The following is a 144,179-nucleotide window of genomic DNA, read 5'->3' on the forward strand; positions in this document are numbered from 1 at the left end:
TGAAAGAAATTAATAATCTATTTCCAAAACATTATAGCAGGCGATTTAAAAAGAAAATAAGAAATATGTGACTTTAAAACTGTATTAGAAGCAACCATTTAAATTAAAGTTTTTTTATAAATAGTTTAAAAGATTTTATCTGGATAGAAATTTTGTTGTTAACAAATACCGATTTTTATCCAAAACTCTGGTGATGGAAATATGAATATCAGAATTGGCAAATAGATATAGAGATATTTATTTCGAAACTTAAACTTAAAAAGAAACTTAATAACACGGACATTTCAAACTGTAAATTAACGAATAATACTTGATATTCACTCTTGTTTTGCAGAAAAGATCAATTATAACTCTGAAGATTCATTAACCAAAGTTGATTGTGAACAATAATTAAATTTGGAAAAACTTTAAATTTTGTATCCAAATGAATTCGATCTAAATTCAGGTACATATATGAAGCAAAAAAAAAAAAAAAAAAAAGATTAAAAATTATTTTGAAAGAATTTAATAATCTCTTTGCAACAAAAAGCTTTTAAACTGTATTAGGAGAAACAACTTTTCATATGCACTTTTTATGTAATTTGCTATTTAATCAAAGAGAATTTTTTGCTATAAATAAATCTATATATACAAAGTGTAACCAAAGCGTTTGACAAAACCTCTGTTTAATTGGTTCAAAGAATGATATATTTTCTAAAAAGTCTGACCACTAGATTTTACAAGATTATATATATCGTTGTAGGTAAAATTAAGAAGTTTCCGTTTTTTTTAAATCCTTCTACATATGAAGCTTTTAGTTCGCATTTTTTCAAAGCACGATCGAAAATATAATTCAAGGTTTTGTATAAATATCTCCATATAAAATGTCTATCTAAAGAGTTCGACCAAAACTATAAAGATAGATCTAGTAAGATTGAATATTGTCTGAAATAAAGTTTAGAATTATTTTCTCTATTCTACCAAACAGAGTTCGACCAAAACTCTCAAGATAGTTATAGAAATTTCAGAAGCTAAAAACAGATGCAAAATTAATCACAATTTTTATGAGGGATTAGGATTAGTCTAAGAAAATTATGTCAAAATTTTATTTCTATAGAAAATGTTGTCCGAATTTTATTTCTATAGAACATTTTTTTTTTTTAAATTTTATTTCTATAGAAAAATTTCTCAAATTTTATTTCTATAGAAAATTTCCCAAAATTTTATTTCTATAGAATTTTTTCCAAAATTTTATATCTGTAGAAAATTTTATTTCTATATTTGTTGTAAAAAATTGTATTGCTATAGAAAATGATGTCAAAATTTTTATTGCTATAGAAAATTTTGTCAGAATTTTATTTCAATAGAATTTTTTTTTTAAATTTTATTTCTGTGGAAAATTTTTTCAAAATGTTATTTCTATTGAAAATTTTTTCAAAATTTTATTTCCATAGAAAGTTTTGTAAAAATTTTATTTCTATAGAAAATTTTGTTAAAATTTTATTTCTATAGAAAATTTTGTCAACATTGTATTTCTATAAAAATTTTCTTAATATTTTATTTCTTAGAAAATTTTGTCAAAATTTTTATTGCTATAGAAAATTTTGTCAAAATTATATTTCTATGGAAAATTTTGTCCAAATTTTATTTCAATAGATTTTTTTTTTTTAATTTTATTTCTATGGAAAATTTTGTCAAAATTTTATTTCTATAGAAAATTTTTTCAAAATTTTATTTTTATAGAAAGTTTTGTCAAAATTTTATTTCTATAGAAAATTTTGGTAAAATTTTATTTCTATAGAAATTTTTGTCAACATTTTATTTCTATAAAAATTTTCTCAAGATTTTATTTCTATAGAAAACTTTTTCAAAATTTTATTTTTATAGAAAATTTTGTCAACATTTTATTTCTATAGAAAATTTTGTCCGAATTTTATTTCAATACAATTTTTTTTAAATTTTATTTCTGTGGAAAATTTTGTCAGAATTTTATTTCTATAGAAATTTTTTTCAAAATATTATTTTCATAGAAATTTTTGACAACATTTTATTTTTATAGAAAATTTTGTCAAAATTTTATTTTTATAGAAAATTTTGTCAAAATTTTTTTCTGTAGAAAATTTTTTCAAAATTTTATTGCCATAGAAAGTTTTGTCAAAATTTTATTCCTATAGAAAATTTTGTTAAAATTTTATTTCTATAGAAAATTTTGTTAAAATTTTATTTCTATAGAAAATTTGTCAACATTTTATTTCTATAAAAATTTTCTTAATATTTTATTTTTTAGAAAATTTTGTCAAATTTTTTATTGCTATAGAAAATTTTGTCAAATTTTTTATTGAAAAAATAGAAAATTTTGTCAAAATTAGATTTCTATAGAAAATTTTGTCCGAATTTTATTTCAATAGATTTTTTTTAATTTTATTTCTGTGGAAAATTTTTTCAAAATTTTATTTCTATAGAAAATTTTTTCAAAATTTTATTTCCATAGAAAGTTTTGTCAAAATTTTATGTCTATAGAAAATTTTGTTAAAATTTTATTTCTATACAAAATTTGTCAACATTTTATTTCTATAAAAATTTTCTCAAGATTTTATTTTTATAGAAAACTTTGTCAAAATTTTATTTTTATAGAAAATTTTGTCAACATTTTATTTCTATAGAAAATTTTGTCCGAATTTTATTTCAATAGAATTTTTGTTTTTAAATTTAATTTCTGTGGAAAACTTTGTCAAAATTTTATGTCTATAGAAAATGTTGTCAAAATTTTATTTCCATAGAAAGTTTTGTCAAAAATTTATTTCTATAGAAAATTTTGTTAAAATTTTATTTCAACAGAAAGTTTTCTCAAAATTTTATTTCTATAGAAAATTTTGTCAAAATGTTTATGGCTATAGAAAATGTTGTCAAAATTCTTATTGCTTGTTATAGCAATATATTTATTTCTATAGAAAAATTTGTCAAAATTTTTTTTCTATAGAAAATGTTCTTAAAATTTTATTTCTATAGAAAATTTTCTTAATATTTTATTTCTATTGAAAATTTTCTTAATATTTTGTTTCTAAACAAAATTTTTTTTTAACATTTTTACTGCTATAAAAAAATTTCTTAATATTTTGTTTCTATAGAAAAATTTGTCAAAATTTTATTTCTATAGAAATTTATTTCAAAATTTTATTTCTGTAGAAAATTTTGTCAACACTTTATTTCTATAAAAATTTTCTCAAGATGTTATTTCTATAGAAAACTTTGTCAAAATTTTAGTTTTATAGAAAATTTTGTCAAAATTTTATTTCTATAGAAAATTTTGTCAAAATTTTATTTCTATAGAAAATTTTCTTAATATTTTTTTTTAGAAAATTTTGTCAAAATTTTTATTGCTATAGAAAATGTTGTCAATATTGTATTTCTATAGAAAACTTTGTTAAAATTGTTAGTGCTATAGAAAACTTTGTCAATGTTTTATTTTTAAAGGTAATTTTGTCAAAATTTTATTTCTATAGAAAATTTTCTTAAAATGTTATTTCGTTAGGAAATTTTGTCAAAATTTTATTTCTATTGAAAATTTTGTCAAAATTTTTATTGCTATATAAAATTTTGTTAAAATTTTATTTTTATAGACAATTTTCTTAAAATTTGATTTCTATAGAAAATGTTTTTGAAATTTTATTTCAAAAGAAAGTTTTCTCAAAATTTTATTTCTATAGAAAATTTTGTCAAAATGTTTGTGGTTATAGAAATTTTTGTCAAAATTCTTATTGCTTGCTATAGAAATATATTTATTTCTATAGAAAAAATTGTCAAAATTTTTATTGCTATAGAAAATTTTGTCTATATTTTATTTCTATAGGAAATTTTGACAATATTTTATTTCTATAGAAAATGTTCTTAAAATTGTATTTCTATAGAAAATTTTCTTACTATTTTATTTCTATAGAAAATTTTCTTAATATTTTGTTTCTATAGAAAATCATGTCAAAATATTTATTGCTATAGAAAATTTTCTTTAAATTTTGTTTATGTAGAAAATTTTGTCAATATTTTGTTTCTATAGGAAATTTTGTCAAAATTTAATTTCTATAGAAAATTTTCTCAAAATGTTATTTTTATAGAAAATTTTGTCAAAATTTTTATTGCTTTAGAAAATTGTGTGGAAATGTTTATTGCTGTAGAAAATTTTGTGAATATTTTATTTCTCTTTGGGGATTCTTCTTAAAAAACATGGCAATTCTGAATTGAATCAATAGAAAACATTAGGAATTAAGTCATATAATTTAACTGATTTTTCTATCACAAAGAGTTTGACCAAAAGTCTAAAGATAGAAATAAAAATTTCAAAAAAAAAAAAAACAAGAAAATCAAGATTATTTAGAGGAATAGTTGAATTATCTTCTAGACATAAATTGTGCTCCACACCGATATTGTAAGATTGTACAGTGCTTTTTTTTGATTAATTAAGTTTAAAATATCTTGGTATTACTCCTATCACTCCTTGTTTTTCTCTATCTCTTTTGTTTTAAAGATCTATAATAGATTTTCTAAAAAAATCCCCTCAACATTATTAATTTTCATTTTGGTTTTCATCTTTTTTTTCACAAACATTTGAACATGTTTGTACATAAGCATTTTGTCTAATCTCATTAAAAATAATTGTATGTTTGTTTGTTTTTTTTTTTTAACTTAATTACTTAAAATTAACAAACAAATAATAATAATAATTTATAATAAATATTCTAATTGCATTTATAGTATATAATATATGTAGTATTATTATTATTAGTTTTTTTTTACAGTTGTTTTATTTTTGTTATTATTGTTAATGTCTGGTTGTGATGATTGCAGTTCTAGTAGGGCATATAAAATTTTTGATGAATTTATAATCATGTAACATAATCACGACTCGTTACATATTCATCACTGTAACGGCCAGCTGATGAGAGGGATAGATAAATAAATAGAGAAAGAGAAGAGAGAAAGAGAGTGAGAGAGAAATTAAATTTATAAGCACGAATTTGAATTTACTTACAATCTTCCATTAGAATAACCGGTGTCGATTCCGGATTTGTGCTTGTCAATGTGTGCGACATCATATTGAAATCATCTTCCATGGAAAGAAATGAAGAATTCCAACGTGATCTCGGTGTGGTGCGATGCGATGTAACGCCCGTTGTTGATGAATATAAACTGAGGTTAGTTGGACTTATAACACCGGACATGGTTGTATAACCCAATAGCTGAAAATTATGCCATAGAAAAATTCAGTTTTCCCTTGGTAAAGACGGGGGTGGGGTTGTGACTTACCGGTGTGGTTTGTGTATGGAAATGATTAAAGTATTCACGACCATTCGTATTGGGATACGGTTGGGCCGATATACGTGTCAAGGCAGATGTGGGTGTGGACACGGCCACAGCTGCTGCTGCTGACGATGATGTGGGCGATGTTTTACATCGCGCCACATCAATGATGTGAGAGTGCGGTGATTGTGTGGGTGCTGGAGGCGGTGAGGCCGATGCTGTTGAAGCCACCACCAAATCTGAGCTATTATTATTGCTGCCCACTGTTATGGTACTCGTCGAAGACTCTTGGGCGGAACTGATGGAGGCTGTTGTATTGGTTAATTTCGAAGTCATCGAACTTAGGCCACTGCTGGAATTCGAGGTGTGATCAATGGTGGTGTGCTGCTGTTGAGCCTGATGATGTTGCTGTTGGCCATGCTGGTGTTGACCATGGTGATGGTGGTGTGGATGATGATGATGATGCGAGGATGGATGGTGATGTTGCAAACTCTGATGATGATGATGTCTGGGCGAGGGCGATTCACCAGCCGAGGATACACTCGTCAGTGGGGGTGGCGATATGGCGGCAGATGAGGGTGGTGACCCCACCATTGTAAGGTCCCCCGTTGAACGTATTATAGCCACTGGCCTGGCCATGGGCGGTAGTGGTGGTGGCGGCAACATGGTGCTGTATTGTTGGTAATGTGCCGCAGCAGCGGCAGCCGAAACTGCTGAAATCTTGGGACCCCGGTTATGATGATGCGACCAATCTATACATATCATAATTGCTAATTTAATGATTCTATTTGATTACATAAAGCTAATACTATTAAGACCACTTTTGTACAAAGAAGTATTTAAATTTTTAAATGATTATAACACCTTTCAAAGGCTTTTTCAGTTCAAATCAACCGGACAGAAGATATAAAAAATTTAATTTCCCTTAACTGACACTTAAGTTCTAACGGAGCTACATGAAAATAACCATATAGAATATAGAAATATTTTTTTTAATATGATTTAGTACCATTTTAACAACTCCATTTATCATATCTGCTGCTCAACCACTGGGGCTTCGGTGTGCACCTCAGTCTCGGAGGCTTTGGTTTGTAATTTATGGTAATCTCTAAGTCTCAGCTCTGCTAATACCTTAGATTAGATTGAGAGGATTCAGTTTGCCCTGTCTCATGTCGGATGACATACGCCTAAGCTAGTGATGGGATTTTTGTGTGCTCTTTCGATCGTACCCTTTTATTCCAAGTACTCTGGGTATCTTCACCAATATGGTAAACAGAGGAAAGGCAGGGCAGTGACAAAAGTAAAATTTCAAGGTCTCACCATCTTTAAAACACGCCCTCCATGGACCATGATCTGCGCTCCTATTCGGTGCTCTCAATTCTAGGTGGCCTGCCAGTATTCACACGGGCCTCCTGACTGTCGTCCTACTCACCTTGAGTAGCTCCCCAGTACTTTTTTTCTGGGTCACCCCATAGAAATTTCGTCCTTCTTCCGACCGTTCCATACGTCCACATAGCTTTATGTGTGTCCCGTGCTCATTCATCGCTCTCTGCCCGCATTGCCTCTATTGGTTAAGCGTTCTCTATGTTCACTTCGCTACATGCCCTAGCCCTTATCACCAGTTCATTTGCCCTTATGTTTCCTCTTAGGTTAGGTTAGGTATAGTGGCAGGCCGACTCACTTAAAATATTCAGTCCATTGTGATATCAAAGTGGTGAAGTTCTCTCTTATCACTGAGTGCTGCCCGATTCCATGTTAAGCTCAATGACAAGAGACCTCCTTTTTATAGCCGAGTCCGAACGGCGTTACACATTGCAGTGAAACCACTTAGAGAAGTTTTGAAACACCAGCATTAATCCACCGCTGAACAACTTTTTGGTGTTTGGTCGAAAATGGGTTTGAACCCACGACCCTGTATATGCAAGGCGGGCATTCGAACTATTGCACCACGGTGGCTCCCTGCCAACCAACGGATGGGCGACTGAATGAGACATTGGACAACACCAGCACTTTACTGTATAGAGAGTGGTGCGTATCGTATGCTACGAATGGTTCATTGCACATGGTTCCGCTCGAAGAGCGGTGGCAGTTTTTGCGTCATCTGAGGAATTAATTCCCAGACGCGATATAAAAAGGAACACACAGACCTTCGGACCTACTGTTTCACCACAAAGACCTTCAGGCCTACTGTTCCACCATACAGACCTTCGGGCCTACTGTTCCACCAAAGAGACTTTCGGGCCTACCACTGAGACCTTCGGGTCTATGTTACTGCTGCCCACAGATACCTTTTGGGCCTACTATTCGCTCATAGAGTAGTTAGTAGTTTGCATGATAGTCGTCAGTAATTCTAAACACCGACCATTATTATAGTTCCTTTAAGTAATCAATCTTTTTAGTTCCCTTCCGCAATATGAACTAGTTCCCTTTCCTAGTTCCTTAGTTCCTTCTTCAATTTTGTTCCTCATATCTGTGCCTCTCATTTTCTTCTCATAGGGAGCCACCGTGGTGCAATGGTAAGCATGCCCGCCTTGCATACACAAGGTCGTGGGTTCGATTCCTGCTACGACCGAACACCAACAAGTTTTTCAACGGTGGATTATCCCACCTCAGTATTGCTGGTGACAATTCTGAGGGTTTCAAAGCTTCTCTAAGTGGTTTCACTGGAATGTGGAACGCCGTTCGGACTCGGCTATAAAAAGGATGTCCCTTGTCATTGAGCTTAACATGGAATCGGGCAGCACTCAGTGATAAGAGAGAAGTTCACCACTGTGGTATCACAATGGACTGAATAGTCTAAATGAGCCTCGGGCTGCCACCTAACCTAACCTAACCGCCTTGCATACACAAAATTCCTGCTTCGACCGAACACCAAAAAGTTTTTCAGCGGTGGATTATCCCACCTCAGTAATGCTGGTGACATTTCTGAGGGTTTCAAAACTTCTCTAAGTGGTTTCACTGCAAGGTGGAACGCCGTCCGGACTCGGCTATAAAATTCCTGGTCGTGGTGAAATTCTGAGTCGATCTAAGCATGTCCGTCCGTCCGTCTCTTGAAATCACGCTAACTTCAGAACGAAACAAGCTATCGACTTGAAACTAGGCGCAAGTAGTTGTTATTGATGTAGGTCGGATGGTATTGCAAATGGGCCATATCGGACGACTTTTGCGTATAGCCCCCATATAAACCGACGCTCAGATGTGGCTTGCGGAGCCTCTTGGAGGAGCAAAATTCATCCGATCCCGTTGAAATTTGCTACATGGTGTTAGTATATGGTCTCTCACAACCATGCAAAAATTGGTTCAAATCGGTCCATAATTATATATAGCCCCCATATAAACCGATCCCCCGATTTGCCTTGCGGAGCCTCTAAGAGAAATTTCAGCCGGATCGGATGAAATGGTACATGGTGTTAATATATGGTCTCTAACAACCATGCAAACTTTGGTTCACATCGGTCCATAATTATATGTAGCCCCCATATAAACCCATCGTCAGATTTGACCTCCGGCAGTGTTGCCAGTATTGGGGATTTTTCCGCAAATTGGGGATATTTTTTCGTGAATGGGGACGAAATTTCTGTGTTGGGGACTTAGGGATTTGGTGGGGAATTTCCATAAATATGGGGATTTTTGTGGGGATTTTTTATTTCTATAGAAAATTTTGCCAGAATTTTATGTCTATAGAAATTTTTGTCAAAAATTTTATTTCTATAGAAAATTTTGCCAGAATTTTATGTCTTTAGAAAATTTTGTCAAAATCTTATTTCTATAGAAAATTTTGTCAAAATTTTATTTCTATAGAAAATTTTGTCAAAATTTTATCTCTATAAAAAAATTTTCTCAAAATCATTAACAATTTTACAAAAAAAAAATCTAAAATTTTTTTGAAATTCTAACAATTTTGGCAACGTGTCTACCACCTAATTTTACTACCCAGCAAAAAAGCGTCGCCAAAAAAGTAATGAAAATGTTCTTTTTGGATCCGAAAGTGGTGCAAAATTGACGCAGAAGCGATGAATTTAACATGGGCTTGTCATAGGATGGAAGTCCTCCATTTCAACAGCCGTTGCACTGAATTTGCATCACTTCTTTAGGTGTGATCCGAATTCAATGTTTTGGATGTAAATTAGAAAATTCTGTGATATTTTGTCAAATAAATAATTTTTATAATTTTTTATAATTTTTAATGGATTCTAACGCTTGTCGGAAACGTTTGAACTCAAATATTTTCAAAAAATCACAATTTTTTCAGATAGGATTTAGCCATTTTTTCGACAAAATTTAAATGATTTGTACCATTTTATGAATTCTTACTTTGTTTTTAACCTATTTGAAACAAAATAGTTAAAATTACCCATTAAAAGTATGAAAAAACCAAGTTATAAAAATTGAATTAAAAGAACTTCCTGGGGAGTTAAAATAAAGAACATCATTGGGATTGCATCTTTCCGAAGTGCTTTTAAAGTTGTGCCTTGGGAAGAACTTCCAAATTTTTTTGCTGGGTACTTGAAGATTTAGAAGTAAATTTTGGTTCATAAATGTAAGTTCACCATTTGGGAGCCACCGTGGTGCAACATAACCACTCTCTTGGTGTTGTGGTTCGAAATCTTGATTTTATTGCATTTGCTGAATTTGACAAAATGTTAATTTTTAAATTATTATTGATTTTCTACAGCAGAGCCTTTTGCTTTATTAAAAAAAAACTGGCCAAAAATGTATTGGGGATTTTTGTGAGGAAGTTAAGTTTAAATTGGGGATTTTTGGGGACGAAAACATTATAATTTGGGGACAAGAGTCAGAAAAATACTGGCAACACTGACCTCCGGAGCCCTTTGGAAGAGCAAAATTCACCCGATCCGGTTGAAATTTGGTACGTGGTGTTAGTATATGGTCTCTAACAACCCTGCAAAAATTTGTCCATACCGGTCTTAATTATATATAACCCCCATTTAAACCGATCCCCAGATTTGACCTCTGGAGCTATTGGAGGAGCATTCATTCGACCCGGTTGAAATTTGGTACGTGGTGAAATTTGGTACATTGCGCTAGTATATGGCCGCTAACAACGATGCCAAAATTGGTCCATATCGGTCTATAGTTATATATAGCCGATCCCCAAAAATAATCTACCAAAATTTTATTTCTATACAAAATTTTGTCAAGATTTTATTTCTATAGAAAATTTTGTCAAGATTTTATTTCTATAGAAAATTTTGTCAAAATTTTATTACTATACAAAATTTTGTCAAAATTTTATTACTATACAAAATTTTGTCAAAATTTTATTACTATACAAAATTTTGTCAAGATTTCATTTTTATACAAAATTTTGTCAAAATTTTATTTCTATACAAAATTTTGTCAAAATTTTATTACTATACAAACTTTTGTCAAGATTTTATTTCTATACCAAAATTTTGTCAAAATTTTATTATTATAGAAAATTTTGTCAAAATTTTATTACTATACAAAATTTTGTCAAGATTTTATTTCTATAGAAAATTTTGTCAAAATTTTATTTCTATACAAAATTTTGTCAAAATTTTATTTCCATACAAAATTTTGTCAAAATTTTATAACTATACAAACTTTTGTCAAGATTTTATTTCTATAGAAAATTTTGTCAAAATTTTATTTCTATACAAAATTTTGTCAAAATTTTATTACTATACAAAATTTTGTCAAAATTTTATTACTATACAAAATTTTATTACTATACAAAATTTTGTCAAGATTTCATTTGTATACAAAATGTTGTCAAAATTTTATTTATATAGAAAATTTTGTCAAACTGAATTATATATGTATTTAATCAGCCTTTTTTATATATATACCCCGTATGGACTAACTTACAATTGAGAACACGGTGTTAAGAAGTTGTAAGATACCATCGGCAAGTTTTACCGCAACCCAAGTAATTCGATTGTGGATGACAGTCTTTAGTACAAGTTTCTTTGCATGGTGGAGGGTACATAAGATTCGGCCTGGCCGAACTTACGGCCGTATATACTTGTTTAATATTGACGTTTCGCCGTGCTTCTGATTTAATAATGTGGATAATAAAAAGAATTTCATGTAACAGGTTGGCCGATAAGTCCCCGGTCTGACACATAGATGGCGTCGCTAGTATTAAATGCATATTATTTTTATATAGTACCAACCTTCAAATGATTCGTGTCTGTAAGTCAATTAGTGTGTGAGATAGAGCGTCTTTTGTGAAGCAACTTTTGTTATTGTGAAAAAAAGGGAATTTCGTGTTTTGATAAAATACTTTTTTTTGAAGGGGAAAAAAAACGGTGGAAGCAAAAACTTGGCTTGAAAATGAGTTTCCGGACTCTGCCCAAGGAAATCAACAATAATTGATTGATTGGTATGCAAAATTCAAGCATGGTGAAATGAGCACGGAGGACGGTGAACGCAGTGGACGCCCGAAAGAGGTGGTTACCGACGAAAACATCAAAAAAAATCCATAAAATGATTTTGAATGACCGTAAAATGAAGTTGATCGACATAACAGAGGCCTTAAAGATATCAAAGGGACGTGTTGGTCATATCATTCATCAATATTTGGATATGCGGCAGCTCTGTGCAAAATGGGTGCCGCGCGAGCTCACATTTGACCAAAAACACCAACGTGTTGATGATTCTGAGCGGTGTTTGCAGCTGTTAATTCGTAATACACCCGAGTTTTTCCGTCGATATGTGACAATGGATGAAACATGGCTCCATCACTACACTCCTGAGTCCCATCGACAGTCGGCTGAGTGGACAGCGACCGGTGAACCGTCTCCGAAGCGTGGAAAGACTTAAAAGTGCGCTGGCAAAGTAATGGCCTCTGTTTTTGGGATGCGCATCGAATAATTTTTATCGATTATCTTGAGAAGGGAAAAACCATCAACAGTGACTATTATATGGCGTTATTGGAGCGTTTGAAGGTCGAAATCGCGGCAAAACGGCCCCATATGAAAAAGAAAAAAGTGTTGTTCCACCAAGACAACGCACCGTGCCACAAGTCATTGAGAACGATGGCAAAAATTCATGAATTGGGCTTCGAATTGCTTCCCCACCCACCGTATTCTATAGATCTGGCCCCCAGCGACTTTTTCTTGTTCTCAGACCTCAAAAGGATGCTTGCAGGGAAAAAATTTGGCTGCAATGAAGAGGTGACCGACGAAACTGAGGCCTATTTTGAGGCAAAACCGAAGAAGTACTACCAAAATGGTATCAAAAAATTGGAAGGTCGTTATAATCGTTGTATCGCTCTTGAAGGGAACTATGTTGAATAATAAAAACGAAGTTTGACAAAAAAATGTGTTTTTCTTTGTTAGACCGGGGACTTATTAGCCAACCTGTTATATTGGAAAAATTTCCAGTAAATTGGAAAAGTTTAATTGTTTCGCGGTATGTACTTGAGGAGAAATGTGGTCTCCCTGTGCCTTTTTATGTTTCCACGACCAAATATTTCAGTAAGTCGACAAATTTTAGTTTTTTCACTGTACTTTAAAAAAAGTCGGACTGTACTTTAAACATAAATCATAAATATTGAAAAACAAGTATATACAGCAGTAAGTTCGGCCGGGCCGAATCTTAAATACCCACCACCATGAACCAAATATTAGGGTTTCCTTTGAAATTTCAGAAGGGATTGAGGACTTGAGTACACTTCCCGAAGATAAATTTAAAGATTTCACCTATGAGGACTATATCAGATTCTGGATTTATAAGAACCATTTTTGTTTGGGTTTTAGAGGAATTATTAACATCTCTTGTATGTGTGCAAGAAAATTATAAAATAACGTCTTGATTTGAAATCTTAAATCAGTAGATTTTCACCCGAGAAGTAAAATCTGGAAATTTTACATTGAGTTTCAAGCAATTTTCATGATCAGTGCTCCTTCCATACCCTCACGAAGTGATGTCGGTCTATATGGAGGCATTACCAAATGGACCGATATAAACTTAATTCGATAAACGTTTTTGTGAGCCTAAAATACCAGAATATTTACAGGCAAATCGAATAAAAATTACGGTTTCTAGAAACCCAAGGAGTTAAATCGGGAGATCGTTCTTATGGGGGCTATAAATATGGACCGATACTCACCGTTTTCGGCAAAGCTCTTTATGGCCCGAAAATAACTCTGGATTTCCAATTTCAGGCAAATTGGATAAAAACTTCGGATTCTAGAAGCCCAAGAAGTAAAATCGGGATAGCGGTCTATATGAGGGCTACACCAAAACATGGACCGATATTCACCACTTGTGGCACACCCCTTTATGGTCCCAAAATACCTATAAATTTCCAATTTCAGGCAAATTGTATATAAACTACGGATTCTATAAACCCAAGATGTAAAATCGGGAGATCGGTCTATATGGGGGCTATACCAAAACATGGAACGATACGGACCATTTTCGGCACACCTTTTGATGGTCCTCAAGTACCTCCAGATTTTCAATTTCAGGCAAATTGGATAAAAACTACGGTTTCTATAAGCCCAAGACCCCAAATCGGGAGGTCGGTTTATATGGGGACCATACCAAAACATGGACCGATGCTCACCATTTTTTGCACACCTCTTTACGGTTCTAAAGTACCTTTCGATTTCCAATTTCAGGTAAATTGGATAAAAACTGCGGTTTCTATAAGCCCAAGAAGTAAAATCGGGAGATCGGTCTTTATGGGGGCTATACCAAAATATGGACCGATGCTCACCATTTTTTGCACACCTCTTTACGGTTCTAAAGTACCTCTCGATTTCCAATTTCAGGTAAATTGGATAAAAACTGCGGTTTCTATAAGCCCAAGAAGTAAAATCGGGAGATCGGTCTATATGGGGGCTATACCAAAACATGGACCGATACTCACCATTTTTGGCACACCTTTTTATGGTCATAAAATACCTCTAGATTTCAAACTTCAGGCAAATTGGATAAAAACTACGATTTCTATAAGCCCAAGACCCCAAATCGGGAGGTCGGTTTATATGGGGACTATATCAAAACCTGGACCGATATAGCCCATCTTCGAACTTGACCTGCCTGCAGACAAAAGACGAGTTTGTGCAAATTTTCAGCACGATTGCTTCATTATTGAAGACTGTAGCGTGATTACAACAGACAGACAGACAGACGGACAGACGGACATCGTTATATCGTCTTAGAATTTCTCCCTGATCAAGAATATATATACTTTATATAGTCGGAAATCGATATTTCGATGTGTTACAAACGGAATGACAAACTTATTATACCCCCGTCACCATTCTATGGTGGTGGGTATAATAAAGTAGCGGGTCTTTGTCTAGACATCATCCCTAATCTTCCTTGGAAATTTCATCCAAATCGGAGAACTTTGACCCAACTTTGAAAAAGTAGGGCAAGGGGGTTGTCCCCCTCCCCCACCAGATATTAAAAAATGAGGAACCCTATTTTTACCACAAGATTACCCTCTACGTTCTCCGAACATTTTTCATGTGAAAAAAATAAAATTATTTAATAACAAAAGCCACTGCGATGAACTCAAATTATATATATTTGTAATGTGCGCTGTATGTAAAATATGTTTTCAAATTCATACTGAACAGATTTTGAAAGAAAAAATCCCAAATTCCCATTCAAAAATAACATTTTGTTGTTGAAACCTGGTTATATCCCGCCTCTAATTTCGTCTTTAAGTTAGTTTATTTTATGGAACAAAACTCTTACAGGACAAATTGGAATCTGATGCCGTCAATGATGATGTGAACTTCTCAGCTTCTAATTTCCCATCTTCCCACCTCTATTATCTTTGATTTAATTCTAATGCAATTTCATAGAAACTACTACCTAAGCCTAACACTTAAGCGAAAGAATATATGTACCTGTTACACCAGCATTGGCGGCATGTATTCCTCCGGTATCTTGGCAGACATAGGCCACAAATTCCGACATATCCTGACCATGGTTTACCAATTCGGAAGCATATTTGGGCGTTGCTGATGCCTGATGCAACTGATGTTGATGATGGTGCTGGTGATGCTGTTGTTGCTGATGATGCTGCAGCTGTTGTTCTTCGGTCGCTTCATTGGCATTCGAGTTGGGACTATTCTGTTGGGGATAGTATAAAGCTGGACTAACCGAATTTGGGACCAAGGAAGAGCTAACATTATGCTGCATTAGAACTATAAAAGAGCGAAACAAAATACACATTAAGGAACCTCAAAAAGTGTATATCAACCTACCTTCTCCTGGTCTCATCTGACTCATGCTCAGCAATACCCTATTGCTTGTAGGTGTATATCTCTGTAAAGCAGGATCATCGGGATTATTGGCAGCTCCATTACTGCCATTGTCTTCATTTTGCCTTAATATCACAGAGAAACTGCTACCATCTTGGGGCGAGCCATTGGGATCACTTTTACATGTGGCAGCCGAGGATGCTCGCAGAAGGGAAGAATTCGACAGATGCATGCTACTACGGGGATCCACAAAGTCAACTAAACCAAAAAAAAAAAAAGAAAAAAATGGGTATTTATATTCGCTACCCACACAATCCAAATCGCAATCTCTCTCTACTTACTACTGTAGCCCGAGGGCAATACCATGGAAGCACTAACCGAGGCTCGACCATCACTCGTTGTTACCATACCAGCATTGTTAACCCCACCCACTACCGATCCCAGTGAAGCTGCAGAGGCTGACATTTGATATGTATTGCATTCGTAGGCAGCCGCAGGATGCTCCAATTTGATCGAACTAGCCTGGATGAGATCATTGGCAGTTTCTTCCAAAATGGAAGCTAAAATGAAAGAATTGTTCCTCTCTTAATTTCAACCATACAAATACACTTCACATCTGGGACCAAGTGAGTAGAGATTTGCTCTGTGATGCATTTGCAAAAATTACCTTTTGATAACTTCCAAAGTTCCTTGGAAGAGAATACACCAGTGGCCAAAATTATATCATTACACACAACACCATTGTACGGATTGTGACTGTAGCCTGCAAATGGTGTGTTGTCTACGTCTGAATTGTTATTGTCCTTGATACAAGAAAACTTCAAATGAGCCACCTCTTCCTGCCGATACATACCTTTGTTCTTGCGCTCTTCATCAATGTGTTTCTTATTGTCTGTACTATTGTTGTTGTTGTTATTGGTGCTGGCATTGTGCTCATTACTGTAGAGCATGAGCGATGGCGTTGAGGGTGTACCCGGTGGCGGTGTTGTGGGTGTGGGACTACTGAGCGGGTCATGGGTATTGATGAAATTGGCCAAATACAAGTCTAGCTCACGCACGGACACATTAATGTGATAGGGATTGACACAGAGGGCTGGGTGTATGCATTCGGGACTCTTTTCCAATCTTTCACCATCTGTGCTCTCCAGGGGAATGGCCTTGAAAAGTATGACCATTACGAGATCCAAACGCCATACCTTGTCCGCTTGTCTGAGACAATCGATGCGGCGCATTTTTCCTTTCTGATCGGGATTGGAGAGAACACATATCGATTTACGTTTGCCCGTTATCGATTGGACGAAATCTTCACGGCATTCTTGGGTTATGTCTTTGCGTAATTTTCCCAATAGGCGGGAAGCCCATTTTTGTTTGACTTCAGCCTTTTCGTTCTGCAAAAGAAAATTGAGAAATAAAATAAAATACAAGAAAGTTTAAAATAAAATGTTGTTATTAAATTCATTTGAGGAAAATGAAATAGCTGATACGTAGAAGGGTTATACAGTCGTCGCTGAACGTTAATCATTTTTTAGTTGGAAATACGAATGCATTGGAAACCCCAAAAAGCTTCCGATTGAATAAAATTCAGAATAATCATTAGGTCCGAATTGAAGAGGATTAATAAAAAGGTTCAAAGGCTCATAGTTGGTCACTACGAAGGCAAAATCTTCAAAAAAAAAAACCTCTAAAACCCCAAGATCATTAGGGAATATTTCTGACGATCGTATATAAAGGGTGATACGGTCAAAATTTGGTCAATATAAACATGACGTATTTCTTTCAATTATGCATTTAAAAAACCTGAACACCCCTCATTTTGAAGGTGTGTGTGTGTAGAATGTTGCTCTTATTTTGATTTTGGAATTCACTCTTCAGTTGTCAAAATGTCGTCCAAGCAAGAAGAGCAGCGTATCAAAATTTTGCTCGCGCATCGCGAAAATCCGAGCTACTCGCACGCAAAGCTGGCAAAATCTCTAAAAGTTGCCAAATCAGCCGTTACAAATGTTTTGGGGAACGTTTGTCGACAGCCAGGAAGTCTGGATCGGGGGAAATCGAAAACCGGAAGCCGCTGAGACGACAAAGAGAGTTGCCGGTAGTTTCAAGCGAAACCCTAACCTCTCTCTCCGAGATGTCGCAAATAAGCTGGGTGTATCGTCTACAACCGTGCATCGAGCCAAAAAACGAGCCGGACTATCGACTTACAAGAAGGTAGTGACTCAAAATCGCGATGATAAACAAAATACGACGGCCAAAGCGCGATCCCGGGGGCTGTACATGACGATGCTGACGAAGTTTGACTGCGTGGTAATGGACGACGAAACCTACGTCAAAGCCGACTACAAGCAGCTTCCGGGACAGGAGTTTTATACGGCAAAAGGAAGGTGAAAGGTAGCAGATATTTTCAAGCACATAAAACTGTCAAAGTTCGCAAAGAAATATCTGGTTTGGCAAGCCATCTGTACCTGTGGCTTGAAAAGCAGCATTTTCATAGCTTTCGGGACTGTCAACCAAGAAATTTACGTAAAAGAGTGTTTGAATAAACGTTTGTTGCCTTTCCTGAAGAAACACGGTTGTTCCGTACTGTTTTGGCCGGATTTGGCATCTTGCCATTACGGTAAAAAGGCCATGGAGTGATACGCCGCCAACAACGTGCAGGTGGTTCCCAAGGACAAGAACCCTCCCAACACGCCAGAGCTCCGCCCAATTGAGAAATACTGGGCTATTGTCAAGCGGAACCTAAAGAAGACCAAAAAAACTGCTAAGGACGAGCAGCTGTTCAAGGCAAACTGGCTTTCTGCGGCGAAGAAGGTGGACAAGGTGGCTGTACAAAATCTGATGGCAGGTGTCAAGCGTGAGGCCCGGCAATTCGGATTTGGATAAGCGAAAGCCTAACTGAATATTTTTCCTGAATTTTGTACTAATTGAACTTGAAAAAGAAATTTAATTTGATTTTTTAAATAAACGATTTCACCGATTTACACGCGTTTTCCCTTGACCAAATTTTGACCGTATCACCCTTTAATCCTTGTCGTACTAGGACGCATAGTTTAGAAGACATGAGCAAAAGAAATTTTTCATATAAAAATTTAGAATTTTCGGGGACTCGGATGGAATTTTGGATTTTCTATGGGTGCGCACGCATTAAGGTCCATTTTGCTCCACGACTCATAGTTTAGGAGATATGAGCAAAAGAAGTGTTTCTTATAAAAATTTTGAATTTTGGTAATTTGGATGGAATTTTGGAGTTTCTATGGGTGCTCACGAATTAAGGTCCATTTTGCTCTACGATTCATAGTTTAGGAGATATGAGCAAAAGAAGTTTTTCATATAAAAAATTCGATTTTTTTTTGGGATTTGGATGGAATTTTGGATGTTCTATGGGTGATCACGACTTAAAGTCCTTTTCGCTCTAGGACACATAGTTTAGGAGATATGAGCAAAAGAAGTTTTTCTTATAAACATTTCGATTTTTTTTTGGGATTTGGATGGAATTTTGGATTTTCTATGACTGATCAACAGTTAAGCTCTTTTTTGCTCTACGACTCATAGTTTAGGAGATATGAGTAAAAGACGTTTTTCTTATAAAACTTTTGAATTTTTGGGCATTTTGATGATTTTGGGCAATTTAATTAAATGATATCAAATTAAATTGAAATTTATTAAACAATTATTAAAGATAATTATGCAAAATTCTAATAAAATAAAATAAATAAATAAATGAGTAAAATTAAGTGTGATTGCACTCAACAACAACAACTACCAGCAGTTGGCATTAGCTTAAGAGACTTGAGAGAGTATCAAAGAAGAGAATACCATAGACTTTATAATACATAGATGATCCACTATTCTCTTAAAAAAAATGTGTCAGTTCCAAAAATTAATTTTCTGACATTTCGTTTTGATTTTTTCGTAAAGAGTCAGTCCCAAACATTAATTTTCGTGCATTTGCTTTTGTGTTGTTCGTAAAGAGCAATGCTGCTCAAAATTAAAATTCGTATTTTCGCGGTTTTGGTCACAATTTTTTGTTCAAATATGAACTTTTAATATACTAATTTATTTATAAATCATCTGGTGCATCATAAACGGTCTAATTTTGTGTAAAATTGGCAAACTACAAAAAGGAAAACGAAAGAGATTGTAAGCGTGCTCTTATTTTTCTCGTTTATTCTTAATCTTCGGAACTGTCAAACATAGTTTGACACCCATGGCTCATCTATGTATTATAAGGTCTATGGAGAATACAAACTGCTGAGCAGGGTTGCCAAACGGACCAAAATTGGTCCAAAATATTATTAAACCTTATATTATGGTGGGTCATCTGATGACCCATATGGTATTTTTCATCAGCGCATTTCTTACTGTTGGAATATAATTAAAAGTTCTTACTACTCAGCAAGAATTCAGTACATGTCAACAAATTATGCACTGAGTAGTAAGAACTTTTATTTATATTCCAACAGTAAGAAATGCGCTGATGAAAAATACCATATGGGTCATCAGATGACCCCCAACATAATATAAGGGTTAATTTTTAAATTTGGTCCGATGGTAGAACCAAATGGAATTTGGTTGATTTTGGTCCATTTTCGTCAAATCGGTATTTTTTATATTTCTATAGAAATAAAATTTTTCCAAAATGTTGTGCAGAAATAAACTTTAAGAAGTATATACGGCCGTAAGTTCGGCCAGGCCGAAGCTTATGTACCCTCCACCATGGATTGCGTAGAAACTTCTAGTGAAGACTGTCATCCACAATCGAATTACTTAGGTTGCGGTAACACTTGCCGATGGCAAGGTATCTTAAAACTTCCAAACACCGTAATATATACCACATAGTCCATACGTGGTATATATTAAACTAAAAAAGGCCGATTAAATACGTATATAATTAAGTTTAAAGTTTCTATAGTAATAAAATTTGGAGAAAATAAAATTTTGACAACATTTTCTATAGAAGTAAAATTTGGAAAAAAAATTTCTATAGAAATAAAATTTTGACAAAAGTTTCTATAGAAATAAAATTTTGTCAAAATTTTATTTTGACAAAATAAATGTTTTCTATAAAAATAAAATGTTGGTAGATTATTTTTGGCTCGAGTGGCAACCATGATTATAAACCGATATGGACCAATTTTTGTGTGATTGGGGATCGACCATATACCGATATGGACCAATTTTGGCATGGTTATTAGCGGCCTTATACTAACACCACGTTGCAAATTTCAACCGGATCGGATGAATTTTGCTCCTCCAAGAGGCTCCGGAGATCAAATCTGGAGAACGGTTTATATGGGGGCTATATATAATTATGGACCGATAAGGACCAATTCTTGCGTGTTTGTTAGAGATCACATTTTAACACCACGTTGCAAATTTCAACCGGATCGGATGAATTTTGCTCCTCCAAGAGTCTCCGGAGGACAAATCTGGGGATCGGTTTATATGGGGGCTATATATAATTATGGGCCGTTGTGGACCAATATTTGCCTGGTTGTAAGAGGTCATATACTAACACCATGTACCAAATTTTTACTCCTCAAAGGGGCTCCGGAGGTTAAATCTGTGGATCGGTTTATATGGGGGCTATATATAATTATGGACCGATATGGACCAATTCTTGCATGGTTGTTAGAGACCATATACTAACACCACGTACCAAATTTCAACCCGTGCAAATGAATTTTGCTCCTCTAAAAGGCTCCGGAGGTCAAATCTGGGGATCGGTTTATATGGGGGCTATATATAATTATGGACCGATATGGACCAATTTTTGCATGGGCATTTGAGGCCATATATTAGCACCACGTATCAAATTTCAACTGAATTAGATAAATTTTGGTCTTCCAAGAGGCTCCGGAGGTCAAATCTGGTGATCGGTTTATATGGGGGCTATATATAACTATGGACCGATGTGGACCAATTTTTGCATGGTCATTAGAGACCATACACTAGAACCATGTACCAAATTTCTGCCAGATCGGATGAAATTTGCTTCCAAATCGGGGGATCGATTTATATGGGGGCTATATATAATTATGGACCGATGTGGACCAGTTTTTGCATGGTTGTTAGAGATCACATGCCGACACCATGTTCAGCCGGATCGGATAAAATTTGCTTCTCTTAGAGGCTCCGCAAGCCAAATTTGGGGTTCGGTTTATATGGGGGCTATATATAATTATGGACCGATATGGTCCATTATTATTAGCGTCCATATACTACAACATACAACATTTCAATCGGATCGGATGAAATTTGCTTCTCCAATAGGCTCCGCAAGCCAAATCTAGGGACCGTTTTATATGGGAGCTATACGTGAAAGTGGTCCGATATGGCCCATTTGCAATACCATCCGACCTACATCAATAACAACTACATGTGCCAAGTTTCAAGTCGATAGCTTGTTTCGTTCAGAAGTTAGCTTTAGAGGTGTGCGCGTGAGTGAAATTTCACTCACACTCACGCACATTCACGAAGTCAAATATTTATTCACGCACGCTCACGCACGCTCACGCACATTCACGAAATGAAAAACAGTAATCACGCACGCTCACGCACGAACTACTTTTACAGACTCACGCACGATTCACGACAATTCACGTGACCTACGACAAATTCACGAGACTCACGACATTTTCAAATCGGGAATGACTAGGGTAACAAAATCCATAAATAAAATATAGTTCGACAGCTAAATCAATTTCAGTTAACATACGAGTAAGAATTAAATCTTGATTTTTTTCGTGAGCGTGATTTTGCAGAAATCTTATTCACGCACATTCACGAACCGATTTTATTACTCACGCACGATATATTTGGTTTAGTCCCATTCACGCACATTCACGAGAGTTACTTCAGATTTTATTCACGACTCACGTGATTCACGCGTGAATTTCGTGTCACGCACACACCTCTAGTTAGCGTGATTTCAACAGACGGACGGACATGCTTAAATCGACTCAGAATTTCACCACGACCCAGAATATATATTCGATGTGTTACAAACGGAATGACAATGTTAATATATGACAATGTTAGTATAATAAGTTAAATAGAACGTAGTTACTCCACTAACGCCCATTTTCATGAAGCTCCGTTAGTGCTCCGTTAACTAACGAACTTTTAAACCGTATTATGGGCATAGCTGACATCTTGCGTATACATTCCATATGCCAGTTAGGAACTTAACTGCCGAAAATTTTTCAGTTAAAGTTAACCGGAGAGAAGATATTTGGAATTTGCTTTCTGTTAACTGGCAGTTAAAGCCTAACGGAGCTACATGAAAATGGCCGTAAGGGTATAATTGAGTCTGTCTCCCCAACTAATGGATATATGCTTACACAGCAAAAAGTAAACTATGTTATGGGAAAAATGAACTATGTTATCTCGTGCGAAAATTATTGTAACTAAATTGTGTTCCAAATTTTGAGAATAATTAAATTAACGAAAATTTTCTGACATTTTTGGACTTGTAACTACACCCAGAAAAGGAATATGATCACCTCAAACATGTTACTTTTTCACAGCGACTGTGTAGCAGTTTTGTCGCAAAAATATTCTTTTCTCGTCAAACATAACATGCTTTCCAAAATCAGATACATAATTTCCGAGAAAAGAACATGGTTTCGACGAACATGCTACATGTTTTCCGTGAAAAAGTAACATTTTGATCTGGAGATCGGAACATGGTTGGGGTGATCATATTCCTTCTCTGCGTGTACTAAACACATCGTTCTCGAAAGCCAAACCTGAACTAAAAATAAAGCAAATATCTTAAGCGTCAGATCATTACCATATTAACCACGCTGTAGTTAATTTTAAGAAGTGTACGAAACACTTCTTCTGCTGTGCATTGAACTTATTTGTATGACATTGAAATTTTACCGATATTTAATTCATAAAATTTTTGAGAAAAAAGAAAAATTCGTTGGGCTGGACGAACATTTCTTATAAAATTTTAAAACTAAAACAAATTAAACTTTTGCAATAAAAATAAGTTAATTTTAGCATCAGTTTAACAACTGCCTTTTTTTCTGTGTAAGGTGCGGTTGCACTAGGAAACATTTCCAGGACCATTTTCAAATTATGTGGATACTGTTTTTGGAAAACACTCCGATCTTAATGCTATACGTAATGTGAGCTAAAAATGTTGGCTGGTTTGGTTGGGGTACATTTTCTGTCATTTGCCCAGTGTTACCTTACCTGCAGTTCATCCTTGCAATGCCGCTCCTCTTCCAATGACATTCGTTTCTCATGTTTCTTGTAGTATTTGCGTTTAGCAGCTTGTAGATTGAACCACGAGTACGAGAATGATTTGACATATGGCAATAGGGCTTCAATGAACGGATGAAACTCATCCTAAATGTTAAGGGGGAAAAAGAGATTGCAAAAGAAATTTTATATCAATTATGATTCTAAATCGTAGTAACAAACATCGATATAATAAGGAAAATCGCTAAATACAATATGACAGAATATACATACATTAAAAAAAAAGACATTATATAGTTAAATAGTAGGATATGTATATAGACACTCATACACATAGATACAACGAATAAACGAATTAAAGTTCAAAGTAATCAAATGCATTTAATATATTTTGTTTTTTTTTTTTTTTTTTTTTTTTTTTGGTTTTATTATAGTTGCTTTTATTAATTTTTTTTTTTATTTTTTATTTTTATTTTTTTTTTATTTTATTATTTTTTTTTGTTTTGTTTAGAATGAAGAATAACTACGGAGAGAGATATATGGAGGATAACAATTAGAGAAAAACACACACACATATATATAAATATTGGCATTGGAAGTTGCAGATCACAAATTGGTAAGATTACAACAGTAAATGTAATAAAGTTTTTTTTTAGTGAAATAGACATCAAATACACCAATCAAGACAAAAAAAAAAACAAACATTTACAAAACAAAAAAAAAAAAATATATATAAATTCCCTGACAGATAGCTCGGTTAAAAAAATCTTGTAAAATATCTCTCGGACAAAATGTATTACTATTATTAGCATCGTTTGGTACTGTTCCCTTGGAATATATAAGGTAGTTCTCAGCCTAGCTATTTCAATCGTTTTGCAGTTCCTTGATATGTTCCACCCATATTAGGTGAGCATTGTACTAATCAGTCATCTCGTCGAGAGATATCCGGCAGTCTATGGCTGTTTTTGTTTTTTTTTGGAGCCACCGTGGTGCAATGGTTAGCATGCCCGCCTTGCATACACAAGGTCGTGGGTTCGATTCCTGCTACGACCGAACACCAAAAAGTTTTTCAGCGGTGGACTATCCCACCTCAGTAATGCTGGTGACATTTCTGAGGGTTTCAAAGCTTCTCTAAGTGGTTTCACTGGAATGTGGAACGCCGTTCGGACTCGGCTATAAAAAGGAGGTCCCTTGTCATTGAGCTTAACATGGAATCGGGCAGCACTCAGTGATAAGAGAGAAGTTCACCACTGTGGTATCACAATGGACTGAATAGTCTAAGTGAGCTTGATACATCGGGCTGCCACATAACCTAACCTAACCTAACCTATGGCTGTTTTCGAGTTAAGGAGCACATAGTCCACTTATTTGCCAACATTTGTTGGAATATTACTCTTCAACGAGTTTGCCACCTTCTTTTGTGCTGTAGCATGCACCATACAAGTTGTGTGAAACTTTAATTTAATTTACTTGCTTCTATGTAATCAAAATTTAAATTTACTTACTGTAAGCCTTGAATTTACAATATTTGTATTGTCAAAAGAAATGAAAAAAAAACATAAAATATGATTTTAGAGAATTTTTGTATAAAACAGACGTATTATAAGTTAGTGCATATGTTTGCAACACCCAGAAGGAGACGAGATAGACACATGGTGTCTTTGGCAAAAATGCTCAGGGTGGGCTCCTGAGTCTATATAGCCATGTCCGTCTGTCCGTGAACATATTTTTGTAATCAAAGTCAAGGTCGCAGTTTTAGTCCAATCGACTCCAAATTTGGCACAAGTAACTCATATGACAACAGTGGCCAATCTGTAACTCCGATTTAATTGACATTTTGCACAGGGAGTAGAATTAGCATTGTAGCTATGTGTGCCAAATTTGGTTGAAATCGGTTCAGATTTAGATAAAGCTCCCATATATAGCTTTCGCCAGATTTTCACTCATATGACCACAGAGGCCAATTTTTTCTCCGATTTAGTTGAAATTTTGCACAGGGAGTAGATTTAGCAGTGTAGCTATGCGTGCCAAATTTGGTTGAAATCGGTTCAGATTTAGATATAGCTCCCATATATATGTTTTTCTGATTTCGACAAAAATGGTCAAAATACCAACATTTTCCTTGTAAAATCGCCACTGCTTAGTCGAAAAGTTGTAAAAATGACTCTAATTTTCCTAAACTTCTAATAAATGTATATCGAGCGATAAATCATAAATAAACTTTTGCGAAGTTTCCTTAAAATTGCTTCAGATTTAAATGTTTGCCATATTTGTACCCTGCGCCACACTGTGGAACAGGGTTGTCTTTGGCAATAATGCTCAGGGTGGTTCCCTGAGTCGATATAACCATGTCCGTCCGTCTGTCTGTGAACACATTTTTGTGATCAAAGTCTATGTCGCAATTTAAGTCCAATCGCCTTCAAATTTGGCACATGTTCCTAATTTGGGTCAAAACAGAACCTTATTGATTTTGGAAGAAATCGGTTCAGATTTAGATATAGCTTCCATATATATATTTCGCCCGATATGCACTAATATGTACCCAGCAGCCAGAGTTTTATACCGATTTGCTTGAAATTTTGTACAAACATAACACTTAGTCGTATAGTCAAGAGCGCAAAATTTGAGTGAAATCGTTTCAGATTTAGATATAGCTTCCATATATATCTTTCGCCCGATATGGACTTATATGGCCCCAGAAGCCAGATTTTTTGCCCAATTTGGTTGAAATTTTGCAGTAGGACTACAATTAGTAGTATAGTCATGTGTGCAAAATTTGATTGAAATCGGTTCAAATTTACATATAGCTCCCATATATATCTTTCGCCCGATATGCACTTATATGGACCCAGAAGCCAGAGTTTTATCCCGATTAGCTTGAAATTTTGCACAAGGAGTACAATTAGTATTATAGTCATGTGTGCAAAATTTGATTGAAATCGGTTCAGATTTAGATATAGCTTCCATATATATTTTTCGCCCGATATGGACTTATATGGCCCCAGAAGCCAGAGTTTTGGCCCAATTTGGTTGAAATTTTGCACTAGGAGTACAATTAGTAGTATAGTCAAGTGTGCACAATTTGATTGAAATCGGTTCAGATTTAGATATATCTCCCATATATAGCTTTCGCCCGATTTACACTCATATGACCACAGAGGCCAATTTTTAACTCCGATTTAGTTGAAATTTTGCACAGGGAGTAGAATTAGCTAGTAGCTATGCGTGCCAAATTTGGTTGAAATCGGTTCAGATTTAGATAAAGCTCCCATATATAGCTTTCGCCTGATTTTCACTTATATGACCACAGAGGCCAATTTTGTGCTCCGATGTTGTTAAAATTTTGCACAGGGAGTAGAATTAGCATTGTAGCTATGCGTACCAAATTTGGTTGAAATCGGTTCAGATTTAGATATAGCTCCCATATATATATTTTTCTGATTTCGACAAAAATGGTCAAAATATCAACACTTTCCTTGTAAAATCGCCACTGCTTAGTCGAAAAGTTGTAAAAACTACTCTAATTTTCCTAAACTTCTAATACATATATATCGAGCGATAAATCATAAATAAACTTTTGTTTCCTTAAAATTGCTTAAGATTTAAATGTTTCCCATATTTTTTACAAACATTGTGTTCAACCCTAGTGCATTAGCCGACTTAAATTTTGAGTCTATAGATTTTGTAGAAGTTTATCAAATTCTGTCCAGACCGAGTGATATTTAAATGTATGTATTTGGGACAAACCTTTATATATAGCTCCCAAAACATTTGACGGATGTGATATGGTATCGAAAATTTAGATCTACAAAGTGGTGCAGGGTAAAATATATTCGGCCCGCTCGACTTTAGACTTTCCTTACTTGTTTTTTTTTTATCAAATTATGGATTTTTTATCGTTCTCTGTGTGTTATGATTATAGGATTATGGATATGTAGAATTTCCAAGTTTGCAATTTTTTAACCAAGCCACCTATTAATGGGAATTACGCTTTACAAAAATTTGGCTTATAGTACGTCAGGTATCAGGATAAACAGGTCAAGTCCATTTCATTATAATTCCGCAACGATTAAGTTTTCATTTTTAAATATCATAGTATACAGTGTACATATTCCAAATATTAAATATAATAAATAAATTTTTAATATTTGTATAATTGAGACGTGTTCTTTTTTGAAAACACAAAACAAAGGACTTGGCCTATTTATACTGTACACCAAATTAAATTATTTTAGCTATTTATTTATCCCGTTAATAATAATACTCTCCATTAAATCATATTCTGATACAATTGGCGTTACTGTATCACAATTAACTCGACCCGTTTATCAGATATAACGACGTATTTAAATATGTTTTTTTTTTTGGGTTCTGTATTTAGTTTTTCTGATTAAATTGTGTTAATATTTATAAAGAGAAGAGAAACACTGATTTACATGACGCGTACAACATTCACAACACATACGAGTATTAAGAAGAATAATTTTCTAAAATAAAAGTTTTTATTGAAATGTACAAAAAAATGTGTTTAATTCGGGAAAATAATTGAAGTTAGAATTACTGGGAGAAAAAACGTGTGTGTAAGAAATTCATAATGTGCATATCGGGATGCAAAACTAATAATGAATAGTAAAGGGAATAATGTCTGTCATTGGATATATGTATATGTATGTGAATCTCAATAAATTAAAATTTTGGAATGATAGAAAATGTATAACAAATGATTTTTTTGTGAATGACAATTCCCATCAAACAAAAAATAGAAGTTAATCCATAAACATTTCTTTTTTAACACATCATGGCATCCTCCATCAATGTTTTCCCACTTCCGATGATCACTATCTGAGGACACGGTTTCAACAGTTGGTAGAATTCTACCAAAAATTGTAGATTTTTTACTGTTTCGTTTTGTGGCCTCATGTTATTTCCGAGCCATTTAAAACATTCCATTATGGCACGCACTTCTGCCTGAAGGACCTTGTTGTGGTCCCGTAATCTACATAGTTTCGAGGGTTTCTTCCACCCAGCATCTGGAACGACGAAATTATTTTGGGTGACCCAAACAAGAAATGATGGATAAACAGGCACATAGAATTGAGAGCACATCTATGCCGAATTGGAACAGAAGAGGATGGTGCATGTAGGTCATGTTGGGATGATGAGAGCTTGGAACACTACCTTTCTCACTGCCCTGCTTTTACTAGGAGAATGGACAGAAACACGACAAAGGATAAATAGGGAAGAGAGTGGGTGCAATGGCGGATGACGCGACAATCCATTATCATATTCCTGAGATGATCATAGCTCTCGGGTGTGACATTCTGATGCCAATAAGAAGGGAGAATGGGACCTCAGAACAGATACCAGGGGTAGGACCCAGACATCGAGATTCTATTCCGATTACCGGACCACAGCACAATTCTGCAGAATGAAGTGCGTACCATAACGGAATGTGTTGATTGGTTCGGAAATGACACGAGGTGAACATTTAACAGGTTGGCTGATAAGTCCCCAGTCTGACACATAGATGGCGTCGCTAGTATTAAACGCATATTATTTTTGTATAGTACCAACCTTCAAATGATTCGTGTCAAAATTTGACGTCTGTAGAAAATGTATAACGAATGATTTTTTGTGAATGACAATTCCCATCAAACAAAAAATAGAAGTTAATCCATAAACATTTCTTTTTTAATACATCATGGGATCCTCCAACAATGTCTTCCCACTTCCGATGATCACTATCTGTGGACACGGTTTCAACAGTTGGTAGAATTCTACTAAAAATTGTAGATTTTCGTAGATTGGTAGAGTTCTTGATGTAGGAACTACGAAATTTAGATGTCGATGAACAGAGAAGAATTGCGACCATTGATTTGTATCATAACAGGATATAACACACTTGGGAAACACATGGTAAGAATAGGACTTAAGACGATGATATCTGTGGAGGTGCCTGGACGCGGAAGTTACGGAGGACTCGCCAGTGTCCAGCTTTATCCTTTAGAAGAAACAAGATACTGGGATCCTTTTTCTTTCAGGCTCTCACTGATCTGCGGGAGTGCAGCTTAAGGAACATACTTGCATTCATCAGGGCCTCTGATTGGTTGCTCTGAAATTTCTTTTAAAGAAAACGAGAAGTTCTGGGACAAGGCGGACCGCATCGGAAGGAAGAAGATGGAAAGATCACATCGAGGAATCACAATGGACCTACAGGAGGTCAGAAAGGGTCCCAAGGAATGCATTGGACTGGGCAAGACCCAGGGACCTGAATGTTAACCCTAAGAAGACAGAATTATGCCTATTCAGATAAGAAACTGAATTGGAAGAGCCCCATCAAAGAGAGGTCTGAGAAAGTCTACAGATGTTGGGCATTATGCGGGAGAGCGGTAGGCTTTAAATGGCAACTGAATTCAAAAGTGGTGCACTGGATATATGAGAGCGTAAAAAGGCAAATTCTGACATACGCGTCAATAGTTTGGTGGACATCAGTGACGAGGAAGTGCAACATAGGAATTTTATAACAGATCCAACGGACATATTGTCATAACAGTCATAACAGAGGCATTGAAGACCACGTTAACCAGAGGCTTGGAGACCATGGTTAGGTTAGGTTAAAGTGGCAGCCCGATTTACTATTAGACTCACTTAGACTTAGAGTAGCTGCCGAGTGTGATATTCTGACGCCAGAAAGATGATGCTGGGAGAATCAAAGCCCATAACAGATATTAAGGGGAAATAACAGTTATACCGATGGATTGAAGATGGATGAGAGGACGAAACTGGACGTATATGTGGAGGACCCTGACACCGTGATCCTATGTAGATTACGGGATCATAGCACAATCTTGTAGACCACGAGGCCACAAAATGTGATCATTCACAGATTGCCTGGAGGGCAATGCAGACAATAGCAGACATTATGGTTCTATCGCCAATCGTATTAAGATGTAAAGGAATGATCAACTAATTCTCGGAATGCAACAGGATCCGCATCATATGGATGCAGGGACACGCCGGAATAAGAGGAAATGTAAAGGCAAGTGAACTGGCGATAGGGAAGTAAACTTAGAGAACGCAAAACTCATAGAAGCGTCGCGAGCCGAGTTGGACGAATGGACACGGGAGACATATAAAGCGATGTGGACCAACGCAACGGTCGGAAGAATGACGAAAATACATTGGGGTGACCTAAATAAGAAAAAGTCTGGGAAACTACTCACGGAAAGTAGGACGACAGTCAGTAGGGCCGTGGGAAGAATCACGGGGCACCTAGAATTGAGAGCACATTTGTGGCGAATAGGAGCTGCAGATGGTGGTGCATGTAGGGTATGATCGTATATCTGAGGTGACCATAGCTGTCGAATGTGATATTCTGACGCCAGAAAGATGATGTTGGGAGAATCAAACCCCCAGAACAGATATTAGAGGGAAATAACTGCTATACCGATGGATCGAACAGCGATGAGCGGACGAGACAGGGCGTATTTGTGGAGGACCCAGACACCGTGGTCCTATGCAGTTTACGGGACCATATCACAATTCTATAGGCAGAAGTGCTTGCCATAACGGAATGTATTAGATGGCTCGGCCACACACCGTGAACATTTTCACGAATTGCCGGAGGACAATGAAGGCAATAGCAGACATTACGGTTCAATGGCGAATCGTATTAGGATCGTATACTAGAAAAAAGCAGGATTCTCATCATATGATTGCCAGGATATGCCGCCACATAGGAAAGTGAATTTGGAGAACGCAAAGCCCATAGAGGCAACGGGAGCCGAGTTGGATGAATGGACACAGGAGACACGAAAAGCGATGTAGAGCAATGTAACGGTCGTTAGAACGACGAACGTGGTGCAATGGTTAGCATGCCCGCCTTACATACACAAGGTCGTGGGTTCGATTCCTGCTTCGACCGAACGCCAAAACGTTTTTCAGCGGTGGATTATCCCACCTCAGCAATGCTGGTGACATTTCTGAGGATTTCAAAGCTTCTTTAAGTGGATTCACTGCAATGTGGTCCCTTGTCATTGAGCTTAATATGGAATCGGGCAGAACTCAGTGATAAGAGAGAAGTTCACCAATGTGGTATTACAATGGACTGAATAGTCTAAGTGAGCCTGATACATTGAGCTGCCACCTAGCCTAACCTAACCTAGGACGACGAAAGTACTATGGGGTGACGCAAACAAGAAAAAGTCTGGGAAACTACTCAATGAGAGTAGGACGATAGTCACGAGAGCCGTGTTATTAATAACCAGGCACCTAGAATTGAGAGCACATCTGTGCCGAATAGGAGCTGCAGAGGATTGTGCATGTAGGGTATGTTTTGAGAATAATGAGACCTAGGAGCACTACCTTTGTCACTGACCTGTTTTTACTAGGAAAATGGGAAGAAACACGAAACATGACAAACCATTAAATAATAATAGGGGAGACGGCGGGTGTAATTGCGCATGCCGCATCAATCCATGATCGTATTCCTGAGATGAACATAGATCTCGGCTGTGATATTCTGACTCCAATAAGATAGTTCTGGGAGAATGGGACCCTTGAACAGATACCAGAGGGATGACCCAGACATCGAGATTCTATTCCGATTACCGGACCACAGCACAATCCTGCAGGAAGAAGTGTGTGCCATAACGGAATGTGTTGATTGGTTCGGAAATGACACGAGGTGAACATTTACAGAGACTTACTACTTTGGTCACTACCCTGCCTATAGCAGGCAGTTAAACATATCTGCGAAGAGCTGATTGGGGACTTGGACCAACATGTTAACAGAGACTGAAAGCAAATTAGGGAATCCATTAAGAACACAGAGTTTCTGGAATAAAAGAAGGATACGATAGAATACTGGCTTAAGTGTTTGTCAGCCGCCATGAGACAGAGAAATCTGGAATCCGTTTTCAACCTAACCAACCTAACCTAACCTAGGCTATTCAGTCGATTATGATGCTTCTCTCTATCAGTGATTTTCTCTATTATGAATGGGTGCTGCCCGATTCCATGTTTAGCTCAATGACAGGGGACCTCCGTTTTCTAGCCAAATCTGAACGGCGTTTCACATTGCGCTGAAACCACTTATCGAACCTTTGAAACACGCAAAGATGTCGCCAGCATTACTGAGAGGAGAGAATCCACCGCTGGAAAACTTTTTATGTGGCATGTCCGCCTTGCATGCAAGGCGTGCATGCTAACTACTGCACGATGGTGACTCCCAAACACGAATAAAACAAGCACCTCCTATTTAATTACCCTGAGTTTTTTGTATTTGTACGAGAGTGGTAAAAAAAACCGGATTGATTTTTCTCGGATTTAAAAAAACGGACTTTTTTCCAAAACCGGTGGATGGTGTTTTTTGAAATAAATATCCGACATAACCGGTTCAACCGGTTTTCATAAAAATACGTAATTTCGAAAGGAAAATCATTTTTTTTTGTCAAAAAAGATCAACGAAATACTAAGTCAAAAATTTATTAAAAGTTGGACACAATTTTTATACCCTCCACCATAGGATGCGGGGTATATTAACTTTGTCATTCCGTTTGTAACACATCGAAATATTGACCCCATAAAGTATATATATTCTGGGTCGTGGTGAAATTCTGAGTCGATCTAACCATGTCCGTCCGTCTGTTGAAATAACGCCAACTTCCGAACGAAACAACCTATCGACTTGAAACTTGGCACAAGTAGTTGTTATTGATGTAGGTCGAATGGTATTGCAAATGGGTCATATCGGACCACTTTTACGTATAGCCCCCATATAAACCGACGCTCAGATTTGGCTTGCGGAGCCCCTTGGACGAGCAAAATTCATCCGATCCGGTTGAAATTTGGAACATGATGTTAGTATGTGGTCTCTAACAACCATGCAAAAATTGGTCCACATTGGTCCATAATTATATATAGCCCCCATATAAACCGATCCCCAGATTTGGCTTGCGGAGCCTCTAAGAGAAGCAAATTTCATCCGATCCGGCTGAAAATTGGTACATGGTGTATGTATATGGTTTCTAAAAACTACGCAAAAAAATGGTCCACATCGGTCCATAATTATATATAGCCCCCACATAAACCGATCCTCCGATTTAGCTTGAGGAGCCTCTAAGAGAAGCAAATTTCATCCGAACCTGCTGAAATTTTGTACATGGTGCTAGTATATGGTCTCTAACAACCGTGAAAAAATTGGTCCACATCGGTCCATAATTATATATAGCCCCCATATAAACCGATCCCCAGATTTGACCTTCGAAGCCTCATGGATGAGCAAAATTCATTCGATTCGGTTGACATTTAGTACGTGGTGTTAGTATATGTTCTCCAACAACGATGCAGGAATTGGTCCATATCGGTGCATAATTAACATATATGTAGCCCCCATATAAACCGATCCTCAGATTTGACTTCCGGAGCCCCTTGGAAGAGCAAAATTCACCCGATCCGGTTGGTGTTAGTATATGTCTCTAACAACCATTCAAAAATTGGTCCATACTGGTCTTAATTATATATAACCACCATTTAAACCTATCCCCAGATTTGATATCCGGAGCTCTTGGGGAGCAAAATTAATCCGATCCGGTTGAAATTTTGTACGTGGTGAAATTTGGTACATTGCGCTAGTATATGGCCGCTAACAACCATGCCAAAAATGGTCCATATCGGTCTATTTTACTACTATACAAAATTTTGTCAAAATTTTATTATTATAGAAAATTTTATCAAAATTTTATTACTATGGAAAATTTTGTCAAAATGTTATTACTATAGAAAATTTTATCAAAATTTTATTGCTATAGAAAATTTTGTCAAGATGTTATTTCTATAGAAAATTTTGTCAAAATTTTATTTCTATAGAAAATTTTGTCAAAATTTTATTTCTATAGAAAATTTTGTCAAAATTTTATTTCTATAGACAATTTTGTCAAAATTTTATATATATATATATATATATATATATATATATATATATATATATATATATATATATATATATATATATATATATATATATATATATATATATATATATATATATATATATATATATATATATATATATATATATATATATATATATATATATATATATATATATATATATATATATATATATATATATAGAAAATGTTGTCAAAATTTTATATATATAGAAAATTTTGTCAAAATTTTATTTTTATAGAAAATTTTGTCAAAATTTTATATCTATAGAAAAATTTGTCAACATTTTATTTCTATAGAAAAATTTGTCAACATTTTATTTCTATAGAAAATTTTGTCAAAATTTTATTTCTATAGAAAAATTTGTCAAAATTTTATTTCTATAGAAAATTTTGTCAAAATTTTATATATATAGAAAATTTTGTCAAAATTTTATATATATATATAGAAAATTTTGTCAAAATTTTATATATATAGAAAATTTTGTCAAAATTTTATTTCTATAGAAAATTTTGTCAAAATTTTATTTTTATAGAAAATTTTGTCAAAATTTTATTTCTATAGAAAATTTTGTCAAAATTATATTTCTATAGAAAAATTTGTCAAAATTAGAAGTCTGCATCGAATAACTTTTCACTACATGTATGCAATTCGCTGTCGAATATAGTACATACACTGTCTTTCTCTCAGAGCGTAAGTAGTGAAGTGAAGAGAACACTTCTTGTCAAATACCACCAAGTATTTATCCGAAACAATATGTGTTCCGAGAAAAAAGGAACAATAAAAATGTAAGTACTTGAGAAAAAGTACAACATGGATTATCTTCACTTCATGTGGTACCACAAGTATTGCTTAGCTATGTGAGAAGCAAATCTTTCCATTATTATTAATCATAGATATGTATGCATGTCACATATTTCATATATTTATGTATGTCACACACTTACCTTAACGTTTGCCGTTCTTTATATCAATCCGAAAACATATATTATGGAGAGTAACTGTTTTCTTGTATTTCTGAAACTGCACGTGGTACATGGAGTACTCTATGAAGTTTTGTTCTCGCAACATACTCGACGTGATCACTCTGAGTACACTTCAATAAGAGAGAAAGAGGAATATGTGTTTGTTGGTAGTGAAGACATCAGAGTAGCAACAATAAGTTACTCGTGGCTTTTGGTGTTCATTAAAATGTGTACCAATTGTTTTGCGGCTCTCTCAAATAGATGTACTCATTTAGCAAGTACACGTGTACTCTGCAATTACAAATGGAATTGTGCAGACCTCTAGTCAAAATGTTATTTCTATAGAAAATTTTGTCAAAATTTTATTTCTATAGAAAATTTTGTCAAAATTTTATATATATAGAAAATTTTGTCAAAATTTTATTACTATAGAAAATTTTGTCAAATTGAATTTATGTACGTATTTAATCGGCGTTTTGTTTTTGTTTAATATATACCCCGTATGGACTAACTTACAATTGAGAAGACGGTGTTAAGAAGTTTTAAGATACGTTGCCATCGGCAAGTGTTACCGCAACCCAAGTAATTCGATTGTGGATGACAGTCTTTACTACAAGTTTCTATGCAATTCATGATGGAGGGTACATAAGATTCGTCTTGGCCGAACTTACGGGCGTATATACTTGTTTCAACTCAAATGTACGTTGCGTCTTTTTGGAAGTGATTTCATTGCAGTTTATTTAAATACCCAGATATATCAGTCTAATTTTGGCAATAAATTCACAACTTTATAATGAAAATATAATGAAACCGAACGCCAATTTTCGAGGCCTAGAAAACACCGGTTCTACCGGTCCCCCGAAATTGAGATTTTAGCGAAAACCGAAATCGGTGTAAGAGGACAAACCGGTTTACCGGTTTTGATCACTGTAATAAGTACATTTAGCTAATGTGGAATCCCAATGGAGTTAAATGAGCCCGAAATAAAATGTCAGCCACTATAGCCTAACCTAACACAAATTTTTGCTATGAGAATGTGACCTTATTCGATGCTAGATAAACTCTATCAATCACTTCTTGACTTGTGATCCATTAACTGGTGTACTGGATTTTTCTCTATCGATTGGTCATCGATCAACCAATGACAGCTAGAAGTCAATCCTAGTGAAACTTTCCAAATGCAAACTTTGCCCACTGGTAATACCAATGTGAAATGTAATCTATGAAATTTAGCTTTTTGTGCATTTTGGGTCTATGGTTTTTGTGCAATTTCAATTACTTAGTATGCATTGTTTCACCTACTTTGGTGAAATCATGTGGCTGGAAAATACCAAACCATAACTAAAATAAAATAGAAAAAAAAAACAACAAAATAAATGGCAAAGGTACTTGTAAACCTGCTAGCTACCCTCATAGATTTTCTGCACTACAACTCTTGTGTCAGTGTGAATGTGAAACTGACCTACCAAAATATTGCGAATGAACATTTGTTAGTCTACCCAGTGCAACATGGTCGCTGGAACGCATCCTAATTGGTATGCAAAACATATCGAAATGATGACGACGCATCAAGAATGAAAATCGCCTGCATTAGAAGCGCACATTGACGGCAAAGAAGCACACAAATAGGCTATTAAATTAAATGCCCCTACAAAAGGCAAGGCTTTGAGAGACTTTAGGCATTAGGTCAATGTACGAGCATTTGTCGTAAATGTGTTAGAAGTTAAGTGAAATTATTCTTTTTTTTTTTTTTTGCAACGGCAAAACCTAATTATGTATCTAACAATGTTGGAAAATCTTCCATTGGAAAGTTGAACTTCCATTGGAAAGTTGAATAGATCTCAGAGTAGCTGCACACAAAAAAATAATTCTTTCCTCCCAAACGAAATTTTAGACAAACAAAGTTCGTTTCTCATTTGTTTTTCGTTGAAAGGAAGTGTATTTGGAAGAAAAGTATATACTTTTTGTGATAAACGTTTATTCTTTTCCAAACGTTTATTCTTTCTTTCAGTTGTTAACTCATAATACACACGAGTTTTTCCGTCGATATGTGACAATGGATGAAACATCGCTCCATCACTACACTCCTGAACCGTATCCGAAGCGTGGAAAGACTCAAAAGTCCGCTGGGAAAGTAATGGCCTCTGTTTTTTGGGATGCGCATGGAATAATTTTTATCGATTATCGTGAGAAGGGAAAAGCCATCAACAGTGACTATTATATGGCGTTATTGGAGCGTTTGAAGGTCGAAATCGCGGCAAAACGGCCCCATATGAAAAAGAAAAAAGTGTTGTTCCACCAAGACGCACCGTGCCACAAGTCATTGAGAACGATGGCAAAAATTCATGAATTGGGCTTCGAATTGCTTCCCCACCCACCGTATTCTCCAGATCTGGCCCCAGCGACTTTTACTTGTTCTCAGACCTCAAAAGGATGCTCGCAGGGAAAAAATTTGGCTGCAATGAAGAGATGATTGCCGAAACTGAGCCCTATTTTGAGGCAAAACCGAAGGAGTATTACCAAAATGGTATCAAAAAATTGGAAGATCGTTATAATCGTTGTATCGCTCTTGAAGGGAACTATGTTGAATAATAAAAACGTATTTTGACAAAAAAAAAAGTGTTTTTTTTTTTTTGTTAGAGCGGGGACTTATCAGCCAACTTGTTATACCCTTCACCACTATTTACTGTGGTACAGGTATCGCTCTTGAAGGGAACTATGTTGAATAGTAAAAACGAATTTTGACAAAAAAAAAATGTGTTTTTCTTTGTTAGACCGGGGACTTATCAGCCAACCTGTTATTTGGTACATGCACTGGAAAAATCATACCCGATTCCTAAGGTTTTTTTTACACTAATGATTTGTTTGGCGTTGATTACGAGCCAAAGAAGCCGAGAATTGAAGTGAGAATACCTAAGGAAACAATTCTCTTTTAAATTTGAGTTTTACGTACTTGATTTTAAGAAAAACAAGTATATAATGCCGTAAGTTCGTGCAGGCCGAATCTTATGTACCCTCCACCATGGATTGCGTAGAAACATCTGCGAAAGATTGTCACCCACAATCGAATTACTTGGGTTGTGGTATCTTAAAACTTCTTAACATCGTTTTCTAAATTGTGAGTTAGTCAATACGTGGTTTATATTAGACAAAAAAGTTATGTATAGGTAAGTCTCCAAATAATTACGAATCGATATGTACTTTTGCACGATATGTGGAGAGCCAGAATTGAAATATGGGGGTCGCTTATATGGGGGCTATAATTATGAACTTGATATGGACCATTTTTTGTGTGATTGGTGATCGATTTATTTGACGGCTTTATATAACTACAGAGCGATATGGGCCTAGTTAGGCATGGTTATTATACACATACTAGCACAATGTACCAAATTTCAACTGATTCGGATGAATTTTGCTCCTCCAAGAGGCTCCAAAACAAAAACTGGGGATCGGTTTATATGGGGGCTATATATGATTATGGAGTGATATGGACCACTTTTGGCATGGTTGTTAAATAAAATATACTACAACCACGTACCAAATTTCAACCAGATCGGATGAATTTCGCTTCTCCAAGAGGCTCCAAAACCAAATCTCGGGATGGGTTTATATGGGGTTATATATAATTATGGACTGATATGAACCAATTCCAGCATGGTTGTTGGATACCATATATTAACATCACGTACCGAATTTCAACCGAATCGGAAGAATTTTGCTCTACCAAGGGGCCCCGGAGGTCAAATCTGGGGATCGGTTTATATGGGGCTATATATAATTATGGACCGATTTCGACCAATTTTGGGATGGGATATATATGAACACCACGTATCAAATTTCAACTGAATCAGATGATTTTTTTTTCTTCCAAGAGGCTCCGGAGGTCAAATCTAGGGATCGGTTTATAGGGGGGCTATATATATAATTATTTACCGATATGGACCAATTTTTCCATGGTTATTAGAGACCATATACTCACACCCTGTACCAAATTTCAGCCTGATCGGATGGCATTTGCTTCTCTTAGAGCCTCCGCAAGCCAAATCTGGGGATCGGTTTATATGCGAGCTATATATAATTATGGACCGATGTGGACCAATTTTTGTACGATTGTTAGAGACCATATACTAACACCATGTACCAAATTTCAACCGGATCGGATGAAATTTGCTTCTCTTAGAGAGTCTGCAAGCCAAATTTGGGGGTCCGTTTATATGGGGGCTATACATAATTATGGACCGATGTGGGCCAATTTTTGCATGGTTGTTAGATACCATATACTAACACTATGTACAAAATTTCAGCCGGATCGGATGAAATACGCTTCTCTTAGAGAGTCTGCAAGCCAAATTTGGGGGTCCGTTTATAAGGGGGCTATATATAATTATTTACCGATATGGACCAATTTTTCCATGGTTATTAGAGACCATATACTCACACCCTGTACCAAATTTCAGCCTGATCGGATGGCATTTGCTTCTCTTAGAGCCTCCGCAAGCCAAATCTGGGGATCGGTTTATATGCGAGCTATAAATAATTATGGACCGATGTGGACCAATTTTTGCACGATTGTTAGAGACCATATACTAACACCATGTACCAAATTTCAACCGGATCGGATGAAATTTGCTTCTCTTAGAGAGTCTGCAAGCCAAATTTGGGGGTCCGTTTATATGGGGGCTATACATAATTATGGACCGATGTGGACCAATTTTTGCATGATTGTTAGAGACAATATACCAACACCATGTACCAAATTTCAGCCGGATCGGATGAAATATGCTTCTCTTAGAGAGTCTGCAAGCCATATTTGGGGGTCCGTTTATATGGGGGCTATATATAATTATGAACCGATGTGGACCAATTTTTGCATGATTGTTAGATAACATATACCAACACCATGTACCAAATTTCAGGCGGATCGGATGAAATTTGCTTCTCTTTGAGGCTCCGGAACCCAAATCTGGGGATCGGTTTATATGGGCGCTATATATAATTATGGACCGATGTGGACCAATTTTTACACGGTTGTTAGAGACCATATACCAACACCATGTACCAAATTTCAGCCGGATCGGATGCAATTTGCTTCTCTTTGAGGCTTCGCAAGCCAAATCTGGAGAACGGTTTATATGGGGTCTATATATAATTATGGACCGATGTGGACTAATTTTTGCATGGTTGTTAGAGACCATATACCAACATCATGTACCGAATTTCAGCCGGATCGGATGAAATTTGCTTCTCTTTGAGGCTCCGCAAGCCAAATCTGGGGATCGGTTTATATGGGCGCTATATATAATTATGGACCGATGTGGACCAATTTTTGCACGGTTGTTAGAGACCATATACCAACACCATGTACCAAATTTCAGCCGGATCGGATGCAATTTGCTTCTCTTTGAGGCTTCGCAAGCCAAATCTGGAGAACGGTTTATATGGGGTCTATATATAATTATGGACCGATGTGGACTAATTTTTGCATGGTTGTTAGAGACCATATACCAACATTATGTACCGAATTTCAGCCGGATCGGATGAAATTTGCTTCTCTTTGAGGCTCCGCAAGCCAAATCTGAGGGTCCCTTTATATGGGGGCTATACGTAAAAGTGGACCGATATGGCCAATTTGCAATACCATCCGACCTTCATCAATAACAACTACTTGTGCCAAATTTCAAGTCGATAGCTTGTTTCGATCGGAAGTTAGCGTGATTTCAACAGACGGACGGACGGACATGCTCAGATCGACTCAGAATTTCACCACGGCCCAGAATATATATACTTTCTGGGGTCTTAGAGCAATATTTCGATGTGTATGGTGGAGGGTATAAAAATTATTTTGTTTGCTACGGGAAATCGATCTACCCCAGAACCGGTACAGGACTACTGTGTTAATGGACCAGAACCAGAAGGGAACGACCACCGTAACACAAGCTTGCCATTGACGAGGTAAATTGATCTCATTTCAAAGGACATGACCTGGGAGAACTTAGTAGTTCTCATGAACCTGTCTGGGACAAACTCTTAGGGTCCATTTTTTTAGCCCAATTCCAATCGCATCAGAAAGGAATCACTTTTGGATTCTGTTGATCTAATAAGATTTTAAAATCAAGAAAGTATAGAAATCGATAAATTAGCACTTGAGCACTATTACTAGTCCTGTGATAGGTTCGTTAGTGGCAGTATGCACCAAGTTTCCTTTGGATCTCTATTTGGACTAAATAGTCTAAGGAGTCTAAGACTATTGTGATACCAAATGTGGTGAACTTCTCTCGTATTAATGAGAGCTACGCGATTCTATATTTAGCTCAATGAAACGGAACCTTCTTCCCACAACAGAGGAGGAACTATGAAATGCACATGAATGTCAGCATCATTACTGAGAGGGATAAACTACCTTTAAAAAAAAAAAAAAAAAAAAAAAAAACTACCGGGAATTTAATCTATGCGGCACAGGAATCTGTGAACAATGGTGTAACATATAGCACATGTTAGGATGTTACTATGAACTCTAACTTTGCTTGGCCCAGCTTGAAACCGGGCATACATCAAGGCGAATATTGGCATGGGTGTATATAGGCCCTTACCTATTCTAGATATATCAAATTCAACAGTTTATTTTTTAAGTGCCTCTGTAGTACTTTAATTTTGCCAAATGCTTATGAAACTTTTATCATATTGTAAAAAAAAAAACTACGATTTACAATAAAAGTTAACATTTTAAATTCCCGTTCGATTTAACGAATTTTTCTAAATAACGAAAGGGCCTGACAATATATCGTTCGTAAAACCGAGCTTCGACTGTATTTTCATTGAAGGTGTGAAGTAGGGATGCCATATTTTGAAGGCCAAAAGAGCACATTCAGTTTATAACAAGTATATATGGCCGTAAGTTCGGCCAGGCCGAATCTTATGTACCCTCCACCATGGATAGCGTAGAAACTTTTAAGAACGACTGTCATCCACAATCGTTTTCTAAATTGTAAGTTAGTCCATACGTGGTATATAATATGGATCTAGTTAGGCATGGGTGTTAACGGCCATATACTAGCACAATGTACCAAATTTCAACTGACTCGGATGAAATTTGCGCCTCCAAGAGGCTCCAAAACCAAATCTCGGGATCGGTTTATATGGGGGCTATATATGATTATGGACTGATATGGACTACTTTTGGCATGGTTGTTAAATATCATATTTATACTACCACCACGTACCAAATTTCAACCAGATCGGATGAATTTTGCTTCTCCAAAAGGCACCGGAGGTTAAATCTGGGGATCGGTTTATATGGGCGTTATATATAATTATGGACTGATGTGAACCAATTCCTGCATGGTTGTTGGATACCATATACTAACATCACGTACCAAATTTCAACCGAATCGGATGAATTTTGGTCTTCCAAAGGGCTCCGGAGGTCAGCCCTCCTCCAAGAGGCTCCAAAACCAAATCTCGGGATCGGTTTATATGGGGGCTATATATGATTATGGACTGATATGGACTACTTTTGGCATGGTTGTTAAATATCATATTTATACTACCACCACGTACCAAAGTTCAACCAGATCGGATGAATTTTGCTTCTCCAAAAGGCACCGGAGGTTAAATCTGGGGATCGGTTTATATGGGCGTTATATATAATTATGGACTGATGTGAACCAATTCCTGCATGGTTGTTGAATACCATATACTAACATCACGTACCAAATTTCAACCGAATCGGATGAATTTTGGTCTTCCAAAGGGCTCTGGAGGTCAAATCTGGGGATCGGTTTGTATGGGGGCTATATAATGATGGACCGATTTCGACCAATTTTTGCATGGGTGTTTGAGGCCATATATTAACACCACGTACCAAATGTCAACTGAATCAGATGAATTTTGGTCTTCCAAGAGGCTCCGGAGGTCAAATGTGGAAAACGTTTTATATGGAGGCTATATATAATTATGGACCGATATGGACCAATTCTGGCACGGTTGTTGGAGACCATATACTAACACCATGTTCGAAATTTCAACCGGAGCGGATGAAATTTGCTTCTCTTAGAGGCTCCGCAAGCCAAATCTGGGGATCGGTTTATATGAGGGCTATATATAATTATTGACCGATGTGGACCAATTTTTGCATAGATGTTAGAGACCATATACTAACACCACACGCTCACAAAAAATCGCTTCTGTAACATATACTCCCAAACATATTTTGCTTCAAGCATATACATTTTTGGCTATTGCCCAAACATTTATATGTTTGATCTCTTCCAATATATAATATGTTTGAAAGCATATTGGTCTAAACAATATATGTTTGGGTAGTCAATTTCCAAACATTTTGTATTTTTGCATCCAAATTCAATAATGTTGTCTTCCAAAAAACAATATGTTATTATGTGAACATATAATATGTTTGGAAGCATTTTGCACCCAAAAATATTATATGCTTAAAAAATTCTCCCAAACAATATTGTGCTCAAAATTTTATTTATTTTTTTATATATTTACAATCATAATGAATTATGAAAATAAACAGGTAATATAGGTGCTAACAACATAGGTTTTCGACCTGAATGCTCAAAATTTTGTTTCTGCCCAATTGTATATTCCCCCACATCTTTCTCACTTCCACGAGATTTTTTAGTTCTTAGCACCTTTTTCTGTAATACAAACATTGTAGAAGAAATTATTCAATTGTATGATTTTTTTATTTTAATTTTACCTTTTGCCGGACGGGGATTTACCTTTTGCCGGACGGGGATTCGAACAGCGGACCACACAGTTTGTAAGGATCAAAGAAGTAGCTGATCAATTGCCCAAGGAAAAATAAAATGTTAATTTTGTAATAACAAGCAACAACCACCAACTTAATTCAATATCGTTCCCTGTTAAATAGCGCTCCAAGCTACTAAACACATATATGTTTATAGGCTATTTCTAAATTAATATATGTTTGCATCCAAGCATATTATATTTAAAAACATTTATGTCCCAAACATGTTATGCTAGTTTATGAACATTATATGCTTGCACTCAAAAATATTGTGTTTAAAAATTTGTGTTCCAAACATATAATGTTTATAGCCAAACATATGAAAAACAGTCTTTTTCATCCGTGCATGTACCAAATTTCAGCCGGATCTGATGAAATGTTCTTCTCTTAAAGGCTCCGCAAGCCAAATCTGTGGATCGGTTTATATGGGGCCTATATATAATTATGGACCAATGTGGACCAATTTTTGAATGGTTGTTAGAGACCATATACTAACACCATGTACCAAATTTCAGCCGGATCGGATGAAATATGCGTCTCGTAGAGGCTCCGCAAGCCAAATCTGAGCGTTGGTTTATATGGGGGCTATACGTAAAAGTGAACCGATATGGCCCATTTGCAATACCATCCGACCTACATCAATAACAACTACTTGTGCCAAGATTCAAGTCGATAGCTTGTTTCGTTCGGAAGTTAGCTTTCGAAAGGACGGACATGCTCAGATCGACTCAGAATTTCACCACGACCCAGAATATATATACTTTATGGGGTCTAAGAGAAATATTTCGATGTGTTACAAACGTAATGACAAAGTTAATATACCCCCCATCCTATGGTGGAGGGTATAAAAATCAAAACAAAACATTATTATTTGATGGATGGGCATCAGACAACAAAAAAGGGGGTCACACTGATTCAAATAAACTTTGACTAGACACATACACGAACACATTAACAACAAACTAACATCAAAACCATAAAGGGCCAACAAAAAAAAAAACATACAAAAGAAAATACAACTGTTTATTAAGGACATTATGTATAGATGTATATTAGTCACACACATACACATAGATCATAAAAACGAAAAGAACACTTCAACTTATATTCCGATTCAGTGACGGAAATGAAGAGAGTATGTGTTTGCTAGTGTATGTTTGTAGGTATTTTGTGCAGGTGTATGAGAGTGCAAGAGAAAAATGAGACAGGAAACGGAAATAACAAAAATATGATGAAAACAAGTATACATCAAAGACAAACTTCGTTACATTTTTAGGAGACGGGGGGGGCAGGAGAAATGTAGGGCTTGCAGCAAAGAATCAAAACAGGAAACAAACATACATATGGACGACGACAACGACCAAACCAAACTAAAAAAAATGTAAAAAGACAAAAAACCAAAAACAAAATAGAGAAAATCGAATATGGGAAAAATAACAATAACAGAACAACACCGACACACACATAGACATAGAGAGAATTTTTTTTAGTAACATTGCTTGTTGTTATTGTGGTTGATGATGGGTTTTTTTGGTAATTACTTAGTTAACGAATATGACTCGGTTTTTTTTGGCTTGCTATTGCAATTCGTTCTCTCTCTCTCCCTTATTGTCTGTAGCAGGATTTCATTCACTTCATTATAATACACACATACAGACATATAAACATAACGCGCCCATTCTATAAAAGGATTGAGTGAAATAGAGAGAAAAAATGGGGAGTTTTAAAGGATAGCCGTTGAATTTTTGGTGTTATTATTTTTTTTTTTTGCTTTGTAGTATTCGCTAGCTTTTAGTTCGTTATGGATCTTGTTTGTTTGTGTTTTTTTTTTGGTAGAAACGCAATTTGGTTTAATGGAAATTTCGATGTTTCACATTTGTTTCTTTGTGTGTTTTTTTATTTTTTTATTTTCAGTATGATGAGCTCTGTCATGTGATTTCACTCTAGACTCTAATGTTCATTTCATTTTGCTTGCTAATTATCCTTGTCTTAGAAATGTGAGTTAAAATAAGACAATATATAGAGGATTTTTTTGTGAAATTAGTCTGATTTCGAATATGCATTTTTTTTTTAAATAATAGGCATGTTAGTCACTTGTATAGCAAACTCTTTAGGCTATGTTAGTTCATTTCAATTCACTTGAGGAGGTTTTGTTTTTTGGTAATTTGTTTAAAAAAACTGATACCACGTATAAATTCAGCACCTGTCCTGAGGATGATGTTTGGAGATAAGAATTAACGTCCGTCTCGATCATACAGCTACGCAGTGAATCAGGTATAAACATGCCTTATACAAAAGGCTAGTGAATGCGATTTCCTGGATGGTGTTGGTGATGTTACCCCTCCTTGCCGTTTGCAATGAAAATGTTGTTGTTTTTGTGGTTGCTTTCTTTTTTTAGGTTTATTTTTGTTTATTTAAGTTTTGTTTAGTTTTTTTTAGGATGTTTTATTTTTGTTTTTTTATCCTTGGAAGACCTTTTGCTTGTATTTATGTTGAGCTTTTATGCAATCATTTCATGAATGGCAATGGTGGCTACATTTAGATGCTGTTGAAGGCATTGGATCTGAAAAGACATAACATAATGTCCTTTAATTAGAAAGGAATTTTATCCGTATTAAATATATATTATATTAAAATAAGAGGGCAGTTCGGAAACTTCTTGGCCTAGCACAATAAGCCTGGTATAAACAGAAAAAAGTTAAGTATTTTGAAAACTTCCATCTCTGTTGTGAACATATGTTACATTTTGTTTCGATCTGGCAACTCTTTCATATAGAAACAAGTGTTCAAAAAAGACACATCCGCATTTTTTTAATAGAAAAATTAGAAATGCGTGCTGTCATTAAATATTTACATAAAAAAGATTTATCGGAACAAGAAATTCATAATGATATGGTGTATGTGTTAGGTGAAAGTGCTCCTTCATATGCAACAGTAACCAAGTATATACGGCCGTAAGTTCGGCCAGGCCGAATCTTATGTACCCTCCACCATGGATTGCGTAGAAACTTCTACGAAACACTGTCATCCATAATCGAATTAATTGGGTTGTGGTATCTTAAAACTTCTTAACATCGTTTTCTAAATTGTGAGTTAGTCCATACGTGGTATATATTAGACAAAAAAGTTATGTATAGCTAAGTCTACAAATTGAAATATGGCGGTCGTTTATATGGGGGCTATACAGAATTATGAACTTGATATGGACCAATTTTTGTGTGATTGGGGATCTATTTATCTGAGGGCTATATATAACTATAGACCGATATGAACCTAGTTAGACATGGTTGTTAACGGCCATATACTAGCACAATGTACCAACTTTCAACTGACTCCAATGAAATTTGATCCTCCAAGAGGCTCCAAAACCAAATCTCGGGATCGGTTCATATGGGGTCTATATATGATTATGGACTGATATGGAGCAATTTTGGCATGGTTGTTAAATATCATATACTACCACCACGTACCAAATTTCAATCAGATCGGATGAATTTTGCTTCTCCAAAAGGCACCGGAGGTCAAATCTGGGGATCAGTTTATATGGGAGCTATATATACCAATGGACTGATATGAACCAATTCCATATACTAACATCACGTACCAAATTTCAACCGAATCGGATGAATTTTGCTCTTCCAAGGGACTCCGGAGGTCAAATCTGGGGATCGGTTTATATGGGGCCTATATATAATTATGGTCCGATTTCGATTAATTTTTGCATTGGTGTTTGAGGCCATATATTAAAACCACGTACCAAATTTTAACTGAATCAGATGAATTTTGGTCTTCCAAGAGGGTCCGGAGGTCAAATCTGGTGATCGGTTTATATGGGGGCTATATGTAATTATGGACCGATGTGGACCAATTTTTGCATGATTGTTAGAGACCATATACCAACACCATGTACCAAATTTCAGCCGGATCGGATGAAATTTGTTTCTCTTAGAGGCTCGACAAGCCAAATCGTGGGATCGGTTTATATGGGGGCTATATATAATTATGGACCGATATGGACCAATTTTTGCATGAATGTTAGAAACCATATACTAACACCATGTACCAAATTTCAGCCGGATCGGATGAAATTTGCTTCTCTTAGAGGCTCGACAAGCCAAATCGTGGGATCGGTTTATATGGGGGCTATACCTAAAAGTGGACCGATATGGCCCATTTGCAATACCATCCGACCTACATCAATAGCAACTACTTGTGCCAAGTTTCAAGTCGATAGCTTGTTTCGTGCGGAAGTTAGCGTGATTTGGACGGACGGACTTGCTCAGATCGACTCAGAATTTCACCACGACCCAGAATATATATACTTTACGGGGTCTTAGAGCAATATTTCGATGTGTTACAAACGGAATGACAAAGTTAATATACCCCCATCCTATGGTAGAGGGTATAAAAATTGGGTTGCTGAATTTAAACGTGGTCGTACAACATGGAAGATGAACCACATAGTGGACGTCCAAAAACAGCAACAACAACAGAAATTGTAGCCAAAGTCCATGATATGGTATTAAATGATCGACGAATAAAAGTGCGTGAAACTGCTAATATCATGGGCATCTCAAATGATCGAGTCCATTTAATTTTGCATGAAGAACTACAGATGAAAAAGTTTTCTGCAAGATGGGTGTCGCATTTGTTAACAGTCGATCAAAAACGCATACGAATGAACATTTCTCAAGCTTGTTTGGATCGTTTTAAGCGAAATAAAATGAATTTTTAAGCGTCTTTTCATAACTGTTGATGAGACATGGATAACCCAGAGGCAAAAGAACCATTCAAACAATAGACTGAAGCTGGAGGAAGTGCCCCAAGGAAGGCAAAAACAATTCAATCGGCTGGTAAATAAGGTTATGGCAACAGTTTTTTGGGACTTCAAAGGTATTTTATTGACTGACTATCTGCAAAAGGGCCGACTTAAATTTTAAGTCTATAGATTTTGTAGGAGTCTAACAAATTTTATCCAGATCGAGTCAGATTTAAATTTATGTATATGGGAACAAAAACCTTTTTATATGGCACCCAACACATTTGGCAGATATGATTTGGTATCGAAAATGTAGATCTACAAAGTTGTGCAGGGTAATTATAATATGGTCGGCCAATTAAAAATTGAATTTAGGAAAAATTTAATTGTTTCAATCCATTTTTTAATCAAAACAAAAATCAATCACAAAATGTAACTATTGAATTTAATCAATAACAAAAATCAATCACAAAATTTAATTAATTTGATTAGTCGTTCCCGCCCGACTTTAGACTTTCCTTACTTGTTCCAATTCAAAATTGAATTTGAAAAACAATTTAATTGTTTCAATCAATTTTTTAATCAAAACAAAAATCAATCACAAAATTTAATTTTTATACCCTCCACCATAGGATGGGGGTATATTAACTTTGTCATTCCGTTTGTAACACATCGAAATATTGATCTAAGACCCCATAAAGTATATATATTCTGGGGCGTGGTGAAATTCTGAGTCAATCTGAGCATGTCCGTCCGTCCGTCTGTTGAAATCACGCTAACTTCCGAACGAAACAAGCTATGGACTTGAAACTTGGCACTAGTAGGTCGGATGTAGGTCTACGATGCAGGTCGGATGGTATTGCAAATGGGCCATATCGGTCCACTTTTATGTATAGTTCCCATATAAACGGACCCCAAATTTGGCTTGCGAGGCCTCTAAGAGAAGCAAATTTCATCCGATCCGGCTGAAATTTGGTACATGGTGTTAGTATAACATGCAAAAATTGGTTCACATCGGTCCATAATTATATATAGCCCCCATATAAACCGATCCCCCGATTTGCCTTGCGGAGCCTCTAAGAGAAACAAATTTCATCCGATACCGCTGAAATTTGGTGATGTTATTATATGGTCTCTAATGACCCTGCAAAAATTGGTCCATATCGGTCCATAATTATATATAGCCCCCTATATAAACCGATCACTAGATTTGACCTCCGGGGACTCTTGGAAGACCAAAATTCATCTGATTCAGTTGAAATTTGGTACGTGATTTTAATATATGGCCTCAAACACCCATGCAAAAATTGGTCGATATCGGTTCATAATTATATATAGGCCCCATATAAACCGATCCCCAGATTTGACCTCCGGAGCACCTTGGAAGAGTAAAATTCTTCCCATTCGGTTGAAATTTGGTACGTGATGTTAGTATATGGTATCCAACAACCATGCAGGAATTGGTTCCTATCAGTCCATAATCATTTATATATCCCATATTCGTCCTGGCTCCTGACTTGTAATTGCCTAAATTTCTTCCTTTCAATATACCTATTATGCTCCTGTCCTTTGGCGTCATTTCCTGTATCCGTTCCTGCTGTCCTTATTCCTGCTATCACCATGTTCCTGATTCTCTTAGTTCCTGATTCTCTTAGTTCCTGATTCTCTTAGTTCCTGACCCATAATTCGTCTAATACAACACCAATTCTATCCCTGGTATCCCAGTTTTTCCGTAATGAATTTACTCCAGCTTCATCCTATATTCCCAATTCTTGTTGTAATATTGTTTCTTATCTTAACGTTGCTGTTGTTTTTTTGTTTTGTTTGTATCCAATTCTTAGTCCCAATCCTGCCTATAAATCTTCTATTGTCCCTACAATTTCTAAAATAGGTTATATAGATATATTTGATATATTTTATTTGTTTTATTTGTAATATATTATAAGCGTCATACTTTTTATTTTACTGTAACCAGCTGCATAATTAATGCTGTGTAAATAAATAAATAAATAAATAAATAAATAAATAAATAAATAAATAAATAAATAACTAAACCGATCGCCAGATTTGACCTCCGGTGCCTTTTGGAGAAGCAAAGTTCATCCGATCTGCTTGAAATTTGGTACGTGGTGGTAGTATATGATATTTAACAACCATGCCAAAAGTGGTCCATATCAGTCCCATATAAACCGATCCCGAGATTTGGTTTTGGAGCAAATTTCATCCGAGTGAGTTGAAATTTGTCTTTCGTAGAAGTTTCTACGCAATCCATGGTGGAGGGTACATAACATTCGGCCTGGCCGAATTTACGGACGTATATACATGTTATACCCACCACCATAAAATGGTGACGGGGTATAATAAGTTTGTCATTCCGTTTGTAACACATTGAAATATCGATTTCCGAATATATAAAGTATACATATTCTTGATCAGGGAGAAATTCTAAGACGATATAAGCATGTCCGTCTGTCTGTCTGTTGTAATCACGCTACAGCCTTCAATAACGGCGCTATCGTCCCCAAATTTGGCACAGATTAGTTTTTTGTTTGCAGGCAGGTCAAGTTCGAAGATGGGCTATATCGGTCCAAGTTTTGATATAGTCCCCATATAAACCGACCTCCCGATTTGGGGTCTTGGGCCTATAAAAACCGTAGTTTTTATCAGATTTGCCTGAAATTGGAAATCCAGAGGTATTTTGGGACCATAAAGAGGTGTGTCGAAAATGGTCCGTATCGGTCCATGTTTTGATATAGCCCCCATATAGACCGATCTCCCGATTTTGCTTGTTGGGCGTCTAGAAACTATATTTACCATCCGATTTGCCTGAAATTGGAAATCTAGAGGTATTGTGGGACCATAAAGAGGTGAGTTGAAAATGGTCCGTATCGGTCCATGTTTTGATATAGCCCCCATATAGACCGATCTCCCGATTTTGCTTGTTGGGCCTCTAGAAACTATATTTACCATCCGATTTGCCTGAAATTGGAAATCTAGAGGTATTGTGGGACTATAAAGAGGTGTGTCGAAAATGGTCCGTATCGGTCCATGTTTTGATATAGCCCCATATAAACTAACCTCCCATTTGGTGTCTTGGTCCTATAAAAACCGTAGTTTTTATCCAATTTGCCTGAAATTGGAAATATGGAGGTATTTGAGGACCATAAAAAGGTGTGCCGAAAATGGTGCCCATCGGTCCATGTTTTGGTATAGCCCCCATATAGACCGATATCCCGATTTTGCTTCTAGGGCTTCTAGAAACTATATTTACAATACGATTTGCCTGGAATTGGAAATCTAGAGGTATTTGAGGACCACAAAAAGGTGTGCCGAAAATGGTGCTCATCGGTCCATGTTTTGATATAGGCCCCATAGAGACTGATCTCCCGATTTTGCTTCTTGGGCTTCTAGAAACTATATTTTCTATCCGATTTTCCTGAAATTGAAAATCTAGAGTTCTTTTGGGACCATAAAAAGGTGTGCCAAAAATGGTGCCCATCGGTCCATTTTTTGGTATAGCCCCCATATAGACCGATCTCCTGATTTTGCTTCTTGGGCTTCTACAAACTATATTTACCATCCGCTTTGCATGAGCTTCTATAAACTGTATTTATTACCCGATTTGCCTGAAATTCGAAATGTAGAGGTATTTTTAGACCACAAATAAGTGTACCGAAATTGAGGTATATCGGTCCATTTTTTGGTATACCCCCATATAGACTGATCGCTCGATTTTTACTTCTTGGGCGTCTAGAGACTATGTTTTCTAGCCGATTTGTTTGAAATTCTGGAGGTATTTTAAGATCACAATTATGTGAGTAGCAAATGGTACCTATCGGTCCATGTTTTGGTATAGCCCCCATACACACCGATCTCCCGGCTTTATTTCTTGGGCTGCTAGAATCCGTAGTTTTTATCCGATTTGCTGGAAATTAATAATCTATAATGAAATTTTAGACAAACGAAATTTCCTTTTCTTATAAAGTATTTTCGTTTATTCAACTCCAGATTTTACTCATCGTATTTATTTAAATAATGGCGGAAAAAATCTACAGATTTAAAATTTCAAATCAAGGCGTAATTTAATCATATACACGATATGTTTATAATTTCTCTAAAACTCAAACAAAATTGGTTCTCATAAATCTAGAATCTTATCTGGTCTTCATAGGTAGAATCTTTAAAGTTTGTCTTCGGGAGCTGACTGCCTTGGGAGAAGATTTGTCATCAAACCCCTACAATTCTATATATTATCAAGTAACCCACTACGACGAAGAGTTTTCAAAGTAAACTATCATATTTAATTCATGGTGGTGGGCATTTAAAATTCGGCCTGGCCGAATTTACTGCTGTATATACTTGTTTTATGATATATTTGCTTTTATTCTAATAATTTTTATGAAAGACTAGCGTAACCCGGCCCGTTTCGCTGCGTCTCCCGAAGCATATTTTCGTTAACTTAGTCAACCATATCCTTCGATCTGAAAACAAATTCGAAAAAATTTGAACTCTTTTAAAGAGTAGGGTCAGGGGAAGTCTGGCACAAAAAGTGAAGTACTCCATGGTTTCCCCACATGTGCCCCGTACATTTCAAAAAATTTGACTACTTGCTTTTTCGTTTATATACGGAAATAAGGCGGTTATGCAGATGTAAAACGGACCGGCTTAACAAACGTCGGGTAGGGCGTATTCCCTTTCAAACAATTTTTGTTTTTTTATTGTTCTGTATTCAAATCGTTGGACAAACTTCTACATTACCTATGAATTTCAAGCGTGGTTTGTCAAGGGGAGGTATACTTCTCCTCAACATATCGCGCAATAAATCGGAAATAGTAAAAATACTTAAAAAGTAACCATATAAACATTTGTTAAAGTGTTGGACTCGGAGAACATGCCTTTCCCAAACATATACCGGAAAATGTAGCACCCTCTACGTTGCCTGTCAACTTCATGTAAATTTAAGTTGTTTTTACTTAAAAAAGTCTGGCAAAAACCTGTGGAAAAATCATAAAATTATGAACCTAGTTCCCGTTTATCGACAATGCTCTACTTTCTATTTGCAAAAAATCGGGCAAAAGGGAACCCCCCACCTTCGCTCCTCCCTGACCAGATATCGTAAATTCACGTATCCCAACCAGACATCGAAAAATCATGTACCCTGTATAAATTTAATTCATAACCTTCCCCTACGGCCTTTGTAAATTGCAAGTAAACTTGAAATTTCTAGTTTTTTCAGTTTTAGAGGGAGATCTCTCCCTCCTTGTCCCAATATCGACAAATGATATAGCGTATATTGTGTAGACGTCCCAGAAAATCTCAAGCAAATTATAGGCTCAATTTTTAAACAGCAGGGCATGGGGAGGCCCCTCTTCCCTTCCGAATATCACTAAATCATATAACCTACCCCATATCCTCTCTAAAATTTCAAGTAAATTGGAAAAGTTTAATAGTTTCACGGTATGTGCTTGAGGAGAAATGAGGTCTCCCTGTTCCCTTTTATTTTCCCCGACCAAATATTAAACAATCATATACCTCATACAAATTTCGTAATCTCCCCCAAGTTCTCCGTAAAATTTCAATAAGTCGACAAATTTTAGTTTTTCACTGTACTTAAAAAAAAAAAAAAAACAAGTATATACGGCCGTAAGTTCGGCCAGGCCGAATCTTATGTACCCTCCACCATGGATTGCGTAGGAACTTGTACTAAAGGCTGTCATCCACAATCGAATTACTTGGGTTGCGATAACACTTGCCGATGGCAAGTTATCGTAAAACTTTTTAACACTGTCTTCTAAATTGTAAGTTAGCCCATGCGGGGTATATATTAAACAAAAAAAGGCCGATTAAATACGTATATAATATAGTTTGACAAAGAAAAAATTTTGACAAAATTTTCTATAGAAATAAAAACTTAACAAAATTTTCTATAGAAATAAACGTTTGACAAAACTTTCTATAGAAATGAAATTTTGACACAACTTTCTATAGTAATAAAATTTGACAAAATTTTCTATGGAAATAAAGTTTTGGTAGATTATTTTTGGCGATATGGACCAATTTTTGTGTAATAAGTCATCGGCAATATATAACTAAAGACCGATATTGACCAATTTTTACATGGCTGTTAGAGGCCATATATTGACAAAATGTACCAAATTTCAACCGCATCGGATGACTTTTGCTATATATAATTATGGACCGATATGGACCAATTTTTGCATGGTTGTTAGATACCATATACCAAACACCATGTACCAAATTTCAACTGGATCGGATGAATTTCGCTCCTCCAAGAGGCTCCTGAGGTCAAATCTGGGGATCGGTTTATATGGGAGCTATATATAATTATGAACCGATATGGACCAATTTTTCCATGGTTGTTAGAGACTATATACTAACACCACGTACTAAATTTCAATTGGATCGGGTGAATTTTGCTCCTCCAAGAGGCTCCGGAGGTCAAATCTGGGGATCGGTTTATATGGGGGCTATATATTATTATGGACCGATATGGACCAATTTTTGCATGGTTGTTAGAGACCGTATACTAACATCAGGTACCACATTTCAACCGGATCGGATGAATTTTGCCCTTCAAGAGGCTCCGGAGGTCAAATCTGGGGATCGGTTTATATGGGGGCTATATATAATTATGAACCGACATGGACCAATTTTTGCATGGGTGTTAGAGACCGTATACTAAGACCACGTACTAAATTTCAACCGGATCGGATGAATTTTGCTCCTCCAAGAGGCTCCGGAGGTCAAATCTGGGGATCGGTTTATATGGGAGCTATATATAATTATGGACCGATATGGACCAATTTTTGCATGGTTGTTAGAGGCCGTATACTATCGGATCGGATGAATTTTGCTGCTCCAGGAGGCTCCCCAAGCCAAATTTGGGGATCGTTTATATGGGGGCTATACGTAAACGTGGTCCGATATGGCCGATTTTCAATACCATCCGACCTACATCAATAACAACTACTTGTGCCAAGTTTCAAGTCGATAGCTTGTTTCGTTCGGAAGTTAGCGTGATTTCCACAGACGGACGGACAGCCGGACAGACGGACGGACATGCTTAGATCGACTCAGAATTTCACCACGACCCAGAATATATATACTTTATGGGGTCTTAGAGCAATATTTCCATGTGTTACAAACGGAATGACAAAGTTAATATACCCCCATCCTATGGTGGAGGGTATAAAAACGTAGGACAAAGGGGAAGACCCCCTCCTTGACCAATTATTGAAAAATAAAGTAGCTGTTCTTGGCCTAGACGCCCCCTGTAAATTTCAAGCAAATCGGATATTTTTGTTCCAATTTTCAAAAAGTCTGGCAAGGGGGGGTCACCCTTCCCATCGAAATATTAAAAAATCGGGTACTCCATAATAAATTCATAACTTCATTGCGTGTTCTCTGTAAATCTCAAGCAAATCAGAAAATTTTTGTTTTTTTTTACTCTACACCCAGAGAAGGAATATGGTCACCTCAAACATGTTTTAAAGACAAAATGTTATTTTTGGGTGGTGACGATGTAACATGGTTTTCGCAACCATGTTATTTTCGCGGAAATCATGTATCTTATTTCGGCAAGCAGGTTATATTTGACGAGAAAATAATATTTTAGTGACAAACATGTTACATGATCACCATACAAAAATAACATTTTGCTCTTGAAACATGGTTAAGGTGATCATATTCCTTCTCTGCGTGTAATTTAAACAAAAATCGTATAAAGGGGTGGTCCACCTCCGCGACCAAATATCGAAAAATAAAGTTGCGGGTCTTTGTCTAGACATCACCCCTAACATTCCTTGGAAATTTTACCCAAATCGGATAACTTTGACCCAATTTTGAAAAAGTCCGACAAGGGGGATGTCCTCCTCCCCCACCAGATATTAAAAAATGAGTTACCCTGTTTTCACCACATGATTACCCTCTACGTTCTCCGAACATTTTTCACGTGAAAAAAAATTATATTATAACAAAAGCAACTACGATGAATTCAAATAATATGCGTTGTATGTAAAACAAAATTTTCCCGCTTTTCAGTTGAAACTTTTCTCGAATTTTCTTTGCTATAAATAAACCTAAGAGAGCCAGAGACCTTTCCAAGGAATTCAAGACCGTGGAAATCGGTTCGTGCGTTCTGGAGTTGTATCAGAGATGGCGTTGTATAAAAAAAAATACCCGCTTTTCCGTTGAAACTTTTCTTGAATTTTCTTTGCTATAAACCTAATAGAGCCCGAGACCTTTCCAACGAATGCATAACCGTGGAAATCGGTTCGTGCGATCTGAAGTCAAAGCATCAGAAAGGAAACCCGACTTATTTTTATATATTAGAAGATAAATAAATTTAAGTGAGTGTTTCTATTTGACAAGATTTTTTTTTTAAATCAAGTTTTTTGGTCAATGTCAAGCTTTTTGACAAATTGGATGTGGCAAGCCTAATATTCTACTTCCCCTGGAATATGTAAGGTAGTTTCTAGCCTTGCTAACTCATCCGCTTCCCGGTTCCCTGGTATGTTCTTGTGGCCAGGCATCCATATTGGGTGAATATTGTACTGCTCAGCCGTCTCATTGAGAGATTTGCGGCAGTTAATGACCGTTTTCGACTTAAGGAACACAGAGTCCAAGGATTTTATTCCAGGTTGACTGTCAAAATTTGTTGGAACATAAATTCTCAACCAATTTGCCACCTTTCGATTTTTTTTTATTTTCTCTATTTACTGCGTACACACAAAAAAATTTCACAAACATTTTTCCAATTAAATTTTTTTGAGTTTTAAAAAATATTCAATTAAAAATTTAATTGATTCAACAAATTTTTTAATTGAACCAAAAATCAATCACAAAAATAATAGCATCAATTAATTTTTTAATTGGATCAATTAACTTTTTAATTGATACTATCATTTCTGTGATTGAAGACATTTCAATTAAAAATTAATTGGATCAATTAATTTCGTGATTGAATCAGAAAAAAATTTTTTTGTGTGTAGGGACATTTTTGTAGAATGTATATGTTGTAAAAGAAATATAATTTTATTGAACTTACCAACATCATCATCAAATCAAATGTTACACCAATACGAAAAAATTACTGGTTACTGGAAGAATTGAAGGAAGACAGTGAGGAATATCTCAAATGTTGGCCAAACGACATAGCAATGAGAAATTTTTTGAAACACACTTGGTTTCCGTAGACAAAATAATGAAAGAAAATCAAACGGATATCCACTTGCTAATGTGGTTGAGTGTATATTCCTTAAGCTGGCAACAACATTGGCAATGGTTTGTTGATGAAATTTTCAAAATTGGTTGGCAACATTGTCAACGGTGTTAACATCGTCTGGTGGCCTGTGATTAGTGGAGGATGGTGATTGGTGTTGTTTTTGTCTTGAGGCTGTTTGTTGAGTTTGTTGTTGTTGTTTGTTTTTTTCTCTGCAGTTCTTTGTTTTTATTTTTGAAAATTTTTCGGTTTTATGCAAACATAATTGAATTGAAACGATGTAGTTGTTTTATAAATCTATCAATTGTTGATGCCACTTGTTATGTTGCGTTTTGTTTTTGTTGGTATTGTGGTTTATCAGCCATTTTTTTTTATAGGAACTCAACGGATATCGAATATTAGTTTGCTAATTGGTTGTAATTAGTTTTGTCGTTGTTGTTGCTGTTATTACTATTTTTTGTTGTGATTATGTATTTCTTATTGTCTTTTTTTGATGTTACATTTTTCTTTGTAAAAAATAAATTTTATTTGAGCATAATATTTTGTCTATTGTTGCTGTAATTTTTTGGTGGAAAATAAAAATGTTCAAAAATGTTATAAAATATCAAAAGTAAATTAATTTTTTATTAAAATATTTTGGAAATTTATTTGTTTATTTAATTCATATATTGTTGTTTTTTGATTGTACATTTTTTAGTTGTTCCTGTTGCTATCATATATATGGATAATTCACAGTAGTGGTAGTAATAGTTTTATTTTTTGTATGAGTTGCATTTGAAGGGAAATAAAAATTAAAAAAAAAAATTAAAAATATCAAAAGTAATTTTATTTATTTTTGTAATTAAATATTTAAGAAATAGGAAAAACAAATGTGTTGATTTAATCCATATATTTTTGTTTTAGGATTGTAAATTTGTTTAGTTGTTCCAGTTGGTATCATATATGGATAATTCACCGTAGTGATAGCAATAGTTTTATTTTTTGTATGAGTTGCATTTGGAGGGAAATGAAAATTTAAATATTTTGCAAAATATCAAAAGCAAATTTATTTTTATCAAATTAAATATTTTGGAAATTTATTTGTTTATTTAAAATATATATATATTTTTTTTTTTGGTTTATTTGTACATTCTTTAGTGGTTCCAGTTGCTATCATATAATTCACAGTAGTAGTTGTTGTTTTATTTTTTATGAGTTTCATTTGAGTATTGGAGGTCACACCCCACCGATATCAAATGCAGATTTTATTGATTTTTAGAGAAAATTATTTTAAATTATAATTTACGAATTTTTTACCAAGCACCTCTACCCTTTTGATTCACAATAGCTATTTATTGTGATTAATTTGTTTCAATAAGATGGTGTCATATATACCAGGTATACCGGTATGAAGTGAGCGTCAAGATACAAATGACTCGATAGGGAACATTTGTTATGAACGAGTTCTTATTATACCCTACACCATAGGATGGGGGTATATTAACTTTGTCATTCCGTTTGTAACACATCTAAATATTGCTCTAAGACCCCATAAAGTATATATATTCTGGGTTGTGGTGAAATTCTGAGTCGATCTGAGCATGTCCGTCCGTCCGTCTGTTGAAATCACGCTAACTTCCGAACGAAACAAGCTATCGACTTGAAACGTGGCACAACTTGTTGTTATTGATGTAGGTCGGATGGTATTGCAAATGGGCCATATCGGTCCACTTTTACGTATCGCCCCCATATAAACGGACCCCCAAATTTGGCTTGCGATTGCTCTAAGAGAAGCAAATTTCATGGCTTGCGGAGCCTCTAAGAGAAGCAAATTTCATCCGATCCGACTGAAATTTGGTACATGGTGTTAGTATATGGTCTCTAACAACCATACAAAAATTGGTCCATATCGGTCCACTTTTACGTATAGCCCCCATATAAACGGACCCCCAGATTTGGCTTGCGATTGCTCTGGCTTGCGATTGCCCCATATAAACGGACCCCAAATTTGGCTTGCTATTGCTCTAAGAGAAGCAAATTTCATGGCTTGCGGAGCCTCTAAGAGAAGCAAATTTCATCCGATCCGACTGAAATTTGGTACATGGTGTTAGTATATGGTCTCTAACAACCATACAAAAATTGGTCCATATCGGTCCACTTTTACGTATAGCCCCCATATAAACGGACCACCAAATTTGGCTTTCGATTGCTCTGGCTTGCGATTGCCCCATATAAACGGACCCCAAATTTGGCTTGCGATTGCTCTAAGAGAAACAAATTTCATCCGATCCGGCTGAAATTTGGTACATGATGTTAGTATATGGTCTCTAACAACCATGCAAAAATTGGTCCATAATGGTCCATAACTATATATAGCCCCCATATAAACCGATTCCCAGATTTGGTTTGCGGATCCTCTAAGAGAAGCAAATTTCATCCGATCCGGCTGAAATTTGGTACATGGTATTAGTATATAGTCTCTAAGAACCATTCAAAAATTGGTCCATATCAGTCCATAATTATATATAGCCCCTATATAAACCGATCCCCGGATTTGATCCCGGAGCCACTTGGACGATCCGGTTGAAATTTGCAACGTGGTGTTAATATATGGCCGCTAATAACCATGCCAAAATTGGTCCATATCGGTCTATAGTTATATATAGCCGATCCCCAATCACACAAAAATTGGTCCATATCGGTTCATAATCATGCTTGCCACTCGAGCAAAAATAATCTAGCAAAATTTTATTTCTATAGAAAATTTCGTCAAAATTTTATTTCTATAGAAAATTTTGTCTAAATTTTATTTCTATAGAAAATTTTGTCAAAATTTTATTTCTATAGAAAATTTTGGCAAAATTTTATTTCTATAGAAAATGTTGTCAAAATTTTAATTCTATAGAGAATGTTGTCAAAAAATTCTTTCGATCCGGTTGAAATTTGCAACGTGGTGTTAATATATGGCCGCTGATAACCATACCAAAATTGGTCCATATCGGTCTATAGTTATATATAGTCGATCCCCAATCACACAAAAATTGGTCCATATCGATTCATAATCATGCTTGCCACTCGAGCAAAAATAATCTATCAAAATTTTATTTCTATAGAAAATTTTGTCGAAATTTTATTCCTATAAAAAATTTTGTCAAATTTTATTTCTATAGAAAATTTTGGCAAAATTTTATTTCTATAGAAAATGTTGTCAAAATTTTAATTCTATAGAGAATGTTGTCAAAATTTTAAATCTTTTGAAAATTTTGTAAAAATTTTATTTCTATAGAAAATTTTGTCAAAATGTCATTTCTATAGAAAATTTTGTTAATATCGTATTCCTATAGAAAATTTTGTCCAAATTTTACTTCTATAGAAAATGTTGTCAAAATTTTATTTTGTCAAAATTTTATTTCTATAGAAAATTTTGTCAAACTTAATTATATACGTATTTAATCGGCCATTTTAGGTTTATTATATTACGGTATTAGGAAGTTTTAAGATACCTTGTCATCGGCAAAAGTTACCGCAACCCAAGTAATTCGATTGTGGATGACAGTCTTCAGTAGAAGTTTCTACGCAATCCATGGTGTAGGGTACATAAGCTTCGGCCTGGCCGAACTTACGGCCGTATATACTTGTTTTTTTGTTTGTTTACTATGACATCTGTGCAAAATATTTAGTATACATTAGGACTCTCACCCGGGATAAATCCCGTCACGAAATCCCGGTTTTTTTTTTGGGATCCCGAAAAAATAATTCCAATTTGTTTAATTGATGGCTTTTTAACATTATTTACTAATAAATTTGAGTCTTAGATTTCATACCCGACAAATTGAAATTAAATTCAACTAAATTGGTTAAATGTACAATAATTTTTTTGGCACTGTAGATTGTTATTACATAAAATATTTAAAGAATCCCGAAATTGTTGGGATCCCGAAAAAATCCCGGGATTCTATATTTTGAAATCCCGTTTCCCGGGATTATAAGAATTGAACCCCAATGACAGCTCTAGTATACATAAAGTCATTGAACAGGCAACATTATATTTTTTCATCGTGTTAAAAATGGCGAGTTCTTTTTTTACCAGAAAGTGATTATTTGGGGGAAAGCATTAATTTTTTGTTTTCATTTGAAGAAAAGTGCTGCAGAGTTGCATCGAATGCTTGTCGAGGCATATGGAGATCATGCTTTATAAGAAGCAACATGGAGAAGATGGTTTCAACGGTTCGGAAATAATGATTTTGATGTAAGAAATGAAGAACGTGGAGGACCTCCAAAAAAGTTGGAAGACACCGAATTGCAAACGATATTGGATGGAGATGACACTTTGAACTTGATTTTGCTTCAAAGACACGAAAGAAAATCGGTTTTGCATCGGATTGTTATGGGCGATGAAAAATGGATTTATTTTAAGAATCCTAAACGGAAAAAATTATGGATTAATCCAGGACAACCATCAACATCGACTGCAAAACCAGATGGATTCGGCAAGAAGTCAATGCTGTATGTTTGGTGGGACCAGAAAGGTGTGGTGTACCACAAGCTCTTAAAACCAGGTGAAACCGTTAATACTGATCGCTACCGACAACAAATGATCAATTTGAACCATGCATTGATGAACAAATTACCAGAATGGGCCTGAAGACACGGAGAGGTAATTTTGCCCCATGGCAAGCAAAACCGGTTCAGGATACAATCAACACATTTGGCTGGGTGCAGCTACCCCACCGAGCGTATTCGTCTGACTTGGCCCTTCCGACTATCATTTGTTTACATCGATGGGACATGCATTGGCTGAGCAGCACTTTGACTCGTACGAGGAGGTCGTAAAATGGGTGTCTGATTGGTTTGTTTTAAAAGACGAACAATTTTATTGGCTTGTCATTCAAAAATTGCCAGAACGGTGGTCCAAATGTCGCAACCATAGATTAGGTTAGGTAAAGTGTCAGCCTTATATTTAACAGTGCTGATCTTCTCTATTATCATGGAGTGCTGCCAGATTCTATGTTAAGCTCAAGTGACCTCCTTTTTATAGCCAAGTCCGAACGGCGTTCCACATTGCAATGAAATCACTTAGAGAGACTTTGAAACAGTCAGAAATGTTACAAGCATTACTGAGAGGGGATAAACCACTGGTACTGAGAGCGGATAATCGAAACTGTGTTTGAACCAACGACCATGTGTAGTCGTGGCAAGGCGGTCATGCTAAGCAATCCATCACTGTGGCTCCCATCGAAAATTATTGTCAATTTTGAAATCAAGACTTAGTTTAGGTCCATAATTTGGTTTACATCACTCCAAAGCTGGGGATCAGTCCAATTCCGTAAGGAAAATCTGGGGATTGGTTGATATGGGGCCTATATATAATTATAGACCGACAAGGACCAATTTTTTCACGATTGTTAGAGGGTATATACCAACATCACATACTAAATTTCAAGCGGATCGGATGAAATTTGCCATTCCACGAGTATCCGCAAGCCAAATCTGGGGAGGGCTATATATAATTATGGACGATTTGCACAAATATTTTCACGGTTGTTAGAGAGCACATACTAACATCACGTACCAACCAGATAGGATGAAATTTGCTCTTCCAAAAGTCTCCGGAGGTCAAATCTGGGGATCGGTTTATATTGAGACTAGGTTAGGTTAGGTTATGTGGCAGCCCGATGTATCAGGCTCACTTAGACTATTCATAGTCTAATACCACATAGCAATTCTGGGGCAGATAATTACCAATTATTGCACAATTTTTTTTTTCACTGTTGTTAGAGGACATATATTAACATCACGTACAAAAATTTCGACCGTATCGAATTAAATTGTTTCCTCCAATAGTACGAAGCCTATCTGGTTATCGGTTTATATGAGTCCTATAGATAATTATGGACCGAAAGGGACCAATTTTTGAATGGTTGTTAAAGATCATATACTAACATCATGTACCAAATTTCAGCCGGATCGGATGAAATTTGCTTCCCTTAGAGGCTCCGCAAGCCAAATTGGGGGATCGGTTTATATGGGGGCTATATATAATTATTGACCGATGTGGACCAATTTTCGCATGGTTGTTAGAGACCATATACTAATACCACGTTCCACATTTGAACCGTATCGGATGAATTTTGCTCCTCCAAGAGGCTCCAGAGTTCAAATCTGGAGAACGGTTTATATGGGGGCTATATATAATTATGAACCGATGTGCACCAATTTTTGCATGGTTGTTGGAGACCATATACCAACATCATGTACCAAATTTCAGCCACATCGGATGAAATTTGCTTCTCTTTGAGGCTCCGCAAGCCAAATCTGGGGATTGGTCTGTAAGTCAATTAGTTTGTGAGCAAATTTTGTTATTGTGAAAAAAAAATGGAAAAAAAGGAATTTCGTGTTTTGATAAAATACTGTTTTCTGAAGGGAAAAAATACGGTAGAAGCAAAAACTTGGCTTGATAATGAGTTTCCGGACTCTGCCACAGGGAAATCAACAATAATTGATTGGTATGCAAAATTCAAGCGTGGTGAAATGAGCACGAAGGACGGTGAACGCAGTGGACGCCCGAAGGAGGTGGTTACCGACGAAAACATCAAAAAAATCCACAAAATGATTCTGAATGACCGTAAAATGTAGTTGATCGAGATAACAGAGGCATTATAGATATCAAAGGAACGTGTTGATCATATCATTCATCAATATTTGAATATGCGGAAGCTCTGTGCAAAATGGGTGCCGCGCGAGTTCACATTTGACCAAAGACAACAACGTGTTGATGATTCTGAGCGGTGTTTGCAGCTGTTAACTCGTAATACACCCGAGTTTTTCCGTCGATATGTGGCAATGGATGAAACATGGCTCCATCACTACACTCCTGAGTCCAATCGACAGTCGGCTGAGTGGACAGCGACCGGTGAACCGTCTCCGAAGCGTGGAAAGACTCAAAAGTGCGCTGGCAAAGTAATGGCCTCTGTTTTTTGGGATGCGCATCGAATAATTTTTATCGATTATCGTGAGAAGGGAAAAGCCATCAACAGTGACTATTATATGGCGTTATTGGAGCGTTTGAGGGTCGAAATCGCGGCAAAACGGCCCCATATGAAGAAGAAAAAAGTGTTGTTCCACCAAGACAACGCACCGTGTCACAAGTCATTGAGAACGATGGCAAAAATTCAACAATTGGGCCTCGAATTGCTTCCCCACCCACCGTATTCTCCAGATCTGGCCCCCAGCGACTTTTTCTTGTCCTCAGACCTCAAAAGGATGCTCGCAGGGAAAACATTTGGCTGCAATGAAGAGGTGATCGCCGAAACTGAGGCCTATTTTGAGGCAAAACAGAAGAAGTACTACCAAAATGGTATCAAAAAATTGGAAGGTCGCCATTATCGTTGTATCGCTCTTGAAGGGAACTATGTTAAATAATAAAGACGAATTTTGACAACAAAATGTGTTTTTCTTTGTTAGACGGGGGACTTATCAGCCAACCTGTTATACTACCACCACGTACCAAATTTCAACTAGATCGGATGAATTTTGCTTCTCCAAAAGGCACCAGAGGTCAAGTCAGGGGATCGTTTTATATAGTGGCTATATATAATTATGGACTGATATGAACCAATTCCTGTATGGTTGTTGGATACCATATACTAACATCACGTACCAAATTTCAACCGAATCGGATGAATTTTGCTCTTCCAAGGGGCTCCGGAGGTCAAATCTGGGGATCGGTTTATGTGGGGCCTATATATAATTATTGACCGATTTCGACCAATTTTTGCATGGGTGCTTGAGGCCATATATTAACACCACGTACCAAATTTCAACTGAATCAGATGAATTTTGGTCTTCCAAGAGGCTCCGGAGGTCAAATCTGGTGATCGGTTGTATGGGGGCTATATATCATTATTGACCGATGTGGATCAATTTTGGCATGGTTGTTAGAGACCATATACAAACACCATGTACCAAATTTCAGCAGGATCGAATGAAATTTGATTCTCTTAGAGGCTCCGCAAGCCAAATCGGGGGATCGGTTTATATGGGGACTATATGTAATTATGGACCGATGTGGACCAATTTTTGCATGGTTGTTAGATACTATATACCAACACCATGTACCAAATTTCAACCGGATCGGATGAAATTTGCTTCTCTTTGAGGCTCCGCAAGCCAAATCTGGGGATCGGTTTATATGGGGGCTATATATAATTAGGGACCGATGTGGACCAATTTTTGCATGGTTGTTAGAGACCATATACCAACACCATGTACCAAATTTTAGCCGGATCGGATTAAATTTATTTCTCTTTGAGCCATCGCAAGCCAAATCTGGGGATCGGTTTATATGGGGGCATATATAATTAGGGACCGATGTGGACCAATTTTTGCATGGTTGTTAGAGACCATATACCAACACCATGTACCAAATTTTAGCCGGATCGGATTAAATTTATTTCTCTTTGAGCCATCGCAAGCCAAATCTGGGGATCGGTTTATATGGGGCTATATGTAATTATGGACCGATGTGGACCAATTTTTGCATGGTTTTTAGAGACCATATACGAACATCATGTACCAACTTTCAGCTGGATCGGATGAAATTTGTTTTTTTTTTTTGAGCCATCGCAAGCCAAATCAGGGGATCGGTTTATATGGGGGCATATATAATTAGGGACCGATGTGGACCAATTTTTGCATGGTTGTTAGAGACCATATACCAACACCATGTACCAAATTTTAGCCGGATCGGATTAAATTTATTTCTCTTTGAGCCATCGCAAGCCAAATCTGGGGATCGGTTTATATGGGGGCTATATATAATTATGAACCGATGTGGACCAATTTTTGCATGGTTGTTAGAGACCATATACGAACATCATGTACCAACTTTCAGCTGGATCGGATGAAATTTGTTTTTTTTGAGCCATCGCAAGCCAAATCAGGGGATCGGTTATATTGGGGCTATATATAATTATGGACCGATGTGGATCTATTTTTTTAGCGCAATCGCAAACCAAATTTGGGGGGTCCGTTTATATGGGGGCTATACGTAAAAGTGGACCGATATGGCCCATGTGCAATACCGACCTACATCAATGACAACTACTTTGCCAAGTTTCAATTCGATAGCTTGTTTCGTTCGGAAGTTAGCGTGATTTCAACAGACGGACGGACGGACGGACGGACGGACGGACGGACATCCTCAAATCGACTCAGAATTTCACCATGACCCAGAATATATATATATATATATATATATATATATATATATATATATATATATATATATATATATATATATATATATATATATATATATATATATATATATATATATATATATATATATATATATATATATATATATATATATATATATATATATATATATATATATATATATATATATATATATATATATATATATATATATATATATATATATATATATATATACATTATGGGGTCTTAGAGCAATATTTCGATGTGTTACAAACGGAATGACAAAGTTAATATACCCCCATCCTATGGTGGAGGGTACAAAAAATGTTGGTGAAATGTTTTCTGTATAATTACAGTAAATCAATTGAATTAATTAATTTATAAAATTACTTGATTTCTTAATAAAAATTGTGATAATTTTTCTGTGTAATTTTGATTTTCCCTAAAGGGTGATACGGTCACAATTTGGTCAAGGGAAAACGCGTGTAAATCGGTGAAATCGTTTATTAAAAAAATCAAATTAAAGTTCTTTTTCAAGTTCAATTAGTATAAAATTCAGGAAAACTATTCAGTTAGGCTTTCGCTTTTCCAAATCCGAATTGCCGGGCCTCACGCTTGACACCTGCCATCAGATTTTGTACAGCCACCTTGTCCACCTTCTTCGCCGCAGAAAGCCCGTTTGCCTTGAACTTCTGCTCGTCCTTAGCAATTTTTTTGGTCTTCTTTAGGTTCCGCTTGACAATAGCCCAGTATTTCTCAATTGGGCGGAGCTCTGGCGTGTTGGGAGGGTTCTTGTCCTTGGGAACCACCTGCACGTTGTTGGCGGCGTACCACTCCATGGCCTTTTTACCGTAATGGCAAAATGCCAAATCCGGCCAAAACAGTACGGAACAACCGTGTTTCTTCAGGAAAGGCAGCAGACGTTTATTCAAACACTCTTTCACGTAAATTTCTTGGTTGACAGTCTCGGAAGCTATGCTGCTTTTCAAGCCACATGTACAGATGGCTTGCCAAACCTAATATTTCTTTGCGAACTTTGACAGTTTTATGTGCTTGAGAATATCTGCTACCTTTCCCCTTCCTTTTGCCGTATAAAACTCCTGTCCCGGAAGCTGCTTGTAGTCGGCTTTGACGTAGGTTTCGTCGTCCATTACCACGTAGTCAAACTTCGTCAGCATCGTCGTGTACAGCCTCCGGGATCGCGCTTTGGCGGTCGTATTTTGTTTATCATCGCGATTTGGAGTCACTACCTTCTTGTAAGTCGACTCGTTTTTTGGCTCGATGCACGGTTGTAGACGATACACCCAGCTTATTTGCGGCATCTCGGAGAGAGAGGTTAGGGTTTCGCTTGAAACTACCGGCAACTCTCTTTGTCGTCTCAGCGGCTTCCGGTTTTCGATTTCCCCCCGATCCAGACTTCCTGGCTGTCGACAAACGTTCCCCAAACACTTTAATTACATTTGTAACGGTTGATTTGGCAACTTTTAGCGGGTTTGCCAGCTTTGCGTGCGAGTAGCTCGGATTTTCGCGATGCGCGAGCAAAATTTTGATACGCTGCTCTTCTTGCTTGGACGGCATTTTGACAACTGAATAGTGAATTCCAAAATCAAAATGGGGAACATTCTACACACACACACCTTCAAAATGAGGGGTGTTCAGGTTTTTTAAATGCAAAATTGAAAGAAATACGTCAAGTTTATATTGACCAAATTTTGACCGTATCACCCTTTACTAGCACAATAGTTTGATTATTTGGACAAGTCCACATGTAGTCTGAAATTCCCACTCAATGGTAGATATTATGATTAAAGATGCCTTGCATTTGGCTTGGTTTTGTCTAATTGAGGAAACCACCCAAAAAAGATGCTGAAAGGATACAAAGTAAATGTTATTTTTTTTACAATTTCTCTTTATCCTGACATGCCACATTGTCTTACCACCCCCGGAAAGGCATGGTGTGTTTGGATGTTGCAGTAATGCCAAGTTGCTTAACGCGGCAGACGGGGATGGGTAGATGCACTAACTGAGATAGGAGTTGCAATGTGGGGTAGAGGTGCAAGGAAGTCTGGTGCCAAGTTTTCATTGTTATGTACATAGTAATTGATTGAAAACACTTTTTAAAATTATTTTTGTTTAAAAAATATTTTTTTTTATGCACTACTGAGGAGTGAGAATTTGCTTTGTTCGCTTTTATCGATTTCTTTCACAGACATTTGCAAATCGCTGTCAACTCCTTTTACAATTTCACACTTTTTTGGGACTTGTTTTGTTTGCATCACATTTTCCAGGGAAATTGCATAGCACACGAGTAATTTTCTCGATTCGGAGAATTGAAAATTTATTTTTGTCAAGAAAGGGATTAGGTTTTAATGAAAATTTTATTTTGAATTTCTGTTACACAATTTTTTTTTTTAGTTCGAACGCAAAAGAAGAGATGACAGACAGACAGACGACGACAGCCAGCCAGCCAGCCAGTCAAGTACTCAGAAAGAAGGAACACAAAAAAAAAGAAAATTCGTTCTGTTTTTGTTGTTGCTGTGATTCGTGTGCGACTTATTTTTTTGTTTTTATTTTCGTTTTGAGATTTTCGATTTTCCCGTTCTATCCGTTTTTCGCCTTTGACATGTGAACTAGGCAGCCATCAAGTGAGCGAACGAACGAGTGAGTGAGTATTTTGCTCGGCAATGTTTTCGTTTCCTCTACATTATATAAAAATAACTTTTTGGTCTATACTATGCATAGAGGTATATGTATGTATGTATTAGTATGTGTGTGTGTATGGCATACATATGGACATATATGCAATAGCTAGACTTTTGTATGTAAGTTTGTATGGATTTTAACGAGACATTTTCTATGTGGCTGTGATTTTTAAAGAAAACTTTTTCATAATATTTTTTTCCAATTTTTATTACGGGGTTATCTTCATTTTTTTTGTTTTCTTGATAATCAATCAAAACTTTCACTTCTTGCATAGGTTTTTGGAGAATTTCAGAATTTTCCAATAATATTTATCATTTTTTACTATTAAATTTTTCACTTTTCTTCGTTTTGCCATCCTCGAGGAAACTAAATAAATCACTTTTACAAGATCACTATTTTCTTATTTTGTGAAGAATTGCTTTTATAAAATTTTTATTTTATTTTTATTATCACTTTTTTGTAAATATTTGTTTTTTTTTTAAATTTTCCAATTAATTTTCATATTTAGTCTGAAGTAAAAGAAAACTCAAACGTACGATAGCAGACCAAAGCCAGACCAGACAAGACGAAACGTTTTTCCTCACTCACCATTTAATGTGTTATGATGGCTGATTGGCTCTTGGTTGTTATTCTGCTGCCCCTTTTTGTTAGCTTTGCATTGCTCTCTGCATGAATTCTATGTCGTCGTCCATTTAGTCGTGGAAAATGGCTAAAATGTTTTGCTTTCTTTTCGCCGATTTTGCACTACTGTTCGTTGGGCTTGATGGTGCCACCTGTAGGGAAAATTGTTTTGTTGGTGGGCAAAATTCTGAGATAAATTTTGGTTGACAAAGTAGACAAACAAAAAGTATTTAGCAATAAAAGTGAGCATACACGCTCACAAAAAATCGCTTCTGTAACATATACTCCCAAACATATTTTGCTTCAAGCATATACATTTTTGGGTATTGCCCAAACATTTATATGTTTGATCTCTTCCAATATATAATATGTTTGAAAGCATATTGGTCTAAACAATATATGTTTGGGTAGTCTAAGTTCCAAACATTTTGTATTTTTGCATCCAAATTCAATAATGTTGTCTTCCAAAAAACAATATGTTATTATGTGAACATATAATATGTTTGGAAGCATTTTGCACCCAAAAATATTATATGCTTAAAAAATTCTCCCAAACAATATTGTGCTCAAAATTTTATTTATTTATTTATATATTTACAATCATAATGAATTATGAAAATAAACAGGTAATATAGGTGCTAACAACATAGGTTTTCGACCTAAATGCTCAAAATTTTGTTTCTGCCCAATTGTATATTCCCCCACATTTTTCTCACTTCCACGAGATTTTTTAGTTCTGAGCACCTTTTTCTGTAATACAAACATTGTAGAAGAAATTATTCAATTGTATGATTTTTTTTATTTTAATTTTACCTTTTGCCGGACGGGGATTCGAACAGCGGACCACACAGTTTGTAAGGATCAAAGAAGTAGCTGATCAATTGCCCAAGGAAAAATAAAATGTTAATTTTGTAATAACAAACAACAACCACCAACTTAATTCAATATCGCTCCCTGTTAAATAGCGCTCCAAGCTACTAAACACATATATGTTTATAGGCTATTTCTAAATTAATATATGTTTGCATCCAAGCATATTATATTTACAAACATTTTATGTCCCAAACATAATATGTTCTAACATATTAACATATATGTCCCAAACATGTTATGCTAGTTTATGAACATTATATGCTTGCACTCAAAAATATTGTGTTTAAAAATTTGTGTTCCAAACATATAATGTTTATATCCAAACATATGAAAAACAGTCTTTTTCATCCGTGTACTAACTGAAACAAATATATACAGCCGGTCGTTCCCAGCAAAAAACTAGGAGATTGTTTTACAAACATTTCTTTGTTAGAGCATCGCGGGATCGCTCATAAATGTTTTTCCACTTCCGATGAAGTTTTTTGAACCAGTGTTAGCGGTTTAAAGTCAAAATTTAAATTTTGGACAAATATCGGAAAAATGAATAGAAAATCAACAAAATAGTAAAAAAAATTAAAGCAACCCCTATTAAATGTGTGTCCTAAAGTTTTAAATGTGTGTCCTAAATTTATTGAAAAAAAAAAAGTTTGAAGCAAAGATTATAAACATTCTTTTAATTAAAATTTCATTATTTTAAAGAAATTTGTCCTTAATAGTGTGTAAATTGCGCATCCCAAAATTGAGGTTGCGTAATCTTTAATATCACGTAAATATTTTTTCAGTGTATAATCATGTTTGTGGGTTTTGAGCATCTAGACACCGTACTTTTTATCCGATTTGCCTAAAATTTAATATCTACATGTATTTTGGTTGCAAATATGCTGTGAATATGGCGTGAATCAGTCCATGTTTCGGTAAAGGCCTCATATAGTCCGATCTCCAGATCTGATTTTTGGCCTTCTAGATACCACAATTTTTATCCGATTTGCTTGAAATGGGAAGCTTAGAGGAATTTTAGGACCATAAACAAGCGTCTAGGCATCCCATTTTTTAATCGATTTGCCTAAAATTCAAAATCTAGTGGTATTTTATTGACAAATATGGTGTGAATCGGCCCATCTGAACATCTAGACAACCCAATGTTGGTATTGATTCCGAGCCAAAGAAGCTGAGAATACAAGTAAGGATACTTTTAAGACACAATTCTCTTTTAAATTTGGGTTTTGCGTACTTGCTTATAGGAAGCAAATTTTAATTTTTCGCTTTTTCAGGTGTTTTTGTTAATATGCTATCAAAGTCCTTTAAAAACGAGTTAACAACAACATTATTTTCCAAATTAAGACTCGACTTCCAGTAAAAATTATTCTATGTTTCAAGTAAAAAACGTCTTTGAAATAAAGTGTTGAAAAACATGTCCTATATTTGAACGATGTTTTGCTTTGTTGTCAAGATGCAAAAAGACAATAAATTTAAAGACAATTTCATTAAATTTAGAGAATTTTTCTGAATTATTAAAGTCAAGTTGACCTTAGCCCAAACATTTGTTCTTTCATATTATGATACCCATTTTTAAGTGAAATCACTTAATTATAAGGACAATACGACTTCATTGAAAAGTTTGTCGACTTTTGGACAAGGAAACAAACTTTATATTAGAGAAATGCGTCTTCTATGCTAAGCAAAATTTGCATTCGTATTTTAAAGACATGAAATCTTTGACCTCACGACAATATTTTTTTCAGTGTATATTTTCGAGTAACCCGAAGAGTTTTTAAAATTTTGTACAAATTTTATTTCTATCAAAAATTTTGTCCAAATTTTATTTCTATAGAACATTTTATCAAAATTTACTTCTATAGAAAATTTTGTCAAAATTTTATTTCTATAGAAAATTTTGTCAAAATTTTATTTCAATAGAAAATTTTCGCAAAATTTTATTTCTATAGAAAATTTTTGCATAATTTTATTTGTATAGACAATTTTCGCAAAATTTTATTTCTATAGATAATTTTGTCAAAATTTTATTTCTATAGAAAATTTTGTCAACATTTTTTTTCTATTGAAAATTTCGTCAAAATTTTATTTCTATAAAATATTTTTGCAAATTTTTTTTGTGTAGAAAATTTTCGCAAAATGTTCTTTCTATAGAAAATTTTCGAAAAATTTTGTTTCTGTAGAAAATTTTCGCGAAATTTAATTTCTGTTGAAAATTTTGTCCGAATTTTTTTCTATAGAAAATTGTTTTATTTTCTCAAAATTTTATTTCTATAGAACATTTTATCAACAGTTTATTGCTATAGAAAATTTCGGCAAAAGTTTATTTCTATAGAAAATTTTGTCAAAATTTTATTTCTATAGAAAATTTTCGCAAAATTTTATTTAGAAAAATAATTTTCTATAGAAATAAAATATTGACAAAATTTTCTATAGAAAATTTTCGTCAAATTTTTATCTCAATAAAAAATTTTATCAAAATTTTATCTCTATAGAAAATTTTGTTAAATTGTTATGTCAATAAAAAATTTTGTCAAAATTTTATCTCTATAGAAAATTTTGTCAAAACTTTATCTCTATAGAAAATTTTGTCAAAATTTTATCTCAATCGAAAATTTTGTCAAAATTTTATCTCTATAGAAAATTTTGTCAAAATTTTATCTCTATAGAAAATTTCGGCAAAAGTTTATTTCTATAGAAAATTTTGTCAAAATTTTATTTCTATAGAAAATTTTCGCAAAATTTTATTTAGAAATATAATTTTCTATAGAAATAAAATTTTGACAAAATTTTCTATAGAAAATTTTCGTCAAATTTTTATATCAATAAAAAATTTTATCTCTATAGAAAATTTTGTCAAAATTTTATCTCTATAGAAAATTTTGTCAAAATTTTATCTCTATAGAAAATTTTGTCAAAATTTTATCTCTATAGAAAATTTTGTCAAAATTTTATCTCTATAGAAAATTTTGTCAAAATTTTATCTCTATAGAAAATTTTGTCAAAAGTTTATTTCTATAGAAATTTTCGTCAAAATTTTATCTCTATAGAAAATTTGTCAAAGTTCTGTTTTATAGAAAATTTTGTCAAAATTTTCCGCTGGTGAGATTTATTTTTTCATTCATACTAATAAAACATTACAATGCCTTCGTGTTATCTTGAGATCATGTCACAAACATTTGAATTGACGTTTAGACGTTTCGTGTTCAATGGCATTTGTTGCTGAGTGTGCTCATGCGTTCTGTTATGGTGCCAACAGGTTCAACTCCCGGTATTAGCGAAAAAGTTTTGTAGAATGTAAAATTATGTAATTAAAATAAAAGTGTATAATATTTTTCCAAATAAAACGTAAACATGTTTTATTTTTTTTTGCTGGATTGTTATTGGTGTAGGTCAGATGGTATTGTAAATGGGCAATATTTGATGACTTTTAGGTATAGTCCCTATATTAACCAACCCCCATATACATTACGTACATAATGTAAATACAGGCCCTCCAACAACCATAAAAAAATTGGTCCATAATAATGTATAGCCTCCATATAAACTGATCCCTAGATGTGAATTGCGGAGCCTCTTTGAAGAGCAATATTAAACGATCCGGTAGAAATTTCGTACATAATATAAATATACCCCATTTACCATGCAAAAGTTGAGTTATATTGGTCCATAATTATATAGGCCCCATATAAACTGATCCCCAGATTTCATCTTCGAAACCCGTTGGGGAAGGAGGTTACGTTAGGTACACCCTCAAAAAAAAAAATTGCTTCTGTAACATATACCCCAAACACATTTTGCTTCAAGCATATATATTTTCAGGATTGGTCCAAACAAAATATTCTTTGTATTGTTCAAACATATTATGTTTCACCTTAGGGCATACACTGGTTGTAAAAAATGTTAATGAAATTTTCTTTGTGTGGACATATTTTTAAGGTGCCAATTGGTTACTTCCATTATTTTACTTGCAGCATACTCTCTAGGTCTCTCTTTCTAAACACATATATGTTTATAGGCTATTTCCAAATTAATATATGTTTGCATCTAGGCATATTATATTTACAAACATTTTATGTCCCAAACATAATATGTTCTAACATATTAACATATATATCCCAAACATGTTAGTTTATGAACTATGCTTGAACTTAAAAATATAGTGTTAAAAAGTTTGAGTTCCAAACATATAATTTTTACACCCAAACATATGAAAAACAGTCTTTTTCGTCCGTGTATAGTGGCAGCTCGATATTTCACGCTCACTTAGACTATTCAGTCCATTGTGATACCACAGTGGTGAACCTCCTTTTTATAGCCGAGTCCGAACGGCGTTCCACATTGCAGTGAAACTACTTAGAGAAGCTTTGGAACCCTCAGAAATGTTACCAGCATTACTGAGGTGGGATAATCCACCGCTGAAAAACTTTTTGGTGTTTGGTCGAAACTGGGTTTGAACCCACGACCCTGTGTATGCAAGGCTGGCATGCTAACCATTGCACCACCGTTGGGGAAGTAAATTTCATCCGATCCGGTGATGAAATTTTCTCCACACCTCGTATAAACCGATATCCAGATGTGACCTCCGAAACCTCTTAAGGGAGCAAAGTTTATATAGTATATTCTTTATAATAACCGCGCAAAAATAAGTCCTTAATTATATATAACACCCAGTCTCCTGGAGAAACAAATTTCAAACGATCTGGTTGAATTTTGGCCCCACACTGTTAGAAAAATATGTTTTTCATATGTTCCGATATAAACAAAATGTGTTTAGGGCACAATTTTTAAACATAATATATTTAAGTGCAAACATGTAATGTTCCTAAACTAACACTACATGTTTGGGATACATATATTAATATGTTAGAATATATTATGTTTGGGGCATGAATGTTTCATAAAAATAATATGTGTGAATGTAAACATATATAAATTTACAAATTTCTAGTAAACATATATATATTGTGATATTTTACTCAGAGAGCGACAGAGAGAGAGAGAGTATAGAGAAAGAAATAGAGATGGAAAACGGAAGGGTTGACGAAAGATATCAACATAACACGGCGAGAGAATCAAAAGAGAGCTATTTGTGAATGTTGTTTCGGAAAACTGTTTTATGATAAGGCCAAAAATTTGATATGCTAAGTCTAAATATTATTTAATTTGAATATTAGAATGAGTATTCGGAGTAAAGAGAATAGACATTCTGAACCAAGAGAATAGATATTTGAAAAAAAAACAGCATGTGTTTTCGCCTTGAGAGTAGGATTTTAGGTATGTGTGGACATGTGTTTTGTTTATCATTTTGGCATTATGGGAACAATTTTTTTTCTTGGTTCGTTAAAAGAAGTCGGAACGTACAAGGAATAAGTCAAAATATTCAAGCAATTAAGTTCGAGTTTTGCAGCTAAAACAATTGAAAAGGTTTATTTTCTTTAAAATGAATTACTAAAGAAAAGTAAAAGGCAAAACAGGGTCATTTTAGAGCGATAATACCAACTTAATACCGGCCTTAAATGTAAAAATGAATTTAAGTACAAAACAAGATAAGTTTTAAATGCATTTAAAATGGTGTTAAATGCTAGTAAAAAACTGTTCACGCCTAAATAAATTTATGTGTATATTATAAAATTATTTATGTATGTTTATACTCGACTCCACGTTCTTCTTTTGTTAGAGTTTTTGAATTCCTTCCAAAATTTCAAACTTTTATACCAAAAACAGTTTTTTGTTACAAAATTGTTATTTTTGCAATAAAAAATAATATTTTATCCAAAAGCTCAGTCCATTTCGTTTGCACTGTTCTTTTCTGACTGTAAATCTTTAATAACCCACATTTCGAAGTTTCGTTACAAACATGTATTAGTATAAATATAAATGTGTAAATTAAAAAAAAAAGGCAAGGGTCGTGGGATTGAAACCACGACCCTTGGCATGCAAGGCAGACATGCTAACCACTGCTCCACTCGGCCAAAAAATATATGTTTTTGTTAAATAATGTTATGTTTGCATGGGCTCGTGGGAGCTGCAAACTATGCTATATAAATGTAACTTAAAACGATAATTGTCTACTGGTGACTATAACAGCTACGTAGCCCAGTGGATAGTGTGTTGGCTTACAAACTGTATGGTCCTCGGTTCGAATCTCCGTTCAGGCGAAAGGTATAAAATTTAAAAAAAAATATAAAATTGAATAATTTCTTCAACATTATTTGTATTACAGAAAAAGGTCACAAGAACTAAAAAATTTCGTGGAAGTGAAAATTATGTGAGGGAATGAGCACAATCTTCTTTGGGAAAATTCTTCCAAGCATATAATATTTTTGGGCTGAAAATGCTTCCAAACATATAATATGTTCACATAAAACAAACATATTAATGTTTTGGCAGTATCCAATAATATATATGCTTCCTGCAAAATATGTTTGGAACATATGTTAGAGAAGCGATTTTTTTTGAGGGTGTATAATTCGATGCAAAAATTGGTTCATATCGATGAGTAGTTATTTATAGACTTATTTAAAACGATTAAGAACTAAAGAGGCTTATACAGGTATTTAATCTGTCTTTTTATATAAGTTTATCAATCCGTTTGTAAAACATGGAAATATCGATTTCCGACTATATATTCTTGATCAGGGAGAAATAATATTGTAGTCACACTACGGCCTTCAATAATGAACGAATCATGCTAAAACTTAGCACAGATTCTGTTTTTCTTCAGGTTTTGGTATAGACTCCATACATACTGACCCGCCGATGTGGGATCTTGATCAATTAGACAGCGTACTTTTCATCCGATTTGCCTGAAATTCAAAATCTAAAAGTTTTTAGATTTTGATTTTCAGGCTCTCTACTATGCTTTAAGGTACCCAGGGAGCCCCCGAGGTGCAATGGTTAGAATGTCCGCCTCGCATACAACTAATCATGAGTTCAAGCCGAACAGTTTCGACCGAACACCAAAAAGTTTTTCAGCAGAGGTTCATCTCCTCTGTTTCAAGTTTTCAGTAAGCTTCTTTTGTGGCATGTCTTTTCTTGTATAATACGTGCACTTTCTTATCTGGCCTGGAAAGCTGTTCGACATTGCATAGTACTAACATATACTCAATTTTTACTACGAAACCTTATTAGAACACAAAGCCAGAACATAAATGTGTTTGATATAGATAAAATTTGCTGTGATTTTGGTATAAAAAGCATTTTTTATTGCAAAAATAAAAGTTTTGGAACAAAAATGAAGTAGAAATTAAAAAAAAAAACTATAAGTAAAAACTGCAAAATTAAAAAAAACTGTATATTTTTTTAAATTTCTTCTCATTTACCGTTATGAATTAAATTATGCCGCTTTTCTTCTCATTAGGGTACTGTGGGCTCCACATTCGTTTTATTATCCATATGTCTGCAATTGTTTGTTATGTCTGTTCGTTTTTGGTTGTTGTCATTTAAAAGGCTCCATTACCGCCGCTACTTTGTGATGAGCGCCAGTGAGCAATTTTAGTAGTTGGTGTGTGTGCGTATGTGTGTGCGAGAGAGTGTGTGCTGACAACTCTTTCATTAAAAATCATTTAATTATAAATGCTGCGCGCGCATAATTTGAGCGTTTTGTGACTGTTTTGCATTGTGTTTTCTTTTCTATTTTGCATTTGGCCAAAAGAAATCAAATGAAGAAGAGAAAAAACTTTACGAAGAATATGTTGAGTGTTACGTTAATGCTGGATGTATGAAGAATGTCAAACAGAGGCAAACGGCAAATACAATGCAAATTCCGTTGCATTTAGAACACAATGGACAAATGGAAAAGAGCGGTAAATTTGAAAATATTGTATCTGCTTAGTGGAAACAATGTTGCCAGATTGTGAAAATAAAATTTTGACAATATGTTCTATAGAAATACAATTTTGAGAAAACTTTCTATAGCAATACAATTTTTTTAAATTTAAATTTTATATAGATATACAATTACCACAAAATTTTCTATAGAAATTTTCCAAAAAATTTTCTATAGAAATTTTCCAAAAAATTTTCTATAGAAATTTTCCAAAAAATTTTCTATAGAAATTTTCCAAAAAATTTTCTATAGAAATTTTCCAAAAAATTTTGATAAAATTTTCCATAGAAATAAAATTTTGACTACATTTTCTATTGAAATAAAATTTTGACAATATGTTCTATAGAAATACAATTTTGAGAAAACTTTCTATAGCAATACAATTTTTTTAAATTTAAATTTTATATAGATATACAATTACCACAAAATTTTCTATAGAAATTTTCCAAAAAATTTTCTATAGAAATTTTCCAAAAAATTTTCTATAGAAATTTTCCAAAAAAATTTCTATAGAAATTTTCCAAAAAATTTTCTATAGAAATTTTCCAAAAAATTTTCTATTGAAATTTTCCAAAAAATTTTGATAAAATTTTCCATAGAAATAAAATTTTGACAAAATTTTCCATAGAAATAAAATTTTGACAAAATTTGCTATAGAAATAAAATTTTGACAAAATTTGCTATAGAAATAAAATTTTGACTACATTTTCTATTGAAATAAAATTTTGACAAAATATCTATAAAAATAAAATAAATAAAAATAATAAAATTTTCTATAAAAATAAAATTTTGAAAAATTTTTCTACAGAAATAAAATTTTGAAAAAATTTTCTATAGAAATAAAATTTTGACGAAAATTTTCTATTGAAATCGAATGTTGACAATATTTTCTAAAGAAATAAAATTTTGATAAAATTTTGTATAGAAACAAAATGTTGATAAAATTTTTATATTGAAATAAAATTTTGACAAAATTTTCTCTATAGAATCTATAGAAATAAAATGTTAATAAAATTTTGACAAAATATTCTATAGCAATAAAATTTTGAAAAAAAAAAATTCTATAGAAATAAAATTTTGACGAAAATTTTCTATTGAAATCAAATGTGACAATATTTTCTACGGAAATAAAATTTTGATAAAATTTTGTGTTGAAATATAATTTAGACAAAATTTTTATATAGAAATAAAATTTTGACAAAATTTTCCTTAGAAATAAAATGTTAATAAAATTTTCTATAGAGACAAAAGTTTCCGTAGGAATAAAATTTTAACCAAATTATCTATAGAAATAAAATTTTTACAAAAATTTCTATAAAAATAAAATTTTGACAAAAATTTCTATAGGAATAAAATTTTGACAAAATTTTCTAAAGAACTAAAATTTTGATAAAATTTTCTATAAAAATTATATGTTGAGAAAATTTCCTATAAAAATAAAACTTATACAAAATTTCGATAGAAATACAATTTTGACAACATTTTTATATAGAAATAAAATTTAAACAGAAATTTCTATAGAAATAAAATAATTTGAATAATTTATTGAATAATATCCGCACATCAAGAATACAAAGTTCTTATAATTATAGTACGGAAGCGAATATCCTACAATTTTTAAATTGTTATAGCTAAGTTACGACGGAGAAAAAAACAAGTATATACGGCCGTACCCTCCACCATGGATTGCGTAGAAACTTCTGCGAAAGATTGTTACCCACAATCGAATTACTTGCGTTGTGGTAATATGTTACTTACCGATGGCAAGGTATCTTAATACTTCTTAACATCGTTTTCTAAATTGTGAGTTAGTCCATACGTGGTATATATTAGACAAAAAAGTTATGTATAGGTAAGTCTATATATAATTACGAATCCATATGGACTTTTGCGCGGTACGTGGAGAGCCAGAATTGAAATATGGGGGTCGCTTATATGAGGGCTACATTTATGAACTTGATATGGACCAATTTATGTGTGATTGGAATCGATTTATCTGAGGGCTATATATAACTATAGACCGATATGGACCTAGTTAGGCATGGTTGTTAACGGCCATATACTAGCACAATGTACCAAATTCCAACTGATTCGGATGAAATTTGATCCTCCAAGAGGCTCCAAAACCTCGGGATCGGTTTATATAGGGGCTATATATAATTATGGACCGATTTCGACCAATTTTTGTGTGGGTTTTTAGGCCATATATTAACACCACGTAAATTTTGCTCCTCTAAGAGGCTCCGGAGGTCAAATCTGGGGATCGGCTTATATGGGGGCTATATATAATTATGGACCGATATGGACCAATTTTGGCATGGTTGTTAGAGACAATATACTAACGCCACGTACCAAATTTCAAACGGATCGGATGACTTTTGCTCCTCTAAGAGGCTCCGGATGTCAAACTTGGGGATCGGTTTATATGGGGGCTATATATAATTATTTACCGATGTGGACCAATTTTTGCATGGTTATTAGAGAACATATACCAACAACATGTACCAAATTTCAGCCGGATCGGATAAAATTTGCTTCTCCTAGAGGCTCCGCAAGCCAAATCGGGGGATCGGTTTATATGGGGCCTATATATAATTATGGACCGATATGGACCAATTTGTGCATGGTTGTTAGAGACCATATACTAACACCATGTACCAAATTTCAGCCGGATCGGATGAAATTTGCTTCTCTTAGAGCAATCGCAAGCCAAATTTGGGGGGTCCGTTTATATTAGGGCTGGGTATCGAACTGTAAAACATCGATTAATGTAATCGATTATTATTTTCAAGGCAATAATCGATTCATAGATTAATCGCCGATGAAAACATCGATTAATCGGCGTTTTCGATTAATCGACATCAAAATAAGAAAATTAATGGAAACCAATTCAACGCTACAAAATTAAGTCATTTAGTAGCAAAAAAATTGCTCAATAATAAAAGAAACCTTTTTAGAAACAGGATGCTGTTTTCAAACCCTTTTTCCCTGTAATGCTTTCTATAAATAATTTTCTACCATATTGTAGGTAATGAATAAAATGAAAAACACAATAAAAATTGAATGTATATCGAATAATTATTATTAAAAAAGCAAAAAACTACTGATAAAATAACAAGTATATACAGCTGTAAATTCGGCCAGGCCGAATTTTAAATACCCACCACCATGAATTAAATATGATAGTTTTCTTCGAAAACTCTTCGTCGTAGTAGGCTACTTGATAATATATAGAATTGTAGGGGTTTGATGGCAAATCTTCTCCCAAGGCAGTCAGCTCCCGAAGACAAACTTTAAAGATTCTACCTATGAAGATAAGATTCTAGATTTATGAGAACCAATTTTGTTTGAGTTTTAGCGAAATTATAAATATATCGTGTATATGATTAAATTACGCCTTGATTTGAAATCTTAAATCTGTTGATTTTTTCCGCCATTATTTAAATAAATACGATGAGTAAAATCTGGAAATTTTACTTCCAGTTTGAAGAAATTTTCATGATCAGTGTGCCTGCTATTTTAGAGAATTTTAGAGTTGAATAAACGAAAATACTTTATAAGAAAAGGAAATTTCATTATAGATTATTAATTTCCAGCAAATCGGATAAAAACTACGGATTCTAGCAGCCCAAGAAATAAAGCCGGGAGATCGGTGTATATGGGGGCTATACCAAAACATGGACCGATAGGTACCATTTGCTACTCACATAATTGTAATCTTAAAAACCTCCAGAATTTCAAACAAATCGGCTAGAAAACATAGTCTCTAGACGCCCAAGAAGTAAACATCGAGCGATCAGTCTATATGGGGGTATACCATAAAATGGACCGATATACCTCAATTTCGGTACACTTATTTGTGGTCTAAAAATACCTCTACATTTCGAATTTCAGGCAAATCGGGTAATAAATACAGTATATAAATACAATATAGAAGCTCAAGAATTTCATGCAAAGCGGATGGTAAATATAGTTTCTAGAAGCCCAAGAAGCAAAATCGGGAGATCGGTCTATATGGGGGCTATACCAAAAAATGGACCGATACGGACCATTTTCGACTCACCTCTTTATGGTCCCAAAATACCTCTAGATTTTCAATTTCATACAAATCGGATAGAAAATATAGCTTCTAGAAGCCCAAGAAGCAAAATCGGGAGATCAGTCTATATGGGGGGCTATACCAAAACATGGACCGATGGGCACCATTTTCGGCACACCTTTTTATGGTCCTCAAATACCTCCATATTTCCAATTTTAGGTAAATTGGATAAAAACTACGGTTTTTATAGGCCCAAGACTCCAAATGGGAGGTTGGTTTATATGGGGGCTATATCAAAACATGGACCGATACGGACCATTTTCGACTCACCTCTTTATGGTCCCAAAATACCTCTAGATTTTCAATTTCATACAAATCGGATAGAAAATACTGTTTCTAGAAGCCCAAGAAGCAAAATCGGGAGATCAGTCTCTATGGGGCCTATATCAAAACATGGACCGATGAGCACCATTTTCGGCACACCTTTTTGTGGTCCTCAAATACCTCTAGATTTCCAATTCCAGGCAAATCGTATTGTAAATATAGTTTCTAGAAGCCCTAGAAGCAAAATCGGGATATCGGTCTATATGGGGGGCTATACCAAAACATGGACCGATGGGCACCATTTTCGGCACACCTTTTTATGGTCCTCAAATACCTCCATATTTCCAATTTTAGGTAAATTGGATAAAAACTACGGTTTTTATAGGCCCAAGACTCCAAATGTGAGGTTGGTTTATATGGGGGCTACATCAAAACATGGACCGATACGGACCATTTTCGACTCACCTCTTTATGGTCCCAAAATACCTCTAGATTTTCAATTTCATACAAATCGGATAGAAAATATAGCTTCTAGAAGCCCAAGAAGCAAAATCGGGAGATCAGTCTATATGGGGCCTATATCAAAACATGGGCCGATGAGCACCATTTTCGGCACACCTTTTTGTGGTCCTTAAATACCTCTAGATTTCCAATTTCAGGCAAATCGGATGGTAAATATAGTTTCTAGACGCCCAACAAGCAAAATCGGGAGATCGGTCTATATGGGGGCTATATCAAAACATGGACCGATACGGACCATTTTCGACACACCTCTTTATGGTCCCAAAATATCTCTGGATTTCCAATTTCAGGCAAATCTGATAAAAAATACGGTTTTTATAGGCCCAAGACCCCAAATCGGGAGGTCGGTTTATATGGAGACTATATCAAAACTTGGACCGATATAGCCCATCTTCGAACTTGACCTGCCTGCAAACAAAAAACTAATCTGTGCCAAATTTGAGGACGATAGCGCCGTTATTGAAGGCTGTAGCGTGATTACAACAGACAGACAGACCGACGGACATGCTTATATCGTCTTAGAATTTCTCCCTGATCAAGAATATGTATACTTTATATAGTCGGAAATCGATATTTCAATGTGTTACAAACGGAATGACAAACTTATTATACCCCCGTCACCATTTTATGGTGGTGGGTATAAAAATGGATGTTATTTTTGTTTTTTATAATAACACATGTTTTACCAAAACTTATCGGGAACGTCTTTTAAAAATAATAACTTATTTGCCAGATCGGATGTCAGCCTATTTCTCTGATCTCTTAAAATTTGGCCGGCTTCCGAAAATAGTCTCTCGGAAGGCACCGACGTTGCAATAGTAGGCACATACTTGAGGGCCACAGACGACAGTACTGGAAATGTTTCTGCCATATGTTTCCAGTATAAAATTGGATTCTGTTGTATCCTTTCTGGTGGAGCCCTCAGATAAAGGCTGAACTCATCTGGAATAGCATTTCCAGAGTTTTTGGATGTTACTCCATGACTTATTGGTTTTGACATTACATTTTGAATATTTTTGTTGTGTATCTTGAACAAAGATGAAGATACAGCACCTGCAAGTGAGGAATCTGAGTCTGAAGATTCGTTTTGGGAAGGAGCCTCATCTTTCATTTCCCATATATATTTTGATACAGTATTTATGACCTTGGCAAGACTGGTTGGATCCTTAAAGTACATTTTCTTGAATCGAGAGTCTAGGATACAAGAAAGTGCCAAAAGTGGCACCTGTTCAATTAAACCGAAACGTTTCTTGTGTTGTGCCAATACTGATTCTTTCAAAGCTTTTCCAATTTCGTTTTTCGGATCCAATTTTTCAATTGAATCCTTCAATATAGAAGCTACTGGAATGGCCATACTGCTGGTTAGGTACGTTTCAGAGCTTATGTCGTTTGTTGCAATGGACAGTGGTTCCAAAACTTGGCACGCTTCTTCCAATGATTCCATCTCTGCTGCTGATAGCATCGGCGGAGCACTTCTATTCCTGTTTACTATTTCATTTATGCACGATCTTAATTCAATAAATCTTGTTAACATATTATATGTTGAGTTCCACCTTGTTGGTACATCTTGTACGACAGTTTTGTTTGATACTTTTCTTAATTCGTCGCATGCTGAAGTAGAATGGTGAAACCAACCGACAATAGCCTTTACTTTTTTTAAAAGTTCCGTCAATTCTGGTACGTCGTTTATGGCTTTTGTGGCGAGAAGGTTTAGTGTGTGTGCAAAACAAGGAATATGCTTACCTTTGCCAAACATTAAGTCTACTGCCTTAGTTATGTTTGCAGCATTGTCTGAGATAACGGCAAGTGTTTTCTCAACTTCAAGCCCCCATTCAGAAAAAATATTTTGAATTTCCTTCACGATATTCTCCGAAGTGTGCCTTTCTGTAAGCTGAAATATTCCAATTGTGCCTTTAACAACACAGCCCTGGTCAACATTCAGATAATGTATGGTTAATCTTAGGAAGCTCCGATTGTTTGAATCTGTCCAGATATCAGTCGTGCAACAATACTTAGGAACAGCACTTAACTCAACTTTGAACGAACTGGATACTACATCGTACTTGTTTAGTATAGCAGTGCGGATGGTCTTGCGAGTAGGCATTGTGAATAGTGGAGCAGTAGTCTTCAGAACTTTCCGAAATCCTACATGCTCTACTACAGATAGAGGTTGTAAGTCCTTACAAATCATATAAACAATACTTTGAGTAATTTTGAAACTCAAATTACCACCCTCTTTATGATCAGCTACGTTTTCTAATGCAGAGTTGATCAGAGGTTGACTCACAGCACATGAAGAACTGCACGGATGAAAAAGACTGTTTTTCATATGTTTGGCTATAAACATTATATGTTTGGAACACAAATTTTTAAACACAATATTTTTGAGTGCAAGCATATAATGTTCATAAACTAGCATAACATGTTTGGGACATATATGTTAATATGTTAGAACATATTATGTTTGGGACATAAAATGTTTGTAAATATAATATGCTTGGATGCAAACATATATTAATTTAGAAATAGCCTATAAACATATATGTGTTTAGTAGCTTGGAGCGCTATTTAACAGGGAGCGATATTGAACTAAGTTGGTGGTTGTTGCTTGTTATTACAAAATTAACATTTTATTTTTCCTTGGGCAATTGATCAGCTACTTCTTTGATCCTTACAAACTGTGTGGTCCGCTGTTCGAATCCCCGTCCGCCAAAAGGTAAATTTAAAATAAAAAAAATCATAAAATTGAATAATTTCTTCTACAATGTTTGTATTACAGAAAAAGGTGCAAAGAACTAAAAAATCTCGTGGAAGTGAGAAAGATGAGGGGGAATATACAATTAGGCAGAAACAAAATTTTGAGCATTCAGGTCGAAAACCTATGTTGTTAGCACCTATATTACCTGTTTATTTTCATAATTCATTATGATTGCAAATATATAAATAAATAAATAAAATTTTGAGCACAATATTGTTTGGGAGAATTTTTTTTAAGCATATAATATTTTTGGGTGCAAAATGCTTCCAAACATATTATATGTTCACATAATAACATATTGTTTTTTGGAAGACAACATTATTGAATTTGGATGCAAAAATACAAAATGTTTGGAACTTAGACTACCCAAACATATATTGTTTAGACCAATATGCTTTCAAACATATTATATATTGGAAGAGATCAAACATATAAATGTTTGGGCAATACCCAAAAATGTATATGCTTGAAGCAAAATATATTTGGGAGTATATGTTACAGAAGCGATTTTTTGTGAGGGTGTGGATGATGGTTTTTGTTGTTTTGCTTCAACAATTTCTGTAGTTTTCTGTGCAGGACTTTTCAACCCGATTTTAGGATGCTTGTGCTCGAGATGGTTTTTCAAATTTGTCGTGTTCCCACTTGTTTAGTTTAACTCCACAATGTCGACATTTAGCACAGTTGTTTGGTTCTTTCTCAAAATGTTCCCAAACAGCACTTTTTGGAGGCATCTTGTAACAATCTCAGCAAAAACTAAGAATAAATAGGTAAATAAATATTTAGTAATAGTAATTAACAAAATTCACACTCACTGAAGTCACAACACAAATTAATCAACTATCAACTGAACAAATGACAACTTTACTAATACCACGTTTGCCAACATCTAAAATTTGTTCTCCATTAGTGTTACCATATGACTATATTTTTGCTGGATGGCATCACGAAAATATAATAATATTTCTGCGTATAAACAGTGAGTTAAGCTGAAAACACAATGGGATCGACCGTTTTTGATGGTGTTCACAATGGGTGTGACAAAACACGGGCTTATGTGAAATGTTGTGAGAAAGAGCTGGATGGCATGAAAACAGAAATGGTCGATCCCGTTGTGTTTTCAGCTTTAAGTATTTGCAAATAAAACTTTCCTAAAAATATCGATTTATTTAAATATTAAACATCGATTATTCGATTAATCGAACATAGAACACATCGATTAAAAAACCATCGATTATTTTGTAAAAACATCGATTTTTCCGATTAATCGATTAATCGATACCCATCCCTAGTTTATATGGGGGCTATACGTAAAAGTGGACCGATATGGACCAATTTGTGCATGGTTGTTAGAGACCATATACTAACACCATGTACCAAATTTCAGCCGGATCGGATGAAATTTGCTTCTCTTAGAGCAATCGCAAGCCAAATTTGGGGGGTCCGTTTATATGGGGGCTATACGTAAAAGTGGACCGATATGGCCCATTTGCAATACCATCCGATCTACATCAATAACAACTACTTGTCCCAAGTTTCAAGTCGATAGCTTGTTTCGTTCGGAAGTTCCGAATGTGCTTCCGATGTAGCATAGGTATAAGTTTCCTACCTCTATTCGATGGTGCAGAACTCAACTTCCGGTACAAATATTGTGTCGTGCGCGTATAAATTATCTTGTGTAAGTAGACCTTATATTCAGCATATCATCCCAGCAAAAACTCCTATTACCAGGTATGAGTACAAGTATGCCTGCGCCAAATTGGTAACAACTTCCTCGTACATATATCAGTAGTAATACTTTTACACGGGCATGACATTGGAGGAAAGTACTTCCGTGCAAGCATACTAGCAGTCGAAAAATAAGTACTTCTTCGCAAGCATACCAGTTCTCCAAAAATAATATCTTTACCATAAGATACCCAAAAAGTGCGAACTCACCCCTGTTGTTTTGTAATCCAACACACTATACCACGCTCCACGACATGGATCTATTCAATGATGTTATTTTGTAATATGAATTATGTACTATACAACTTTAGAAAACAAAGGTATATTTTATTGGCAATTTTTTTTCTGAAATGTAATTTGGCATTACTTCTCGCTACTATTAACGGTGCCCACTGTAGAGCCGAACCCAGACCTCAAGAAATGATTTTGATTACCGGTATTAATAGAAAGAATCAATTTTTGCCTACACAGGTAAGTTATTATTTTTAAATCCCAGGTAATACTGCAAGTAGTAACTTTTTGATTACCGGTATTACTGAAAGAATCACTAGTGTTTACCAAGTTTTTGCTGGGATGGATACCAACCACATATATAGCCACGTTATATCGAGATATAGAATCCCGTCGCTTCAAACCATATACATTTCGCGTCACACTATTTAAAAATAGTACTTAGTTTACGTCTGCTCGTCGAGTCACAGTTCGTAAATAGTTCACACCCATAGAGTATACAAGTTATTATGTACGTCTTAGCCAGTAGAGTCCTTATTCGAATTGGTGTGGCCGACTGCGTGGTGCGTAGCGACCTTAATTTGCAGTAAACATACCCTATGATCGTATCAATGTGATCTCTCTAAGTAAGAGAACTATTAAACATTACTCCTAGATTTCTCTCCCGGTCGACAATCTCAAGTCTCTCCCCATTTATCCGTATATCAATATCGTGATAAAATCACTTTAACCTATTTTTTATAATCAAACATTTAGATTTCGTGGGGTTAAGGCACAGACCATTAGCACTTGCCCATGCATAAATCCGGGAAATTTTGACAAAATTTTCTATAGAAATAAAATTTTGGCAAAATTTTCTAAAGAAATAAAATCTTGAAAAAATTTTCTATATAAATAAATTTTTGATTAAATTTTCTATACAAATAAAATTTTGAGAAAATTTTGTATAGAAATAAAATTTTGACGAAATTTTCTATAGAAATCAAATTTTGAGAAAATTTTCTATAGAAATAAAATCTTGAGAAAATTTTCCATAGAAAAAAATTTTTGATAAAATTTTCTATAGAAATAAATTTTAGACAAAATTTTGTATAGAAAAATTTAGATAAAATTTTTACATAGAACTAAAATTTTGCCAACGTTTTCTATAGATATAAACTTTTGACAAAATTTTCTGTAAAAAGAAAATTTTGACAAAATTTTCTATAGAAATAAAATTTTACACAACTTCTCCAAGAAATAAAATTTTTACAATATTTTCCATAGAAAAAAAATTATAAAATTTTCTCTAGAAGTAATTTTCGAAGGAAATAAAATTTCGAAAAAAAAATTCTATAGAAATAAAATTTTGTATAGAAATAAAATTTTGCCAAAATTTGCTATAGAAATAAAATTCTGATAAAACTTTATATAGAAATAAAATTTGCCAACAATTTCATAAGAAATAAAATTTGGACAAAAGTTTCTATAGAAACAAAATTTTGTATAGAAATACAATTTTGACAAAATTTTGTATAGAAATAAAATTGTGACAAAACTTTGTATAGAAATAAAATTTTTACAAAATTTTCTATAGAAATAAAATTTTTACAAAGGTTTTTTAGAAATGAATTTTTTGACAAAATTTTATATAGAAATAAAATTTTGACAAAACTTTTTATGGAACTGAAATATTGACAAAACTTTCTACAGAAATACAATTTTTGACAAAAGTTTCTATAGAAACCAGGGTTGGCCTGTCACAAACTGTGACTTTTGCGACATATATTTGCGACGGTATAATACGTATGTCGCAAAAGTCGTAAACCTACCGTAGAAACCCTAATTTTGAATAGAAGAAATCCTGAACATTTTTTAATTTAGCATGACAGCTTTCGCTGTGAGTTTCTGCAGAAATTTGTGAAAGTTTTTCCACCGTCAAGTCTATTTTCTTACGTGGTATCGAAATTCCCGTTGGTGAGTGTGCAAAATACCTTGGGGTTATATTGGACAGGAGACTGAACTTAAAGCTAAGAAAGGACGAGAAAATCCACGGTTACCCTGTACTCGTGCAAAAGGCAATAGGGAAAATGTGGGGACTAAAACCTTCTCTTCGCACATACCATCGTCTTGGATATCATCGAATTTGCTGCCTAGCTGACTGAAGTATTTTGAGTTTGCGACTTTTGTTACTTTTCCTACATTTACGTCACGTATGTGACGTTTACGACGTTTACAACTTTGCGACAGTCGCAAACCTAAAAAAGTTTGATACAGACCATCTCTGATAGAAACAACAACAGCGAAGCGGATGAGTTAGCAAGGCTAGGAGCTACCTTACATATGGCAGGGGAACTATAATCTGTTGGTTGCCTCTGGCTACCTGCAAGCTCATACTGCGTGAGAAGGCTATAATGATGGCGAATGTCTAATGGGAGAATTGCAAGGGTTGCAACGACACTAAGCAAATATGGTCCCATTTAAACTCACACTCGATATGTTAGTGTTTACAAGACATCAGGTATCTGATATAACGGGTCGCTGCCTGATAGGAGAGTTTGCAAAAACTACCCAGCAAAAAAATTGGAAGTACTTCTAAGAGCACAACTTTAAAAGCACTTCCAAAAAAATGTCCTCCAAAGATGTTCTTTATTTTAACAACTGAGGAAGTTCTTTTAATTCAATTTTTTAGAATTAGCTTTTTTCGTATTTATATAGGGTAATTTTAACTTTTTTGTTTCGAATAGGTTAAAAACAGAGTAAGGATTAATAAAATGATAAACATTTTTTAAGTTTTGTCAAAAAATGTCTTAATCCAATCTAGAAAAATTGCGAATTTTTGGAGATATTTGATGTCCACAATTTCGAACATAGGTTAGAGCATTAAAAATCATAAAAAATTATAAAAAAATATTTATTTGGCAACATATCACAAATTTTTTAATTCACATCCAAAACACTGGATTCGGATCAAGCGTGCAAAATTGGCGTAGAAACGATGATTTAACATGGGCTTGTCATAGAACGGAAGTCCTCCATTTCAACAGCCGGTGCACTGAATTTGCATCACTTCTTTAGGTGTGATCCGAATTCAATGTTTTGGTTGTAAATGAAAAAATCTGTGATATTTTGTCAAATAAATTATATTTATAATTTTTTATTCTAATGCTTGTCTGAAACGTTTGGCCTCAAATATTTTCAAAAATGCACAATTTTTTCAGATTGGCTTTAGCATTTTTTTTTTGACAAAATTTAAATATTTTGTATTATTTCATGAATTATTATACAAATTAAAACAAAAAAGTTAAAATTACTTATTAAAACAAGTAAGTAAAGTAGAAAGTCGGGCGGGGCCGACTATACCATACCCTAAACCACCATTACAGAATTAGTAATCATAAGCATCTGTGGGGTAACATATAGGTCTGGGAGATAAACCGCAGTTGCATATTTAAGAAAATTAAGGGGCACATGTCTATGGGTGCTTTGTGTCAATCTGACTACACGCAAAAAAATAATTCTTTCCTCCCAAACGAAATTTTAGACAAACAAAGTTCGTTTCTCATTTGCTGTTCGTTGAAAAGAAGTTTATTTGGAAGAAAAGTATATACTTTTTGTGATAAACGTTTATTCTTTTCCAGGATGTAAAAACAATTTCATAAAGACTAACTCAAAAAAATTTTTTTTCTGGCTAATTGCATTTTCCCTCACATCTTTCTCACTTCCACGAAGTTTTTAGTTCTTAGCACCTTTTTCTGTAATACAAACAATGTAGAAGAAATTATACGATTTTATACATTTTTAATTTTTTTTTACCTTTCGCCTGGACGGAGAATCGAACCGCGGACCATGCAATTTGTAAGCCAACACACTATCCACTGAGCTATGTAGCCGTTATTGTCATCAATAGATAATTATCCATATAAGTTATATTTATATAGCATAGCTTGCGGCGCCCACGAGCCGATTAAACAAAGTTTATTTCACAGAAAAATACATTTAGTTGGGCACCATGGAGCAGTGGTTGCTACGTCTGACTTGCATGCCAAGGGTCGTGGGTTCGATCCCTGCTTCGACCAAAGTTTTTTTTTTTTTTTTTACATATATTCCAGATATGATAGGAAGATTCCGAAAAAATGTTCAACATTACATTGTAGTATATTAAATTTTGAATTGTAAAATGTGTGTTATTAAAAACCTAAAGTCAGAAAAGAACAGTGTTTGATATAAACGAAATGGACTGTGTTGTTGGCTCGAAAATAACTTTTTTTATTAAAAAAATTAATACTTTGTAACAAACGAATTTTTTTGGTGATAAAAGTGTATACTTTTCGAAGCAATTCAATTTATTATCTTAAAGCATGAATATGCAACGTATATAACTTAGAATATAAATTTGTATTACGACCACGGTTGCCACAGTTGGTAGAATTCTACCCCAATTAGTAATCTTTTTTGTTAAATCTCTATAAAATAAAATTTTGGAAAAAGTTTCTATAAACAAATTTTTGTGAGAAATTTTTCTATAGAAATAAAATTTTGACAATAAATTCTATAGAAATAAAATTTTGAGAAAAAATTCCACAGAAATAAAATTTTGAGAAAATTGTTTATAGAAATAATATTTTGAAAAAAAATTCTATAGAAATACAATTTTGACAAAATGTTCCATAGAAATAAAATGCTGACAAAATTTTCTACAGGAATAAGTTTACCACACATTGTTAAAGATCAAGACTTGCCGGCTTCTAATTTCCTCCTCTAGAGCCACCAAAATGTAAAAATTATTACAAATTGTGTTGAGTGAAAATACCCTACATTGTGGCCCTACGTCCCTACAAGACGCTAAATATTAGAAAAACTCTACATATAGGGAATTTCCCCTACTTCTAGCAACACTGGCTGTGTTGATATTGCGCCTACGGAGTTAGTATGCCACTAATATTGAGCCCATTATTAAAAGAAGAGAAAATCGTTAAATAAGTGTGGGTAATAAATACAAATTTGTAAAAATCTAGCAATATTCTTATGTAAGAGCTACAAGTACGTACGATCGGCTAGTACATCAAAATTTGAAATTTGAGTAACATTGGTTAATAAGCAAGAGTACTATGGCCAAATTTGGGAAAATCGAGTGATACATATATATGGAAGCCACATCTAAATCTGAACCAATTTGCATAATATTTTGCTGGTTTGATTAATACCACAAAAGGTTACCTTGTGCAAGATTTGAGTAAGATCAGTTAAGAAATGAGGCCTGTATGGTCAAACATAAGGTTATTAGGGGCGAATTTTTCAAAATCGGGTGATACATATATGGGAGCTATATCTACATGTGAACCGATTTCGATGAAATTTTGCACATATAGTTAGTACTATAGAGGACTGGATCTAGCCAAATTTTAGTAAGATCGGTTAATAAATAAGGGTTCTATGGCCAAATTTGAGAAAATCGGGCTATACATATATATGGGAGCTATATCTAAATCTGAACCGATTTCGATGATTTTTTGCACATATAGTTAGTGCTATAGAAGACTACATTTAGTCAAATTTGGGTAAGATCGGTTGATAAATAAGGGGTTTATAGCCAAATTTATAAAAACCGGGCGGTACATATATATGGGAGCTATAGCTAAATCTGAACCGATTTCGATGATTTTTTGCACATATAGTTAGTGCTATAGAAGATTATATTTAGCCAACTTTGAGTAAGATCGGTTGATAAATAAAGGGTTTGTGGCCAAATTTGGGAAAATCGGGCGATACATATATATGAGAGCTATATCTAAATCTGAACCGATTTGGATGAAATTTGGCAGACTTGAAGGGCGATGGAAAAGATTACCGTTTGCCAAATTTGGTGACGATCCGTTTGAAAAAAACGCGCAACGTGACCCCATTTGTCGAAATCGGGCGATACATATATATGGGAGCTATATCTAAATTTGATCCGATTTCTTCCAAATTCAATAGCGTTGAATTTGGTACAGGGAGTTTGTTGTGCCCAACGAACTCCCTGTACCAAATTTCATCAAAATCGGTTAATAATTGCGACCGGAATCCTGTGAACAACAAATACATGGACAGACGGACGGACGGACACCAAGCTCTAGATCGACTCAGGAGGTGATTCTGAGCCGATCGGTATATATTTTATGGGGTCTAAAATCAATATTTCTGGTAGGCACATTTTTTGGCCGATCAAACTTATTATACCCTGACCACTATGTGGTTTAGGGTATAAATATGAGAAAAGCATGTTATAAAAAATTTAACGAAAAGAACTTCCTGTGTAGTTAAAATAAGGAACATCATTGGGAGTACATCTTCTGGAAGTGCTTTTAAAGTTGTGCCTTTGGAAGAACTTCCAAATTTTTTTGCTGGGTGGGTATTGGCGCGAAGTATAATGACTACTCTGTGAGCTGTCATGATGCGCAGGAAAAAGTATCAATTAAACATCTCTTGTATGAGTGTCCTGCATTTTGTGTAAGGAGTAAGCAAATTTTAGGAGCATATAGCTTTAAATTACTGGCGGACCTGGAAAATGTTAACTTAAGTAGTCTGCTAATGTTTTTGGAACAAATTGGTTGTTTCAGCAGAAGAAAATCATCTCTAGTTCTAAGCCCGCTAATCTTTCCCCTATCCGTATTTTGTGAGTGAATGCTTTTCCTTGATATTTTCAAATACTGGCTTTATTCCCTCGTGGGATTGTGTTTATTGAACATTTGGGTCTTTTAGTTTCCGCCTACTTTATTTTTTGTTTTCCATTCGTATCTCAATTTAGCTTATGTAGCCTTGCTTTGGATACAATAAAGTTGAACGTAATGAAGTGTAAAAGTGTGGAAACATAAATAACTTTATGACAAAGAAAAAAAAAAAACGTTGTAGATTATAAAACGAAATTCGTAGAAACCATTTTGTTGTTTCTTTTTTTATTGACCACATTCATGGCAATTGCTAACTGGATTGTTTATTTGAAACCCAAACAGGAGATTCAAGGATCTATTTTTGGGATATTTAAAGACTACAAGATTTTTAGTTGAAAGAAATTAAGGTTTAAAAAGGTGTATATATTGGCTGTCCATCTAATATGACGGAATCATAAATGGTGTTAATGAAAATTCGATGGACTAAATATGAAGGACTCTTTGGCACGGCTGTCACTCGTGCTAAAAATAATCAACCAATTTAAAAAAATCTTATTGTGAAGTTTATGATTAAATGTTTTTGCTTTTTTTATTTTGTAACATTTTTCAGTATTTTTGTTTTATATAAAATTTTGTCAAAATTTTATTTCTATAGAAAATTTTGTTAAAATTTTATTTCTGTATAAAATTTGTTCAAGATTTTATTTCTATGTTTTGTCACAATTTTATTTCTATAAAAAATTTTGTCAAGATTTTATTTCAATAGAAAATTTTGTCAAAATTTTATTTCTATAGAAAATTTTGTTAAAATTTTATTTCTGTATAAAATTTGTTCGAGATTTTATTTCTATAAAAATTTTGTCACAATTTTATTTCTATAAAAAATATAGAAAATTTTGTCAAAATTTTATTTCAGTAGAAAATTTTGTGAACATTTTATTTCTGGAGATAATTTTATCAAAATGTTTTTCCTACAGAAACTTTTGTCAAAATTGTATTCATAGAGAAAATTTGGTAAAACTTTATTACTAGAAAAATTGTTGTCAACATTTGATTCCTAGAGACAATTTTGTTAAACTTTAATCCAAGAGACAATTTTGCCAAAATGTTGTTCTTGAAGAAAATTTTGTTTAAATTTTATTTCTTGTGTAAATCAGTAACTAATCAAGCTCGAGGTTGATTAGTTACTGATTTACACAAGACAATTAAAAAGGTCGAATAAAATAAAGAAAACAAATTAAATTTTATTTCTATAGAAAAATTTGCCAAATTATATTTTCTATTGAAAATTTGGCAAAATTTTACTCCTAGAGAAAATTTTATCAAAATTTTATTTCTATAGAAAATTTTGTCAAAATTTTATTTCTATAGAAAATTTTGTCAAAATTTTATTTCTATAGAAAATTTTATCCATGTTTTATTTCTTTAGAAAATTTTGTCTTAATTTTATTTCTATAGAAAATTTTGACCAATTTTATTTTCTATACAAAATTGTTTTATACAAAATTTTGTCAAAATTTTATTTCTGTATAAAATTTTGTTAGCATTTCATTTCTGAATAAAATTTTGTCACAATTTTATTTAAATAAAAAATTTTGTCAAGATTTTATTGCTATCAAAATGTTTTACCTACAGAAACTTTTGTCAAAATTTTATTCATAGAGAAAATTTTGTAAAACTTTATTACTAGCAAAATTGTTGTCAAAATTTGATTTCTGGAGACAATTTTGTTCAACTTTAATCCAAGAGACAATTTTGTCAAAATGTTGTTCTTGTAGAAAATTTTTTCTAAATTTTATTTCTATAGTAAATTTTGCCAAAATTTATTTTCTATAGAAAATTTTGCTCAATTTTATTTTCTATAGAAATTTTGGCAAAATTTTACTCCTAGAGAAAATTTTATCAAAATTTTATTTCTGTAGAAAATTTTGTCAAAATTTTATTTCTATAGAAAATTTTATCCAGGTTTTATTTCTTTAGAAAATTTGGTATTAATTTTATTTCTATAGAAAATTTTGGCCAATTTTATTTTGCTCAACTTTATTTTCTATAGAAACTTTGGCAAAGTTTTACTCCTAGAGAAATTTTTGTCCAAATTTTATTTCCATAGAAAATTTTCTAAAAAATTTATTTCTGTAGACAATTTTGCCAAAATTTTATTTCTATAGAAACTTTTGTCAAAATTTTATTTCTATAGAAAATTTTGTCAAAATTTTATTTCTATAGAAAATTTTGTCAAAATTTTATTTCTGTAGAAAATTTTATCCATGTTTTATTTCTTTAGAAAATTTTGTCTTAATTTTATTTCTATAGAAAATGTTGGCCAATTTTTTTCTATAGAAGATTTTTTTCAATTTAATTTGCCAAAATTTTATTTCTATAGAAAATTTTGTCAAAATTTTATTTCTATAGAAAATTTGTGAAGTACCTCTTAGGTGGAGAGGAATATGTTGTAAAATCTACCAAAACATCAAGAATTCTACCATTCTACCAAGCAGTAAAAAAATTCACCATTTTTTGTAGAATTCTACCAACTCTGGCAACCGTGGTCCCTGCCATTGTGCTAAACATCGAATAGTTCAGCACCTGTGGTATCACAATGGACTGAAAATTTTGCCCAATTTTATTTCTATAGAAAATTTTGTCAAAATTTTATTTCTATATAAAATTTTGTCAAAATTTTATTTCTATAGAAAATTTTATCCATGTTTTATTTCTTTAGAAAATTTTGTCTTAATTTTATTTCTATAGAAAATTTTGGCCAATTTTATTTTGCTCAATTTTATTTTCTATAGATACTTTGGCAAAGTTTTACTCCTAGAGAAAATTTTGTCAAAATCTTATTTCCATAGAAAATTTTCTAAAAAATTTATTTCTGTAGACAATTTTGCCAAAATTTTATTTCTATAGAAACTTTTGTCAAAATTTTATTTCTATAGAAAATTTTGTCAAAATTTTATTTCTATAGAACATTTTTGCCAATTTTTTTTCTATAGAAGATTTTTTTCAATTTAATTTTCTATAGAAACTTTGGCAAAGTTTTACTCTTAACAAAAATTTTGTCCAGATTTTATTTCCATTGAAAATTTTCTAAAAATTTTATTTCTATAGACAATTTTGCCCAAATTTTATTTCTATAGAAAATTTTGTCAAAATTTTATTTCTATAGAAAATTTTATCCATGTTTTATTTCCATAGAAAATTTTCTCGAAATTGTATTTCTATAGAAAATTTTGTCAAAGTTTTATTTCTATACAAAATTTTGTCAAAATTTTATTTCTATAGAAAATTTTATCCATGTTTTATTTCTTTAGAAAATTTTGTCTTAATTTTATTTCTATAGAAATTTTTGGCCATTTTTTTTTCTATAGAAGATTTTTCTCAATTTTATTTTCTATAGAAACTTTGGAAAAGTTTTACTCCTAGAGAAAATTTTCTAAAAATTTTATTTCTATAGACAATTTTGCCCAAATTTTATTTCTATAGAAAATTTTGTCAAAATTTTATTTCTATAGAAAATTTGTGAGGAGAGGAATATTTTGTAAAATCTACCAAAACATTCTACCAATCTACCAAGCAGTAAAAAATCGAACATTTTTGGTAGAATTCTACCGACTGTGGTAGCCGTGGTCCCTTGTCATTGAACTAAGCATAGAATAGTTCAGCACCTGTGGTATCATAATGGACTGAACTATTCAGTCCAAAATATCGGCCTGCCACTATACATAACCTATTCTAGTTGCCCGGTTTTACAGAAATTTCATGGAATCTATCATCTCTTGGAATCCCTCTCCTTACCTCTTTGGTTTTCATGGTGTGCTTGAAATGCGCATATTAAAATCTTAAGAATATCGTACTTTATAAAAATTTCCGAAGAGCTTAAACCTTAAATGTGCAAGATCACCGATTCCTCTGAAAAAAATATATAATATACAAAATGGTAAACTAAAAATATATAATATGCACATTAAAAAAATTGATTAGCCTTTTCTTTTTGAAAAACAGTACGATGTTTTTCAAAAGAAAAGTTTAAGTTTTTATTGACAAATAAACAATTTGATTTTCGTAAAGAATAGAGATATCGTTACACTACAAAGTTGTTTTTTACCAACATTACTTCTATCTCTGGTAAATATTATTTAACTTCCAATTTGTAGTTTTTTGAATTTTTGGTCAAAATTTGATTTTCAATTTTGACTGCAGATTACCCAGAAATACAACAAACTTTCGGGAGAAACATATTTTTAAAAATATCGTTATGATGTTTTAAATGCAAAAAACTTGATTTCATAGAACGCGGTAAAAGTTTTAAGACGTAAGAATTTTTTTCTGGGTGTATCTTAAAAGATACAGTGCGCATTCAAGGGTTAAACTATTTTTGCAATCGTCAAATATTGATTTTTTCTAAAGAAAATTTATTTCGACACATTTATTTTAATGCACAGAACACCGCTTAATTACAGCTGAACTCAGTGAATACTCAATGTTAAGAATTTGTTAAAGTGATTTTTCGCTAAATAGGTTATTCGTTAAACAGAGCTTCGACCGTATTAACGAAAAGTTTCATAGAATTTATGGAAATTGTTTCATTTACTCAATTTTTAATGACTAATAACGTTAGTATTACAATGCTTTTTCTACCAGTGTATAAATATCGACTTTAGCAAAACTCAACTAATCGAAAGATTTTCCAAAATTTGATTTAGTCGAAAAATTGAATTTTCGATTGCAAACATGTATGGGCCTAGCGCCGACAATGCAATATTTGGTATGAAGCAAGCCAATTTCCCATCTCCTCTCCTAGTAAAAAACTGTTTTATCGACGTATGCACGAGACTATGCAACATGTTTATAAACAAAAGTTAAACAAGTAACATTTGTTTCACAATATTTTTCTCTCATTTACTCTCTTTTAGTTACGCATTACCGACCAACAACATGCAACATGTGTATACAAACAATGTTTATCAACGTATATAATTAAAAGTATCCCCATGGTTTGTCCTGTTGCTGACAGCAGTAGTCGGTACGTATTTAAAATTCTTAGTTAATAGATTTTGATAGAATGTGTTAAATGTTATCATTTAATTTAATTTATTTAATTATTTAGCACAAAATTGAAACGATCAAAAATTTTGTTATACTCATAAAATGTAAGAAATCCAAAAAGGATTTAAATTTTTGTTATAACAAAAACAACTGAACGAATAAATCAAAAATATTGTTGAAGCGTGAATGAAAGTTTGAGCTTGTTTAAAAACTATCTGTTTTCAAAGGGAGTTTAAGTGTAACGACCAAAAATATTACCCATCTCAAGTATCAACTATAGAACAAAGGGATATTTGGTATCATTTCAAGTGGTCATATTTTCACAAAATGCTTATGAATGCATGAAGTAAGTACATCATGAAAATGTTGTTTGACCTTAATGTGGTTTTAAAGAATCCCGTAGGCTTTTGGTGGGGCTATTGTGCACGTGGAGAAAAATATCTATAATATACTATTTTTTTTTAAATATAGGAGACATTTAATAAGATGTATATTTGAAATATCATACACAGAAAAAATATGTTTAGTCTTCAATCACAAAAATGATAGTATCAATCATGAATGTCAATTAACACAAGTAAGTAAAGTAGAAAGTCAGACGGGGTCGACTATATCATAACCTAAAATACACAGAAAAAAAATATTTTTTCAATCACAAAATTAATTGATCCAATTAATTTTTAATTGAAACTTCTTCAATGACAGATATGATAGTATCAATCATGAACGTCAATTAAAACAAGTAAGTAAAGTAGAAAGTCGGGCGGGGCCGACTATGTCATACCCTAACATAAGTATTTGTGGGGTATCATTGATATAGGTCAGGGAGATAAACCGCAGTTCCATAGTTAGGAAAATTAAGGGATACATGTTTATGGGTGCTTTGTCTCAATCTGAAAGAAAATGTCGTTCGTCCTTGTGTCAAAAAACACACCGTAAACCAAATTTCGTTGAAATCGGTTAATAAATGGTAACCGAATACTGCGAACACCAAATACATGGATGGACGGACGGACTATAAGGGCTAGATCGACTTAGGAGGTGATTCTGAGTCGATCGGTGTATATTTTATGGGGCCTAAAATCAATATTTCTGGTAGGCACATTTTTTGGTAGATTAAAGATTTTATACCCGGACTACTGAGGCGGTTCGGAAACTTCTTAGCCTATCAATGAAAGAGAATAGTTAGTTTTTCAAAAATATTTTTATTATACCCTGCGCCACACTGTGGAACAGGGTATTATAAGTTAGTGCATATATTTGCAACACCCAGAAGGAGACGAGATAGACACATGGTGTCTTTGGCAAAAATGCTCAGGGTGGGCTCCTGAGTCGATATAGCCATGTCCGTCTGTCCGTGAACACATTTTTGTAATCAAAGTCTAGGTCGCAGTTTTAGTCCAATCGACTTCAAATTTGGCACAAGTATGTGTTTTGGCTCAGAATAGAACCCTATTGATTTTTAAAGAAATCGGTTCAGATTTAGCTCCCATATATATATTTCGCCCGATATGGACTTATATGGCCCCAGAAGCCATAGTTTTCCTCTAATTTACTTAAAATTTTGCACAAGAAGAGCAATTAGTACTATAGTCAAATGTGCCAACTTTTATTGAAATCGGTTCAGATTTAGATATAGCTCCCATATATATTGTTCGGCCGATTTACACTCATATGACCACAGTGGCCAATCTTTTACTCCGATTTAATTTAAATTTTGCACAGGGAGTAGAATTAGCATTGTAGCTATGCATGTCAAATTTGGTTGAAATCGGTTCAGATTTAGATATAGCTCCCATATATATCGTTCGCCCGATTTACACTCATATGACCACAGTGGCCAATTTTTTACTCCGATTTAATTGAAATTTTGCACAGGGAGTAGAATTAGCATTGTAGCTATGCATGCCAAATTTTATTGAAATCGGTTCAGATTTAGATATATCTCCCATATATATCGTTCGCCCGATTTACACTCATATGACCACAGTGGCCAATTTTTTACTCCGATTTAATTGAAATTTTGCACAGGGAGTAGAATTAGCATTGTAGCTATGCATGCCAAATTTGGTTGAAATCGGTTCAGATTTAGATATATCTCCCATATATAGCTTTCGCCCGATTTACACTCATATGACCACAGAGGCCAATTTTTTGCCCCGATTTAGTTGAAATTTTGCACAGGGAGTAAAATTAGCATTGTAGCTATGCGTGGCAAATTTGGTTAGGTTAGGTTAGGTTATGTGGCAGCCCGATGTATCAGGCTCACTTCGACTATTCAGTCCATTGTGATACCACAGTGGTGAACTTCTCTCTTATCACTGAGTGCTGCCCGATTCCATGTTAAGCTCAATGACAAGGGACCTCCTTTTTATAGCCGAGTCCGAACGGCGTTCCACATTCCAGTGAAACCACTTAGAGAAGCTTTGAAATCCTCAGAAATGTCACCAGCATTACTGAGGTGGGATAATCCACCGCTGAAAAACTTTTTGGTGTTCGGTCGTAGCAGGAATCGAACCCACGACCTTGTGTATGCAAGGCGGGCATGCTAACCATTGCACCACGGTGGCTCCATTGCACCACGGTGGCAAATTTGGTTGAAATCGGTTCATATTTAGATATAGCTTTCGCCCGATTTACACTCATATGACCACAGAGGCCAATTTTTTGCCCCGATTTAGTTGAAATTTTCCACAGGGAGTAAAATTAGCATTGTAGCTATGCATGGCAAATTTGGTTGAAATCGGTTCAGATTTAGATATAGCTCCCATATATATGTTTTTCTGATTTCGAAAAAAATGGTCAAAATACCAACATTTTCCTTGTAAAATCGCCACTGCTTAGTCGAAAAGTTGTAAAAATGACTCTAATTTTCCTAAAGTTCTAATACATATATATCGAGCCATAAATCATAAATAGACTTTTGCGAAGTTTCCTTAAAATTGCTTCAGATTTAAATGTTTCTATATTGTTGCACCCTAGTGCATTAGCCGACTTAAATTTTGAGTCTATAGATTTTGTAGAAGTCTACCAAATTCTGTCCAGTCCGAGTGATATTTAAATGTATGTATTTAGGACAAACCTTTATATATATCCCCCCAACACATTGACGGATGTGATATGGTGTCAAAAATTTAGATCTACAAAGTGTGGCAGGGTATAATATAGTCGGCCCCGCCAGACTTTAGACTTTCCTTACTTGTTTTTTTACTAACATTGTATTCCACCATAGTGCATTAGCCGACTTAAATTTTGAGTCTATAGATTTTGTAGAAGTCTATCAAATTCTGTCCAGATCGAGCGATATTTAAAATTATGTATTTGGGACAAACCTTTATATATAGCCCCCAACACATAATATAGTCGGCCCCGCCTGACTTTAGACTTTCCTTACTTGTTATTTCTGTGGAAAATTTTGTCACAATTTTATTTCTATAAAAAACTTTGTCAAAATTTTATGTCTGTAGTAATTTTTTCAAAATTTTGTTAGATAATTTTGTCAAAATTTTATTGCTATAGACAATTTTGTTATTATTTCTATAGAAATTTTTGTCAAAATTTTATTTCTGTAGAGAATTTTGCCCAAAATTTTATTTCTATAGATGATCTTGTCAAACTGTTATTTCTATGGACAATTTTGTCACAATTTTATTTCTATAGAAAATTTTTTCACAAGTTTATTTCTATGGAAAATTTTGTCACAATTTTATTTCTATGGAAAATTTTGTCACGATTTTATTACTACAGAAAATTGTGTCAAAATTTTATTTATATAGAAAATTTTGTCACAATTTTATTTTTACAGAAAATTTTGTCACAAATTTATTTCTATAGAACATTTTGTCACAAGTTTATTTCTATGGAAAATTTTGTCACAATTTTATTACTACAGAAAATTTTGCAAAAATGTTATTTCTATAGAAAATTTTATTTCTATGTGACAAAATACAAGTTTATTTCTGTAGCAAATTTTTTCAATATTTTATTTCTATAGAAAATTTTTAACAATTTTATTTCTATAGATTTTTTTTTTTTCAAAATTTTGTTTCTATGGAAAATTTTTGCAAAATTTTATTTCTAAAGAAATTTTTTCCTAAATTTTATTTCTATAGAAGATTTTGCCACATTTTATTGCTATAGAAAATTTTGTCAAAATTTTATTCCTATAGAAAATTGTGTCAAAATTTTATTTATATAGAAAATTTTGTCACAATTTTATTTCTACAGAAAATTTTGTTACAAATTTATTTCTATAGAACATTTTGTCACAAGTTTATTTCTATGGAAAATTTTGTCACAATTTTATTTCTATGGAAAATTTTGTCACGATTTTATTACTACAAATTTTGTCAACATTTTATTTCTATAGAACATTTTGTCACAAGTTTATTTCTATAGCAAATTTTTTTAATATTTTATTTCTATATATAATTTTGTCAAAATTTTATTGCTATAAAAAATTTTGTAAAAATTTTATTTCTATAGAACATTTAGTTAAATTTTTTTTCTATGGAAAATTGTGTCACAATTTTATTTCTATAGAAAACTTTGTCACAATTTTATTTCTATAGAAAATTTTGCAACAATTTTATTTCTATAGAAATTTTTTTCAAAATTTTGTTTCTATAGAAAATTTTTGCAAAATTTTATTTCTATAGGAATTTTTTGCTAAATTTTATTTCTATAGAAAAATGAAGTATCTATTAGTTGAAGAGGAATGTTTTGCAAAATCTACCAAAACATCATCTACCAACTGAGGCAACTGTGGTCGCATCTTTGATTCGTAGTCAGTACCATAATCCTTAAGGCAAGACCAAATTATTTGATCACAAGACAATTTTCTTGAGTGTACGTTGGCGTGCTCATTTTGTTACCAATGAAAATATCTCAAGTTTTAAGCGATAAAATGGCTACACGTATTGCATACGAGTACACTGGTATGATACAAGTAAATATCACCAAAATAGTGTACAAGCCACTCCAAATTTCACACGGAACCAATTTATGTTAATCCTCGGTAAACGAATATATCATTAAGTGGCTATATTCTCGGAATGAGGGAAAATGACACACAAACCTCTTTTGGTTAAGTGAAATATTGATATGCCTTTCTCTCTCCCTCTCTGTCTTTCCATCATTCTCTCTTTATGTATGACCGGATGGGTGTGTGCGTGTTTGGGGGATTATATTAAAGTGCTGCTGCATGTCATCAGGTTGGAAAAGTATTTATGAAAGATTTTCTGAAAACTTCTTTAATCAAAAAGCATATCACCACAGGAGTGTACAAAAGTTTTCGTTCGTTTTTATTGAGTGCTTATGGAAAGTGAGATGGTTATAGGCAATGTTTTCAAAAAGCCAATTATAAAGTTTGTTCAACAGGAAGTATAACATATTTCTAGAAGAATGTACATATGTGGGCAAACGAAATTGCAACAGGTTGACGATACGGAATTAACAAGAAACCTTGGCAACTTTATCCCCAACTTTGTGCCGCCTAAAGTATGTTCTTAAGTAAATGAAACACTTTACTTTCGTAAAGTATGTTAGGCAAAATTTTCAAAACGCACCTAAAGAATAATTAATTAGCACAAATTTGAATGTGTACACTCCAAAAAAAAAAAAATAATTTTAATCCAATGATTTTGATGTTCACATAAGTATTTAGGCATTGATTATGTCTTCTTGTACTTTAATTTATATCAAAATTCAGAAATGTTATTTAATTGAAAGAAAAACAAACAAAACAAATAATTCTCCACCATGGAGGAGGATTTACTATACATGGGCATCGGTAACTGTTGTCTCAACCCAAGAAGACAACATTTCCCGATGCCCTTTTAAATTTTATGTTAGTATTTATGGAGTCTATTTTGAGTCAAAAACAAGTATATACAGCAGTAAGTTCGGCCGGGCCGAATCTTAAATACCCACCACCATGAACCAAATATTAGGGTTTCCTTTTCAGGATTTCAGGATTTCTGGAGGACTTGAGGACACTTCCCGAAGATAAATTTAAAGATTTCACCTATGACGACTATATCAGATTCTGGATTTATAAGAACCATTTTTGTTTGAGTTTTAGAGGAATCATTAACATCTCTTGTAAGTGTGCAAGAAAATTATAAAATAACGTCTTGATTTGAAATCTTAAATCTGTAGAAGTAAAATCTGTAACTTTTACATTGAGTTTCAAGCAATTTTCATGATCAGTGCGCCTTCTACACCCTCAATAAGTGAAGTCGGTCTATATGGAGGCATTACCAAATGGACCGATAAAAACTTAATCCGATACACGTCTTTGTGAGCCTAAAATACCAGAATATTTACAATTTTAGGCAAATCAGATAAAAACTCTAGATTTCCAATTTCAGGCAAATAGGATAAAAACTTCGGATTCTAGAAGCCCAAGAAATAAAATCGGGAAATCGGTCTATATGGGGGCTATACCAAAATATGGACGATACTCACCATTTTCGGCACACCTCTTTATGGTCCTAAAATACCTCTAGATTTCCAATTTCAGACAAAGTGGATAAAAACTACGTTTTCTATAAGCCCAAGACCCCAAATCGGGAGGTCGTTTTATATGGGGGCCATACCAAAACATGGACCGATACTCACTTTTGGCACAGCTCTTTATGGTCATAAAATACCTCTAGATTTCGAATTTCAGGCAAATTGGATAAAAACTACGATTTCTAGAAGCCCAAGACCCCAAATCGGGAGGTCGGTTTATATGGGGACTATATATATATATATATATATATATATATATATATATATATATATATATATATATATATATATATATATATATATATATATATATATATATATATATATATATATATATATATATATATATATATATATATATATATATATATATATATATATATATATATATATATATATATATATATATATATATATATATATATATATATAGCCCATAGCCCATCTTCGAACTTGACCTGCCTGCAGACAAAAGACGAGTTTGTGCAAAATTTCAGCACGATTGCTTCATTATTGAAGACTGTAGCGTGATTACAACAGACAGACAGACGGACACACGGACATCATTATATCGTCTTAGAATTTCTCCCTGATCAAGAATATATATTTTATATAGTCGGAAATCGATATTTCGATGTGTTACAAAGGGAATGACAAACTTATTATACCCCCGTTACCATTCTATGATGGTGGGTATAAAAAAATAAAATTGTGACAAAATGTTCTATAGAAATAAAATTGTGATAAAATTTTCTAGAGAAATACAATTTTGACAAAATTTTCTATAGAAACAAAATTTTGACAAAATTTTCTGTAGAAATAAAATTTTAACAAAATTTTCTATAGAAATAAAATTTTAACAAAATTTTTTAAAGAAATAAAATTTTGATAAAATTTTCTATAGAAATAAAATTTTGACAAATTTTTCTGTAGAAAGAAAATTGAACATTTCCTGTAAAAAAAATTTAACCAAATTTTCTATAGAAATAAAATTTTGACAAAATTATTTACAGAAATAAATTTTGACAAAATCTTCTATAGAAATAAAATTTTGAAAAAATTTTCTATTTAAATACAATTTTGCAGAATAAGGAGAAAATCTTTGGAACCGGGAATGCATTAGCTTCCCAGCAAAACAAATTGAAGGTCTTCTTCTAACTTTAAACGCACTTCCAAAAATGTCCAACCAAAGATGTTCTATATTTTAGTTGCACACACGCTCACAAAAAATCGCTTCTGTAACATATACTCCCAAACATATTTTGCTTCAAGCATATATATTTTTGGGTATTGCCCAAACATTTATATGTTTGATCTCTTCCAATATATAATATGTTTGAAAGCATATTGGTCTAAACAATATATGTTTGGGTAGTCTAAGTTCCAAACATTTTGTATTTTTGCATCCAAATTCAATAATGTTGTCTTCCAAAAAACAATATATTATTATGTGAGCATATAATATGTTTGGAAGCATTTTGCACCCAACAATATTATATGCTTAAAAAAAATTCTCCCAAACAATATTGTTCTCAAAATTTTATTTATCTATATATATAAAATTCAAATTATGTTTGTTTATTTGTTTGTTTGTTTGTTTATTTGTATGTTCCGGGTTGGCGCGAAAACGGCTGAACCGATGTACTTGAAACTTTCAGAGATCGTGGGGGGCACTCATGTGCTGAAAATAGGGTACCTCATTTTTTGACATATGGTCGCGGAGAGGAACCTCCCCTTTGTCCGACTTTTTGAAAATTAGACCAAAGTTGACCGATTTGCTTGAAATTTTCATTGAAGATTGGGGTTGGCATCTAGACAAAGATCCGCTACTTTTTATTTCGATATTTGGCGGCGGAGGGGGGCCTCCCCTTTGTTCGACTTTTTTAAAGTACAGTGAAAAAACTAAAATTCTCTAAATTATCTGAGATTTACAGAAAACATGTGGTGAGGTTATGGAATTAATATGGGGTACCTGATGATTTCATATGTGGTTGGGGAGGGGGACCTCCCCCTTGCCCTTCTTTTTGAAACTTGGAACAAAATTATGCGATTTGCTTGAAATTTTCATTGAATGTTGGGGTTAGCATCTAGACAAAAATCCGCTACATAATTTTTCGGTATGTGGTCGGGGAGGGGGACCTCCCCTTTGCCCATTTTTTTGTTTGTTTTGAAAGTACAAACAAAACTAAACTCCCCCGACTGAAATTTTACGGAAAAAACGGGTTATGAAATTTATATCAGGTTCCTGACTTTTTAATAAAAATAAAAGGGCATAGGGAGACATCCGCTTCTCTTAAGTACATACAGAGAAACAATTAAACTTTACCGAGTTACTTGAGGACTGGGGATACGCTACATCACTTTTCGATATTTGGTCGCGGAGGAGGTCCTCCTCTAAAACTGCAAAAAAAAATTAAGTTTTCTTGAATTTACAAAAGCAGTGGGGGGAAGGTTATGAACGAAGAGGCAACCTTCCTTGCCCCTCACTTGAAGGAAAGTTTTAAGAATTTTCAGGGAAGGTTAGGGGTGCTATTCACTACGGTGTTTGTCGATATTGTATCGGGGAAAGTGACGTCCCTTTAAAACAATAGAGCAAAATTTAAACATCGACGATCTACTTGAAATTTACAGGGAACGTGGGAGGAGGTGATTAAATTTATACATGATTTTTAAATTGGTATATGATTTTTTGATATCTGGTTGGGGAAGGGGAAAATTGAAATAAACTTTGTCGATTTACTTCGATTTATAGGGACCATTGAGTAGTTGCGAAATTAATATAGGGTACGTGATAGTCCGATATCAGGTCGGAGTGGTGCGAAGGTGGGGAGAGGGTGCCCTTTTGTCCGTTTTTTTTTCTTAAATTGAAAGTAGAGGGTTGTCCATAAATGGAAACTCGGTACATAATTTTATGATTTTTGCACAGGCTTCTGCCAGACTTCTTTTTAGTAAAGAACTTAAATTTACATGAAATTGGTAGCCAACGTTTTAGCAAATGTTAATGTGGTACAATTTTTTACTACGTTTGCTTTTTCCGATTTATTGGACAATATAGTGCTTAATTTTCAGATTTGTTGAGGAAAAGGATACCTTTCCTTGACAAACCACACTTAAAATTCACAAGAAATATAGAAGATTGTCCAACTACTTGAATACAGAACATTATTAAAAAAATTTGGAGGAAAGGGTACACCCTCTCCCGCCGTATTGTACCTATAAACGAAAAATCAAGTAGTCCGATTTGTTTAAAAGAATTCAAATCTTTTCGAATTTGTTTTCAGCACGAAGGATATAGTTGACTAAGTTAACGCAAAATGTTCCTCCAAATACGCTTCGGAAGGCGCAGCGAAGCGTGCCGGGTTACGCTAGTTTATTTATATATTTACAATGAATTATGAAAATAAACAAGTAATATAGGTGCTAACAACATAGGTTTTCGACCTGAATGCTCAAAATTTTGTTTCTGCCCAATTGTATATTCCCCCACATCTTTCTCACATCCACGAGATTTTTTAGTTCTTAGCACCTTTTTCTGTAATACAAACATTGTAGAAGAAATTATTCAATTGTATGATTTTTTTTTTTAATTTTACCTTTTGCCGGACTGGGATTCGAACAGCGGACCACACAGTTTGTAAGGATCAAAGAAGTAGCAGATCAATTGCCCAAGGAAAAATAAAATGTTAATTTTGTAATAACAAGCAACTACCACCAACTTAATTCAATATCGCTCCCTGTTAAATAGCGCTCCAAGCTACTAAACACATATATTTTTATAGGCTATTTCTAAATTAATATATGTTTGCATCCAAGCATATTATATTTACAAACATTTTATGTCCCAAACATAATATGTTCTAACATATTAACATATATGTCCCAAACATGTTATGCTAGTTTATGAACATTATATGCTTGCACTCAAAAATATTGTGTTTAAAAATTTGTGTTCCAAACATATAATGTTTATAGCCAAACATATGAAAAACAGTCTTTTTCATCCGTGCAGGAAGTTAATTTGAGTCTATTTTTTATACATCGCTTTTTTCATATTTTTAATGGGAAATTTACATTTTTATTCCCTCCACCATAGGATGGGGGTATATTAACTTTGTCATTCCGTTTGTAACTCATCGAAATATTGCTCTAAGACCCCATAAAGTATATATATTCTGGGTTGTGGTGAAATTCTGAATCGATCTGAGCATGTCCGTCCGTCTGTTGAAATCACGCTAACTTTCGAACGAAACAAGCTATCGACTTCAAACTCGGCACAAGTAGTTGTTATTGATGTAGGTCGGATGGTATTCCAAATGGGGCATATCGGTCCACTTTTACGTATAGCCCCCATATAAACGGACCCCAAATTTGGCTTGCTATTGCTCTAAGAGAAGCAAATTTCATGGCTTGCGGAGCCTCTAAGAGAAGCAAATTTCATCCGGTCCGACTGAAATTTGGTACATGGTGTTAGTATATGGTCTCTAACAACCATACAAAAATTGGTCCATATCGGTCCACTTTTACGTATAGCCCCCATATAAACGGACCCCCAAATTTGGCTTGCGATTGCTCTAGGAGAAGCAAATTTCAACAGATCCGGCTGAAATTTGGTACATGGTGTTAGTATGTGGTCTCTAACAACCATGCAAAAATTGGTCCACATCGGTCCTTAATAATATATAGCCCCCATATAAACCGATCCCCCGATTTGGCTTGCGGAGCCTCTAAGAGAAGCAAATTTCATCCGATCCGGCTGAATTTTTGTACGTGATGTCAGTATATGGTATCCAACAACCATGCAGGAATTGGTTCATATCAGTCCATAATTATATATAGCCCCCATATAAACCGATCCCCAGATTTGACCTCTGGTGCCTTTTGGAGAAGCAAAATTCATCCAATCTGGTTGAAATTTGGTACGTGGTGGTAGTATATGATATTTAACAACCATGCCAAAAGTGGTCCATATCGGTCTATAGTTATATATAGCCGATCCCCAATCACACAAAAATTGGTCCATATCGGTTCATAATCATGCTTGCCACTCGAGCACAAATAATCTAGCAAAATTTTATTTCTATAGAAAATTTTGTCGAAATTTTATTTCTATAGAAAATTTTGGCAAAATTTTATTTCTATAGAAAATGTTGTCAAAATTTTAATTCTGTAGAGAATGTTGTCAAAATTTTAAATATTTTGAAAATTTTGTAAAAATTTTATTTCTATAGAAAATTTTGTCAAACTGTTATTTCTATAGAAAATTTTGTTAAAATCGTATTTGTATAGAAAATTTTGTCCAAATTTTACTTCTATAGAAAATGTTGTCAAAATTTTATTTTTTCAAAGTTTTATTTCTATAGAAAATTTTGTCAAACTTAATTATATACGTATTTAATCGGCCATTTTAAGTTTAGTATATACCACGTATGGACTACGTGGTATATATTACGGTATTAGGAAGTTTTAAGATACCTTGTCATCGACAAAAGTTACCGCATTCCAAGTAATTCGATTGTGGATGACAGTCTTCAGTAGAAGTTTCTACGCAATCCATGGTGGAGGGTACATAAGATTCGGCCTGGCCGAACTTACGGCCGTATATACTTGTTTGATTTAATATATATGGCCTTACATACAATTTAGAAGACGGTGTTAGGAGGTTTTAAGATATTCGCATCACACCTTTAGAAGTGATGCAAATTGCTTGCAACGGCTGTTGAAATGGTGGACATCCGTCCTATGACAAGCCCATGTTAAATGTATCGCTTCTGCTTCAATTTCGCACCACTTCCGGATCCAAAAAGAACATTTGCACTACTTTTTTAGCGAGACTTTTTTTGCTGGGTTATAATACCCTGTTCCACAGTATGGTGCAGGGTATAAAAACAAGAACATATATGGACCTAGCACTGTTGTATGACGTCACTCAATCTCTCTCGTCTTCTTTAATCTATTGCTTTTGAAGTTTATATCAGTGTTCCTTAGTTTTCTACTTGTTCTGAAGAAACACTTGTTTAGTTTTACACATTATGCCAGAAGAAACCCAAATTACAAATGCTATATAAACTTTGCCTCAAATGATTTGTTTTCAATCTCCTTTGATATGCATTTTTAAGTCAAATTCACAGGAATTGAGGAAGAATTATCTGCCCACTTACATATGCATGCATGTGTAAAATCGATTAGTTGTGAAATTGTTGTAGTTTCTCTCATCTCAGCTCTTATCACAGTTGTTCAATAATGAAGAAGACTTAGTTAAAGTTGATTGGAGTGTTAATTTATCTCGATTGAATGTACAGATTAAAAATTCATTTGGTACATACAGAAAAAAATATTTTTTTCCTTCCGAAACGTAATGTTCGTTCAACGAAGTTTTTCAATTTGGGGAGAATAATTCTTGTATGCAATTTTCATAAGAAATTAGCATATAAGACCTTAAATGAATCATATCCCTCCGCCAGATCTTGGGGAAATTCAAGTTAGCCAGCGATGAAACACGTGAATTGCCAGTCTTGTGTAGATTGATATGTGGCATTTTCTTTTTAATAACTTAATAGTAACAATTCCCTTAATCTTCCTATCCAATAAGTTCGAATAGATATTGCAATAATATATAGAAGTTTTCTTCTATTGGAAGAATTGTGTCTATAAAAAATTACTTGAAACAATTTAATTTTTTTTGTCAAATTAAACAGTAAGTCAGTTTTTAATTCAAAAATAATTATTCCACTTAACATTTTAATAAACATTTAATAAAAAATATTTCCAATTACCAATTAATTGAAAATTAATTACTATTTATTAATTCATTAAATTTTTACTTAAATCCAAAGAAAACACCAAATATAATTATACTCGGAAAATACATAAGATGATACTAAATCATTACAAGAAAAATGATTCATCAAAAAGTAAACTGATTATTGTATAAACAAGTATATACGGCCATAAGTTCGGCCAGACCGAATCTTATGTACCCTCCACCATGGATTGCGTAGAAACTTCTACGAAAGACTGTCATCCAAAATCGAATTACTTGGGTTGTGCTATCTTAAAACTTCTTGACATCGTTTTCTAAATTGTGAGTTAGTCCATACGTGGTATATTGTTACGTTTTTATATTGAGGCGTGTTTAATAACCCGATAATTAAAACACAGTCCTTTTCAAATAACGACAATCTACAATTTATTAGTTTAACTGATGGCTTCACTTATTTACTCTACGATGTGTACTGTATAAACTTTAGCTTACGACTGACTTGACTGCACCCTCCGCCAGGGGCTTATATACCGTGATTTGACGATTTCGAAAATTCTGGATAGTCTGGCCTACAACCATCTAGAACTATCTTGTTACAATTTATCTAACACCACATATTCAACTGGTTATCTTCATTGCCAACAGCCATCTGGAATATCCTATCGGCGTTATATGGGCTTCTTGATGACTTTATATGGGCCTTCCCACTGTGTTTGTAGTTTAGGACATAATCCTTTCTTTCGTTGCGGGTTGAATAGCAGAACCAGTTGTCCTTCACTAAAGCCCTCAGTGTTTGCTGCACGATCATATCTCGCCTTCATTCTGTTGCTAACCATTTTTATTTTGTTTCGCACTGATTCGTGAACTTTACCAAATGTGTTTGGTATGTCGTTACTGGTTTCTTCCATGGCGAGCTCATTGGGTGTAGCGCCAAATATCAAATCTCCGGGCAACTTCAATTCCGTTCCGAATAGGACCTTGGCCGGTGTTCGTGACGTAGAATCATGTATGGCTGATCTATACGACAGCAAAAACGTTGGTATATGATCGTCCCAGTCTCGTTGGCCGTTATCCACCACCTTTCGAAGATGTTCTTCCAGAGTGCGATTAAACCTTTCTACCATGCCATCAGACTGCGGATGCAATGGCGTAGTCCTTGTTTTCTTGATACCAAGGGAGTCACACATCTCTTTGAATATGGCCGATTCAAAATTTCTTCCTTGGTCTGAGTGTATCTCGGTCGGCACACCGTAGCGACATATCCAGTTCTTGTCGACTACATCTACAATCGTCTTCGCCTCTTGGTTAGGAATGGCATAAACTTCTGGCCACTTGCTGAAGTAGTCCATGACCACAAGGACATATCGATTTCCAGAATCACTTACTGGGAAAGGCCCTGCAACGTCCATTGCTATTCTTTCAAAAGGCGCTCCTGGCCTATACTCTTGCATAAGACCTCTACTTTTTCGTCTTGGCCCTTTCGCCTTTATGCACTTCTCACAATTTGCCACCCATTCAGCAATTGATTTCTGGCATCCAACCCAGTAGAATCGTTGCTTCACTTTCTCGGCTGTTTTGGTTATTCCTAAGTGACCTCCACTAGGTCCATTGTGGAATTCCGTCAAAACATCCTTCACCTTGGAATCTGGCACGATTATCAAGTTGCGGCTATTCTTGCCATCTTCACTTTCCCACTTACGTTGTAGGGTTCCGTTGACCAGACATAGACTGTCCCATTGAGCCCAGTATGATTTCATAAGTGGGCTTTCGGCTGCGATGTCTTTCTTACTGGGTTTCTTATCTTCTTCTTTCGCCGAAATAATTTTTCTCAGAATGGGATCTTTACGTTGCTCTGTTGACCAGTCTGTGCCAGATTCGATGTGTAACTGCCTGACATTTACAACTGTCTCCTTTGGTTCAGCCTTCGAGTAGCGTGTGCTTTCTACATTGCAATGCCGTCGTGTCAAGGCTTGATCAATAACTTGTTTGCCACCTTTTCTATTATCCGCAAAATTTAAATTTGAGTCGCTTGGCTTTGTGGTCGCCTTCTTATGATTATTGTTTAATGGAGATGGCGAGATTGACCCCGACGTTTTACGCCACGCTTTACATTCCCGGGATAGATGTCCAGCCTTATCACAGTTATAGCATTTTATTCTAGATTTATTTGCCTGCTGCTTCATTTCTTGCATTATCTGCCTTAGAGCCTCTTTTACCAATTCAATGACCGATTGCGTTTCTTCACACTGGGTCTCTACTCTGCGTACTTTGTGAATTTGAGGCCGTGCCAACAATCTCGCAGTTTCTTGTGCATGTGCAAATGTTACTGTTTCTGCGAATGTAGCCTTTTGTGACGCATATGTTGCACATTTTATATCAGGGTCTCTAATTCCATTCACAAAGGTCTCGATCTTGATGCGGTCCACAAGTGGATGACTTTCTCCTGGATATGTCAAAAGCACCAACCGCTCAACCTCTGTTGCAAAGTCTTGTAGAGTCTCATTTGACTTCTGGACTCTTCCTCTTAATTCCATTCTGAAGATGTCTTGCTTATGTTCTCCGCCGTACTTACGTTGAAGTGCCGCTATTACTTCATTATAATTATTTCTAGAGGCAGCGGGAATGCTTTGTATCACATCAGCGGCGTTGCCCTTTAATGCCAATAGAAGTTCAATTGCTTTGTCATTGTCGTTCCATAAATTTCTAGAAGCAACCATTTCAAATTGGAATTTGAATACATCAAATGAAGTTGAGCCATCGAAAACAGGAGGTTTGGTTTTCGAGCCCTCGATAACGCGCACTGACATTTTTCTTTCAATGTGTAGAAACTTCTCATCATGAACCATAATTTTCTCATCCACAGAAATAATCTTCTTATCCAGCTCCCCAATTTGGCTTTCGATATGGTCCACACGTTTTTCCATGCCTTCAGCAATTTGTTGAAGATTCTCATTTAGAATTCTAGAATTTTCGTCCATCTTTTTTGAATTTTCGTCGAATTTTTCTTCCAATTTTCTAGAATTCTCTTGCATTTTTAGAGAATTTTCTTCCATCATTTTTCTAGAATTCTCTTGCATTTTTAGAGAATTTTCTTCCATCATTTTTCTAGAATTCTCTTGCATTTTTAGAGAATTTTCTTCCATCATTTTGCTCAAAATATTGACCATCGATGTGTAATCAACAACATTAGAAGCTACAGATGGAGTTTCCAAGGCGCTGGCTACTACTGATTCGTCAAGATCTTCCTTATAATCGAACTCATGTGTTTCGATATCAATACTGCGCCGCTCGAACTCTTCCAGTAGTCGCTTTTGTAATTGGGCCTTGTTTCCTGTAGTCGGCTGCTCCATTTTGCTCAATTCCTTCTTCAAGTCTTCCACTCGAAGCTGATTAAACTTCATTGTAGATTTTTTTTCCCCGTTATTTCACTTCCGACACCAATTGTTACGTTTTTATATTGAGGCGTGTTTAATAACCCGATAATTAAAACACAGTCCTTTTCAAATAACGACAATCTACAATTTATTAGTTTAACTGATGGCTTCACTTATTTACTCTACGATGTGTACTGTATAAACTTTAGCTTACGACTGACTTGACTGCACCCTCCGCCAGGGGCTTATATACCGTGATTTGACGATTTCGAAAATTCTGGATAGTCTGGCCTACAACCATCTAGAACTATCTTGTTACAATTTATCTAACACCACATATTCAACTGGTTATCTTCATTGCCAACAGCCATCTGGAATATTCTATCGGCGTTATTTTACAGGTGATATGGCACACATACTTTTAGGCTTATGCTAATAATCTAGTGCATTCTACTAGATTAGGTAGATGTCGTGCAGGCATAAAACAAAAGGCGTTACTTTTACAATGAACGATTGGAAACACAAAAGATGTTTAAGAAAGTACTAGAAAATAAAGAAATGACTCTAACAAGTTATGACGTAATTTTATCGTTACAATTTGAAATTTAAATTAACGTAAACTAATTTAAATAAACTTAAATCTAGAAATATCACATTCGTAACAATATATTAGACAAAAAAGTTATGTATAGGTAAGTCTACAAATAATTATGAATCGATATGGAAATTGAAATATGGGGGTCGCTTATATGGGGGCTATATGCAATTATGAACTTGATATGGACCAATTTTTGTGCGATTGGGGATCGATTTATCTGAGGGCTATATATAACTATAGACCGATATGGACCTAGTTAGGCATGGTTGTTAACGGCCATATACTAGCACAATGTACCAAATTTCAACTGACTCGGATGAAATTTGCTACTCCAAGAGGCTCCAAAACCAAAGCTCGGGATCGGTTTATATGGGGGCTATATATGATTATGGACTTATATGGACCACTTTTGTCATGGTTGTTAAATATCATATACTACCACGCCGTACCAAATTTCAACCATATCGGATGAATTTTGCTTCTCCAAAAGGCACCGGAGTTCAAATCTGGGGATTGGTTTATGTGGGAGCTATATATATTTATGAACTGATATGAACCAATTCCTGCATGGTTGTTGGATACCATATACTAACACCACGTACCAAATTTCAACCGAATCGGATGAATTTTGCTTCTCCAAAAGGCACCGGAGGTCAAATCTGGGGATCGGTTTATATGGGGGCTATATATAATTATGGACTGATATGAAGCAATTCCTGCATGGTTGTTGAATACAATAAACTGACATCACGTACCAAATTTCAACCGAATCGGATGAATTTTGCTCTTCCAAGGGGCTCCGGAGGTTAAATCTGGGGATCAGTTTATATGGGACCTATATATAATTATGGACCGATTTCGACTAATTTTTGCATTGGTGTTTGAGGCCATATATTAACACCACATACCAAATTTCAACTGAATCAGGTCAAATCTGGTGATCGGTTTATATGGGGGCTATATATAATTATGGACCGATGTGGACCAATTTTTGCATGGTTGTTAAGACCATATACCAACACCATGTACCAAATTCAAGTAGGATCGGATGAAATTTGCTTCTCTGTGAGGCTCCGCAAGCCAAATCTGGGAATCGGTTTATATGGGGGCTGTATATAATTATGGACCGATGTGGACCAATTTTTGCGTGGTTGTTAGAGACCATATACCAACACCATATACCAAATTTCAGCTGGATCGATTGAAATTTGCTTCTCTTAGAGTCCCCGAAAGCCAAATTTGGGGGTCCGTTTATATGGGGGCTATACGTAAAAGTAGACCGATATGGCCCATTTGCAATACCATACGACCTACATCAATAACAACTATTTGTGCCAAGCAATCCCACGGCGGCGGGTTCTACGCACCGGATTGACCCGATGGATACCAGCCATCGGCCAGCGTCCGTTGTTTCGTCCGTTTTTTCGTGTTGGAGAAGGTGCATCCCGGGGAGCCTTCTCCGCCTGCGTTTGGTCCGAGCCGGGATAGAGGAAAACCCCGGACCATGGTACTGTGCCGTCTGCCGAAATCGAATTCACCATCGCTCGGTTTCGGTGAGGTGTAACCGGTGCATGGAATGGGTGCACTTCCGGAACTGCTCCGGCCTAACATCGCTGCGGGAGTATAGTTAAACTGACTTCGTGGCAGGATGCTGTGCCAATGACAGCAGCAGTGGGTCATCTGATTATGTGACCCCACCGACATCTCCCGCACAACAATATTCTCCGCCGCAGCATCTTACACCGAATATTGTTGTACCAGTTCCGGAGAGTGCATCATTTTTGCAATTTAATTGCAACGGGCTCCGTGGTAAGATTAGTGAGATCGTAGACTTTATGAATCGGAAAAGGATAAGGGTCGCGGCGATCCAGGAAACAACGCTGAATCCCACCTGCAGCCTACAACATTGTGATGGGTACAATGTCCTACGGAAGGATCGCACAAGAAATGGAGGTGGTGGCCTGTTACACCGTTCCGTGCAGTATAGACCTATCACGCTTGTGCCAGACACTAATGACCCGTACATGGAATGTATGGGGGTAGCAGTTAAGTGTGGGGCTTCCGAGATAGAGCTATACAATGTGTACATACCGAAGGTTGGTAGTTGTGCTCCAAACATTGAGTGGTTGTTGAGCGGGCATAACCGATTGGTTCTAGGAGATTTTAATGCCCACCATGAATTTTGGCATTCTCTCCTGGGTAATGACCAGAGGGGCATAGCTTTGGCAGAGCAGATAGACGACTCCACATTTTGCATGGTGAACGAAGAGGCCCCCACGAGAATTATGGGTGACTTCAGCAGTTCGCCAGATTTATCATTAGCATCGCCTGGTCTGATAAATGAAGTCTCCTGGCAACCCGTCATTTCATTGGGTTCGGACTAGAGGTGTGCGCGTGACACGAAATTCTCGTGACACGCGTGATTCACACGTGAATCACGTGAGTTGTGATCAAAATCCAAAGGAACTCTCGTGAATGTGCGTGAATGGGACTAAAATAAATATTTCGTGCGTGAGCGTGCGTGACAAATAAAATCGGTTCGTGAATGTGCGTGAATAAATCAGCGAAATCACGCTCACGAAAATAATCAAGATTTAATTCACACTCGTATGTAATCTGAAATTATTTTTGGCTCACGAACATATTCTATTTTTGAACTTTGTTACCTTTGCTGATTTCCGTTTGGAAAATATCGTGAGTCTCGTGAATTTGTCGTGAATCACATGAATTGTCGTGAATCGTGAGTGAACGTGATTCTTTAAAAGTAATTCGTGCGTGAACATGCGTGAGTACTGATTTTCATTTCGTGAATGTGCGTGATTGGGATTGGCTACCACACGTATCGTGCGTGAATAAATATTTTGCTTCGTGAATGTGCGTGAGTGTGAGTGAAATTTCAGTCACGCGCACACCTCTAGTTCGGACCACCTCCCCATAATTCTCACCATCAACCGACCCTCCGATTTCATAACCTCTGAACGCCGGACGTTTATTAATCAAAAGAAAGCCAACTGGGAAGGCTTCAGAGAATACACCGATCGCCGCTTCAGTGAGCTCCCGTCCCCCTCACATGTTCATGTTGCCCAGAGGGAGTTCCGGGACATCATCAACGCAGCAGCCGCTCGCTTCATACCCGCTGGTCGAATTGCCCAAGTGAGGCCCAACTTCCCAGCCGAAGCGGCGGGACTCGCAGACGAGCGTGATGAACGCCGTCGTGCTAACCCTGCTGATCCTAGAATCAGAGAACTAAATCTAGAGATTAGTAAGATAGTCGACGAGCACAAGCGGAACACTTGGTTAGAGCACCTGAAGCAATGTAACTTAGGAACAGGAACTGGTAAATTGTGGTCAACAGTTAGAGCCCTCTCGAACCCCTCCACAAGGGATGATGGGATTTCAGTCACATTTGGCGACGTGACTGATCCGAAGAGGTGCGCCAAATACTTCAACCGACAGTTTGTCGAGCATCCCGAGAGTGATAGAGCGAAAAGGAGAGCCACCCGTCGTGTACGTGGTCTCCGAGCCGATGACACACCACAATTTACTGCAGCCGAAGTTACCAATGTCATCAACAGCGCGAAACCATCTAAGGCGCTGGGCCCTGACGGAATTTCAATGCTAATGCTGAAGCATCTGGGAATACTGGGAGTTGAGTACCTGACCAGACTCCTCAATTTGTCTTTGGAATCATACATTATACCCGATGTCTGGAAAATGGGAAGGGTGATTCCACTACGCCAACAGAATTACATGCCATTTCGACACATATTAATAAGGGACTTAACCAGCCCAGGCCGTGTCATAGGGCGGTCCTCGTGGCGCTTGACCTATCGAAAGCATTCGATACGGTCAATCATGCCACATTATTTGAGGACATCGAGAATACGTCCCTACCGACAGGAGCGAAGCGTTGGGTGCTGAATTATATGTGTGGACGCCAGTCGTACGTGGAATTCAGGGACAGAAAGTCAAGACCGCGTAGAGTTAAACAGGGAGTTCCCCAAGGTGGGGTGATATCTCCGGCACTGTTTAACCTCTACCTGTCCTCGATTCCACCCCCTCCTGACGGCGTCGAGATTGTATCATATGCGGATGACTGTACAATCTTGGCATCTGGGCCCAATGTTGATGACATTTGCGATCGGTTGAACGTCTACATAGCTAATCTTACCAGTTATTTCACTGCGAGAAACTTGAGGATATCCCCCACCAAATCCTCAGCCACACTATTTACTACATGGACGGCAGAAGTGCGCAGGCAGTTGAATATCAGAGTCGATGGAGTAATAATTCCGACCACAAATTACCCCAAGATTCTTGGGGTCACATTCGACAGCCTTTTTAGGTCATCTGCCCATGCCACTGCAATTTGTAATAAGCTCCGTGGTAGAAACAAGGTCCTCAAGTCACTTGTCGGCAGTACTTGGGGTGCGGACAAAGAAACCTTGCTAACTACTTATCAGGCAATTGGCCGGTCAGTGGTAAACTATGCAGCGCCAGTGTGGACACCGCAGACCAGTGATACGCAGTGGAATAACATACAAACCTGCCAGAACGCTGCTCTTAGAACTGCGACTGGGTGTCTCCGCAGCACACCCCTGGATCACCTTTATGTGGAGACAAAGATCATCCCTTTGCGAAGACACAACTACATGTTGTCAAAGCAGTATCTCCTGGGTTGTTATCGCAGTAATCATCCAAACCACCATCTTATGGATACACAACCACCACCCAGGAACGTAAGGGTTGATATACATAATCTAGAGCGCGAGATCCAGCGCTATAAAAGAGAGCCTCTAGATCAAGCAGCGTACCAGGCAGGTTTGAACAGGATTCATGAGGATACTGTAGCTGAAGCGGTGAGAAGCTACAAGGTTAATGCTGTTCTTGGAGTCCGACCACCGCCCATAGCACCGGAGGAAAGAGACCTCCCACGGCAGACTAGGGTAGTTTTGGCCCAATTAAGATCAGGCAAGTGCAGCCGCCTCAATTCCTACTTATCGGTGATTGATAGCAGCGTAGCTGACGTTTGTCCAATTTGCAACCAAGGGCCACACGACACGCGTCATCTTTTCTCTTGCCCAGCCAAACCAACCCGACTTACCACCAGATCACTCTGGACACACCCCACCTTAGTCGCAGAGTTCCTTGATCTGCCAACAAGCTGATGTACCAAGCGTATAACATGAAATGGATGAGATCACAATAAACTGTTACAACAACAACAACAACTTGTGCCAAGTTTCAAGTCGATAGCTTGTTTCGTTCGGAAGTTAGCGTGATTTCAACAGACGGACGGACGGACATTTCACCACGACCCAGAATATATATATATATATATATATATATATATATATATATATATATATATATATATATATATATATATATATATATATATATATATATATATATATATATATATATATATATATATATATATATATATATATATATATATATATATATATATATATATATATATATATATATACAGTCGAAGCTCGGTTTAACGAACGATATATTGTCAGGCTCTTTCGTTATTTAGAAAAATTCGTTAAATCGAACGGGAATATTAAATGTTAACTTTTATTGAAAATCGTAGTTTTTTACCAGATGAGTAAAAATTCATAATCATTTGAAAAAAGCACAGAGACACTTAAAAAATAATACTTAAAATAATCCTGATGAACTTGATATATCTAGGTTAGGTTAGATTAAAGAGAGGATCCAAGATTCGCTGTCGTATGGGGGCCTACACGGATGAAAAAGACTGTTTTTCATATGTTTGGCTATAAACATTATATGTTTGGAACACAAATTTTTAAATACAATATTTTTGAGTGCAAGCATATAATGTTCATAAACTAGCATAACATGTTTGGGACATATATGTTAATATGTTAGAACATATTATGTTTGGGACATAAAATGTTTGTAAATATAATATGCTTGGATGCAAACATATATTAATTTAGAAATAGCCTATAAACATATATGTGTTTAGTAGCTTGGAGCGCTATTTAACGGAGCGATATTGAATTAAGTTGGTGGTTGTTGCTTGTTATTACAAAATTAACATTTTATTTTTCCTTGGGCAATTGATCAGCTACTTCTTTGATCCTTACAAACTGTGTGGTCCGCTGTTCGAATCCCCGTCCGGCAAAAGGTAAAATTAAAATAAAAAAAATCATACAATTGAATAATTTCTTCTACAATGTTTGTATTACAGAAAAAGGTGCTAAGAACTAAAAAATCTCGTGGAAGTGAGAAAGATGTGAGGGAATATACAATTAGGCAGAAACAAAATTTTGAGCATTCAGGTCGAAAACCTATGTTGTTAGCACCTATATTACCTGTTTATTTTCATAATTCATTATGATTGTAAATATATAAATAAATAAATAAAATTTTGAGCACAATATTGTTTGGGAGAATTTTTTTAAGCATATAATATTTTTGGGTGCAAAATGCTTCCAAACATATTATATGTTCACATAATAACATATTGTTTTTTGGAAGACAACATTATTGAATTTGGATGCAAAAATACAAAATGTTTGGAAATTGACTACTCAAACATATATTGTTTAGACCAATATGCTTTCAAACATATTATATATTGGAAGAGATCAAACATATAAATGTTTGGGCAATACTCAAAAATGTATATGCTTGAAGCAAAATAGGTTTGGGAGTATATGTTACAGAAGCGATTTTTTGTGAGCGTGTATATACACCCATTTCATAATTTGTGTGCTCTAACTTCTTAGACGAATTGCCTAATTTGTTTCCAGTGCCCGGTTTCAGGAATGGCCAGGCCACTACTCCGCTGCTCCTGTCGGCATAGATGTACTCCCAACACTAGATTGCCGTTTCGACCGAGCACCAAAAAAGTTTTTCAGCGGTTGTTTATCCCTCTCACTAATGATGTTGATATTCCTGTGTATTTCATAGTTTATCTTCAGCTATAAGACGGAGGTTCCTTGTTATTGAGCTAAATATAAAATCGGGTAGCACTCATTATTAAGAGAAAAATTCACCACCTGTCCAACTGGCAATCCTACGAAATATTACCACTAACAGACCTATTACAGGACTAGTACCAGTGCTCGAGTTTGTCGTAGTTTTTACATTTTCATATAATTTATTGATTTCTATATTCTCTTTATTTTAAGATTTTATTTGATCTAGACATTTACCTATGGGCCAACATAGTCCAAAAGTTTTTCTTTCTGATGCAATTCGGATGATCAAAATAATACCGGTACCTAAGGGTTTGTCCCAGACTGTTTCATGAGGACCTGTCTAGTCCTACTAAGTTCTCTCAGGTCATGTAGTTTGGAATGAGTCCAATCCGTGGCCTGCAGTGTAAATTTATCCCCGTCAATGACAAACCCTTGTTGAAGTGGCCGGTCCCTTCCATACGTTTCGGCCAGAACTGGGACTGGTCTATTCACACCAAGGAGAAGTCCTGTACCGGTTCTGTTGTAGATCCATTTCCCGTAGCGAAGCTGCGCCACTCTATCTAACCTAACTTTACCAGTTACCCGGCCATTGAATATGTGTTTTCAAACATTTTAATGGAATCTAAATATCTTGGGAATGCCGTACTTTGTGGACATTTCCTAAGGACTTAAGCCATTCTCACAATCGTCAAATATTGCTGATTTTTTGTTGTTTATTTTCTTAAGATTAAAAGCCTTTTCGTTAAATCGAACGTAAATTTTGTTCAATTGTTCGTTATTTAGAATACTCAATGTTAAGAATTTTGACGTTCGTTAAATTGGATTTTCGCTAAATGGGATATTCGTTAAACAGAGCTTCGACTGTATATATTTCGATGTGTTACAAACGGAATGACAAAGTTAATATACACCCATCCTATGGTGGAGGGTATAAAAAAATAATTGCAACTGGAATCCTGCGAACAACAAATTCATGGACAGACGGATAGACTGACGGACACCAAGCGCTAGATCGATTCAAGAGTTGATTCTGAATTGATCGGTATATATTTTATGAGGTCTAAAAACAATATTTTTGGTAGGCACATTTTTTGGCAGATCAAAGTTATTATATCCTGACCACTAACATATGTGGTTTAGGTTATAATTAACTGAAAAACAATTAAAAAATTAATTGGTCCAATTTAAAAATTAATTGATGCTATTAATTTTTGTGATTGATTTTTGTGTCAATTAAAAAAAAATTGTTAAATCAATTAAATTTTTTAATTTAATATTTTGTAAAACTCAATTAAGGCTTTAATTAGAAAATTTTTTTGCGAAATTTTTTTCTGTGTATAGACCATCCATCTTTGAATGTAATCTGTGTGCAGAATTTAAGGCTGTAGCGTTATAACAAACATATAGATGTCCAGACGGACATTGAATAAGTTATATAGCCTGTAATCATTATTTCAATGTGTTACAAAATGACTGACAAACCTTTTATGCCTCCATCACCATTTTATGATGGTGGATATAGAATTTAGACAAAAAGTAATGACATTGTATGCTTATGTTACACTAAAATTCAAACATATTCAAATTTTATCGCTTCGGATAAAAGGATAGCTATAAAATCTTCAATTGTGTAAAACGTTTGTGTTTTTCTAAGCTGACTTAATATGCCTCTATTTATAATTCTGAAAACAGCCAAAAATTCAGTAGTACTAGTTTTGTGTCTTTATTTTTGATTTCTAGTTAAAGTAACAAACGAAAGAATTGTCAAATATTCTCCAAGGACAAAGAAATAAAATACGAAACAAGAATTTAAAGAGTGTAAAAGTGCCAGAGGACATTTATATGTAAATATGAAACTCCAGGCATTGAGTATAAGCAATTCAAGAAATATTTAGCAATCTTTGTCAGTGTTGCCATCTAGCAAAAAAGAGCTTCCAAAAAAGTAGTTTGGATCCCCAACTTGTGATCAGGAAGTAGTGCAAACTTGGATCATCTCCAATGAATATTACATGGGATTGTCAGAGGACGGAAGTACTCCTTTTTTGGATTTTTTGCATTGATTTAAAAGTTGTGCCTTAGAAGTTCATTTGGATGAAGAAATTAAAAAAAAAACTAAAAACAAATTTTTTCCAATTTCACTTTTTATTTTTATCAGTATTTTATGTTATTTGCTTATTATCTAATTTTTACAAATTGAAAAGCTTCTTCGCTTCCACCGGGGGTTGAACCTAGGTCTGTTGGCACCATAACAGAACGCCTTAGCAAACTCAACCACAAACGCCATTGAACACGATGCATCAAAAGGTCTATTCAAATGTTTGTGACATGAACCTGATATGACACCACGGCATGACACTATAAGTACTTCCTGAGATGTTCTTTATTGTTATGAATTAAAAAATAAAGAACGCTGGTTCAAATCTCATCAGCGGAATTTTTCTTATTAAATATATTTTTTTAAATTATTTTTTTTTCAGCATATTTTATTTTATAAATATATTTTATACCCTCCTATGGTGGATGGGGGTATATTAACTTTGTCATTCCGTTTGTAACACATCGAAATATTGTTCTAAGACCCCATAAAGTATATATATTCTGGGTCGTGGTGAAATTCTGAGTCGATCTGAGCATGCCCGTCCGTCCGTTCGTCCGTCCGTCTGTTGAAATCACGATAACTTCCGAACGAAACAAGCTATCGACTTGAAACTTGGCACAAGTAGTTGTTATTGATGTAGGTTGGATGGTATTCCAAATGGGCCCTATCGGTCCACTTTTACGTATAGCCCCCATATAAACGAACCCCCAAATTTGGCTTGCGGGGACTATAAGAAGAGCAAATTTCAATCGATCCAGCTGAAATTTGGTACATGGTGTCAGCATATGAGCTCTAACAACCGTGCAAAAATTGGTCCACATCGGTCCATAATTATATATAGCTGCCATATAAACCGACTCCGCAATATTTAATATCGGAAGCCTCATGGCCGAACAAATTTCATCTATTCCGGTTGAAATTTATCACTCCAATACTATGAGAAAACTGCTTCATATCTAAATCTGAACCGATTTCAACCAAATTTGGCACGCATAGCTACAATGCTAATTCTACTCCCTGTGAAAATTTTCAACTAAATCGGAGCAAAAAATTGGCCTCTGTGGTCATATATGTGTAAATCGGCCGAAAGATATATATGGGAGCTATATATAAATATGAACCGGTTTCAACCAAATTTGGCACGCATAGCTACAATGCTAATTCGACTCCCTGTGCAAAATTTCAATTAAATCGGAGTAAAAGATTGGCCACTGTGGTCATATGAATGCAAATCGGGCGAACGATATATATGGGAGCGATATCTAAATCTGAACCGATATCAATAAAATTTGGCACACTTGACTACACTACTAATTGTACTCCTAGTGCAAAATTTCAACCAAATTGGGGTAAAACTCTGGCTTCTGGGACCGTATTAGTCCATATCGGGTGATAGATATATATGGGAGCTATATCTAAATCTGAACCGATTTCAATAAAATTTGGCACACTTGACTATAGTACTAATTGTTCTTCTTGCGCAAAATTTTAAGCAAATTAGGGTAAAACTCTGGCTTCTGGGGCCATATAAGTCCATATCGGGCGAAATATATATATGGGAGCTATATGTAAATCTGAACCGATTTCTCCAAAATCAATACGGATCTATTCTGAGCCAAAACACATACTTGTGCCAAATTTGAAGTCGATTGGACTAAAACTGCTAGACTTTGAATGTGTTCACGGACAGACGGACATGGCTATATCGACTCAGGAGCCCACCCTATGCATTTTTGCCAAAGACACCATGTGTCTATCTCGTCTCCTTCTGGGTGTTGCAAACATATGCACTAAGATATGTATACCCTGTTCCACAGTCTGACGCAGGGTATACATATCTTCTCCAAATAGGTCTAGATTTAAATATTTTTGTACGGAGTATAAACGTTTATATAGCTCCCAAAACCTATTTGAAGGATTTGAGATGGTACCAAAAATTTTGGTCTACACAGTGGTGAAGGGTATAATATAAAAATAAATTAGTCCCTTCCTACTTTAGAATTTACTACTTTTTTTTACTTTCACTACCGATGTCCACCTAGGAGGACATTTAAAAATGAAACCAAACTCTATTTGCCCACTTAGTTTCGATGTTATTTTAAAGTAGTGGCTTTAATCTAGATAAGCTATAAATATTTTCCATATTGGTGAGCACTAAAATGCATTTTTATAAAGTTCTTTAACAATAAACGAAAAATACGAAATTTGGAGTCCAGTTTTCTACTGTATGTCACTAGAAAATGGATATTCATACAAAAACTATAGCTGAAAATTTTCGTATTCTTTTTTGTATTTTTTTCACACTTCGAAGGATATTATAGACCAATAGCCATTTGGCTACAATTCAAAAATGAAGTTTTCAGGTCCACCTAGGTTCTTAGGTCTTCAAAATTACAATTTTTGTTCTACATACTGTTAGGACAAGAAAAAACAGAAGAAAAATTAAAATGTTTAACATTAAGCCTATTTCGGTAGTGAAAAGGTTAACATTTTCCTATGTTATAATTTAAGACTGCCATCTATTGCATTTGTAAGAATTAATGTGCCATAAAATTGGGTTTGTGTATTTACTAGTCTCTAGTTCACAACATGGTGAATTGTTCCGCATTTACGGTAGATGGGTCTATTCCCTTTGGTAGCATTATGAATGTTTACCTTAGCAATTTTTAGCCTATAGTAATTACGGATTAATTTCCCTAGGCTTTAGAAAATTTCAAAATATTGAACTACTGTAAATGAAAAAATTATTAAATTGTTATAAATCTAACTACAATAAGTGCCATCTAGGGTCACAATGCGTCTTTGTCATATTTGGAAGAAGGTCTCCCAAACTTGAACACATTCCACAATAGAACTATTTAGGGGTCGGGACAACATAATAAAATACTTCCCTGATTTCGCAAATGGTCTATCATAAAAAATTGTCGATAGATGGGGTTCTGGTTAGGACTCATTATTGCTGCTGCTTTCAAGTCAATTGAGCATCCCAGGAAGATCCTGAAAAAAATCAAAATTTTTAATAAAAAATTTATTTGATGTTAACTTCTAAACTAATCGTTTCAGAGCGAACAGGAGCTACATTCACGATAACCGCCAAAAAAATCAAAAATTCTGGCACAAACAAAATGTCTATACGAAAAACTTATTTTGTTTGAATGAATATGAATAACCCGCAAAATATGCAAATTTGTATATGAATATTAGAAACTTATTGTAATCGTATTTCCTAAGATCTCCTGAGGAATGCATTCTAGAGCGAAATGGAGTTCCATCAAATTAAAATTCTAAAACCAAGGCGATAGGTCTATATGGGAAATTTTGGTTTGTTCATATATCCTACCCAGAGTGAAAAGGAGTTCAAATCATAATTCTACAAAAATCGAAATTTTTATATGAAAAATGAATTTTGCTCGCATCTTCTAAACTATGCGCCCTAGAGCGAGAACAAGGTAAGTTCATGGTCCCCATAATAAAATTTAAAATTCTATGAAAATTTTGAAAAAAAAGAAATTTTTATACGAAAATCTATTCTGCTCGTATCTCCTAGACTATGCCTTCCACAATAAAAAAGAGCTCAAATCATCCAAATCATCACAAAAAAAATGAGAGCTCACATTATCCAAAAAATCAAAAATCCTATGAAAACTATGAATAAATTGATGTTTTTTTGGCCAAAAATTCAAATTTCCATCGAAATCCTGAAAAAATCGAAATATCTGAATGAAAAACTTATTTTGTTCGTTATTGTATATGAAAAACTTTTTTGCGCGTATTTGCTAACCTATGCGACCTAGTGATCATAAAAAAAAAGAAATTTTTGCATGAAACTTTTTTTCGTATCTCTCAAACTATGAATTCTAAAGCAAAAAAGAGCTAATTTTTATAACCACTCACAAAAAAAAAAATTAAAATATCCATAAAAACCTGAAAAAGTGAATCAAAATTTCTATGAAACTCATAAAAATTTTAATTTATATAAGAAGTAAAATTTTGACAAAATTTTCTATAGAAATAAAATTTTGACAAAATTTTCCATAGAAATAATTTTTTTAGAAAACTTTCTATAGAAATACATTTTTTTAGAAAATTTTCTACAGAAATAAAATTTTTTAGAAAATTTTCTATAGAAATAAAATTTTGTAGAAAATTTTTCCAAAAAAATGAAGTTTTATAGAAAATTTCTATAAAAATAAAATGTTGACAAAAATTTCTATGGAAATAAAATTTTGACAAAATTTTCTATAGAAATAAAATGTTGACAAAAATTTCTATGGAAATAAAATTTTGACAAAATTTTCTATAAAAATAAAATTTTGTAGAAAATTTTCTATAGAAATAACATTTTGACAAAAATTTTTATAGAAATAAATTTTTGAAAAAATTTTCTATAGAAATAAAGTTTCAACTAAATTTTCTATAGAAATAAAATTTTGACAAACTTATCTATGCAATAAAGGTTTGTATAAAATTTTCTATAGAAATAAAATGTTGACAAGATTTTCGATAGAACTAAAATGTTGCACAAAATTTTCTATAGAAATAAAAGTTTGACAAAATTTTCTATAGAAATAAAATTTTGACAAAATTTTCTATAGAAATAATATAGAAATAAAATTTTGACAAAATTTTCTATAGAACTAAAATTTTGACAAAATTTTCTATAGAAGTACAATTTTGTAGAAAATTTTCTATAGAAATAAAATTTTGACAAAATTTTCTATAGAAATAAAATTTTGACAAAATTTTCTATAGAAATAAAATTTTGACAAAATTTTCTATAGAAATAAAATTTTGACAAAATTTTCTATAGAAATAAAATTTTGACAAAATTTTCTATAGAAATAAAATTTTGACAAAATTTTCTAAAGAAATAAAATTTTGACAAAATTTTCTATAGAAATAAAATTTTGACAAAATTTTCTATAGAAATAAAATTTTGACAAAATTTTCTATGGAAATAAAATTTTGACAAAATTTTCTATAGAAATAAAATTTTGACAAAATTTTCTATAGAAATAAAATTTTGACAAAATTTTCTATAGAAATAAAATTTTGACAAAATTTTCTATAGAAATAAAATTTTGACAAAATTTTCTATAGAAATAAAATTTTCACAAAATTTTCACAAAATTTTCTATAGAAATATAATTTTGACAAAATTTTCTACAAAATAAACCTTAACAAAAATTCTATAGAAATAAAATTTTGACAACAATTTCTATAGAAACAAAATTTTGACGAAATTTTCTATAGAAATAAAATTTTGACAAAATTGTCTATAGAAATAAAATTTTGACAAAATTTTCTATAGAAATAAAATTTTCACAAAATTTTCTATAGAAATAATATAGAAATAAAATTTTGACAAAATTTTCTATAGAACTAAAATTTTGACAAAATTTTCTATAGAAATACAATTTTGTAGAAAATTTTCTATAGAAATAAAATTTTGTTTAATGAACTGCTTGAATTTATTCTGATAATTGGTTGATAGTTTTGCTGCAAGTAGAGTATGCTGATGAGGAATGTGGTAATTCCGAAACGTGCGTCCATCCAACCATCTTGCAGTCTATAGGGCTTTGCCCAAATAAATTTGACAAACATTATTTTCCTCTGTTGGTTAAGCTACACTTGTGGTTTAGTCAATGTATGGTTTTAAGCTAAAATAAAATTTCGTAGAAAATTTTCTATAGAAATAAAATTTTGTAGAAAATTTTCTATAGAAATAAAATTTTGACAAAATTTTCTCTAGAAATAAAATTTTGACAAAATTTTCTTTAGAAATAAAATTTTGACAAAATTTTCTTTAGAAACAAAATTTTGATAAAATTTTCTTCAGAAATAAAATTTTGTAGAAAATTTTCTATAGAAACAAAATTTTGTAGAAAATTTTCTGTAGAAATAAAATTTTGCATAAAATTTTCTATATTTCTATAGAAATTTTTTAGAAAATTTTCAATAGAAATAAAATTATGTAGAAAATTTTCTATAGAAATAAAATTTGGTAGAAAATTTTCTCAAGAAAAAAATTTTGACAAAATTTTCTATAGAAATAAAATTTTGACAAAATTTTCGTTAGTAATAAAATTTTGACAAAATTTTCTTTAGAAATAAAATTTTGTAGAAAACCTTCTATAGAAATAAAATTTTGTAGAAAATTTTCTATAGAAATAACATTTTGTATAAATTTTCTATAGAAATAACATTTTGGACAACTTTTTTTTCTATAGAAAAAAATTTTCTATAAAAATAAAATTTTGACATATTTCTCTATAGAAATAAAGTTTCAACAAAATTTTCTATAGAAATGAAATTTGACAAAATTTTCTATAGAAATGAAATTTTGACCAAATTTTCTAAAGAAATACAATTTTGACAAAAATTTTCTATAGAAAGTAAATTTTAATAAAATTTTCTATAGAAATAACATTTGGTTTAATGAACTGCTTGAATTTATTCTGATAATTGGTTGATAGTTTTGCTGCAAGTAGAGTATGCTGATGAGGAATGTGGTAATTCCGAAACGTGCGTCTATCCAACCATCTTGCAGTCTATAGGGCTTTGCCCAAATAAATTTGACAAACATTCTTTTCCTCATTTCGTAGAAAATTTTCTATAGAAATAAAATTTTGTAGAAAATTTTCTATAGAAATAAAATTTTGACAAAATTTTCTCTAGAAATAAAATTTTGACAAAATTTTCTTTAGAAATAAAATTTTGACAAAATTTTCTTTAGAAACAAAATTTTGATAAAATTTTCTTTAGAAACAAAATTTTGATAAAATTTTCTTCAGAAACAAAATTTTGTAGAAAATTTTCTGTAGAAATAAAATTTTGCATAAAATTTTCTCTAGAAATAAAATTTTTTATAAAATTTTCAATAGAAATAAAATTATGTAGAAAATTTTCTATAGAAATAAAATTTGTTAGAAATTTTTCTCAAGAAAAAAATTTTGACAAAATTTTCTATAGAAATAAAATTTTGACAAAATTTTCGTTAGTAATAAAATTTTGACAAAATTTTCTTTAGAAATAAAATTTTGTAGAAAACTTTCTATAGAAATAAAATTTTGTAGAAAATTTTCTATAGAAATAACATTTTGTATAAATTTTCTATAGAAATAACATTTTGGACAATTTTTTTTTCTATAGAAAAAAATTTTCTATAAAAATAAAATTTTGACATATTTCTCTATAGAAATAAAGTTTCAACAAAATTTTCTATAGAAATGAAATTTGACAAAATTTTCTATAGAAATGAAATTTTGACCAAATTTTCTAAAGAAATACAATTTTGACAAAAATTTTCTATAGAAAGTAAATTTTAATAAAATTTTCTATAGAAATAACATTTTCTATAGAAAAAAAAGTTTTGTAGAAAATTTTCTATACAAACAAAATTTTTTTTCTGATTCAATCACGAAATTAATTGATCCAATTAAGTTTTTAATTGAAATGCTTCAATCACAGACATGATAGCATCAATTAAAAAATTAATTGGAGGTCAATTAAAAAGTTATTGATCCAATTAAAAAATTAATTGATTCTATTAATTTTTGTGATTGATTTTTGTTTCAATTAAACAATTTGTTGAATAAATTAAATTTTTAATAGAATGTTTTTTAAAACTCAATTAAAATTTTAATTGGAAAAATTTTCGTAAAATTTTGTAGAAAATTTTCCATAGAAATAAAGTTTTGTAGAAAATGTTCTATAGAAATAAAGTTTTGTAGAAAATTTTCTATAGAAATCAAAGTTTGACAAAATTTTCTATAGGAATAAAATTTTGTAGAAATATTTCAATAGAAATAATATTTCGACAAAATTTTTGTATAGAAATAAAATTTTGACAAAATATTCTATAGAAATAATTTTTTGACAAAATTTTCTATAGAAATAAAATTTTTACAGAATTTTCTATAGGAATTAAATTTTGACAAAGTTTTCTATAGAAATAAAATTGTGACAAAATTTTCTATAGAAATTGAATTTTGACAAAATTTTCTATAGAAATATAGTTGTGTAGAAAATTTTCTATAGAAATAAAATTTTGTTGAAAGTTTTCTATAGAAATAAAATTTTGTAGAAATTTTTCTATAGAAATACAATTTTGCACAAAATTTTCTATAGAAATAAAATTTTGACAAGATTTTTTAAAGAAATAAAATTTTGACAAAAATTTAATATAGAAATAAAATTTTGAGAAAATTTTCTATAGAAATAAAGTTTTGAAAAAAATTTCTATAGAAATAAAATGTTGACAAAATTTTCTATAGAAATAAAATTTTGAAAAAAAATTCTATAGAAATAAAATTTTTTGGAAAATTTTCTATAGAAATATAATTTTGAGAAAATTTTCTATAGAACTAAAATTTTGACAAAACTTTTTATAGAAATAAAATTTTGAAAAAATTTTATATAGAAATAAAATTTTGTAGAAAATTTTCTATAGAAATAAATTTTTGTAGAAAATTTTTTATAGCATACAAATTTTGTAGAAAATTTTCTATAGAAATAAAATTTTGTAGAAAATTTTCTATAGAAATAAAATTTTGACAAAATTTTCTATAGAAATAAAATTTTGACAAAATTTTCTATAGGAATAAAATTTTGTAGAAAATTTTCTATAGAAATAAAATTTTGACAAAATTTTCTATAGAAATAAAATTTTTACAAAATTTTCTATAGATATAAAATGTTGGCAAAATTTTCGATAGAACAAAAATGTTGCACAAAATTTTCTATAGATATAAAATGTTGACAAAATTTTCGATAGAACAAAAATGTTGCACAAAATTTTCTATAGAAATAAAATTTTGACAAAATTTTCTATAGAACTAAAATTTTGACAAAATTTTCTCTAGAAATAAAATTTTGTAGAAAATTTTCTATAGAAATAAAATTTTGTAGAAAATTTTCTATAGAAATAAAATTTTGTAGAAAATTTTCAATAGAAATAAAATTTTGTAGAAAACTTTCTATAGAAATAAAATTTTGACAAAATTTTCTATAGAAATAAAATTTTGTAGAAAATTTTCTATAGAAATAAAATTTTGACAACATTTTCTATAGAAATAAAATTGTTGTTGTTTTTTATTGCAGCTAAAAACCATGCTTAAAGAATAAAACCAACAATAACAAAACAAAACAAATGGAAAAAGAAGAGGAGGCACGCTCAAAATAAACCCAGCCATGTGAATTCAAATCGATGATTTGACAGTGGCATAGGCAAAGAGATATGTTTGTTTCGAATTTATTTCGGCATAAGCCGGCAATCAATGTAAAACCTTTTATCGGAGGGTTCAAGTGTGGTTTTTGTTGGGTTTAATAAACTGCCTGAATTTATTCTGATAATTGGTTGATAGTTTTGCTGCAAGTAGATGATGCTGATAAGGAATGTGGTAATTCCGAAACGTGCGTCCATCCAACCATCTTGCAGTCTATAGGGCTTTGCCCAAATAAATTTGACAAACATTCTTTTCCTCTGTTGGTTAAGCTACACTTGTGGTTTAGTCAATGTATGGTTTTAAGCTGAAATAAAATTTCGTAGAAAATTTTCTATAGAAATAAAATTTTGTAGAAAATTTTCTATAGAAATAAAATTTTGACAAAATTTTCTCTAGAAATAAAATTTTGACAAAATTTTCTTTAGAAATAAAATTTTGACAAAATTTCCTATAGAAACAAAATTTTGACAAAATATTCTTCAGAAATAAAATTTTGTAGAAAATTTTCTATAGAAACAAAATTTTGTAGAAAATTTTCTGTAGAAATAAAATTTTCTATAGAAATAAAATTTTGTAGAAAATTTTCTATAGAAATAAAATTTTGTAGAAAATTTTCTCAAGAAAAAAATTTTGACAAAATTTTCTATAGAAATAAAATTTTGACAAAATTTTCGTTAGAAATAAAATTTTGACAAAATTTTCTTTAAAATAAAATTTTGTAGAAAACTTTCTATAGAAATAAAATTTTGTAGAAAATTTTCTATAGAAATAACATTTTGTATAAATTTTCTATAGAAATAACATTTTGGACATTTTTTTTCTATAGAAAAAAATTTTCTATAAAAATAAAATTTTGACATATTTCTCTATAGAAATAAAGTTTCAACAGAATTTTCTATAGAAACGAAATTTGACAAAATTTTCTATAGAAATGAAATTTTGACCAAATTTTCTAAAGAAATACAATTTTGACAAAAATTTTCTATAGAAAGTAAATTTGACAAAAATTTTCTATAAAAAGTAAATTTTAATAAAATTTTCTATAGAAATAACATTTTCTATAGAAAAAAAATTTTGTAGAAAATTTTCTATACAAACAAAATTTTTTTTTTCTGATTCAATCACGAAATTAATTGATCCAATTAAGTTTTTAATTTAAATGCTTCAATCACAGACATGATAGCATCAATTAAAAAATTAATTGGAGGTCAATTAAAAAGTTATTGATCCAATTAAAAAATTAATTGATTCTATTAATTTTTGTGATTGATTTTTGTTTCAATTAAACAATTTGTTGAATCAATTAAATTTTTAATAGAATGTTTTTAAAACTCAATTAAAATTTTAATTGGAAAAATTTTCGTAAAATTTTGTAGAAAATTTTCTATAGAAATAAAGTTTTGTAGAAAATGTTCTATAGAAATAAAGTTTTGTAGAAAATTTTCTATAGAAATCAAAGTTTGACAAAATTTTCTATAGGAATAAAATTTTGTAGAAATATTTCAATAGAAATAATATTTCGACAAAATTTTTGTATAGAAATAAAATTTTGACAAAATATTCTATAGAAATAATTTTTTGACAAAATTTTCTATAGAAATAAAATTTTGCCAGAATTTTCTATAGGAATTAAATTTTGACAAAGTTTTCTATAGAAATAAAATTGTGACAAAATTTTCTATAGAAATTGAATTTTGACAAAATTTTCTATAGAAATATAGTTGTGTAGAAAATTTTCTATAGAAATAAAATTTTGTTGAAAGTTTTCTATAGAAATAAAATTTTGTAGAAAATTTTCTATAGAAATACAATTTTGCACAAAATTTTCTATAGAAATAAAATTTTGACAAGATTTTTTAAAGAAATAAAATTTTGACAAAAATTTAATATAGAAATAAAATTTTGAGAAAATTTTCTATAGAAATAAAGTTTTGAAAAAAAATTCTATAGAAATAAAATGTTGACAAAATTTTCTATAGAAATAAAATTTTGAAAAAAAATTCTATAGAAATAAAATTTTTTGGAAAATTTTCTATAGAAATATAATTTTGAGAAAATTTTCTATAGAACTAAAATTTTGACAAAACTTTTTATAGAAATAAAATTTTGAAAAAATTTTATATAGAAATAAAATTTTGTAGAAAATTTTCTATAGAAATAAATTTTTGTAGAAAATTTTTTATAGAATACAAATTTTGTAGAAAATTTTCTATAGAAATAAAATTTTGTAGAAAATTTTCTATAGAAATAAAATTTTGACAAAATTTTCTATAGAAATAAAATTTTGACAAAATTTTCTATAGGAATAAAATTTTGTAGAAAATTTTCTATAGAAATAAAATTTTGACAAAATTTTCTATAGAAATAAAATTTTGTAGAAAATTTTCTATAGAAGTAAAATTTTGTAGAAAATTTTCAATAGAAATAAAATTTTGTAGAAAACTTTCTATAGAAATAAAATTTTGACAAAATTTTCTATAGAAATAAAATTTTGTAGAAAATTTTCTATAGAAATAAAATTTTGACAACATTTTCTATAGAAATAAAATTGTTGTTGTTTTTTTATTGCAGCTTAAAACCATGCTTAAAGAATAAAACCAACAATAACAAAACAAAACAAATGGAAAAAGAAGAGTGGGCACGCTCAAAATAAACCCAGCCATGTGAATTCAAATCGATGATTTGACAGTGGCATAGGAAAAGAGATATGTTTGTTTCGAATTTATTTCGGCATAAGCCGGCTATCAATGTAAAACCTTTTTTCGGAGGGTTCAAGTGTGGTTTTGGTTGGGTTTAATAAACTGCCTGAAGTTATTCTGATAATTGGTTGATAGTTTTGCTGCAAGTAGATGATGCTGATGAGGAATGTGGTAATTCCGAAACGTGCGTCCATCCAACCATCTTGCAGTCTATAGGGCTTTGCCCAAATAAATTTGACAAACATTCTTTTCCTCTGTTGGTTAAGCTACACTTGTAGTTTAGTCAATGTATGGTTTTAAGCTGCAATAAAAAAACAACAACAATGCTTAAAGAACAAAACCAACAATAACAAAACGAAATAAAATTTAGACAAAATTTTCTATAGAAATAAAATTTTGCACAACATTTTCTATAGAAATAAAATTTTGCACAAAATTTTCTATAGAAATAAAATTTTGTAGGAAATTTTCTATAGAAATAAAATTTTGACAAAATTATTGTCTATAGAAATAAAATGTTGACAAACATTTCTATGGAAATAAAATTTTTTAGAAAATTTTCAATAGATATAAAATTTTGACAAAATTTTTTATAGAAATAAAATTTTCCAAAACATTTTTTTATAGAAGTAAAATTTTTCAAAAATTTTCTATAGAAATAAAATTTTCGTTTTGTTTGTTATTATTGGTTTCTCCTCAATCATTATTGTTGATTTTGATTTCAGCTTAAAACCATGCATTGACTAAACTACAAGTGTAGCTTAACCAACAGATGAAAAGTATGCTTGTCAAATTTAGTTGACAAAGCCCTGTAGACTGCAAGATGGTTGCAGCTGTTTCGGAATTACCACATTCCTCATCAGCAAATAATTTTTTTTAGAAAATTTTCTATAGAAATAAAATTTTTTAGAAAATTAAATTTTGACAAAATTTTCTATAGAAATAAAATTTCCCAAAGTTTTCTATAGAAAAAAATGTTGACAAAATTTTCTATAGAAATAAAATTTTGTAGAAATATTTCTATAAAAATAATATAAAATAAAATTTTGTAAAAAATTTTCTATAGAAATATAGTTTTGACAAAATTTTTCTATAGAAATAAAATTTTGACAAATTTTGTTTTGCAATAAAAATAATTTAAATTTGTTTGTTTAACTGCGAAATATTTTTCTTTTCTTTAGGAAAGAAATAAAATGTCGAAATTAAATTTTGATCAAATTTTCCATAGAAATGAAATTTTATAGAAAATTTTCTATAGAAATAAAATTTTCCACAAAATTTTACCAAATTTTCTAGAGAAATTAAATTTTGACAAAATTATCTATAAAAATAAAATATTGACAAAATTCTCTATAGAAATAAAGTTTCAACTAAATTTTCTATGGAAATAAAATTTTGCACAAAATTTTCTATAGAAATGCAATTTTGACAAAATTTTCTATAGAAATGAAATTTTGATAGAATTTCTATAGAAATACAATTTTGACAAAATTTTCTACAGAAATAAAATTTTAAGAACATTTTCTATAGAAATTAATTTTTTTTAGAAAATTTTCTATAGAAATAATATTTTGACAAATTTTGTTTTTCAATAAAAAATAATTTAAATTTGTTTGTTTAACTGTGGAATATTTTTCTTTTCTTTAACAAAGCTTGATTTATGATCACATTAATTTGTATTGCAATAAGTTGAAAGAAAATGTCGTGCCGCTACTCATAACTTCTGGCCGAAATAAAAATCTGACAATTATCCGTTAATATACATTCGATAATAATAAAAAAAAATAAAATTAACTCAAGGATGTGCTTGTCTCATGCCATTTGTTTCCGTAGAAAAACAATAACTCAATCTGCCCATTTATTTGGAAGTCAATGACTTTTATATTTAATCATTAATGTCGCGTAGGACATGTGAAGAGGGGGGGCGCCAAGTAAAAAAGGCATGAACTTTGGGTATGGTGTGAAATCAGTGATTAACTGAAGATATCAGAAATTAAGGAAAAAGAAAGCAATGCTATAGGCCTGACAAACGCAAGGATGTCACAATGACTGATTACCATTTAATGTGGCGATGGTAAAGTGAGTATGGGAATGGGAGGTTGTTGAAAATGAACCTTTTCCTTGATGTTGTATAATGATATGATTGATGATATCGGAAATGTGGTCTTGCGATATCTGGGAAATTACATCGAAAAAGCTTCTCTGGCCAGAGAAAGTTCAAAGCTCAGAGGATAATTTATGTAGAATGAGATTTTTATTATTATAAGCGTAATTCAAGATAGGTTCTGGAACACTGAAAAATATTGAATATAATGAAACCTACATTTTAGGATATGCAATTTATACAATATTAATTTCTTTAATTTCTTAATTTATTAAAATTAAAAAAAGAGGTTTAAAACACTTACAATGGGGTTGCTCGTAAAATGGACGAAGTACACATGAAATTTATTCTGCGGCCAGCGTTACCTAGACTTCGAAAATAAAGAAATCCTCTCTAAAAACCATTCCCAGATCAAAACAATGGTAGACGAAATGGAGAATAGACTTGAATCAATAGAGCCTAGAATAAGACTCTTGATGGACACTCCTTTTACCTGATGTGTATCACTCCGGAGGAGACACTGAAGGCGAGGACAGCCGGGTCATATATCGAATCGAGTTTAAGGGTAAGACTATACCAGTGTTTGATAAGATAAAATGACCTTAGACACAAAGCTGAATTGGAGGTGCCACATTAAAGAGAGGGCTGAGAAAGACTACAGATGTTTGACCCTGTGTGGAAGATTGGTGGGCTCTAACTGGGGCCTGAATCAGTCACCTTTGGAATATATGACCATAATAAGGTCAAAATCCCACCATATTCATGTACAGTGCGGTGGACATCAATGGAGAGGAAGTGCAACAACTGGGGCTGAATTGAAGACTGCGTCAACCAGAGGCAGGACTTAAGATCTATATAGGTTCAGATCAAAAGTTAAGCCGTCATAGCTGCTATGAGATTGAAGATGCTGTAAGAATGGATGGAAACACGAACCATCATAGGATACGGTGGGTGTAATGGCGGATGCAACGTATAACCATAGGTTAGGAGGCCATAGGTTAGGTTAGGTTAGTTGGCAGCCCGATGTATCAGGCTTACTTAGACTATTCAGTCTATTGTGATACCACATTGGTGAACTTCTCTCACTGAGTGCTGCCCGATTCCATGTTAAACTTAATGACAAGGGACCTCCTTTTTATAGCCGAGTCCGAACGGCGTTCCACATTGCAGTGAAACCACTTAGAGAAGTTTTGAAACCCTCACAAATGTTACCAGCATTACTGAGATGGGATAATCCACCGCTGAAAACCTTTTTGGTGTTCGGTCGAAGCAAGAATCGAACCAAGTCCTTGTGTATGCATGGCGGGCATCCTAACCATTGCACCAAGGTGGCTCCCAACTGAGGCCACAAGTGCCGAGTGTGACATTCTAACCCCAGACACCTGAGGAAAATACCTGCTACACCGATGGATCGAAGATCGGTGAGAAGATGATACCGGACCGGGTATATGTGGGGGACCCACACCGAGATCCTACTTTGATTACCGGGCCACAGTATAGTCCTGCAGGGACATGCCCGAATAAGGGAAACGTAAAGGCAAATGAACTGACGATAAGAGTTGGGACACATAGAAAAGTGGATGAGTTGGATGAATGGGAACGGAAGACACATAAAGCGATGTGGGCCAATGCAACAGTCGGAAACTATTATAGGGTGACCCAGTCCAGAACGAGTCAAGGAGAGTAGAAGGGAGCCACCGTGGTGCAATGGTTAGCATGCCCGCCTTGCATACACAAGGTCGTGGGTTCGATTCCTGCTTCGACCGAACACCAAAAAGTTTTTCAGCAGTGGATTATCCCACCTCAGTAATGCTGGTGACATTTCTGAGCGTTTCAAAGCTTCTCTAAGTGGTTTCACTGCAATGTGGAACGCCGTTCGGACTCGGTTATAAAAAGGAGGTCCCATGTGAGTGAGCTTAACATGGAATCGGGCAGCACTCAGTGATAAGAGAGAAGTTCACCAATGTGGTATTACAATGGACTGAATAGTCTAAGTGAGCCTGATACATCGGGCTGCCACCTAACCTAACCTAACCTAAGGAGAGTAGAACGACACTCAGGAAGGCAGTGGGAATAATGACCGGGCTACTAGAATTGAGAGCTCATCTGAACCGAATGTGTGCGTGTGTTTTGACGATGTACCCGATGTGTACCAGTCGCCTGGACCCTAAGGGATATTTTCGGCATACCTTAGATTCGTGTACACTCCTGCCAAATCCAGGCAGGAGGCAAGGGTAGTTTTTATACCCATTGAAAAAAACATTTCAAAACGATCCGTTCATGAAAGTGAATCAACACACATGTGTTGTCAAACTGAGAACAGATGGGGTAAATCTGACAACGTAAAAATGACACCATACGTTGTCAAAACAACAACCAGCGTTCACGATCTGAAAACGTAATGGTTACGAATTTATAAACAAGATTAAAAAAATATTTCCGCTACCGTGACACGAACCTGTGTTGCCCGCACGATATGTGTTAGCAGTTGCGTTAGCACATTGCACCAACGGTGGAGTTGCCATAACGATTATTTTAAGACTTTTCATGGCCAAAGAAAAACGAATGCCGTTCATGAAATCGTTAACGCCCGTGGGCAAAATCGTGAACATTCCGTATTGATTTTTTGTGAACGTTTCCGTTTCATTTTGACAACGTCCGTTCACGATTGTGAAACGCAATTTTTATAACCTCCACCATAGGATGGGGGTATACTAACTTTGTCATTCCGTTTGTAACACATCGAAATATTGCTCTAAGACCCCATAAAGTATATACATTCTGGGTCGTGGTGAAATTCTGAGTCGATCTAAGCATGTCCGTCCGTCTGTTGAAATTACGCTAACTTCCGAACGAAACAAGCTATCGACTTGAAACTTGGCACAAGTAGTTGTTATTGATGTAGGTCAGATGGTATTGCAAATGGGCCATATCGGTCC

At 33.7% G+C, this 144,179-nt stretch overlaps 2 protein-coding genes across 4 annotated transcripts; both read right to left on the reverse strand.

Annotated features, from left to right (window-relative positions):
* Positions 1 to 4,716: 4,716 nt before the first annotated feature.
* NfI (Nuclear factor I) lies at positions 4,717 to 70,881 on the reverse strand. Of its 3 annotated transcripts, XM_075298911.1 has the most exons (12): positions 70,834 to 70,881; positions 58,220 to 58,948; positions 46,579 to 46,956; positions 23,691 to 23,846; positions 16,345 to 16,879; positions 16,159 to 16,272; positions 15,833 to 16,051; positions 15,495 to 15,749; positions 15,135 to 15,434; positions 5,281 to 6,026; positions 5,006 to 5,213; positions 4,717 to 4,909 (listed from the first exon to the last, which is right to left on the reverse strand). In XM_075298911.1, exons 3-12 carry the CDS (start codon positions 46,675 to 46,677, stop codon positions 4,860 to 4,862), a joined length of 2,682 nt encoding a protein of 893 aa, XP_075155026.1. In that variant the 5' UTR covers positions 46,678 to 46,956; positions 58,220 to 58,948; positions 70,834 to 70,881; the 3' UTR covers positions 4,717 to 4,859. The 3 variants fall into 3 exon arrangements, with proteins under 3 accessions (XP_075155026.1, XP_075155024.1, XP_075155023.1); XM_075298909.1 differs by having other exon boundaries at positions 16,159 to 16,879; positions 46,597 to 46,956; XM_075298908.1 differs by having other exon boundaries at positions 16,159 to 16,879.
* A 14,302-nt stretch (positions 70,882 to 85,183) lies between these two features.
* On the reverse strand, positions 85,184 to 87,990 carry LOC142230807 (E3 SUMO-protein ligase ZBED1-like). The gene is made up of 2 exons (XM_075301431.1): positions 87,902 to 87,990; positions 85,184 to 86,801 (listed from the first exon to the last, which is right to left on the reverse strand). Exons 1-2 carry the CDS (start codon positions 87,988 to 87,990, stop codon positions 85,184 to 85,186), a joined length of 1,707 nt encoding a protein of 568 aa, XP_075157546.1.
* Between the last annotated feature and the right edge of the window lie 56,189 nt (positions 87,991 to 144,179).

Source organism: Haematobia irritans, chromosome 3, assembly GCF_050003625.1.
Source record: "Haematobia irritans isolate KBUSLIRL chromosome 3, ASM5000362v1, whole genome shotgun sequence".
Lineage (NCBI taxonomy): Eukaryota > Metazoa > Arthropoda > Insecta > Diptera > Muscidae > Haematobia > Haematobia irritans.

What these genes read in the sequence shown, in the direction of transcription:
- NfI (XM_075298908.1), bottom strand. Translation starts at nt 46,677, where the DNA reads ATGTTTATACCTGATTCACTGCGTAGCTGTATGATCGAGACGGACGTT. An exon ending in ATTGCCCTCGGGCTACAGTA is followed by an intron (nt 15,750 to 15,832) that starts GTAAGTAGAGAG and finishes TTTTTGGTTTAG; the next exon opens with TTGACTTTGTGGATCCCCGT. An exon ending in TCCATACACAAACCACACCG is followed by an intron (nt 5,214 to 5,280) that starts GTAAGTCACAAC and finishes CATAATTTTCAG; the next exon opens with CTATTGGGTTATACAACCAT.
- LOC142230807 (XM_075301431.1), bottom strand. Translation starts at nt 87,990, where the DNA reads ATGCCTCCAAAAAGTGCTGTTTGGGAACATTTTGAGAAAGAACCAAAC. An exon ending in TGTGGAGTTAAACTAAACAA is followed by an intron (nt 86,802 to 87,901) that starts GTGGGAACACGA and finishes TCATCCGTGCAG; the next exon opens with TTCTTCATGTGCTGTGAGTC.